At 31.8% G+C, this 108,989-nt stretch overlaps 3 protein-coding genes across 5 annotated transcripts; 1 reads left to right on the top strand and 2 right to left on the bottom strand.

The window, feature by feature from the left end:
• Positions 1–13,613: 13,613 nt before the first annotated feature.
• On the bottom strand, positions 13,614–77,001 carry LOC134228666 (uncharacterized). 2 transcript variants are annotated; one of them, XR_009984044.1, is made up of 15 exons: positions 76,839–77,001; positions 73,346–73,535; positions 72,735–72,892; positions 68,517–69,026; positions 68,185–68,388; positions 67,834–68,007; positions 65,443–65,587; positions 64,815–64,933; positions 64,306–64,440; positions 64,060–64,156; positions 63,177–63,229; positions 61,216–62,667; positions 60,186–61,060; positions 14,314–14,429; positions 13,614–13,831 (listed from the first exon to the last, which is right to left on the bottom strand). XR_009984044.1 is itself a non-coding variant. In XM_062710346.1 (13 exons), exons 1-13 carry the CDS (start codon positions 76,918–76,920, stop codon positions 60,189–60,191), a joined length of 4,191 nt encoding a protein of 1,396 aa, XP_062566330.1. In that variant the 5' UTR covers positions 76,921–77,001; the 3' UTR covers positions 59,577–60,188. The 2 variants fall into 2 exon arrangements, 1 of the variants encoding a protein (XP_062566330.1); XM_062710346.1 differs by lacking the exons at positions 13,614–13,831; positions 14,314–14,429 and having other exon boundaries at positions 59,577–61,060.
• A 5,250-nt stretch (positions 77,002–82,251) lies between these two features.
• Positions 82,252–101,616, bottom strand: LOC134228665 (uncharacterized). Its single transcript, XM_062710345.1, has 14 exons — positions 101,532–101,616; positions 101,255–101,310; positions 101,012–101,064; positions 100,156–100,797; positions 99,815–100,004; positions 99,452–99,618; positions 98,753–98,854; positions 98,288–98,459; positions 86,907–86,999; positions 86,642–86,730; positions 85,837–85,937; positions 84,371–85,157; positions 83,546–83,651; positions 82,252–83,275 (listed from the first exon to the last, which is right to left on the bottom strand). The coding sequence occupies exons 2-13, from the start codon at positions 101,268–101,270 to the stop codon at positions 83,586–83,588; spliced, it is 2,478 nt and encodes an 825-aa protein (XP_062566329.1). The 5' UTR covers positions 101,271–101,310; positions 101,532–101,616; the 3' UTR covers positions 82,252–83,275; positions 83,546–83,585.
• A 2,059-nt stretch (positions 101,617–103,675) lies between these two features.
• On the top strand, positions 103,676–106,407 carry LOC134228657 (density-regulated protein homolog). 2 transcript variants are annotated; one of them, XM_062710334.1, is made up of 6 exons: positions 103,676–103,801; positions 104,190–104,209; positions 104,586–104,679; positions 104,935–105,093; positions 105,358–105,497; positions 106,304–106,407. In XM_062710334.1, the coding sequence occupies exons 1-6, from the start codon at positions 103,714–103,716 to the stop codon at positions 106,346–106,348; spliced, it is 546 nt and encodes a 181-aa protein (XP_062566318.1). In that variant the 5' UTR covers positions 103,676–103,713; the 3' UTR covers positions 106,349–106,407. The 2 variants fall into 2 exon arrangements, with proteins under 2 accessions (XP_062566318.1, XP_062566317.1); XM_062710333.1 differs by having other exon boundaries at positions 103,677–103,801; positions 104,932–105,093.
• The last annotated feature ends 2,582 nt before the right edge of the window (positions 106,408–108,989 follow it).

The raw sequence follows: 108,989 nt of genomic DNA, 5'->3' as shown, positions 1-108,989 counted from the left end.
ATTTACTAGCATTTTCAAGTTATGCATGGATTCTCTAATGTGACGATATATCATGTATTTGTTGATATTCTTGTTTCATCAAATGATAATATTCCTAATCATCTCTAGTAAAATTTTTAAATGCTTATAAAATATAGAAATTAGAATTATGTTAGCAATATGTTAATATTACATGCAATGGTCACCATATCGCATATCACATATTGAGAAATGTCTTATTTAGTCTTAAAAATTAATACGTCTATCGTATGATCACTTTGATATTGTCACATATTACCTAAAAAGAGTATGAAAATGAATGGTTACCTTGAAACTGTAACAAAATAACTGGGAAACAATATATGTCTAAACATAGCTACCTTTATGCACTGAAACATAAATATGCATATTAAAATTTATAGATTTTTCATACATTTTGGATCATACTGGAATGTTGGTTTTTTCAGAGTTGAAGCTTTTCCAGGACACTCCCTTTCTTCCAGTTTAAAAAGTTTATAATACACGATATCAGTTTAATAAAATACTTTCTAACATGTAAACCATGAAAATGAATCTTCTTAGTGTGACCTTTACTATTTCAAAATAAGGTCTAATTTGGTGATTACGATAATGTAAGTAGTTTAATAGAACATTATGTCGAGAACAGTTCACAAGTCTCCTTCCGGTGAAATAAAAAAACTATAATCTCTTACATTTATCATCCAGTCGTATCCTGAATTCTTTAATCAATGAGTCTCTAGCTCGAGATTTGCGAAATTACTGGCTAATTTGTCAAATGAAGATTATCTAAAATCTACAATTCATTTAGGTATTTAAGTCAGTTTATTTTCTTTTATCAAACCAATGCTTTTTAAATAAAATCCTTTTTGTTCCGTTGGTTGCATAAATATCTTGCCGAGTTGACTAAGCTTGTTTTTACCAGACAGGTAGAACCAGTAACACAGTGTTGAATTGAAAAAATGTCATTTATTCATAAAATGACGAATATGAAACTTGTACAAATAATGGGGGTCAGAAAGGACTAGAAAAATTGACAAACCAAGTGTTATCTTCGATAAGTATTATGCAATCTGACCCCCAACAAACATAACCTAAAATTTCACGAGAATATACTTCTCAAAACCCTACGAAACACAACCTGTCTGTCCACAAAAAAGGTGGGTTAATCTAAAAAATACAGGCCAGGCAGGGGATAATAATTGAAAACTGAGGAGGTAGTTCGGGGGTTGGATGAAGGATAATTTTCTTTGAAATTTTGCGTGGCTTCTCCTTTCAATAAAATAAAACAAAACGATCCCACAAAATGAGGAGCCACGCTGATTGGCTAGAAATTCCAAACTGTCGTTTGGGTAAAGTTAGGTACATGCACGTAGCCGGGTCAGATATAACAAGGTACATGTATAATTAAAACTTGTCACAAAACGAAATCAATAAAATGACAAATATTGGATATGAATAATACATGTCACTAAAGGTTATTAATTTGTATTTTATATAAATGATAACTTATTTACTTTACCTTGAGTATTGATGCTAGTAATAATAAGTTTGCTTCAAATATCCAATACCCCCAACCCGTCGGTTCCTTCAGCTTAAATTAAAAAAAAAAAAAAAGGAAAAGATGCTGTGAAATATCAATGATAAAAAAATCAGTCTTATATTCCACCATATATCAAGTGGAAGTTTATACCCTGCATTTCCTATAGATATTAATAAACTGTTGCGTCCAAACTTTTCCATTATAAACAAACCCTACAGTGCCTTAAAATTGAATATAGAAAAAAAAAAATCCTTTTATTAATTAGTATTCTTGCTCTTCTTAGTCTTTCAACCACCGTCCCGCTGGATACGTCATTTCTGGTGATGTTCATATAGTCAAAAATAAAAATCTTACAGCAATCATTTCCATTTCAAATTCTGTCAAAGAATATCCCAATCGTGGGGCTAAATACTGTGAAATTACTATTTTTGTCTGGGTTTAATTTTCCTTGTTTTCGAGGTATAGAGAGACCATCGAATTCATGACACCTTCTCAACACTTCTCCAACCTCGAAATCAATTCCCCACAAACCAATGTTTCTTTCTCAAACCTCGAAAATTTGATCCCACGAATATATGTCATTTTTACAGTATGTAAAGAAAGACCTGAACTCTTTGTTAGAATGGATTATTGGTTTTAGATATATGTTTAAAATTCATGTAAGAAAATTAAAAGACAAAATGCAAACCATTTACAATTAAGATTATACTAAAAAGTAAGCAATGAAAGTCGTAGGGCGACAACATGAAAAACATGTAATGGTTCCAACAGAAAAGGCCTGTAACAATGTCGTCCTTGTTTGTAAAACTCAATTTTATAATTGTATTTAGGGAGAACATTGTTTTAATTCTACGTCTGGAAATCCCAACCAGTAACCATGACAGTCTTTACACATGCCAACATTTAACCCATAGTTCCGTACATAGAATGTATTCCATATTTTCTCGTAATTTGTATTATTGTGCATTATTGCTTTAGCTCTTTGAAAATAGATTACAATTACCATTTTTATTCAAATATCCTCGTTAAAAAATGAATATAAAAAACTATGCACGATGTTTCATGAGAGATATAACTGAGTATAGCTTTGGTTTTTAAATTACAGTTATTCAGTCAATACAAGTAGTGGTTGCAGGATGAATATATAAATTACATGGTTATTTTTTGGAAACATAACTAATACTTGTTACATGGTAAGAAATCCATCACGTTTTTGACCCTAGTTTTAATTCATTGATCGAATATAGCTTTGGTTAAAACAGGTTACCTTCATCATGTCATGCAAGGGATAGTTGCAGAATAAAAGGGATATCAGCTACAGGTGTATACTTATTTTTGCATTAAAATCAATGAACATTTTTGATTGAATGAAAACTGGTTAACAATTCCTTCTGTTTAATTTTGGAAAAGTTTTTATGGTGGAATGCATCATTGTTTGGGCTTCCGTTTAACAAGGCTGTAGATCAAAAGCCTATTTGATTTTGCTAGTATCTTAGATTTATTGATAACGAGCAATATACAGTCTACTCGACATGTGCCCAGTTTAAGTTTATTAGAAAAGAAATGATTTATTTCTCGACAATCGTGTAAGGTAGTATCGACAAAAACTTGAACAGACTGTTAGATAATTGTTCATTATGACCACATAGGGATCATAGTTTCCGTTTTTAAGGAAGCAACATTTCTGAAAAGCCATATGAATGAAGATAAAATTGATGTTTGTTTGACAACTTAAAAAAACTGACATGAAATGCAAATACAATGTAACGCAGAAAGGAAAGTTAGATTTTATGATTTTTGAAAAATTTTAAGAGTTTTTTTTTAGGTTGATTCCCCATTTAGGATTGTCATTTCTCTCACACAAAACAATAAAACATTTTCTGGAATCGAATATATTTCAAATAAGGAAGTGCTGTCGAATTTGTCAATTCTGCTTGTTTTAAATGACAGATTATATTATTAAGTCAAACGAATTCAGTATAAACTTTCATTGAGATTTTATCACTAAACATACACAAATGACAATTATCATAATAAAATTATACCAAAGAAACGAAATTATATTTTCAAAAGTTTATTTCTGATATTTTTTTTTATTATTGTGAACTATTGTTATCGTCCGTTATACTTATGGACAAAATGTTATATTCTTGGCTATAAAAAGACATCATCAACGGCCGCCTTTTAATATAAAAATTAAACAAAACACATAATTAAAACAATAATGACCATTTTCCTTATTTTTCTCCTTATTTTCGTAACTAAAATGTTTATAAATCACTCTTATTATTTTTTTTAAAAAATGGGATTTTACATTTTATATTATTACCGGAAACGGGTATCAGTTCTATAGCATAACATGCAAAGAAAAAAGAGTCATACTAAAACCTCTTATCAAACCACGAGGAGACCTAATATTGAGAAAAGAAACTGTAATATTAGAAACATATAAAACCAGAAAAGTATGTTTTGGTAAGATTATAAAATTAAATGATTGCCAAGAGATTGAAATATTACACGAACAAAAACCCATAGTTTTTGTTGATTTACTTTTAAATGGCATAAAAAGTAGAATAACAGGGCATAATGGCAAATTACAATAAATAAAAATGAAACGTTTCATTAAATTTCACTTATTTTTTGAGGAGTTGGAATTATGTAAATGATTATATTTTGAAGCTTGAGCTAACTACGAATTGGTGTATAAAACGTCAGTCAGCATTCGACTTAGTCATAGATTATACTTATTTACCAGGTTATTGCATCTACCACAGAACTTGCGAAATGAAGACTTTAAGCAAGACAATTGATATCCTCGTTCAATAAACGTGTTTGTCAATAGCTTCTTTGTGGTTCTTTTGTAGAGCATGTTCTTGAGAGTAAAATCAACTTCAAGACATAAATCAAAGTTAGGCATAAGCTATTGCCAGAAAAATAAGGGTTGTTAATATAAGAATTAGAGTCATTGGGTTTATAACAAAGCTTAGTTAGAATACCAATTCCGTCTTTTTTCCTTGTAAAATCTCTAAATATGAAAGGATGTGTCAGACTCTGTGATATCTTTTACTTCAAGTTCTCTGCGATATACCTAGTCGACAATGGAATGGGAGCACTTTTTATCATTTGATAAAACGACGTCAATATAGTCGCGTTGACGGCAACAGCAAGTGTTTTCTTATTCCCATGTAGAAGTTTTCAAATAAAGTTTTCTTCAAATGAAACAAAGTTAGGCATGCTGTTAATTGGTTGCAATAGGTTACTATGGTGATTCCAACAGATTGTAGGAAGATTGACCACTGAAAACTACATATATACTGTCAATCAGGAAGGTAGGTATATTTTTCGTATCAACTTCCGTGTATTTGTTTGTAAAATCAAAATGTTTTTAAACTAAATAATTTTGAAATGATTGCATATTTTAAATTTTCTACAAAGTTATTTTTTTTATATATATATATATATAAGTACTTATATATATATATATATATATATATATATATATATATATATATATATATATATATATATATATATATATATATATATATATATATATATATATATATAACTAATTTAACACTTCTCTAGTATATATGTTGTTGTTCAGTACATCTGAAGTTTCTCCTTCACTGCTGTTAATATTTTGGTGAGGAGTAAAGAAAAAGAATTGGTAGAGCATACACTGGAATCTGTTATATATGTTTGTTTATCAGGAATTTTAAGAAATCATGCGTAGTATACATTCCCAAAGCTTGATCTGATGGATATGAAGGTTGTTCGAAAAGTTCGAGGACGATGTCAATCTTCGTTATACTACTTTCAAGAAATTTAAGATGAGCACAATATCATGCGTAAAAATATTTGTTTTGTTGAAGTGTAAAGTTTCATTTCACTCGTTTTAATAGAAATCAATTTACTTCATTTTAAAATCAACATGTTTTGTAACCGCGGAGCATACTTAACGGCGATGTAAAGTCAAAAACATAGCGTCAAAAATTTCTTAAATTTCTTACAATCCCTATATATTTCACACAGTATAGTCCAAAAACCACTTATTAAAACCCCTTTTCTAACACTTGACATTTATTTTTCTAACAATTGTTTTCGTTGTATAATTTCCTTTGTCAATGTTTTGATTTTTTTACCACTTAAATGTGCTAGCGCTTTCACAAAATCAGCAACTCTGAAGCGCCTATGTCTTTTCACGACGCTCCGAATTTCTAAAGATTTTGATCATATTTTACCAGATATGCCGTTCCTCCATTGGATTAACACATGCACGGCTAAATTGTTACATAATTTTTTTTTCCTTTAACATTTTTAGAGTTTATTCAGGATTTTTCCGAGTATAACATAAAACGTTTTATGACGTTCAACAACGTCATCATTTTTTGTCGCTTTCAATGAGGACTACCTATCTTCTCCTATTGATTTCTTTTCAACAAAGCAAAATATAAAGCCATAATTGGAATATGAATCAATGTTATAGTTCTTAATTTAAAAGTCACAGATTTTTTTTGCCGAATTTTACAAACATTCTCATATCTATTTATCGCGTTGTTTGTGAATTACTAAATTTTGACCTGCTCTGCGATCCGATTTTTCCAGTTTATAATTCTAAATAGGTTTTGAAACAAATAATGATAATTTTATTTTTTTCATATACAAATTATTTGGATTTATTGTTAAAATATTTCTACCAAATTTGGATAGCATATGACGTTAAATAAAAAAAAACGATCTGTCAAATTATCGACCGTAATTTAAAGGATTCAGCCGTCAGAGTATGTCTGAACCTTTAATTGTAGTGCTTCTTTGAGATTAGTATATTTGCAGCTTAATAATTTCAAAACTAAAATCAATATCTGTCAAATTATGTTACTTCAATATTTTATTTAAAAGGAATCTATGGTTTGTTTTTCAGAGTATGATCTTTAATTTCTTCATCTAGAAAATTCTAATCTTCCCTTGTTTATGAAACTTTTTTTTTTTTAAAAAAGTATGATTAATTGCATCTGATAATTAAAGAGGTGTAACCCATCCATCATTTCAGTGCATTTAAATGCTCACTTAGTTTCTAATTAAAAAGGATTTTCTGGAAGAATATATATCGATCGTAATAAAGTACGGACAGGAAATTATTTTGATCATAAAAGGAGTAAACGGTTGCACTATTCCTTGCATAATTTGCCCAACATAGTGGCGAAAGTACAATTTCCGCATTCCATATTTATCTACTCTTATTTTCTAAAGTAGAAAAATAACCAGAAGCAGGAGAAAAATTTCATTTTTGAATAAATGTATGGCAAAGCATCTTGGTGTTAAGCCTAAGGGTTGTGAGCATTAGGAAAAATAAAATATAAATAACAAAATCCTGAATGGGGTTTTACATGTACATGTAGCAAGTGTAAGCCTACATAACTTTGAGGATCTTAATATCAAAGTGAAAGCAAAACTTTTATAATTTTTACTATGAAAGATTTTTTCTCAAAATGTGTAAAAATAATTTCAAAAATAACAAACGATTGCATTTTAAGAGGCATGAAAATAATGTTTTTCATAAAAGCATGATTTTTAAAATTTTATTTTCATCATAAAGTACTGAATGAAACTTGTCTTCAGCAATGTTTAATATCTAAGGCTTTAGCTCATTCAAACTAGGGAAGTGTAATATAGTCTTATATATATATTATATATTCGAAAATATATGCATTATATACCCTTTTATATCAAATAATACATTTGCTTGAAAGACAAAAATAGTTTAGCAAAAATGTATTATTTATATGAACACATTAAGATAATAGAAAAAAACTGTAATTTAATTTGTAAACATATCTTAATTTTCTATATTTTAAAGCATATGCAATGAAATATAATTAAAATGTATGATATGCATGTAAATATAAAATAAAAACCTTGATTAAAATTCTCAATTTTTAAAATATAAATCTTTATGCTAAATCATACTTTTTCATTTAATTTATAAGTGAATCCCACTGGGTTATATTTGGCTGACTTGTTTCATATCCATTGTTAGACCTTTGGGTTTTTTGTACTGAATTTAATCTTGTACTTTATCAATACACAAGGCGCAATGCGGGTGTTACCAGTCAGCAGGGGATTGCCACTCCTCCTTACAAGATGATCCAACCTCTGTATTTTCCAAGGGTCCGTGTTTATGCATGTACCTATACCATTTTTGCATTTAATTGATTTACAATAAAGCTGATGAATTTAGGGCACTTTCTTCCTTTAACAACCTCACTTGAAGTATATTTTCTCACATTTCTCAGTGTGTCTTATATCTGCAAGTTTTTGTACAATGAAACATATGAAACAGTATTCAAGATAAAAATCCATAAAACAATACAAATAGGAGCAGAACAAACACGGACCTTCAAAACATCAGAAGTGGGATCAGGCACCATTTGATCCTTGTCATGTTCGGGAAATAACGGAAACATCCGTCGTCAATTCAGTGTATAAATACATGTAATTGACTAACAGTTTGTATGAAAAACGTCAGTCAGCATTTGACAATGACAAATTGTATTTGCTGACAAGGTCATTGTTTCCATCGTAGAACCTACGAAATGATAACTTTCAATGAGACTGCTGATATTCTTGTTTCATCAACTTGTTTGTCAATATCTGTCGTTAAGCTTTCTGTATTTTCTAGAATTCACTTGTCGAGGACATTAAACATACTATGATTTCTTTTCTTTCACCATAGCTACCATTAAGTGAAATGATCACAAAATGACTTGTTAAAAATGTCACCAAATTAATGTTAATTATTTTGAAGTAAAATCTTTTTTTGTTGGCACTACTGGAATGTAAGATGCAGCAGAATGTTTCAGCCTCCATGGTATTGACAATCTTTCTACTAACATGTATTAATATTTTTGACAACCTTTGAGCTTTTCATTTCTGCTCAAGCATTACATCAAGAACTTGTTAATTGATCATCAACTTGACGTTATGTTACTTCGTAATAAAGAGCCCATTGATCACCATATCAATAGTTCCGTGGTCAGTTTTGTCATATTATAATATCCCTTCTAACTGCTAAACACAATTGTTCGTTGGGCGGGTATTCTGTATTATTACACAAAAAAAATCACGAATTATTATGATAATAAACACACTGCGCAAATATATTAGAGGGTCATTTAACTTTCCATATGATATACTAAGAAGCAACAGTTTTTGCTTTTAAGTATATTTTTCAAGCAACCATGATCAAAGTTTTATCTCTGGAAGAATAAACTTTCATATGAACTGCCAATTTTCTTTTATATACATGTATATGAGATGATAGAATGCATAAACATTTTGTTCGTCAACATAAATTCCATGTCAAAGTACACTGCAAATATTTTTTTAAATCATTAAGTAATACGTTATTTTGCAAACTACTCATAAATAAAGTTCTTATCTAGTTTGAAGATCTATGGAGAAAATGGACTTACAAATAAGTATTTATATGGACTGTCAATTTTCTTTGATATTAATTAATATATGCAGGGCAAAAGAAAAAGGGGATGTCCAAAAAAACACATGGAGGCGTTGCTCGCAGTCAGAACTAAAGACACAGGACATGCCCTGGAAGGATGCAGTGAAAGCAGCCCAGAATCGAGTTTGTTGAAGGATTTTTTTTGTTTAAATCAACAGGCCAAAATTAATGTAATAACTGTTCCTTATTTTGGATATCCCTTTATGAAACAACGTTGCAGGGCTCTTTTTGACACATATGAAAACTCAAGATTGGAATTTGAATGATTTAAAGATAGATAACTTACGTATGTCAATACTTGATATGATTGACAATTTGTTGCCCGCGTGGCACAGTGGTTAGAACAAACAACAGACTTACAAATAAGACAGGATTGGAAGATAAAACACAACCTCACCCGTCGTGACCCCTTGCATCACACGCTAAATATAGGTCCTAACAATTCAAATTGGAACACCAATGTTAAAACAAAAAGATCTTCATATTGATATAAATAGTAATTTGTGTTAATAAAAGGTCGTCGATACTTCTGAATGTTGAGTAGAAAGCCACAATATTCCTTTTCTATTTTTCATGTAAAGTATTTGAAAATAAATTCTCTCTCACAGGGACATAAATCAGGGAGGCAAATAATGGAGCACAAAAAATGCCTATCGTTTTTTGTTTTTTACAGTTCGCTGAAAGACCTGGCTTCTGGGCCACAGATTTTGAAAGCATTTTTGATATCCCCAAATCATTTTTCAAGTTTGTTGAAGGACTGTCCCCCCCCCCCCCCCGATGACCCTTTGTTTATGAGAATTTTTAGTTTCATTTGAATATCAATTAAGATTACTTGTGTGAAGAATCAGATGTTTATAACAAAGTAATTTTGAGTCTAAATTCCTTGAATACGCATGCTCGGCTTCACGGTCATGCATTCTGGGAAAACTCTATGTAGGTAGTGGAAACAATTTCCTTTATGAAAATATCTATGTTTATTTATTGCAGTTGTTCTTTTTAAAGATATCACAAATTTGTAATACATGTTCTTCAAATTTTAGCTCATTATCTGATTGTTCTAAACAAAGACAAGGGAGGTTTTTTTTACGAAGCACAACCCAAGATAGACTTTAATTTCTGATTGGTCAATAACTTACGTATTTACACTAAAAATAACAATATTTTATATACTAGTAATTGACAATTTGTTGAACCACATCTTCACATTCTGAACTTTCTGGATTTCTTTATACAACATACACTTTGAGTTATTTTCTATATTCCTTTTAACTCAATTATTGCAGAAATTTTATTCTTAAACCAGAAAATAGGCATTAAACATGGATTATCTCCAGAGGTCATAAATGTTCCGTGAAATCTCCAATGGTCAGGCCAACTTCACAAAACAATTATAACATTATCACTCTCCAGCCTCGATAAAAATTAAAGAATTCAGCAAAATTAATCACTTGATCATTTTTTGTTTAAAAATTGCTACTTCAAAAAAAGATAAACTTGTTTATATTAAAGCAGTTGTTTATTACAAAATAAAAACCTTTCAAATTTATCATGATGGATGGTTATACAAAATTTGTGGAAAAGTCCTAGATTTTTATGTTATTGACTTTAAATAAATTTGGTTATTTCACGCTTTCTTTGATTAACACCACCTCGTAAATATGCTGTAGCTCAGTATTCTTAAAGTCTCTTTTTATAGCAATTAATTGTATGTGAGAAGTAAAGATAAGGTCTTAGCCGAGCATTTGTTGGATACCCATCTTTGTAAGAATTCTATAAAGTTTATGAATCTAGTACAGCTGTGTAGTTCGAACTAACATTCATTGACTGGAAGGTTAAGAACATTAAAGACTCAAACTATCAGAGAATTAAAGACATAAATATCAATTTAAAGAACGTTGTTCCTAGATAGTGAACCTACAGCATAAACTGGATTTGATGATATAAAATTAAAACATATCATAAATCAGTTATAACACAGGAATTTCAAAGCGGAACATCCCCTTGCAAAAGAACGTATCGATGGAACATCTGGAGATAACGAACAATATTCAAGATCAAAAATCAATAAAACAATACAAAATAGGAGCAGCGCAAACACAGACCTCTGAAACATCAGAACTAGTAACAGGCGCCATAAAGAAGTGAGCATGCATCCCCTGTCGACCGGTTACACCCGACGTGTGCTCCTTGTCATGACCGGGAAATAACAGAAAAATCCTTCGTCAATTCAGTGTATAAATAATGGACTAACAATTTGTATAAAAAACGTCAGTCAGCATTTGATTCAATGATAAATGACCAGGTCATTGTATCGACCATAGAACTTACGAAATGATGTCTTTAAGCGAGACTGCTGATATTAATATTTTATATTACCCTTTTATTAATTTATACTTACTTAACTTTTATAAAGCACTCATGCATCTATCCCTCCAACCGCCCCATCCCACACACGTATGCTTAAAACCGAAGCTCTATTCTCTCCATCTTAGTTGCGACGAGAAGTTTACATTTTATATTTTTCTCGGAGAGTAGAATACTTTTATAATGCTTTCTAATTATTAGTAAATACAAAGTTACAACTCGTTTTTGAATATTGAGTATGATATGTTTCGATATGTTCCATGTCAGAAAGTATGTGAACCACTTCTACGGTTTGATTGATTAGTCTGTTTAAAGAACATATTTGAGTGATTAAAACGAATGATTTCTTGGTTTAAACTGCTTGCAACTTGTGTCACACTTTGCAGGTATTGTTGTTTACCTCCAATTTTTATATCACAATTGCTGCGGTAAACAAAAACTTTTATGTAGGTTTTCAAAATTTTGTTAGTGGTTAGAGAGAGAAGAACCATTCTTAATCAGGGTATTTCTTAAATATCTTTTGTGCTTAAATATAAACAATATGAAATAAATCACAAACAAGTGAATCGGAGCTATGACAACCGTCATTGGCGATTTTACTGTAGGCAGGTAATTCTAGCTAGATGTACATAGCTAAATATAATGATTTAACAAGTGCTGCTGAGAAGTAAAAATTAGCATGCTTGAAAGTACCTATAATTATTATGGAAAAGTAAATCCTAAGGACATACTGAACGTAAATTGAACTTTATTGTCTTTTTCCTACGAATTTAATTAAAGTGCCATCAGATGTGAATAGACAAAAAATAAACATGCATTACCAAGTGTTTTGAAAGATATCAGTTGTTGAAATTTATTGGATGAATCAATTAAAAAAAACATGTATTCTAGATGTTTCTTTTATCCAAAATTATTTTAGAAGTGTACAACACCATAGTTAAAATACAGCACACAGTTCCTTCTCCATGGAAAAAGACAAAAAAGTCCAAACTACATTGCGTATGTCCTTAATGGAACTCTGTGCTATTTTATTTTATTTTAAAATTTATTTTTATTTTCTATATATGCTATTGTTCAAGTTTGGATGAATAAAACATATAAAAAATACGTTAAATAATTTTTTTTAGAATTATACAAGATTTTTCATCAATTGATATTTTCTAAAAACCCCTGGTAATGCATGCTAATTTTGTTGTCTATGGACATATGATGGCACCATTATCTTATGTCGTATTAAGATTTAATTTAATCCCTTTATTCAAGTTTTCAGGTCTTTACTTTCATAATGAGATCAAATACCTTACATTCGTGCATTTATTGTTATCTAAAGACATACACAGGCATATAATATGTGAATCGTACTTTGTTTATGATGTGGATATCTTGTCTTATGTGTTGCTAAGTGTACTGATAATTTGTTTTTAAATATCTTTCTGTCTCTTGTACTTAAGTCTCAGGATACACTGCTCAGTGCTCACAGAACCTCTAGTTTAAACCGAATTAAGGTAAAACTAGAGGTTCTGTGCGCTCTGAGCTCACTAAAGGTTACTTCCAGCATCCCATAGGATTATAATGGCAAAGTCCATGTTTTGGGAGTCGGGAAAAAAAGCGTCAATTCAGAAAGTAACTTAAATCTACACAATGACATTATGTAATGAATAATCTGTAAACGTATCATTTATTAAGTTTATTAAGTGGTAAAGGAGGAGTTGCGGATAGGAGATGGATACCCTTCAATATTATAGAAAGAATGGCAGTATCAATGTTTTGCTTTGTAAACCCAATATATGTGTCTGATCAAGAAGTAAAACAAATGGTGCACAATGGTACTATGTAACAAAGATTCTGTGAAAGTTTCAATTAATTTCACTCGGCGGTATAAGAGGAGTTGCGGATAAGAAATGGGTACCCTAAAGCGTACGAACGGACGTACAGACGGACGGACATTCCGATCACTATATACCCTCCCGCTTTTCAAGCGGGGGTAAAATAATTGTAAAAGGAAAACTCTTTATTTTTCTTTGAGAATGATCAATTAGTTCGCTCATGTGATATTTCATGCATAAAAGCCGAAGGTGAAAATCTGCTTCTTACCTTTATTAGAATATATGTTAGCATCACGCCGTTTAAATAACCCATCCTTAATTCGCCCATATATTTTGATTCCCGGAAAAAACAGAAGATAGAAAGTATTTTATATATTTTTATTAAACCAAAGTATAAGAAACACAATAATTTAGCTCAACAAATAACAACGATGTTATAAAACACAATGTCTTCACAAAGTGTGACTGTGCTATTTCCTTTTGGAATCTGGTTCTTGGCACCGATAATCCCACACAAGATGTGATTCAGTTGGGTCTGACATATGCGTGCTGAGACATCGTAAATGAGGTGGACAATTGCAACTGAAAAAAAGGTTTTAATATTTGATGCACTCTCGTTACAGACTGAGAAAGATTGATGTTTGATTAAGGCAGAAAGATATTATACCAATAAAATTCAAAAATCACAATTTTTATTTTTTAGTATCAATATATAGATTTAAGAGGTTTTAAATAGTCAAATACATATGTTTTGATCCCATACCAAATATTAAAAGAAAAATTGTATAGAGTTCATATACATACATTGTATATATATAAAAATAAAAATTGTTAACATATTAATGGAACCAATGTTGATCTTCAAAAAAAAAAAAAAACAAAAAAAAAAAAACCCCGCAGATTTTGAGAATAAGATAACATTAAGCTAAAAAATAGTAGACAGTTTACAGATTTATCAATAAAACAACTAAGTTTTAAAAAACCAATTAAATAATTTTTTGTATATTCTCACGATGTATTTAAAATCCCTGTACATAATACAATATTTAAAATAGGTCACTTACTGATTTTGAAAAAATTGACAACCATAACCACCATTTGATTCTTGTGCCCAAAGACAAACATCCCAGCCACATTCCATATTTCTACTGCAAATCACGGTATCGACTAACGGAACAGGCTACAGAACAATAAAGAAAGAGATATTGAAAGACTGTTTTGAATATTTGAATTATAAGTTCTTATAAGTTCTTTATAAAATTCACTTTACAAAATCCATATCTATAAATTGAAAAACTATACTGCCTATACTGATAATATAATGTGTAAGTCCAGAAAAGTCGCTCATTAATGAGTTTCCTCATTAATTTTCCCGCGTTAGTCCGTGACAAATGAGAATCTCAAGATCAACCTCCGAAGTGGCTAGATGCTAATCAAAATTAATTCCTAGTACTTGGGAACTAAGTTTAAGTAAATAAAGTTCGTTTCCTCATCCCAGCCTTTTTTTAATGAATTTACAACTAACATATCGTTTAAATTATGAAATACCTACTTCGCAAAAAGACGCAGTGAAACTCTCCGTCCTAAAGTTTATTATCATCAGTTATTTTCTCTCTCGTTTACACGATACATTCAATTAAAAAAATATCTATCTATTTATTTCATTTTTTAAAAATTTATTTATTTGTTAGAACTAACGTATTTATATACTTGATTTGAACAATAAGTTGTATTTTAATATCCCATATGATCGACATATCACAGAAGAAAAGACTAGGCCTAATCTTATTTTTTCATTTAATTGGCAAGCTAGATAAATATCATTTTAAATTAACTCCGTGGTTGTAAAACTCCTAATATATATTTTTAACCGAAGGCATATTTTTCCAGTTGTGCACGATTAATTTAAATTTGCAAAAGGAATACATTTCATGTGTTAGATCAAACGTCATGTGATGTTAGATCAAATGTGATAATTAAGTGATAATTATATTGCTATCGGATGTTTCGTACAGTTTCTGATCGCAAATCTAATAAATTTTCCGATTGACCTTTAATTCCTTTTCCGCTTGTAAGCAGATAAGAATATGGAGTATAGATTTGTAAATGATTTATCATTAACAAATTCATGTCGGTTTTCCTACCCGTTCCGTGGAATTTGGTCATTTTAAGCCTTAGGTTAAATATCAAGACTAAAAAGCTGTGGACTCTTAGGACAAAATGATTATCCTTCAGGATAACAAATTTCGAAAAAGTATCTTATCTTTAAAGAATAAGAACTTACTGACAGTTATATCAAATTTGTTTCAATAAATTTGTATAATTTCTTACAAATCCTTTAATTTTCAATTTTAGTTTTACTGCAGGCAAAACATTATAAACAAACGACTCTGATAGTAAAATTCTCTAAGCAAAATGAACTATACAAGACCTTTTACGAAGGTAATTTGAGAGATATGCCTAGGCTGAATTAGCAAAGGAAATGATGAATGCCGAGGTACTATATATAGGGATTTTTTAAAGACTACTCAAGGTATTTGAATAGTACCACAAATCATCTCATTTGGAAATGCTTTCCTTTTAAAATCTAATAAATTACTACTATATTTTTTGGTTTACCTATTTATGCTATCTAAGGTTATCATTTTAGAATAAAAAGAAATAAAAGTCTCAAAATAGTGTATTTTGTCATTTAAAAAATATTTTTATATCAGAACATGACCATTTTATTCAAAAGTATGAAATTTAAACTGACAACAGTAATTTTATGTAATTTTATGTAATTATATGTACTTGCAATTTCAATTTAGCATATGATATGTTTGTTGTTTAATATCCTTTGAGGATTCATATTCATAATCTCTCATATTGAGACGCTACAACTTGCGGTGGAGGGCGGCATATTTGACCAATTCTTAAACCATAGGACTTTTGAACAATGAGAAATCTTTTTCGAGTCAGCACCTCGATTTATAGGATCTCATCCGAAGGACTTATATACACATCTTACGCTAGAAGCTGGGATATACTGTGTTTTAACTTAAAAAGTTGATTTTTCCTATTATTGAAATTAAACTAGCATTTATATAAAATAGAAGAAAAAAAAACGGAAACAGAATTATTTCGTAAAATTTGATAGAATTTACACTTCTGCTACTAATTAATATTTTTACATTAGATATTGCATGCTTTATCGAATTTGGTTGACAAATGTTTTGTTAAAATGTCATAAAATATTATTTCATTCAGTCATAATATATGCTCTTCTAAAATCCCACTGACACCGTTGTTTTTGCTTACCTCTCGAAATATAGTACCCGTCGATATCGTCCCGAAAAAGTAAAAAATTAAAATAACCACAATATATTTTTTCCTCATTGAAAAACACTCACAAGTCGAGATATATTCTGTCATACTAGTTATATGACTTGAATGGTGCGACAGACTATTGTATCTTTTTTTAAATGAAGACCTTTATATTGGGATGTCGTCAGTAGGTGTATCAAGCATAGCTCTCATTATCCGATTCAGTATAATTAACTTCTAGTATTGTGTTCAAGACAGTATGAAAGAAAGAACAAAATGCGTTCGTGATAACTTGTAGATAATTATCTCCTTAGGGTAAATAAATGTACAGAAACGACTGCGTGGTATTGTCTGTTATTTAACAGAACCTTCGTTGGATGAGAAGGTGTGAAATGATTTTTTGTGCAAATAGGTTATCTATGCTTTTTTTTCAGCTAGAGGGTGGTTTTCCTTTATTTCGCGTCAGAAGCTGGCCATTTACCCATTTACTCATTTAAGATACTACATTTCCGATTGAAAGCTTTAAAAGTAAAAAGTTTGACCATACAAATTTATGTTCCTTTATAACCCTGCATCCATTTGATTTTGCATTGATAATTTCACTAGATAAACACTATGAGTGATATTATGTATCGGAAATAAGCATACTTAGTTATGATTTTATCCAATAATGATTATCTTATTATCTCACTAGATAAACCCTATGAGTGATATTTTGTATCGGAAATAAGCATACTTAGTTATGATTTTATCCAATAATGATTATCTTATTATGGTAATTAATGGTGATCTTGAAATCTTATTTTAATTATGTATACTAGTAATAAATGCAACTGAGTACTTTACATCAGTCTGTATTCTAGTTTACTTTTAATGTGTGAAAATGTCCTTTCGAATAGTATTGAATATAATTTTTTTTTCAAAATTACAAAAGTCGTTAGGTATTTGTATTGCTATTTCTTTAATTATTTTGTTATCTTTAATTTTTTTGTCGTGTATACTCGAAATTCGTGTCACTGTCTTGATTTATTAGTGATATGCATTTTGTTGCAACAGAATTCTATATTGACCTTGTATGTGCGATTCCTTGATAGTTGTTTTAGGTATACTTATTTTTATAGATGTTTGAAAGTCGTCGCAAATGTGTCGTCTGTATTCTGCGTGACTATCAAACCAAAGACACGAAAAACTGTCAAATAGACGTTGCGCACGGTGTTGGTACAATAATATCTAACTCTTTATGTCTCAAAGAAATTGGCGGTTTCGCGATGTCATATTTACTTTAAATTAAAAATAAAATCATTTATATTATCTAAAGTAATGAATAATTCTTAAAATTTTCTTTTAAATAATTTAAAATTATTTTAACTATGATGAGGCGTTACTCAGTATTGGTCATTTACGGCGAAATTCCCGTGTCCGACGTTACATCAATTATTGTTCGCGCAGCTAAAAGATATGAAAAAATGCACCTACAATTCTCTGAATTAAATGAAATTTAGGGGGGTACAATAAAATATATGCATTCTTTAAAATATTTTTGAGTTTTTAACATCATTTTATCAATTTCATGAATTTAGACTGGGTCTACAGTGCGTAAGTAAAATGTCTAAAAGTAAGAAATCGTTTCCTTACACTGACATTAGCCGAAATGGAGATGTGTACCAGACATAAATCCCAGACAAATATTAATTTTGGTGAATAATCTTTTAGTACATATATTTCATAGATGAATTGAATTGATACATTTTATATTACTTTTCCAGCGTAAATATTAGGAAGGCTTTCTTCAGTGTAGCCATTTTGTTATGCACGCACGATTCACTGTTTTGTTACTGAATATGTCTCAGTAACATATCAAAAATATATAAATTAATGTAAGATATAAAGCTATCATGTATGTAGCTTGAAAGAACATTAAGTGCTGCATTTACTAATTACACAATCTTTACAGTACTGGTCTACATGAAATAAATGCAAGCATCAATAAAAGTGTAGCCATTTTGTCACAGGTACGAAAAACGTCATTTTACGCAATGCGTACATATGACGTCGGGAGCGTCAAATTATTATCGCCGTGGCTTTTTTCATGCAGGTCCGTAGTACCCGCTCACAGGTACTTGTAGACATGCAGGAACCACCCCAACCCACCCCCAATTTTCAAACCCGGAGCTTGTTGAAGATTTTTTCACAAATTATATTTATTACACTTAATCATCATGTGTACATGTAACAAAGGAAAAAAATATGAAAACCCCAAAATTATATCGTTCCACAAAAAATACTCTACTAAACGAAGTATGCATTATAAGACACCCCCCCTTCTTTCACGAAAAATATTAAAAAGATTTTAGAATTTTCGTGATAAACCAGATTTTCAATAATGGTGAAACGTCCATCTCTCCTTTTTTTCATCCCCTCAAGATACTAAATTGATACTTATTTTTTAAAATTCAAAATGACACCAGTTCCATTGAAACGTAGGAAGTATAAAAATTGTAACTCATTTTTTTCTCTATACACCCAAAGCGCATGCGGACGCTATATAGAAATAAAAGACTTGTAATGAACTAACTGAAAAAAAAAATATATTGAAGGAGGTTGAAAAGGAAAACATATATTTTTTCTCCTTATAAGACAGACATGTGAGAAAAATAGAAAGAGGAATATTCACTGAGTGCTTTTGGCATTTATTTTCAGTAATTAAAATTTTATTATTAAGATTTATTAATAAAACATCTAAATATTTCAAAAAAGAAGGTTCAAACATTGAACATTATGTGCCCTTTTATTTTATTTTTTTTTATACTTTTGAAAAATAAAATTCATTTAAAGATCTAAAATATGCATGTATAAGGTTCAAAACGTTATAACAACGTTATTACTTTTTAACGTTATTTTGACGTAACGTCAATGTGTACCAACACCGTGCGCAAGGTCTTAATCTTAAATTATACAGGATCAAGACAAATGGTGATGTATTCTTTTCTGGTCAGGTGTCATGGAGGATAAAACATCCCCTGTCCTCTGATTACATGTTAATACTATTCGTTATCTCCATATATTTCATGTATCTGCTTTGAGTCCTATGACTTGATCGTCTTACGGACAATTCTGTAGTAGCTTTGACAATGTGACTTTAATTTCCTAAATATTTGTATTACAAATCCTTTCAATAATTGATAATACCAGTTGGCATTTTCAAACATGGTCATAGAATTTGTGAAATATTAAGTTAAACAGGGATTGTTGATACTCTTGTACGTCAATTGATATGTTTCAAAAGTATGTCTCAGTTTAGAAATAAAAAGATGAATACTACGAAAAGTGCATGCGTTTTAAAAAATCTACATGTTATATGCCTTTAATACATGTATACTGTACAGCTATACTCGAGCATAAGTGTTTTCCATCAAATGCACTCAATTTCTTAGTTAGGTTACAAGGGCAATACCTCAGTAATTCTTTATTTTACAAAAAAGTCTGCTTAAAACCTCTAACCTCTTTCAAGGCAAAATTTCCAAACCTAAATGTACATCTGCAGAACATGCCCTGACATATCCCAATCTGATTTCCATACCAGGAAAATGTATGATGAGTTAATAGGAACCAGGTTTTTATAGAAAATTGACACTTTTTTTACCCCTAATTTGACCCCGTGGTGAAACTGAAATAAAATCTTTATTGAATAACTACAAGATACTGTAAATATTTTCAAATAAAAATATGAATTTGCTGCTGCGAAAAATGTAATGTCTAGTTATCTTGCCCCATTTGGCTCCCAGGGCAATATAAAAAGATTAAATATCTTACTATAAATGTTCAAGAACCACCAATCACACTCACACTGCAAGAGATAAATTGGTTACTGCTTAAAATGTAAGAGAAGTTTAAGCATGGAGATAGTGAGACATACGGACGAACGGGCCAGAATAACGACGATATACCAAAACTAACTAGAATATTTTGGGGTAGAATCAAAGCAAGAATTGTTGAATCAGTGTAACATGAATTTATCTGTCAGTAACCTGCTTTACTTTTAAAAAATTATAAAATGTACTCAGAGCATGCTTATAATATAAATTGGAGACGTAAACACCATGTATCCAGGTAAAAGTGGAATTTTACTACATAAATAAAGCTGACGATAGAAAAGTTAAAATCACTTAGTCATTTATTTTGAAATTGCTTATTGGCCTTCATAGTTTATGTTTAGTATAATATCCAATATTAGACAGCTGCGTCAGACTCTATGGCGTCTTTTATTTCAAGTTCACAAATCTGTTAGTATCAAATTGATTGTTACATCAAATTATGAATATCATGAATTCCATGAATATTCGCAAAATCGAAGCAATAATTTTATCTTTTATACTGCTTTATTAAATTTTAAATATAGGATCTCCCATGATTTGTAGTTAGGTGTGAGTTTTATAAAATGAGTCGTGTGTAAGGATCGGGGATAAAAACACACAACGAGTTGGATAAAAATCATATCCAGCCACACATCATGTTTTTTTTTTTGTTATTCCATATTTTACATCACTGTCAATGTTTTACGTTTATTTATATATATATATATATATATATATATATATATATATATATATATATATATATATATATATATATATATATATATATATATATATATATATATATATATATATATACAATGTACTTAACATGGAGGGAAATGTGTATTGTTTTACTGTAACAAATCTTAGATTTATCCAAAAATATGTAATAATTACAGGGATAAAGGAATTGAATAAATGTGTATTTGGTTTTACTGTTCGTGCTTAGATTTATCAATCAAATGTAATAATTACATGGATACAGGAATTGATTAAATGTGTATTTGGTTTTATTGTTCGTGCTTAGATGTATCCATCAAATGTAATTATTACATGGATACAAAAATTTATTAGATGTATATGATTAACAATAATTTGGGGTAATTTGGGGATACGTGGGGGTCTGTCACAGTTTAAGAACTGATACTAAGAAATAAAACATCAAATCCGTAATCAAAGTAATGCTATATGCAACCTTATTTTTGAATTTTTCTACGATATATCTCTTCTCGTGTCTAATTTGTTGGTGAAATATAGCTCTTAAATTGACCTTAAGGTTTCTATCTTAACTATTTGTAATTACGGATGATTAATTTTTTTTTTGGAACTCAAAGATTCTGTAATTGATGCTTAAAGATATCAGATTTCACAGTGACAGTATATAAGAAGTCATTGGAGACTTCGGTGTCTTCCAGCAATCTATTTCGATTCCAAAAGGCATTAAGTTGAGAAAAAAAAACAATTTGTCTTTGTAATCATTGTATATTCAGAGAGAGTTAATTTAATAACTTGAGCTGAAGCGAAACAAGAACAAAATGATGTGGCTTTAAATTTCAATTTCTATCTATATTCCTAATAACGGAACCCCAGGGGCTTGAAAAAATAAACCAGTGTGTGTGCATTTATTTTATATAAAGGTGCTTTAATAAATAAGGCGCGGACTCTAATTTCAAACTAACGATGGACAGAATGACTTCAGCTTTTTCCATCGACAACCTCCAATTTAATCTAATGTATGTATCGATATTCCATTATTACTTGTTTATGGCTTCGGTCTACTATCTAATACGTAGGGGCATATTCTGCAACCATTCAAATTTTCAACAGACGGCAGGTACCGATATTAGTTGATGTTAAAGGGATTTCAAAGCTCGTTATCAAAAACTCGACGGTTGCAAATTAACCGGTTGTACGCGTACAGTGCGGACTTATTAAAAATCAATTGCTAGGGCATTGCTTTCGTTTTAATTATGAATTTATAATATATAGATTAACATCGAAATTGATATTTTATGATTTATTTTGTGAAAAATACTACTAAGTTTTTGCTATACGAGGTTTTTTCGAAAAGTTCGTGGACAAGCTAAAATTTAAATAAAAGTTGTGTCATTGATATTTATTATAAGCATATTTATTATCCTTTACTAAATGTGAATTACAAAATGTAAAATTATATTCAATGAAGGATATGGAGATAACGGACAGTGTTCAATCTCAAATTCCATAAAACAATACAAAATAGGAGCAGAGCAAACACGGACCTCCGAAACATCAGAGGAGGGATCAGGTGCCATGGAGGAGTGAGCATCCCTGCTGACCGGTCACACCACCGTGTGCTCCTTGTCATGACCGGGAAATAACTGAAAAATCCGCCGTCAATTCAGTGTATAAATAATGGACTAACAATTAGTATGAAAAACGTCAGTCAGCATTTGACTCAATGATAAATTGTATTTGCTGACAAGTTCATTGAATCGACCATAGAACTTACAAAATGATGACTTTAAACGATGCTCTTGTTTCATCAACTTGCTTGTCAATGATTTACCTCGTTTTAGAAATTGTTCATACGTAGAGCATGATCTTGCGTATCGAATCAACTGAGATATATATACTCCGTATGCAGGTGCTGAAGGTAAATTGATCATAAGTAAGGGAAGTTGACGATAGAAAAGTTAAAGTCATCACGTTTATCATATAGCTTGGTTGTTAGATTACCATTAACGTCTTTTTCAAGCAAAATATCCAAGTATGAAACAGATTTGTCAGACTCTGTGGTATCTTTTATCTCAAGCTTACCAGGATATATCGTATCGACATAGAAATGGAAATAGCCATTGTTAGTTGACAATACGTCGTCCATATATCTAATTCTCGAGTTGAAGGCCACAGCAAGTGTTTTCTTCTTTTCACGCATAAGATTTTGCACAAATTATGCTTCATATGATAATAAACTAGATCTGCTAATAACGGAGCGCAATTGGTACCCATGGGAATTCCAATAGATTGTTGGAATACTTGGTCCCCAAAAAACCAGATAGATATTGTCAATCAGAAAGTCAAGCATCTCTTTGATGTCAACTTTAGAGTACTTGTGTGTGCAATCAGAATGTGTTTTAGCAAAATAATTTTGCAAATGACCAATGACCAGATAAGTAAATTTACGAGTTCCATTTTTATTGAAAAAGCAGCTGTCAACGATATCAAAATGCCTTGACTTTAATTTATCGTCGGGAATGGTTGTGTATAAAGTTAAAAAGTCGTAAGTTTTTAAGCTGTTGATTTTGGAAAAATCTTGCAATTTCAAATTGTCCAAAAGTTCTTTGGAATTTTTGAGTATCCACATCTGATTCACACCACTTCTTGAATATATTGTTGCACAGTACTCTTGAAGTTTTCCTTCACTACTGTCAATATCTTAGTGAGGAGTAACAAAAGAGGCTTGGTTGAACATTTACTGGAAACCGCAATGTATCTTTGTTTGTAAGGATTTTTATGAAGTTTCGGAATCCAATATATATGGTAGTTCAAATTCATTTTGGATCTGTGGAATATTAAAAAGATTTAAAACGGACATAAGATTTTGAAGAATTTCTTCCTTAGAAAGGGAAGTATGAGTAAGATTACCATTTATAGAATTAATTCCAAATTCTTTAAAATTTTAATTAAAAAGTTATTTATCACTTTATAAATTTCATTCGTATTTAGTAAAATTCGCGGAAATTTGGATGGTTTTTACATTAGGAGGTTGACAAAAGTTACAATGTCAAACCTGCAAAATTTGAATGTTCAGAGTTTTGTAATGGCTGAGAAATCAAGTTTAGAATCTATTAAGACAGGATCGGCATGGTTCAAAAAAGGGTCGTTTCGGAAAGAGTGGAGCAGAGGGCAATAATAAAATTCTGCTTAGACATCGGAAAAACACCAACAGAGACCCATAATTCTGTAAACAGTCGGGAAATAAAATGATAGAAAAGGAAGCCATTCTTTAGTGTTTAAGTATCATATAGGATTTTCGGAAGGAAGAAACTGTTTACGGGATGACATGAAGGCCAGCAGAAATTTCGGTGCTGTAAAAAATAAATTTCATAACGTGACTTTGTCGTATTTCCGTAAGTAAAGTCGTTTTTACGCGGATAGCGGTTTGATAATTTGAAGGATCTGAGAAAGGAAGTTTTAAATATTATTTTATGTATGAAACCTGAACAGTTTGTGCTCATTTTTGATGACTTGTTAATGCTGAGAAAAGCTATATGTATTTTAAAGCTTTTGACGTTGGGTACCGTCAAGGATTTTCGTTTTAGTGCTCCGGGTTTGAGTGTATGCCTTCTTTGTATCTGACAAAAATATAACTAGCTGTTCTTTGTTTTTGTTTAAAACTTGCACAAAATAAAATGAAACATGAATTTAATGAGAATAATAGTTTCATATATTTTAACAATGTTTGTCAGTAATTATCAATGTTGTCCACGAACTTTACAGACAACACTCGTATAAATTATATGAAGAAGTGGTTTGGATTAGAGAGGTATTTATTTATTTCATAATTTCCAAAAGTTTCTTTGATTTTTTAGTATCAACATCTGACTTACACCACTTCTCGAATATATATTGTTGCACAATATAGTATTGAAGTTTCTTCATCACTGCTGTTAATATTTTAGTGATAACTTATGAGGTTTTGTAGAACATTTACTGCAACCTGTTAAGTATCTTTGTTGGAAAGGATTCTTACGAAGTTTTGGAATCCAATATAGACTATAGGTACATATGTAATTCAAATACATTTTGGTTGTTGTGAATATTAAAAATATTTAAAACTTACATAAAATTTTTATTTAAAAATTTATTCCTTAGAAAATGAGCTATGGGTATAAGTTGGATTACTACTGGTAGAATTCAATCCCAATTCCTTTAAAATACAATTAAAATAATGACCCTTCCAAAGAAACTGTCGATATCTACTTTGTCAACCAAGGACAGTACAACGCGATCGTATAATCTGCTAGTAGCTACTTTTTTTTCTCACCTTTTAATTACTGAAATCAGAAGAATAAATGGTTTAATATTGTCCCTCCCTCAATCAATTTATCCGAAATTTTGACACACAATGCATTCTTTAGCTTAAGCCCATGCTGACAAAGCGTCATGGTCCTCTTTTTCGTGTCTTGTCCAATATTTCGTTTGTAGTAACTATTTTGTAACAAATGACATTTTTTTGCAAATACATTGTGTACACACGGGTACTAACCGGCCGAGAAGGGGATGCTTACTTGTACAAGATTTTGTAGATTTTGTAAATAATGAACTTTTTTGCAAATACATTGTGTACACACGGGTACTGACCGGCCGAGAAGGGGATGCTTAGAAATATAAATTTTGTGTTAAAATAAGATACCATTTTAGTTAAAATTTAGAACATTTACAATTTACAATGTCGTAAATTAGTCAAACAATATAAAAAAACTCTTGTAAAAGTTGTCTAATCAATAACTCATGACAAAATACGAGGGTTGTCCCAGAAAAACGCGAACATTTTCAATATCTTTTGTTATACTGTGACTATAAAGTTAAAAGTTGGAATACATCATTATCAACATTTTTTAATAATGCTTGAAAATTTTGATGAAGTATCTCTATGATTTTTCTCTCAGGTAAACGAATCTAACAAATCAGCTGTCGGCGCAACACTGACACATCAAAACGTAGTTCGTAGTGTTTTTGAATACGTTCTTGAAACTGTGCCTCTAGTAAAATTCATAAAGCATAAACTGGGCACTGTATTTAATTTTCTTTTAGTTTCCAGGTTATTCATTACGAAATACTAGTGTTACCAAAAGATTGCAGTGTTAAATCTTTTAACATACACTATTCAGGATCGAATTGTTTATCAGTGGTCTTCACGTAGGCCTATGACGTCTTTTCACTTCATCTTCATTTTTCTCTACCATCGGATAACCAGTCAAGTTAACCTCAAACCCCTTCAACTAGAGATAAACCTGTTCCCCATATTTATGTTTGTGTTTTTTCATCATTTAAATCTCTTTTCCCTATGTGCAGGAGTCTATACTCCGCTCTCAACATAGTGTAAATTGATAATTTGATGCTCCACATTACCACCAACGTCACCATTTTTGACAATGTCTAATTTAAAGTGCTTTCGCACATATCGTCATATATTTGTCATTAATGATGTCAATAAAATGAATTTTAAAACACGAATACACCAAATTATAGAGTCATTTTGTTGGTAAATTTATGACATTATAGCCTGATAACAAAGAAAAATTCATTGACAATGCTATTTGTAAAAGTCCAACAAATGTGTGCTCCGACTACCAATATTTAACACCCTTTAGATGTTGTTTTTATACGCATATGAAATTACAGGCCTATAATAGTTTGTCAAAAATAACAAGATTATCATTTTCCAACAGCATGCAAAAAATTATAAGCTTGGGTTGAATAGTATTTCAAATATTCAAAAAGTTCGCGTTTTCTGGGACACCCTCGTATAATTCATATTAAAATAGTTTTGATGTTTAATGACAGATTGTTTTTCTATTGTTATCAACATAAACATTTTCCTATATTCACGAGAAAATAAGCATTCATTCAGTCTTATATATATACTCTTCACGAAATACATTGAATTCACTGATAAAATAAAGATTAATGTTTCGCAGCATTCATTTACCCAGTGTATTTTATTGCATTTATCAAAAGTGATCAATACCAACCCAAAACGTGGACACTGTGATAAAGAATAACTCTTTCATTATATTAATAGCGTTTTATTAAAAAATCATTTTCAACGAATTTCTAAGGAAGGAAAAATATCATTAGAATTTCTAAAAAGATTAGGCGTTGACCTAGAAAAGGGTTGCTTTAATAATTTGTAGCTACATGTATATGAATGTAGGAGAATTATTAAAACATAACAGTGGTGCTGACATTGTACAGAGTAATTTAAACATTGAACATTTCGTTTATTATGTATTAGCTTGATAGTTATAAAATGTATGTCATTAAAAAATTGACGACTATATTTTTTATGCATTGACTATTAAATGACCCCAGTGAAAAATGTTTATAAATAATATTCTATTTTAATATATTTTGATGGGATAGAAAACCGTTAATTTTATTATTATTACTATAACTAGTGTGAAGATATAAAGATGCCAGGGAGTCATATCTTCAACTGCTTGTTAGAATATGTTTTGGCTTACAAATTGATTTCATTCATTATTACTTTAGTGTGAATTAATCTACTTTTAAGTGAGGTTTTGTCTCGAAGCATTAATAGTACGGTAAATGTCTACAATAATCACAAAGCAATAAAACGCCTGAAAATCAGAAAGGGGAAATAGGAATACATGAATAACAATTTTAGCTTCCAATATCATGATTATGAACATTAATAGTGGCCAATTTGTTTCCTTTTCCTATTGTCAATGGGAAACCGTCTTGCCTTTGGGGAAATTGTGGGTGTCTCATTTTAACTAATTTATCATCACCTGTTGATAAGACCAGGAAGTCAAATTAACAAGGTAAATAGACTGTTTCTACAGGTGTTCTAAATTTACGCAGACTCATTCAAGCACTGTAATTTAAGGCAATAATTTTATGACCTCTTCACAGATTGGGTTTGTCTGTTGATTATTTTCATCTCGATCCTTATTTGTTTTCTTCATTTCACAATCATTATTGGAAAGCATTTTAAATTTATTTTGTCCAGCTAAATTGGTCAAGTCCAATTGGACTTAATTCTCGCACATTTTTTCAAAAGAAACATAAAACTATTTTAAAAAGGTTATATTCTAAATCAATATATATGAGTGAAGCTTTTAAAATTCACACTTGATAAACGCTTTCGTTTTTGGATAGAAAATGGATTAATTGAAAAAAAAAATTCTTGAATTGACTTTTGGTTATTTTAACATGGCAAGAATTTGTTCAAAATTGAAAGAAAGAAACAGAATTATCATTTTTGGAACTGGGCCGTATATGTACAATCGCAAAATTTTCTATACTTAATTATAATTGTTGGATGCCTTATAATTATAAATCTGTATGGAGTTTTTCGTTACAGCTCTTTTGTTTAAAAAACATTCCAACTTAATAGATTCATATTTTTTTTTACAAAATGAAATTGTTTACAACTTTCCCTTTAATAAATCATGTAAGTCATGTCCACAAAAGCCCTTGCGCACAATTTTAAAAGCTGTTTTAAACATTCAATGTCAAAAACTGCAATTTTTGGTACAAGGTACTTCGTCTTTTCTGGTATTTGACCTTTTAGTCTCGGTAATCGTTGAATTTATCATAACAGGATTAAATTTTGTTTTAATTAATTACTTAATTGTAAGGGTTTACATTCACTAAAGCATGACATTCATTCTTTTTATAAACACAACTTTTTAAGTTTAACATATAATCAACCAGCATGTATGTAAGATTACGTAAATCCAGTGAAGCCGCACTTAAATAAATATTTAGATAAATATTCTCGAAGAGAATTCATGGATCTCTCTCTCTCTCTCTCTCTCTCTCTCTCTCTCTCTCTCTCTCTCTCTCTCTCTCTCTCTCTCTCTCTCTCTCTCTCTCTCTCTCTCTCTCTCTCTCTCTCTCTCTCTCTCTCTCTCTCAGACCTTTTTGTGTATCTATCTACAAATGTTTAAGTGTCATATTCATCTACTTTAAAGATGGATGATAAGAAATATTCTACCGAACTAAATATTGCCGTAGTTTGAAAAATATTTTCAAAAGAACTTTCATAAAGAAAAAAAATATTTGATTCGATTTAAAATGAAAGATACATCGTGAATTTTAAAAAAGAAATATTGGTGCATTAATCTTTGTCTTTGGATGCCTAATTTTGCAAGCTTTGAGATTACTTGACCATTTGATCATTTAATGTTTTGATATGAATTGTCATGGAATATATAATTATGTTCCCCAAACGAAGTTGGGGAACATATTGTTTTTACTATGTTTTTTCTTCTTATTATTATTTTAGACAACATGCCATTATCACCTTGCATGCGCATGCACGTGCGTTTGCGTGCAATGCGTTAAATGACAAAAAGTTGATATCATTGTAGCTTTTAATATTCTTTTATGAAATCCTGCGATACTAAGCATATTTCAAAAAGTTTTAAAGGAAATTTGCACAAAAAAGGAGTTGGGGAACGTTTGGGGAACATCTGTAACGGTCCCCGATACAATTAGACCTAGTTTCATATATAATTTCATATCGTTTACTCCTTCATATATTGAATATGTCATTTGACAATATGCATGTCAACAGTTGTAACTTTACATTGGTTTTTGCTAAAAAAAACGTGTTTGTTTTGTGTGAAGTTAGTTACATTACATCCAATTTCTTATAAACATAAACGTATAAGGGTTGTACGACAATTTAAAAAAATATATATATATAACATGGGTAACGCACAAAAAAAATATGCTTCGTTACCAATTTAATCCTTTGACGTATTCCTTGTTAAGCTTTACCTATAACTGGAAAAGTTAACTCTTTTGGGGGTTCCCAAAAGACACCGATGGTTAGCATTCCCCAGAAGTTTTCCTGACAAATAGATTTTTATCATTTCAATATCCGGAATTTTTCCTGGGGAAAACCGCTAAAACTTTCAATGTGCTAAAATTTAGATAATTAAACATTTGTAGGCATTTGAATACAGAATCCCTGCCATCTGCTATTCAAAACATAATTAATATAATGTGTAAATATTCAGGAAAAACAGGATATTGACGTAGCTCTTCGCTTTTTAAAATGCAAAATAAGATGGAAATGAAATTAGCCATGTAAAATTTAAATCTGACTTGAAGTTGAGAACGCAATTGAGGCTTCGAAAGAAATATTTAAAAGAATGTACAACCGGTTTTTTTTATTATCTCTATATGTATGAAATATATGGAGATAACGAACAAACAGTATTCAAGCTCAAAAGCCCATAAAAGAATACAAAATAGGAGCAGAGCAAACACGGACCTCCAAGACAGTTAGGTCCCATATAAACCCTAGAAATCAAACAACATTTTTATCCTGTCATGTCGGATCTACAGAGTAATACTTCGAAGAATTTTTTTTAAAAAAAAAATCATTATTTTAGTATTTTATACTTTTAGTATACCAGTCAACCAGGGGGAATTCGATCTAACCTACCTGTAATGGATTGTTAAACTTCATAAAAACCCTTACCAACAAAGATACATTGCTTGGTCCAGCAAATGATCCACCAAGCCCTTATCTTTTAGTCTTTTAAAAATATTAACTGCTGTAAAGCTACAACTTATTCTAGAACTTGTACATATTAAATGCGGATCCTCAAAACCTCTAAAGAACTTTTAAAGCGATTAGATCTATAGTTTTCAAAAATTCATAACACAATTTTACGACTTTTCTACACTTTACTTGTATGCTACAGTTTTTCAAGATATATTTATACATAAACTTATTAATATCAATGACAACTGATTCTGAAATTTAAAAAAAAACACCTCAGAACTTGAAATAAATGACACCAGAGTCTGCCACAAGTTTCATATTTGGATGTTTTGCTAACTAAAGACGATAAAAGAAAATTAACAACTAAATTGTATGACAAACGAGATGACTTAAGCTTTTCTATCGTCTACCTTTCCTGCTTTATGTTGTAATATTCCACTTTCTCCTGCTTATAGTGCTTTATGTCTCCCGACTTATTGTCTACTCAACAACCTGCTATGAGTACGATCATTTTAGAAAGCGAGACATTCTAATCACTAACAAGTTGATGTAACATTGATTTCAACAACCTCGTTTCATACTAATTCTTAAGCCTTTTTAAATACTGGATTGATTATGGAAAGGCCCGTCACCTGATCAATACATAAGGCTCGAATATCTACAAATAAAGATGATATCTTTAAAAGAGGTTGTTGAAATCCCTGTAACATTAATGGAACCGGTGGACAGAAGGTGCTTAATCCTCCGTAGCACCTGATCCAAAGTTTTTGACATTGATTCCAGTGCGTTGTCTTCACAATTCATTTTGAAAATCTTATTGATAATATCTATCAGTAGACAGCCTTAGTTTGAAAAAAATAAGGTGACGATAACGAACAGTGGTCGTACTTGGAGCATGCTCTGGTCGAATAAGTTGTGAGACGCTAACACCACATGTAGGTGATAACGAAATATTACTTTTCATACAATTTACAAATACAAAGAAACATTTTCTTTGTATTGTAACGAGGGATATCAACATACAACATCCTGGGGCTACGTTTTTTTTCTACAATGAATGCAAACAATTCGTATATCACGGATATAAGATTTATTATTATTTTTTTTAATACAAAATTACGTATTCCAAAATACATTGAATAGATTGGAGACCCATGAAACAGTTATTTAGGGGTATGCATGGTTTTGAAGCACACGATCTAACTACATGTAGTTTCTCTAAGACGTAATTTATTGTTAATGCTGCAAATGACAGCAAAAATAGTTTTCATGGAAAATTAATATCACGATCTAGTAATTGAAAGGAGTCTACAGATTTTTCAAATTTGAGAACGATTTTTTAATGATCTTATACAAATATAGCTTGGTAAAATAAGTTGTTTCGGGATTTAATGTTTCGATCGAATGGACTAAAACATACATTGTATTTTTAAATGAAGAACAAAGAAAGTCAAATAATAATTTTGGTGTTTTTCCATTTCAGATAAAAGAAATGTCTACAGTGCCTACAGTCCCTCATAAAACGGTTTTTGTTTCTTCTTAACCTCATTTCTAAAACGAAATTAAATTAAATATAGATATTATGATTACTTGATTTCAAATTGAATATTTTTAAACTGCTTTATTTTCTGCATAATTCGATAACAGCTAAAGTACCGGAAAAATTAAGCCTAGCTTAATTAAAACGTAACAATGGATTAGATCTTGACCTTAAGAGGAGCAAATTCAGAACACATGTAAATAAAATGATACTGTCCTCTTGTTTCTTGTTTTATGTTTAATATAGAGACGTCAAAATGAAGGACGTCAAAATTTAAATTCAGACATTTACTCGCCACTGAGGGCTATTGAGCAGTGGGGGTCTATATCGTGCCAATGCCAGCTGTGACACTGACCTTCGGTTTTTAGGGTGTCATCCGAAGGACCTGCAATTTTCATTTCGAAGTGCCGAGCGCGTGGCTAAGGAAAAGTTGCTACTTTTTTTTGTTTTATCGACTTGGGTCAGAAATGTTATTAATATTTAGCAATGGCTTAATCTCTTATATAAAATCTTGTGATTTATTTCTTCTTTTGTTTACTTGTGTTTTCATATTCACTATCTTGATTTATATAACAATATTCACCAGGTAAAATTTTAATTAATCTTGAAGGTGGGAAATTTCCCCTAAATATTGACATTTCGGGGTTGAAGAGCTAGGTAACTCCTTAAATGTTAAGAACTGGAGCCAAAAAAACTTATTTTGCTGCCGCATATAAATAAGTAAACCTTTGTAATGTTTAAGAACAAAGAGATTGAAGACGTAGCAACTGACTCAAATCTGATTTACTGTGTAGTAAATTTATCGCCTCAGGTAGATCAGCTCATGAATTTTCAAATACTTAAAATAGTCACAACTCTATACTAAATGATTGCGAAACAGTCAATTAATCAGAGAATTGACATTTTTCTCGGTAATTCCTTAGTTTGTCTTATTTTGTGCAACGTTTACAGTCATGTGTAATGTATATAAATTATGACGGTTGATTTAAGCGTTTTTACTTAATATTTCGACATACTATGTTAAAGATTCGATGATCTTGCTGACCTTTACATACACATTTACGTATTACAACCATCCATCTGAGAGTCAGTTAACCATGAAGACGCATGATACCCCATATTGATCTTCATGTACGTTTCCTGAGCAATACTTTAAACTCAAGCCGTCGTGCAGAAGCACATACATATCTTTATAGTAAATTGTCTTCCGTGACGTAATAATATTTATATTTCCTAATTTGTAGAGTTCCTACAGTTTTTATTTATAATTGGGTTATATGTCTGTAAGAACATATAAACATTAGAGCACAGCAGTTAAATGATTATAGGAACTCTTCAAATAGGACATACAAAAAAAACTACGTCATATAAGCCATTTCTTGAAGCTAAAATGTCTTTTTTCTTATTTTTGATTAATTTTCCTTCCTACAAAGTCATGAAGAAATTGTAATTTAAGTTTTCTTTCCAAAGTTTTATTTCAAAAGGAAACAATTTAATGTCATTAAAATTGTAATAAAAAAATTAAAGTACAAAAGGCCTGGGGACCATAAAACTTAGCTGAGCTGAATTTTGATCTCAGTCTCACTTTTTCAATATCTTTTCCTGTGGAAAAGGTGAGACTAAGATTAAAAGTTAGCTCGTCTTAGTTTTATGGCTCTTAAGCCAGATGTTTTACTTGTTTTTATATGAAATATACATTTTAAAAAATCCTTTTAAGATTAAGTACATTTATATTTGGATTTTGAACAATAAGAATCTATCCAACGCAGAAGAAAATTGTTTTAAATAATAAAGTCATAACGATCTCTTGCAGAATTCAATTCAGTTACAACGTGTCTGTTTCATATAAATATATTTTTTCTTTACAGTCGAGTAATGTATGATAATTTGTTAATTATTACATGTTTCTTTTTAAATTCAAAAATTGCAATAAGTAAATATAATCTTAAGTATTAAGTTTTTTTTAATGTGGTTCTTACTTTTATCTTGTAATTATGGACAATAAAAGATTTTTTCTTTCGCAAACACACATGAATTTTAGTTCCTTAATTATTACATTTTATCGAAATATTTAACAATATACAAATAAAAGTAACTGATATATGCATCCATGAATAAATACCTCTCTTTCTCTCACTCCTAATGAATCTTCGTTTCCCTCATTTGCAATTGGCATACCGAGGGTAAGGACGAGGTTCATCCAAAATACCAGGCTAATAGACTTGGGTCCGTTCATTTCTATGTGTGTTATGATAAATGAATCGTGGAGTTTTTTCCTTTCCCTTAGTTACATACCTTAATAGCATGTATTAGTCTGTAATTGTCTCTGCCTCGGACGTGAAATTTAACTTTTAAGTTTATTATTCATCAACCGTTTTGGCAGCCGTTTAGTGGTTAGACCCAAGAAGTTATCCAATCACTACATTAAAGTATGATACTAAACTCCGCCAAACATATATTAACTTAATTCTTTGGTTATTGGATTATGTTTATACATTGTTTGAATTAAACTCATAAAGTGTATTAAATATTCAGGAAGACAACATATTCTACTTATTATACAACGAAAATATTCGGTCAGTTGTCAAAATGTGAGAAAAATACATATGATCCGTAAAGTTTCCCCAGATGTTATTAATTAACAATATTATTGATTAATAATAAATGAAGGTAAATTATTTGTCTTAATGTTTGTTTCAAAGACGGTGATCCTAAGCGATATATGAAAAAAGGGTGTCAACAATCTCTGAACTATCGTTTAAGCATTTGAATATGCAAGTATATTTCTTTAATAAACTTTCAATTTCAACAGTGTAAAACGTGTACCTCAATAAAAAAAATTTAATGTCCTAATAAAAGAAAAACCTAATTAATCGTTATAAAACAGTGCATGCTTTATCTTCTCTACTTCCATTATGAAAATACATATTACTTAACAACTCTTTAGAATAACTTCATATTTTGCGAATTGATTTTTAAAAGTATATCAAATTACATTAAACACAGAAATGTTCAGTTCAGCAGTATACATTTTGGGTAAGTTACAAAAAATAATATTTAAATCACAGTATCAAATTTTCCGAATTTCATTATTTAATAAGAATCTAGAATGCAATCAAAATTTCAATGTGTCTAAATATTTCGGTTTTAATTTGAGGATCATGAGACATAAGATCCCGTTTAAAAACAAATTTACAAATAACATCAATATATATTTTTTCGAATTGATGTTTTTAAATAATAATTTGAAACTTAACAGTGCAAATAATATATCTTCTTTCAAAAGTTTGAAATATATTTTCATAAAGAAATTCTTGTCTCAAATATTGAGTGATAAGAAAAAAAACGAAAATGATTGGTCTGTTTGAGTGGTAATTTTTTTTGGGAAAATGTTGCCCAAGCTTTAAGAATATGACCAAAAAAAAAGAGTAAGATGTTATTCGTTATAATAGATGGCATACAAAAAGAGCGCTTCTTAAGGTAGGATTCTTATTTCTTGTATTTAAAAATAAATGAAATTTTCACTGAATCAAGAAGACAATATCAGTAAGTGATAGTATAAGTGAGATTAGATTTGACCGTTTTATATTAGAGGCAAGGTCAGGTCAAGGTCATTATCTTTTTCCTTGACATTAAGAATAAAAAAATACTGTTGCCAATCATGTAATGCCTACTTCTAAAAACAAAATGTTTTGATCGTTTACTAAGAGAGAAAAAATACTTTTTATGGATTTTTGGCTCAAATTTGCACTTTGATAGGAGGCGTTTAAAAGTTAACATAGTTCCAGTTTGTTTGAAAAATCATATCTATTTGATATATTTTGAAAGTTTAGTCCCTTATTATTAATTTAACTTACATTTGAAAAATTCTCCAAATCTTCGATTGTGTAAAAATTATAACTAAATTCATTGTACCATTATAATTTTGAGAGGCAGAAAAGAAGATATTTTCATACGCCACCATTCCGCCAAAAATATAGTCCCTGCTAGTTTTCAAACGCAGTTTATCATTACTATTTAAAGTTGCACAATTATGATGAGGAAAGAAAAATATGGTCTTTTAAATCCCTTACACCTATACATATATAATACATATAAGCAAGTATACTTTGAATGTTTCATCTAGTCAGAAACCAAAAGAGTCCTACCTTAAGGTTATCTGCTTTCATAAATGAACATTGACATATATTTCATAAGTAAATATTTACATTTGCAAATGTTTTCCTTTATATAACACTACTAAAGGCTTTTTATAACAAATACAATGAACATAGATGTGCGTTTGGACATATATAAAGGGTCAAAAATTAAGGCATTTAAAGGTTAAAAGTAACAATCAGGCATATATAAAGTATGAATAAGTCACAAATGTGAATATAAGTAATAAGGAATCATTTTTTGAGGTTTTATTGAGATGTAAAACGGGTTGGCACATGATCAAATCTTCCATAAAGCCCTTCGGGCTTTATGGGATTTGATCACGTGACCAACCCGTTTTACATCTCAATAAAACTCAAAAAATGATACATTATTTCTTAAGTGTTCTTTAAATACTTAATTTAATCCTTAATTACTTCTGATGAATTTACACAATACAGTAATGCAAGAAAACACAAGGCCGTTATTTTTTGGCCTTACAAGCCACTCTTTTTACAAAAAAAAAAGCTTGAACAAAAACTAATTTCTTCAATATTTTAAGAAATTGCATAGATTCAAACGAGATCTACAACTATCAAGATTCATCATTACAATATTTTCAAAATTTTAGAGAGTTCAAAATTTTAAGATGTTGTTCTGAAAGTTGACACACAGCAGCAGATTAAGTTACGTAAAACAGGAGGGTGTAAGAATTTCTTCTACATTTTACTTAATTCATGAGATATCATTAGGATATAGACTTAGTCATTCCTAAGCCAATGTATTTGATAATTAACATGGTCAGCATTTCCTCAAGAATAAATTGATATTCTGTCTAGTCATATTGCAAGGGAGGAAAAAGATATGTTTACAGCTTGTGACATGGTCGACGAAAGAAAACATTCCTCCCAAGGTTAAACCAACATTATAATTAGTGTAAATATATGGTGTTTTAATACAGATTATAAACATCTTCATTAATCTTTAATTCATCAGCTAAATTATTTATTTTCTTTGCTTTTTTAATTTTCTTTTAAATTTCAGTGTTTTAAATTTAAAAAAAATTCTTTTATTTTGTTGTATTTCCAAAAAAAAAATATTGATTTACAAAGGAACAGAAAATTGTTGAGATGATTACTTTCGGAAGTAGAACGATGTAATTTAAATAAAAATGAATGAATGTTTGTGTGTGAAGAAAAAATAAAATGCACTATCATATGAATGAGATATTATCACGGTAAAGGACATATTTTTAATCCTGTACTAAAGTTGTATGATCTGTTACAATACAAAATCTATCTTCGCAAGGTAAGTACATTTTTTAACAACGTTCAAAATACATGTATCCCTATCTTATTTTCTTTTTGAAAGTCTTTCGAAGCCAACTTATTGTATAACTTTTTATTCGTAATAAAAGTCGAACTAGTGATTGAAGACAGACCCTCTGTTATTAGTTTCGTTGTATATTAAAGAGAACAAACTAATTTTTTCCCTATGCTAGACCCTTTTCAAAAGTTTGAACCGAAAAGCAACTAATCTTTTTTTTCATTTCATAATTCCTATACAATACAAATGATGTTCTTCTTTGATTGCTCTTTTTTACACTCACGTCTGATGTTTCTCATTATGTTCGGTTTTAAAGTTTAGAAAAAAAAAGATATATACTCAAGCACTTGAGAAATCCCCCAATCCCCCCTCAAAAAAAATCTTGTAGCAGCATTGTAATTTTTTATCCCATTTTTTTTACTGGCGCCCTATGAAATAGTGCGTTCAAGTCTGAAAAATCTCAAACTTTGAATCTTTTTTAAAAATAACTGCTCAGTTGAAATAAAAAATTCTTAAATAAAAATAAGGAATTCTAAATTTCTTAATGCATGTAAATTTCATTTGTTTGAATTTCGTAAACTTCATAGCTTTTTCAAAAACAACAAAATGTTATATGAAATTGATAACGAAAAATCTGTTTTAAAAAATATTCCAGTGTAGCTTTTGTGAACGATTTTTCTTTTATATATTTTAAATCATTTTATCATTTACAAAAAAAAAAGAAAAAGAAAAAGTAATACTTTAGAATTTTTACTACATAATTTGTTTCTTAGGTTTTTTTTTCATTATGTATATCATGCGTTCTTTCTTTTATTTCACTGTTGGTTGCCTAAAGTTCGATGGCAGTCACAATTTAAAAGGAAATTAATTGTTATGAACAGTTAAAATTGGTAAACCATATTTAATTTTGATAATGAATTTTGCTTCAGCCTTTTTGTTTTGTTACATTACCGATATAATTCCATAAGCGAACTAGAAGAGTATCAAGTCAAAATGTAACAAAATAGTTAAATGTTCGCAAGAATACGTTAAAATTCATGAACTATAGGAGAAAGGGGTCACTTTTCTATGTGCAATAATCAGTATGTTTTTTATCTCGAAAATTCGAACAAAAATGTATACAGGCAAAGTATATTTAATAAGGACTATTTAAAAATATCTGAGAAATCAATGGTTGTTATTATTTTAATTATGAAAATCTGCTTTATACAAGGAATATACATTTTTTGATAAATGGGAGATCTAGAAAGAAGGGTATGCTGAAAAAAAATTAACTTTGTTTATTACATGTAGATCCTCATAACAATTTGCTACTAGGTATGTCCAGATTGCGTTAATTATTGAGCAATTAGTAGTTTTAATAATTTGCTAGGTCTCTTTCATTGTGGACTATCGCGTCTGCTAACTTGACTTCATTTATAAGTATATTTTTGCATTTAAAAAAACCTATATACTTGACTGGTAAATTATACGTTTCTGCTCTTTAGTAATGAAAAGGTTTACTCTTTAGTGATGTAAAATTATTCCCATACAGGGTTACTTTAAACATATATAAAATAAATATGAAAATACAAATGCATCATTCTAAGTAGAGATAAATTCTCGAAACTTTATTTATACTGGTATTTAAAAAAGTTTAAAACAAACAATTCTTCGGGGGGAAATATAAATAACTAAGAGAAAAGCATAAAATTATTCATTGGAAATTATTTTTGATCTAAATATTTTATTAAAAGAATGAAGAATTCACTTATTGTTTCGTTAGAGTTTTGCAAAAAAAAAATGATTTCTTTTTGTTGACTTCATAATTGTATGTTCATTGCACTCAATGTGCCGTTAAAATTTCGAGATTTTCGAAAGAAGTAACAAAGAGAATGTAGTACGATTGACAAATTGATTAAAATATTAATTATTTATTTTCAAAATAATTTGAAATGGTTTTTTTAAGTTATTCAAAAGGAAACTTGCTCGCAATTTTGTAATTTTTTCATATGTTAAGGTATAAGTAAATAAATTAGCATATTTTTGAAAGCTTAATTAAATCATTCATATTTTGGCCGAACTTCTTTTCCCTTTAAAGTCGACTGAGTATCTAAAATAAACTAGAAAAACTTTCACTGTCTAATATATTTTCTTTAAAAAATGTCTAAAAGATAAAGTTTTGCACAATCATTTTATTTTATAAAGTAGCTTTCCCTGAAATACTCTCAATATAAATCATTATGATAAATACAGGTAACCGTTTAAACAGTAACGATAAACAAAAGGCAGAAAGCTAAATTTATAAAACACTTAAACATGAATTTAAAAGATATCTTTTGTGTTTCTTACCATGTTGCATTACATATAAATTCCCCGAGAGACACATGCATGTATGTCTCCCCAACTCGTAATGTTAATAGAGCTTAAGGGAAAATGTGTTTTATTGTGCATCTCAGTCTGTGACATGGTTTTTCAAAGCATATCGCCACATTGAATGTCAGTATACGGTTTTGGAAACTAATTACTTAACCACCAGTGCCTGCTTGGAAGCAAGACACCGTCGCTGTTAACGACAGAAATGGATATTTGTCAGTACACATTTTTCATAAAAATACACGTGCATCAAGTATTCTCTCGTTTCCCTTTAAACAGGCGTTTTAAATTTGAAGGAAATCGATTCCAGTATGTTAAGACATACGAATCACATAGATTTACATCACATTACAAATCACTAGGTATTGTAAACTAATAAACATTGATATATAGCATTCAAGATAACAATTTTAATGTACTTTTGTGTAATTTTTTATTTCATTGCTATGTATCGATTTTCTAAAATGTTCATGGGTTTTCATCTAAAATATTTTTTAAAATGTCAGTTTTTCTTTCATATTTAAAAAGATTAATCATTGATATGATGGCTAAAAGTATATATAAAAAATATACATATCATATAATAGATATCATATATAATAAATATGTTATACGTTATAAATTTTTGTCTAGCTTAGATAACTATGCAAATAATCTATAAACTGTTGAAAGATAAAAGTTAAAATTTCGTGTATGATTTCTCGATCGATAATAGTACAAATACTCTCTGAGTAATTAAAGATTAGGTGGACTTTTCCAATGAAAATGAAAGGGTTAAATTTTATTATGACACGATAAAGACCTTCCTGTTGGTTGTGGTTAATTAATTATTTACATAATTTACGGCATATGACAATTACGCAAATCGAAACAGCCCATGACCCACTTTTCAATTGTAAATAAAAGTAAGTATTTGTAGTGCGTTTGATAAATTTCTTTTATAACAATATATGGTTTAAAAACTTGATTACAAATTTAGATGAAAAAAATTTAGGAAAGCTGGATTTAACTGCTCAAATCCACCTTGCTAATTGCAATTCGAATAAAAGTTTTGAAAGTGATTTCATTCCTTTTTAAGCCATTCTTCAAATCAAAAATCTACTTGATTAAAGTAAACGAGAGTCCCAAAAGCGTATGATATACTTCAATTCCCTATATTTCACGTAAAATTTAAGTAATACAACCATTATTTGAAATAAAAGTAAATGAAACTTGAAAGTAATAAATTAAACAAAGTAAAATATAATAGGAAGTCGGACACAAATCGATCTTATCTAAATATTTTACAAAAGAAAGGTTCTGATAAATCATATTAATTTAACTTTTTGATAAACAACATGACTTTTACTTTCCCTTTGTCGACTTTCTTAATTTTTTGTCATTAACACTTGTACATAGCTTATGTCTCACAAAAGATACGATAAGCAGAAAAATGTCATTCATTCTAAATTCGAACAAAATTTAAGGTAGGATTCTTTTCTGGTTTCTGATTAGATAAAGTATTCAATGTAAATTTGTTATATCTTTAATATATTTAGATGTAGGAGATTTATATTATCATACTCATCCTTACTCAACACAATTATAACACTTAGATAGATACGGTAAACTGAGTTGGAAATCTAGCAGAGACTATATTTTTGGCGTATAGGTCGTTGTGTATGAAAATATCTTAAATCATTATTTTTAAAAAAAATCAATTTAGTTATAATTTTTAAACTGTCACAGAATTGGAGAATTTTTTTTTCAAATGTTAGCTAAATTAATTCAGTTGAAGTACAGTATGAGCCAAAAATCCGTACAAAATGTTTTTTCTCTTAGTGAACGATCAAAACTGTTTGTTTTTGTATCATTTTGTATCTCTATATGACGTCTTTACCGGATGCAAAAATTAGAATTATTTAAATTTGAGATGCATATAAAATATAACATATATTATCCTTTAAAAAAATTAACAAAAATGGAGTAAATTCGAATTAGCCAAAAATCCATTTTTGTTAAATCATTCATATGTATGCCAATTTGATATTCATCTTATAGACTCTATATGGTAATATCTTTTTATGCAAAAAGAAAAAACATTTAATCTTTTGAAATACAAGAAGGTATCTCACGATTTTATTAAGTTATATTTTTTCTTAATGTCCAGGGAAAAGGTAATGACCTTGACCTGACATTGCCTCTAATATAAAAAGGTCAAAAATAATTTAACTGATACCATTACTTAATTATATTGTCTTCTTGATTCTGTGATATTTCAATAATTTTTAAAATTCAAGAAATGCATTTTTGCATCAGGAGGATCCAACCTTTAGGTTTCTGAAAAGCAACTTGTTGATTGTTAATGCAAGGATACCTAGGCTTCTATTTAAGGGAGCCGGCTGGGGGTATATTGTGTAAAACTACAATAGAGAAACTCTTTATATGTATACCCTATATAACTTACGTTACTTTAATGTACATGCCAAGTTTGGGGAAAATCTACCGTCCAGGAATTTTTAAGGAACCGTCACAAAATACAGGTACGTTTACTATAAGATTACATAGGAAAGTGTCAATTTTTCACTCTTTAAAGCAAATTAAACAAATACACTTTTTGCTCAAATTATTATATATGATGAGCAATACTGAATTGTACTTTATATATAAGAAACACACAATTCTATCGTCTTGTGACGAGAGGGGGCATTTCAAAATCCCAAAAAATCAACGAATTTTTTTTTTAGAGTTCTACTTCACGTTCTCATAACGTCAAAAACACACTATTACGATGTCAATCTACCTATCAGTTGAAAAATCGTTATTAAAATAAGTTAAATATAATTGCAACTAAATTTTTGAACCTGTAATTTCTTAATTTTGTTAGACGTTTTCAATTCAGTGAAAAATTGCTTTAAACCAGTAAATAAGCTTAAATTCATTTTTCTATGATGCGCGAAATATTGCGCAATGGAAACCCCAGTCGGCCCCCTTCAATCTAATCTGTCCTTAGGACGAACTGGCCTTTTTGTAAGGCCGTCGTTAACATACAAAACAGATATTTCCTAATCATGACAAAGAGCACACGGCGGATCTGGTCAACAGGGCATGCTTACTCCTTCTGGGCATCCGACCCCACCTTCGGAATTTTTAGGGGTCCTTATTTATTAAGAAACTTCTCAGAAAAAAATCTGCAAACTGAATCTTGTTCTATGAGATATTTATATCCTGCTCTCAAAACTGTACTATTTTTTTTAATCGATACATGTATTGTCCTTAAAACTTCTTGCATGTAAAAAAAAAAAGCATTAAAAAGTTGACTTAAATTATTAGAAACGTTCATGCAGTGATTGACTTTATAAGTTCAACAGTGTAGAATAAATTAAATTCAAGTGAAAGTATACAGAAAGTAAAAAGAAAAAAAAAACTTATTTTGGACTGATCGATTAAAAAAAATAGACAGTACAGTTTTTTTAATTGAATGTTTCACAATTTCATTCAAATTAAAATGAATTGTAATTGAGAACTTGATATTGCAGGTTCTGACCAATTTTTTTTCATCTTCACAAGCTGATGACATACCTTAATGGTGCCTGGAGAGTTGTTTGCCATTTTTGTTAACAGTTTTTAATTTCTATTTTCTTTAGAAGAATTGAGTTAACGCTTCCCCCTTATACTCTTAATTTTCTGAATTACTGTTTTAATATTTTTCATTATTGTAACATTACAATTTCCATTTCGTTTGGATATTATAGACAAAACTTATTTTGTAAAAGTAGAAATATCTGTGTCAATCAGACCCGTCCTGAAATTTGCAGTATGTATAATTTTCAGATAAAAGAAGATTCTTAACACGTTTTTTTTTTTTTAAATTTTGAGTGAAATGGTCGAAAAACATATATCAATCTATAAAATCAAATAGGTTTGAAAAATGTATAATTTATATGGAACGTTCCATATCACAATTCATTTTAATTTGAATGAAATTGTGAAACATTCAATTAAAAAAACTGTCAAAAAATATCGGCTCAAAGCAAGATCTTTGAAGGATTATAATTATAAGATACTCAATATCTATACATTTGTCTTTATTTAATATTCAATATGTTGAAACCTTAAAATAACATGATATGAAATGAAGAAGTTGTCAATTACAGTGCCTTTTGATTTATTATATGCTGATATGTAAACATAATATTTAACATTTTAATTTACATAAACATTAGCGTACTATTTTTGAATTTTTTATCAACGATAGCTTTGCAGTTTAAGCCTTAAGTTATGCACTAACTTGTACAACGACAAACAGCTTTTTGTATTTTTCTATCTTTAAAAAAAGAGATACTTGTATTTTTATAACACACATGTGATATGAAATTAAGGAGATATCAAATACACTGCCGTGTGAAATATGATATGCTGATAAGTAAGTGTAATATTTTAAAGAAAATATATTTACATCAAATTAAAATCTCAATTTGGAATATCCATAATTAGTTTTCAAGTTAATTTAATTTCCGATTTATGAAAGATATAACCTTGTAGTCTGGGCTTAAGTTAAGTACTACCTGTCATATTTCCTCTCAAATAAAATATTTCATTATAATTTTATGAAGTTTGCACTTGAATAGAAAGTAAATCTATTTTCATAAGCATATGTAAATATAAAAAAAAAATATGTATTTTAAAGTTCACGGTGAGCAAGATCCTTGACATTTTAACCCCTTAAAACCTTCAAGGTATTTTAAAGTATTATAAGATAACTTGTTGCGACCGACAATTCTCAACTTTGGGGCAAAAAAAGGTATGGCTCCATTGAAAAACATTTAATCACCAAGGATAATTTTGAATTCATCAGCTGTTGATACTGGAAGAATTTTAATACCGGGGTATCTCTTTAATTTTATCGTTCACGGTAGGCTAGTGGTAGAGCGTTCGCTTCGTGATCGGGAGCCCGGGTTCGATTCTCGTTCGCGGCGCTGCGTCGTACCTAAGACCTAAAAATTGATAGTGACTGTTCCTTTGCCAAGCGCTCGGCATCAGAAATGAAGGTCACGGGTCTTTCGGATATGACCTTAATTACGGAGGTCCCGTGTCACGGTAGGCGTTGGCACGATAAAGAACCCTCACTGCTCAATGGCGCTGAGTGTCGAGTATAGGTCTTTGCCGGCAAACGGTGATGTCTCCATATGAGTGAAAAATTCTCTAGAGGGACGTTAAACAATATACAATCAATCAATCTCTTTAATTATAGCTTTTTATATCAATGATTGTCTAAGATACAAAGGGCAATACAGTAATATGAATATTACATCTAGAAGTAAGTTTGAGTTTAGAAAAACCTTTAACATTTCATCCCATTTAAAATTTAATATTTTTAAAGATTACATATTTTCACAAAATTATATTTTTGTACAAACAGAAATCTCCATTGTGGTGCACAGAAACGTTCCAACCATCTTTAAAACATTGAAATATCTTAGCATAAATTTATTAATTCTGTAATCTTGGAGATTATTATAGTGATTTTTTTTTTTAGCAACCAGTGTTAAAAATCTATATCAAAAATGAAGATGCAAAATAAAATTGAAATGCTAAAAATTATGAGTTTTAAAGAAATTAAGCTTTTGTTAACAATATTCATCGGCTAAACCGAAAATCTGTATTTTATTCATTGACCAGTGAGAATTTTCTTTTCAAATTGAAGGAATCTGTGCTTATAGACCCCTTATATAACGACCAAAACCCTGCAATTAAAATCGCACCTATCAAAATCAGTCTATATTTAGAATGGATCTTTACTGTGTTGTATCATACACAAGTCACTGTAAAAGTCATTGGACCTCTTGCTTGTACGGGTGGTCACTCCTGACAAAGGTTTTATAAAGGTGTTTTTTTTTTAAATTTAGATATATATTTCAGATAATTACTCATAAAGCATGGAATTAAATGTAATCTCCTTTCTGAAAAAAGTTTCATTGATTGGATATTGTTTAACATCACATTCACGAATTTTTTCGCTCATATAAGGACATCACCATTTTATATAGATGAAGGGCTGTTGAATTTAGACCTTTTCTTAGCGCTCAGGGACATTGAGCAATAAGGGATCTTATTTGTGCCACCGCCTAGCCTGACACGGAGATTCTGTTTCTAAGGTCTCATCCAAAAGACCAACAACGTCCACTTTAAAGTGCCGGGCGCTCGGCGAAGGAACAGTCCCTACCTTTTTTCAACGTAAGTAAGTCGATCTTGGCCGATGTACAAATCACGACCCTCCAATTACAGAGAGAGCTGCATAATAATACGTAAAAAATAAGGATTATTGTGTGACTTTTTCTTTAAAAAATTAGGATATTCGACATAATAAGATATTTCTGTATCATTCTTTTTTAACACTTTCTTTTATTGTGTTACATGTACTGTCGTTGAAAATAATGGGGGGGATCTTTTGGATTTTGTTTTACATTTGTAAATTTTAAGATAGTGGTCACAATTTATGATTTTAATGATTAAAACAAAATAAATTCTATCATTTTCATCTTAACTTCTTCAATATGTAGTAATTCTATTTGGCAGTTTTTTGAGTAAATGCATCAAAATTGCTATTAATAAAAATATTAATTCACACCTATCTATCTTTAATATTTCTAGAGATAATAACAAAACAATTCACCTCGTAAAAATCGATAATGCTAAAGTTCCAGGAATTTATGTAAAGTGAGAAGCCTTAAAGAATTTCTTCTTCTTTCACCGGAACTAGAAATTGTTCTCAATAAATCTTATTTCTAAAAAAAAAAATCGTTAGCAATTTTAAATGATATTGTATTTTTTGCATCAATTTATTCAAAATCGGGGTTTCTTTTACAAAGACAGTTACAGAAAATTGTTTATTGCAAAAGAGGTAAAAAAAATTGATTCCAATATTAAAAACAAGTCGGTAAACAATGATCAAAGGAAATGCACAATGTTTTACTAAAGGCTGCGGTATTTTCCATTATTTAAAAAATCTGACAGTGTCTTCAATTAAACTAGAAATTTTAAAACATGAATTTAACTTTTTAATATTATTGCAAATAAATAAAGGAGATGATATCATATATGACTGCAATAAATGTGAGTAGTAAATTTAACTGAGTATATATTTATGAAAATATGAAATCGTTTCATTATAAAGAGATGATAAGAATGTCTTTGACATATTTTCAATGGTATAAATAAGCTTTTACGTGTTTCACATTTGCATAGCTTATAAAATCCTTTAGCTCTTAATGTCAACTGGAAAAATTCTTTACCTTAAAAAAAGAATAATAATCTTAACTACAGAAAAAGCTAAAAACTGATGACAAAAATTCTTTGTTGCAATACTACATGAATAACATATTTTGCTGAAAATATTCAGAACTGAGAGCATTCAGAAAATATAGAAAATACGGCTTTAAAACAAAGAGCAAAAAGTATTTCAAATAAAAACTGTCAAAGTACCTGTCTTTATTTACATCTCATTCCATTTAAACAATAATTCTGTTTAAGGTATTTCTATCCTCAAATTTTTATGAGTTCAGAGTAGAAAAACTGCATTTATTTTCACTGAATATAGTTTAAATAAACTACTAAAATTATTGCAAAAAGGTAAAGGTTGCAATATTTTTAGGATGTAAGACAATATTGAACAAAAGTGTATGTCAGCATCAAAAGTTGTTCATTTTCAGTGAACAGTATCATAAATGTGAGGTAAAAACTGCTTAAAATACATAAATCTGATGAGTTCTAATCTAATTGCTCCTTTATAAAAAAAAAAAAAGTAGAATTGAGAATATCAGGGAAAGTATTCTACGTACAATATTTTATGTACAGAGTTATTGCACTTTGCAATCCATTGTAAATATTATAAAGATTGAATAACTGTTTAAATAAAGAAAATTTACATTTCTATAATTCTTTCCCTTAATTATTATTTCCATTACAGCAATTGAAAAGCATTCATCCAAAAGATATTTTTCTAGTGTTTATGAATTAAGATTAAAAACAATTTTTGCAAAAACCTATTACATCACAGAAGGATGGAATTGCCTTTGAATTTCGCTTGACGTCTAGGACTCATGGTCCCTACATACTTTTTAAACGGGTTTGTTTACTCCTTTTACAATTAGTTTACTTGATAACATAAATAGAAATTCAATTAGTATTAATATACGTGTAATCTTTATGTGTTTTTTCCTTGAAGCAAAGAAAAAACCAGAATTCAAATATTATATTTTTTAAATATTCATTTGGAAGATTTTTTTAATCAAACATTCTAAATTTATGTAACTTTTAAATAAAGCATTGACGTCACGCATAGTATTGTTTTTTTTTAATTGCGTATCTTGTAACAATGTAAATGACAGGCGTTAGTATTTTGGTCATTTTATTGTTTTGGCTGAATAGATTCTTTTGTCAATATTTGTATGAAGCTCCCATAACATTCGTTGATGATGTTCCACAAAATTCATTAATAAATGTGCAATATACACTGTACTTGCCGAGTCCTACTGTACGTAAAATTGGAAGAATTCCGTAATATGTCGTGATCGTGACAAGTAACAAGAAAAGATGGAATGTTTGGTAAAGATTTTGTACCAACCATATAACAGTTTCTCTTTGTAAAACTAAATTGATAAATGAAATGTTCAAATTAAGAAGTCAAATGCTTCTTTAAAAAATTATAAGTAAGAGCAAAAAATTTATACAGTTATTTTGATGTCTAGTCGGTTTTGTTACTTCGGCTCAAAATATGCGTATTAATATGGTACTTAACGTGAAGTACATGTATATTAATGTGAGCTGTATTCTCTTTTTAATAGAAAAAATTGTTAAAGAAAAAATCTTATTTATAAACCATAAGTCTCTGTCGAGACTGAAGCTCTACTGGTTTGAACTCATAGCAAAGGAAGAGAAGAGTACTTAAGCAGCTGGGATTTGAAACTTCACAACAGCAATACATAGAATAATGATCGTTGATAAAGTCTCTTTATGTTCTTAAAAAGTTATATTGAAATCAGACCAAAACTGTAGGAAGTAGCATTTTGAAACAATTTTACAGATATTTCTATTTTTAGTAACCACTGCAACAGTTCATCTAAATCAAAAACCGATATACAGATTTATGTATCATGTATTCTACTTGTGTGCCAAATTATACTGAAATCAGACCAAAACTGTAGGAGGAGTAGCATTTTGAAAGAATTTCACAGAAATTTCTATTTTTAGTAACCACGGCAACATCGTTCATCAAAATCAAAAACTAATATACAGAATTATGTATCTTAGTGTATTCTACTTGTGTGCCAAATTATACTGAAATCAGACCAAAACTGTAGGAGGAGTAGCATTTTGAAAGAATTTCACAGAAATTTCTATTTTTAGTAACCACGGCAACACCGTTCATCGAAATCAAAAACCGATACACAGAATTATGTATCTTAGTGTATTCTACTTGTGTGCCAAGTTATACTGAAATCAGACCAAAACTGTAGGAGGAGTAGCATTTTGAAAGAATTTCACAGAAATTTCTATTTTTAGTAACCACGGCAACACCGTTCTTCGAAATCAAAAACCGATATACAGAATTATGTATGTATTCTACTTGTGTGCCAAATACTGAAGTCAGACCAAAACTGTATTTTTGAAAGAATTTCACAGAAATTTCTATTTTTAGTAACCACGGCAACACCGTTCATCGAAATCAAAAACCGATACACAGAATTATGTATCTTAGTGTATTCTACTTGTGTGCCATATTGAAATCAGACCAAAACTGTAGGAGAAGTAGCATTTTGAAAGAATTTCACAGAAATTTCTATTTTTAGTAACCACGGCAACACCGTTCATCGAAATCAAAAACCGATATACAGAATTATGTATTTAGTTAGTCTACTTGTGTGCCAAGTTAAATTGAAATTAGACCAAAACTGTATGAGGAGTAGCATTTTGAAAAATTGTTTACAGACAGACGGACAGACGGACGGACGGCGGACGCATTACTATCGCATAAGCTCTTCTGGTCTCTGACCAGTAGAGCTAAAAATGCAAAGAAATAAAATTTATACTAAAAAAACAGTAAAAAGTTAAACATTTTTAAGAAAAAGAGAGCAAAAATTGGATGTCTAATCTAATTTGTTACGCCTCTAATTTTTAACGTTTATATGCTTAGACGACATACGCAACAACGTCAGAAATGGATATTTTGACGTTACAGAATCAGACCAAATTCTGTGGCGCGACGTCATTCACCTATGTACCATATTTCTACATTTCTACTATTATATTAATCATAAATATTAATATTTTTAGTTCTATTAAAATTTCGGATTTTTGTTTTAAAATTACATGTAGTTGTTTTCTTGTTTTTAAGGTGTGTCACTTTTCAACATGAAATATATAGAGATAACAAACAGTATTCAATTTCAAAAGTCCATAAAACAATACAAATACGAGCAGAGCAAAGACGGACCTCCAAGACAACAGAAGTGGGATCAGGTGTCATGGAGGAGTGAGCATCCCCTGCCGACCGGTCACACTCGTCGTATGTTCCCTGTCATGATAGGGAAATAACGAATTGAGAAAAAAAGTGAAAAAAGGATTAGTAAGAATCTCACATTTGAAAACTGTCCAATTTTATGACATACAGTTGTATTTGAATTAATCAGTATAAATAATACATTATTGATTTTAAAAATTATATTTTTAGTAAAGAAAGCTAAATAATAGTACATGTATATGTATTATGTAAAGGATCCTTAAAATTAAAGTTTTTGATAGGTGTGATTTTAGTCAGAAGAGAGTTATTTTGTCACTATATGAGAGGTCTTTATGTCCAGATTTCTTCATTTTTCAAACAATTCAAACTTATTATACTGGACGAAAGGTGAGGAACGAAGTGGAAAAACTTCTCTTACCCTCTGAAAAACTTCAATACAAGATTAAATGAGTTCCACCAAGCATGAGGGCACTTGATTCAGTGAGCTGTTATTTGATAAATTTGTTTTTATACCCCTCGATTGAAAAGTGGGAGGGTATACTGTAATCGGTATGTCCGTTCGTCCGTCTGTTACGCTTTAGGGTACCCATCTCTTATCCGCAACTCCTCTTATACCAGTGAGTGAAATTTAATAAAACTTTCACAGAATTTTTATTACATATTGCCATTGTGACCTCCTATTTTGCTTTTTGATCCGACACATATTTCGGGTTTCCCGGCCACAGCAAACCGTAGTTGTAACCATATGGGAGGCGGGCGATTCATTTAGTGAGCTCACTGCTCACAGTACCTCTATTTTTTTTAAATATTACTTGCCTTATTAATAACAAATATGCACTGTTGCAACCACTATTGAAATAATTATATCAGTAGTGGTTGAGAGTGCATTTCAATAGCAAACATAGTTAGAAACCCTATTGAAATACGACCACTAATGAAATAATTATATCAGTAGTGGTTGAGAGTGCATTTCAATTACAGACATAGTTAGTAACCACTATTGAAATACGACCACTATTGAAATAATTATTTCAATAGTGGATGAGAGTGCATTTCAATAACAAACATAAATAGTGACCACTATTGAAATACGACTACTATTGAAATAATTATTTCAATAGTGTGTGAGAGTGCATTTCTATATAACAACCATAGGTTTCAACCAATATTGAAATACGAGCATCACTGGAATAATTATTTAATGGTGGTTTAGAGTGCATTTGTATATAATAACCATTGGTTTCAACCACTATTGAAATACGAGCACTACTGAAATAATTATTTAATAGTGGGTGAGAGTGCATTTCAATATGGTAACCATAGGTTTCAACCACTATTGAAATACTACCAGTATTGAAAGAAAAGTTTCACTGCGTCAGCAACTTTTGAAATAATTATTTCAATATATTTAATTCATTGTTCAAAGCACTATTGAAATTAATAATTTTATCCATATTGAAATCTTTATTTCAAAAGTGAACATTATTTCAATAGTGGTTGCAACCTATGTTTGTTATTGAAATGAATCACACCCACTATTGAAATAATTATTTCAATAGTAGTCGTATTTCAATAGTGGTTAATAACTATGTTTGCTATTGAAATGCACTCTGAACCACTATTGATATGATTATTTCAATAGTGGTCGTCATTTCAATAGTGGATAATAACTATGTTTGCTATTGAAATGCACTCTCAACCACTATTGATATAATTATTTCAATAGTGGTCGTCATTTCAATAGTGGTTGCAACAATGCACTTTGTTTGGCTTCTAAATTTTCAAAGGATTCCTAAAATAATTTTTTCCTGTAAAGTATATAAAATTTTACTCTAACGGGAGAATCCCTGAACCAAAGTCCATGAAAATTATTCATTAGCTTTCATTTAGCTTGTTTGCTTTTATCCAGAAGCACTGTATAGTCACGAATGCCCCGCCCTTACACCAAACTCGTGACCAAGTTACAAAAATAATTTCATATTTATAAGTATGATTTGTACTAATGCGAAAAGAATTATTTCAAAGCAACCGTGTTTCTTCATTAATGATAGGGACAAATGAAAAAAAAATTCACACATTTTATTTATAACAAGTATTTGCAAAATATATATATATATATATATTCTTTTTTTCAAATTTATTTAGAACAGTTTAGCGGTGAGTGACCTATTAATTAACGAGGTTTTTGTTTCTAAACATTTTTTTTCTACAAGTTGACTTACAAAGTTTTAATTGAAGAAAATAAATATAGACTTCTTGTTAATAAATTCAAAATTTAAAAGTCTTATGTTAAAAGTCTTAAAGATTGTTTGAACGTCTTTGCAATTATACAGACCCTTCTGAAAATAGATTTACTTTAATTTAAAATTCCATCAATTCAGTATATAGATTAAAACAAGACTTATTCTAATGAAATAATAGAGCTGTATTTATCATACATTTAATTAATGTTATGTTTCGTAACAGGCAACAATATACATGCCTGATTATCTGACAAATTTGTTGCTCCATTCTTGAGAGCATTTTTGCGAAAATTATTGAGACATTATTCTGATTATTCTCTCTTATTATACAGTGCATTTACATGGTAAAAATATTTTTGGTATTATAATCATATTCTTATTCAAGATTTAAACAAAGATTTGTTTCAAATTTTTCTCTTAAATTTTTTTTCTAAAAGTAAAAGTAAGAAGCATTACATAAATGTTGGCCTTTTGTATGCGAGTTTCACTTTTATATAAAAAGCTAGGAAAAAAGAGAAATCATAATACTTCCTGTACAACGGATCAATTCAAAAATTATCCTTGGAGTTTTATTAGTGGTCCCAGACCTTTTCTTGCGCCATGGTTGAGAGTTTTGTCGGTCGCAACTAAGAAAGGTAACAACTTTTTTGATAATATAGTAAAATATTCCCAGAGTCGGAATATCAAGGATTTTTCTCATCTTGAACTTTAAAATACATTCTCTTTCTTATTTATTTACATATGCTTATGAAAATAGGTATGTTTCCTTTTTAAATACCAGCAAAACCACATAAGATTTTAATAAAATATTTCATTGATGGGGAAGTATGTCAGGTAGTGCTCAACGTTAGGTCTAAACTGCAAGGTTATCCTTCATACAGCGGAAATTGAAATAACTTAAATACAAATCTTATTATGGATTTTCAAAAATGACAATAATTTTGATGTTATTCAAATAAAAAAAATGTATATCAGTATGTTAAGCTTACACATCAGCATACATATAACAAATCACACTCTTTCATTTCAGATCACAGATCACGTGTTTTATATATACAGTATATAAAAAGAATACCTTAATTAAAAAATAACAAAAGCTTTCATGGCATTGTATACTTTATTTTTTATTCTTTCGATTTAATTCACCATTAATTGACTAATTTTCTCGAGCTCTTTCTCTATATATGGACACTGGCTACGAAAAACTGAAATTGACTTTGTGAGTTTACATCGCTCAGTTATTATATACATGTATAATGAACCAAAGTGAAATGTAGATGTCAACTTCAAGATTCTTTCACGATGAAAAAGAAATAAAAGTATAAAACTAGAGGTACTGTGAGCACTGTGCTCACTAAATGATTCCACCGTCTCCCTTATGATCATAATGCCAAAGTCAATGTTTTGCACTGGGGTCTGGGAAACCCAAAATAAGTGACAGATCAAAAAGTAAAATAACAGGTGCATAATTGCATTATGTTATAAAGAATCTGTGCAAGTATCATAAAACCTTTATTCAGTGGTATACGAGGAGTTGAAGACAAGAGATGGGTACCCTTCAATATAAAAGAGAGAATTGCTGTATCCATGTTTTGTTATGGGAAACCAAAATATGGGTAAAATATGAATAAAATAGAAGATGTGTAATCAAAAGCATAAGAGACGGACGGACGGAAGGACATCGCAGTCACTATAATTATACCTTCTCACTTTTATAAAAAATAAATTATGGATGTCATGTATATTTTAGCTTTTTTTTTAAATTGAAATTGTATACAAATTTCTTAAATTTTAAACCTTTTTATTTTCACATTTTTGTTCAACTTTGTTTTAGTGTAATAACATCTTTCAGACGTATATTTCAAAGACTTTATATTGGAAACAAGTCAGAGACAAATACATAAACAACATCTTTGTGCAATTTTAACCTCCAACGAATGAAAGCAATGGTTTTTTACTTATACATTTTTAGAAATTAAGAAAATGACTTTTTTTTTATTTATTGCACCAGTAACTGTAAATTCTATGAATCATAGCTGACATAAGCCCTAAAACGTATAAAAGGAAGTATATGCTTTTTTTTAAAATTGAAATTGGAACAAATAAAATTTTAAACCTTTTCAACTTTGTTGACGTTCATGGTGTCTGCTGAGATCTAATTCCCTGATTCCTCACAAAAACCTTAAACTAGAACATATGTTGTTCCTAGTTGATGTCAACGTAGTTGATGTCAAGGTGGGCAAAATTTATGGACTGAAGGTCAGACGACATGTTCTCCAAAAATTGCCTTCCCCAATGATAGTGAATATTACATTTAAAAATATATATATAATCTTACATTTGGGCAACATTCTGCAGGGTAGTACTTAAATATATTTTACAGGGATATAATTGTAGACATAACGATTTATATATTATTTCAGACAATTGAACGAGGTTGGTTCCTGATATTTAATGTCTTAAACTTTTTTTGTCAAGTATATTTTTAGTTTCTACACACATAGCTTAATAAAAAAAATCAAATCGAAAAAGGGGGGGTCAATATGCTTATTTTGGCGCTACAGTACATTAAATGACCTTTTTGCACTAAAATTTGTGTCTTTATCAAAAATTACACCTTCGTCGTTTTGCCTGCAATATTTTTATTTAAATAAAGCAAAGAACAAAATATACTATAAGTCTATTTTTAAAAAAGACACTATAAAATTGTGACTAACAAAAAGTTTCAAATTTCTTCGCATAATCAATTATTTGACCTAACTGCACTCTCAAAATGTGATTTCTCGGGTATTGAAAATTAAATAAGCAAGAAAATTATTTTAAACTCTTAAACTTTTATTGAATTTCAGCAGATAGGTCAAATTTACCTTAAATATTCAGAAAAGAACATCTATAGTGGGGGTATATGATGTTAATTCTTAGATATTACTAAACAGGAGGCCCATGGGCCTTATAGGTCACCTGAGTATCATGCAACAACTTTCCAACAATTGAATTTGATTCATGTTTTAATCTAGAAGCCATGAAATTCACAATTTTGAAAGAGGCACCAATATTGCTTATCATAATTATGCACTCAGCACACTTACTTTGGTTAGTAATACCCAGAGGTACGTAGATCACAGTAACAAAGAGAAAATGCATTTCCACTTTATCATTATCAGTTGTGCACCCCTTCCACAGGAACCACTGACCCTGGGGCCACATCTTTCAAAATTTTGGAAATTTTATAAATCTTATTTCATCATGTTGTTGATTAATACCAAAGTGCAGATTTCAAAGCATTAAATCATTTTCAGACCCCCCCCCCCCCAGCCAAGTACCTCTGTCCCAGGGGCCAGAAAATTAAGCATTTTTGGCAGAAGCAGCGTTCTTTGTCATAAATATATACTAAGATCATTGCCATAATACCCAGGATCAAAGGAAAAAATTTTCAAAGAATTTATGCATTTTCACTATATAAACATTAGAGCCACACCCTAACACAAGAATCCCTGACCCAGGGGCCCTGAAATTCGCAAATCTCAATGAGGCATCCTTCCTCCTCATAACTATGTACATACAGGTAGTTCATTGGTTTAATACCCAGGTGCAGAAAAGAAGATTTTTAAAGAGTTTATGCATTTTCACTATATAAACAATAGAGCCCCGCCCTAACACCAGAACCCCTGACCCTGGGGCCATAAAATTCACAACTGTGGAAGAGTCACTCTTACTCATCATAACTATGTACTTAGTTAGTTTATTTAAATCCCAGGAGCAGAGAAGAAGATTTTCAAAAAAAATAATGCATTTTCACTATATTATCAATAGAGCCCCTCCCTAACACCAGAACCCCTGACCCTGGGGCCATAAAATTCACAATTTTCGAAGAGGCAACCTTATTCACCATAATCATGCACTTGGTTAGTTTATTTAATGCCCGCAAACAGAAAAGAAGAATATCAAAGAAATAATGCATTTTCACTATATATATAATCTATATAACCATAACCACCCTGGGGCCATTAGATTCTTTTAGGTTATTCAACATAACTATGTTTAGTTTATTTAATGCCCGCAAACAGAAAAGAAGAACACCAAAGAATTATTGCAATTTCACTACAATAATCTATATGGCCCCGCCGTAGCACTAGAACCCCTGACCCTGGGGTCATTAAATTCAAAATTTTGGAAGAGGCAGTCATTTTCAACTCAACTATGCACTTGGTTAGTTTATTTAATGCCCAGGAGCAGAAAAGAAGAATTTCAAAGAAATAATGCATTTTCACCATATAACCTATTTAGCACTAGCACTAGAACCCCTGACCCTGGGGCCATGAATTTCACAATTTTGGTAGAAGACTTAATGCTAATTACAATTATACCAACAGTTTGACTGCTTGATGTCCAGGAGTAAAGAAGAAGATTTTTAAAGATTGCACTAATTTTAGTGGTTTTTGCCCCACCCCCCCCCCCAGGCCCTAGGGGGGCAGGGACCATGAAATTCACAATTTCTGTTCCCCTTCACCCATAAATGCTATATGCCAAATTTGGTTGAAATTGGTTGAGTGGTTTCAGAGTAGAAGCTGAAAATGTTCAAATGTTAACGCACGACGCACTATATTTGTCATAATTCGTTGAAATAACTCATAAAAAAAGATTTAATAGGTATTTCAGAACCAGCACAGCACATTTTACTGCAAAAAGCTTTGTGTGCAACCAGCACAGAAAATAGGAATCGAAAATTAACAGTACTGTATATAGTTCAAAATGGAAAAATTGATCAATTTCTTCTAAACAAAACTTCCGTCACAAAATATAGTTCCTGGTTTAATGCTACTTGCGTGGAATTTAATCTCGGTTTTTTTTACCCTTGAACTTAGTTCAGGTTGCATTATAGAATCCAAATTTAATGTTAGAGCTTAAAATGATGCAGAAATTTAGAAATAAAGGTCCAGACCAAAATCTGCTCAAAAGCTCAGGAGCGAACTTCCTTAAAAAGACAATTCAAATAATAGAAGATAATATTTATGAACATTTTTGCGTTATACAATGAGATCAGGGCCGTAACTACCATTGAGGCAACGGAGGCAATTGCCTCCTCTAGATTTTCATTTTTTTTTTGGAAATAAGAAACACAACACAAGCAGCTGGATCAAGATTGATCATTTATTTGTTTGATTATAGCCACCTGAGCAATTTTTCAGCTATCCAGTGAGTGTCACCATTACCTATGCTCGGCGTTCAGGGCCTTTGAGCAGAGAGGGATCTTTATCGTGCCACAACTGTGACACGGGGCTTCGGTTAACTTAATGCGGTCTCATCCGAAGGACCAGTCCCCATGTCCCATAGCGAAATTCGAACTACGGCGATCGATCATTTAGAACTGCATTTAGTACAGTGAAAACTATTCAGAATGAATCGACGGGTACGATCTTCCCAGATACCCCTATTGACTTAAATAATTTTATCTTTTTCTTGGGAAAAGTCAGTTTCGTATTTATCATTGTTTATATTTACATTCAGAAGTTCAAATTCAATTGAAGCATCAGATGAGTATTGTGAGTTAACGTTAGTTGGTTGGTTATTGATTGTTTTACGTCCCGCTCAAGAATTTTTCACTTATATGCCATAATGGAGACGTCTCCATTGCCGGTAAAGGCCTGCAAAATTTAGACTTATGCTCGGCGCTCAGGGCCTTTGAGCAGGAAGGGATCTTTATCGTGACACACCTGCTGTGACAAAGCTAGACGATCACCGTTAAGCCTTCAGACAATATTGAAAATGGGAATTACGATTGAAATTTATTTGATCATATCTATCCAAAATAGTACATAAATAGGTAATATAATAAAGTGGTAAGCATTCTCAAAATCAAGGAAATGGTCCAAAATTGAGCCGTTTGAAGCAATTTTTTTGCGGGGGGGGGGGGGGGGGGGTTTCGCCTCCCGCACCCCCGATCTTTGGGGCCTCAATCGGCGGCCCCCAAACCCCCGCCTCCTCTATCTTTTACCCATAGTTACGGCCCTGGAGATGTATGAACAGAAATTCAATGAATATATCAGCAGCCGTTTTAGAGATTCCATTGTCCATGTCTATACAGGAAGTATTTTGCCGACCAGAAGTTTTTGCTTCCTTGCTTAATAAACCAAGAGTCATAAAACTGCTGCCTATGTTAAAAAAATTTTTTTATAGAAATCTTAAGGTTTTTGATTTTTTTAAAATTTAGACAATCATGAACGTTTAATAGTTTTTTATCTTAAATACATCCGCATGCTGATTCTTTCTAATTAACAAAACTTTCAAAATACTTCCTTTACATTTATTTTGTTATAAGGGTTATTTTACGTTGTATGTTGAACCTTACTGTGTGTTTTAAAGATTTATTTTCCTAAATAAATTGGATAACACTTTTCTCTTCTCATAGCTTGAAGTGACTGGCGTTTTTTATTGTATTTACAATTACAGCTCATAAAATTAATGGTTGTTATATTTAATTCAGAAGACACTCATTTCATCATTTTTCAATTATTTGCTTCTTATTTTACGTATTAATTTGCAATTTAAAAGTCTCAATATTTCTTCAAATCATTTTGATTCACCGAAAGAATTAAGGGATGTATAATTATATCTAGCCATGTACATTTACGAAGCTGTCGAGCTTTTCGCCATCTTATGATATGTGCACCTATAAAGTACCAATATCAGCTTCACTTTGAGCTAACAAAGTATCAATACGAGTATCATACTCTCATTAGGACATCGATCTGCATACATCAAATTAGGAGACTGAATTTATAACTTTGTATGTTTAATACCAATATCTTAAATTACAACCGCATATCTTTTTATTCAAAAATATAAACAGTAAAATGCAATTAGATTAATTCAATTACTATCAAAGAATGCACTAAGCTTTTAAGGTAATAGCTATTTTACATGGCAGTATTTATACTATACATGTACTAGTAATACAACTATTTCAGTCATCACTGGCATCCCATTTAGAAATGAATGTTCATAGATGCACAAAATGAATTTCAGCATTAATATATTGATACATGTATAGAGAAAATCATATTGTAAGAGTACAATCAATCAGCCTCATGGAATTAATTACTGAACCACTAAAGATTTATCTTACTCCAAGTTTTTTTTTCTTTTTTTTTTGATAATTTCCTGGCTCAAATTTCATTTCGCATAAGAAACATCGTTTTGAAAAAAAATTAAAACAAAAAATTTCATCAGTTGCTTCAACATCTTTTTTTAAATCATACACCTCGATTTCAATCATATTATTTTTATTGTTACTATTTGAACTCTTGTATAACTATGCTGTCCTAGCGTAAAGTAGATATTTGTAATACTCATATTTCTATAACTATGTCAATAAGAAATAATTTAAAACAATATTCTTTGTAGTCTAATATCTACCTTTTAGGGGGATTCTTCATCTGTATTAGATTTTGGACTTTTGTATCCCATCGTGCCATACACCATTTGATAATGGTGTAGACACATACGAGATCTAGGTGACAACTGTTCAATCAACTCTGAAGTTTCATTAAACTGTGAGGATGACTGTTCTTCTTGATATACTTCACTATTTGTAGGTGTGGAATCTCTTTGGTCATGTTTTTCTGTACTGTTCTCAGTTTGAAGTTTAGTTTTGGCTTCTGGTGTATGATACTCCTCCGTGTTGTTACTGTCATTTTCCAGAGATTTCTGAAAATTCACGGACATTGTGCTAGAATTAGTCTCATCAGAATTCACCGAGTCGGTGCTATTCTCATTAGAAACATTTTTTATTGTTGATTGTGATTGGATTTGGCCAGACCGCTTTTCCTCTTCATTTCCGTTGGGTTTCCTTGGTTGGTTTAAAGCTTTTTTCAATTCAATCTTGGTAGCCTCATAATCAATCTTATTTTCAGGTTTACTCGATTTTACCAAGCACTTCCTGTGGTAAATTATCTCCTGTTCGTCATCATCTTCCTCCTGAGTGAAGCACTTACTTTTGTGATTGTTGAAAATAACTTCATCATCAAAGTCTTCACTCTGAAGCGCATTTCTCATATCTAGTGAAGACGACCTGTTTCTCATTGCTGGTGACTGCAGATCTTTAGATGAATTGACTGATGTAATACTGTGCTGAAACTGTCTAATGTCATCACTCTGATCCAATTTTCTATCTTCATCTCCTGTGCTCTGGTTCTGTGATGGTGTTGAGATGCTTCCTCTGGTGTCTCCAACTGCAAGTTCCTGCTTTGAAGCTGTGTGTGGCTGTTGATCTTTTTCAACACGATCACTACCTAAAAGAAAAGAAAAGAATCTAAAAAATCTTAAATCTGACAAATAACAAGTAATACTTTTGAAACTTCACTTAATATGTCATACTCTAGTGAGTCTTTAAAATTAATTATAAATAAAGGTTAAAGTTTGTCTAAGAGCTCTGGTTTTTCCATACCATGTAAATTGTCCTCTATAGCACGGTGGTACTGTTTGAACCTCTCTGCTGATCTTAGGGAGGCGATTTTATCTGCTTCATCGTCAATCATACTTTCCTGTCTATTCTTTTTCTTTAGGTATTTTCGATGGTAAACTATATCATGCTCATCGTCGCTGTTTTCTTCTGTAAAACTCTTACTACCTTTTTGATTGAGAACAACCTTTTCTTTCAGTTCAACTCTTCCAATTGCTTTTCTCATCTGTGTATCTGACAAAGACAATGATGATGACTGCAAACGTTTGGATGAAGGGACAGCATACACATTCTTTTGAAACTGCTGGAAATCTTGTCTCTGTATTACAACTGCGTCATCTTTGCCTTGCTTCAATAATGGTGTTGATGTCTTTTCTCTTATTTCTCGGGTATAATGATCTCTGGCAGCTTTTGACTTTGACATATCCTGAATGTAAACCATTCTTTTTGTCCTGTCCTCTACTATAGGGCTAATCTCTTCATTCTTTGTTCCAGTGGATTCGCCTCCAGAATTATAAAAATTAAACACATAATCAGGTTCCCTTTCTTCTGTTGCACTACTACTCTTGCCTTTTGGTTGATAACGGTGATATTTAAGACCACTGTTTAAGTTCTCAGAATGACTTGGTTCCAAAATATCGTCCTGGCTAATACTTTGAATCACATTTCTAAGATTAAGCCTTAGAGATTTTCTGCCACAGATGTCTGATGGGTGGCAATATTTTCCTGTTTCTGTGTTTATATTGCTCACATTTTTTTCCTGAAAAAAGGGCTCATCAAGCATATTACTTCGATTCCTATCATCAGAAAATTGTATATCATCATTTGGATATGAGCGAGTTTTTCTTGAGGGAGTCAAAGATTTATGAATCAAAGTGAAGTCCCTCATATTTGGATACTGCATCTGATTCCCTTCAGCAAAAGGCAGATACATATCCTCATATTCCTTGTCATCCATTTTCATTGACAGAACAGGTTTCATTTTCAAGTCTTTCTGGTTTGCAGTGTTGGGAAGTTTATAAGGCAAATTTTCATACACTGGTTCTTTTCTTGCAGCTTCAGTTGAAGAAACATTTTCATAAACGTTAATGTCCATGGGACTATTGTAGAACTCAGCATTAGCCTGTGGGCTAGTGTACCAGTTCTGGAGTTCCTCTGGAGTGGATGGATATACTTTATCCTTTCCAGGGTTGGTCTTTACAAATATTTTTTTCTGTACTGGGTCTCGCACTGATTGCCTTTTGTAAGATACATTGGCTTTTCTTGATTTCTGTGGGGACAAAATGTGTTCAATGTCTTTTTCCTCTATTTCTTGTAAGGAATCATCTCCGCTAACAACACTTTTGTTAATTTTACTCTTGTCTTCATTGATGACTTCTTTACTGAGCTTTTTACTTCGCTTTGAATTTTCCCTCCTGTATGATGGCTTTATTCTATCTATGCACAGTATGAGATTAATTTTTAGGAAAACTTATTTTATGTGTTCAGGGTTGGCCAGGAAATACAGGTAGGAATTACTAGTAGAAAAATACGAGTATTTTCAAAGTCTAAGGGGTTCTTTGGGTTCATTTTTGGACTTTAATTCACTACATGTCATCTGACTAGAGCATGACACAAATGATACTCAAGACTGGCATACTTATTAACTGTAACGTGATAACATGCATTTAAAATAGATTAATAGTAAACCAGAATTTATAAATCAGAGATGGTCCCAATAAGATGTACTACATAATTATAACTATGAAATACTGTATGTAGCTTTATATGTACTTATTCCTTATTTTCACATATTTCTCAGTAAATACCAGTAGTTCCCAGGAATTATCAGTATTTCCTGCTGCCCTGGGAAATATGAATATATTCCAAGTTTTATGCCAACCCTGCATATTTTGTGAAAAGAAAGTATTCCAATATCTATTTTAAAAGAATGAATTTAGAAATACCTTTTTTATTCCACTTGGGGGCATTTTCTTTCAAGCAGTCTTTCTTTGTTTTCCTTTAAAATAAGGCTTTTATATTTCTCAAGTTTATAATTTGTATTACTTGAAAGTGATAGAGTTAAAATGTTGATAAATAAAACTACTCACTAAACATCATTACATCTTACTTTAAAAGTGCATCTTAATGCATTCTAATTTATGAGTGTAAACAATCGTACATATAGCAATTTGGTGGGATAATTAAACCACAAACTTCAGAATGGGTATATCATGTGCTAGTCACTTCTGTCATTTGCCACGTAAATAAATAGATTTTTTCTTTGTCCAGATGTGCATGCTTAGTAAGAAGATTAACATTATATATCATACACATGCAAATCGAAATGATAATGCATATAACCATTTCGTAAAGTTTTATTATTATTAAATTTATGACTACAAAAATACCTACCAATTTACATCATAATAGACAGAAATAATTTACTATGACACCGATTTCTGATCATTAGCTTTAACGTACATGTAATATTTTTGGACCATATAATTTTTATTGTTCAATATGACAAAATAATGATTCTTTTTTGATAATTCTAAATAGTTGAATAGCAAACACAGTGTTTTCTGAATTGTGTTCTTTTCAAGGATGTTTTAAATGTTTTTGAACTAGATTTTTGGGAACTCGACAAACGATATGGATCTTAGTTTATACAGTTACATGTTATAGTTGTGGTTTATACAACGTACAGACATTTAGAAAGACTTTTTTCTAATTACAATTACCTTAATATTAACTCACCGACCACATAAGGCATCTGAATAAAAGTAATCTAACGTGATTTCTATATAAACGCGGGTATAAACCCGATGGTAAATTGCTAACTCTTACCTCAAACGTATCGCAGCCATTGTGATAATACAGAGCATTAAAACTAGCCCTGCACATACTGGAACTATAATCATAAAGGATCGTAGCTTCTTTGACGCTAAAAAAACATCGTAGGTATCAAATAACAAAAATTAAAGTTATTGACTATCAGTAATCAAAATATCACCGTTCCATAAAAATAATGGTTAATGTTTTGTTAGATTATATTGAGTTAAATTAAGTTATTTTTTTTATCACCATCATTACCTTTTTGACAGAATGTGCCATAATAACCAGAAGTACAAAGACAGACAAACGAGCTTGGTTTGCTGATTATTTCATATTTTCTTTCAATACATGTTCCTCTGTTCATACAAGGATCATCCTGGCAAGTCAGAATCGCTGCAAGGTAGAGATGTTTATATTACATACGGTACAAAGGGTTATTGTTGCAAACAACTTTGTACCATTTAAATTTACCAAGTTACAGTTCTGTTTTAAAAATTTTGCCGTGTTCTGTGAATATGGACCAGTTTAAATGTGCCCCACCGTTACTATGTCGAAATGCACGAAAATAAAAAGGGCGAAAATTTTATTTTTATACAGTTTGTCACAATGAAAATTTCCTATCACAGGGTCAACATTTAAAGTATTTATGTGCAATGCGATCTGTAATTTATTTATATATTACAAATCTAATTATGTATCACAGTACTCTACAACTGAAATTCAACTTAAAAGGAAATAAAGGAAAATAAAATAAAGGGAATAATTACTGATTTGTGCATTTCCTACGATATTCCTATTCAATACTGGAATAATGCAGTAATAAGTCCCCTCATCACCAACTAACGCTCGTTTTATGTGAAGCTTTCCATCCTTGGTAACAGATATTCTGAAGATAGAGGACAATTTATACAAAAACATTAAATTGTAAGTTTGAAATTTAAAATTTCAATTCATTCTAAAATGCCACGAGGCAAACGGATTACCTTACAGGTAAGGGGATCAACCCAAAGAAACAGTTTTAAAGTTTCAACAATATGTGTATTTTTTTATCTTAACCAAATTTTTCATATTTTAGACGCAAAAGTTTGAGTCATGGTAGAAAAATGACATGAGATACCATCAAATAATGAAAGCAAGTTTACTGAACAAGATCGATCTGGAAAACTCAAGGTGATTTGAGCTTATATTTTGATCTTGTTCATGCCATCATCTACTGCGCCACGTGACCTCGGTTTATACTTTATGTCCCACAGTGGGATTCGAACCCGCGACGTAAGGATCGACTCCTTACTTCGCAACACTAGAGCAGACGCTCTTACCACTGCGTCACACTTTTGAAAGTGTCTCTATTATGAATGTATAGTTTAATGAATGTATAGTTATAAACCGACCTACCTTCCTATTTTCTTTCCAGCCTTGTATCGCTTGCCACGGGGACCTACCCAATACATGGACTTGTGTACTGACCGATCCAAAGACTTACAACTCAAACTGGCGTTGTTTCCTTGAAAAATCTTGTACTCCGCTTCGGTTGTTCCTTCTAAAAAAAAGTACTTTTTTCTTGTGTAATGTAAATGATGAAGATCAGGAACAATGATAAATCTTATAAGTTTAGTGAAGAATATAAATGAAAACGGAGATATAAAGATTACAAAAAGTATAAACCAAGCTAAAAGTCCATTGAAACGATACATTTCAGAGCATAGCACATTCCCACCCCCTATTTTATAAGAGATGGGATTAGATGCCATGGAGGAGTAAGCATCTCCTGTCGACCGGTCACGTTCAGGCGAACGGCAAAAACGGTAGACCAGCTTACTTGGATATATCAATTGACACATGAATGAATATTGTAAATTGATCAAATGTTCATAAGAAGGTTTTTCAAAAAGATTAGTCATCCCCAGTCCTCCATAAAAAGTAGAAAGTGGATCACTTCAAACACTCTTGTCATGGTTCAATTCTTTATATGCCACACCGTCCTTGCAGAAATAAAACATATTTTATAATGGTAAAAAAAAGTATGTACAACGGAAGAAAAAAAGAAGCTACAAAAAAGTTTGTGCTCAACTTTAAAAATCAGCTAAAGGAACATTCGAAGAAGTACACAACATGAAGAGTTGAAGACGAATACCCGTTGTATAAAACAGTTTCCATGTGGTTGAAAAAGATTAAAGATGGAAGAGAAGTGTTAATATGACGTATGATCATGGAGACCAAAAACATTTGGAAATCAAAAAAATGAAAGAGTTGGTAGAGAGACAGATAATGTAAACTCTTGACTAAACTCGAATATTTGAGATATCAATGGGGAGCAGTTCATCATTTTGTGAAAAACCTATCATTGAATTTAATTTTGAATTACACATTTCCTACCGAGTGTAATGCCATAGTTTTGACTGCAAATTACGCCGTTTATCTGATCAATACAGAGGATTCCTTGTGACTGACTGAGACCAGTAGAAAGATGCTTACTAATGAAAACCTCCTGATCCCTTCTCTGCTGTTTCCAGGAGATTGAATTCTGCTCTTTTCACATCTGTATAGTAAATGTACCACCTACTTTAATTCTTTACTCCTTACCAATATATACTGTATATAAACAGCAGTAAAGGAGAAACGTCGGGAGTATATATACAATAGTATATGAGAGAAGGGGTTAAAATCAGTATGGAGGCACACAAAATCCAAGGGTTTTGAACATTTGAAATCACAAAATTTTACCTAAGTCAGTAACTTCAAAACGTACAATTTTTCAACACTTCATACCATTATTCCCCCATAAATTAAAGTCTCGGCTATTTGACATCATTTACAACTGCTTTTCAGTATAAAAAATGGAACTCGTAAATTACCTTCGTTATTGATCATTAGTAAAATTATTTTACTTAAAACATTCTGTCAATCTGATTGTACAAAAAAGTACTCTGAAATTCATGTTAACAAGACGTTGAGTTTCTGTCAAGACAGACGTGACAAACTATAAATGACCAAGCTATAATCATGGCGGGGTATAAAAATGTTTGTATAAATGATTGACGCTTTATTGTTTTGTTTTTGGAGAACAAGTCTTCCAACAATCTGTCGAAATTTTTCCCTCATATGGAGAGGCCACAACTTGCCGATGGAGAGCTACACTTTTTGGCCTATACTCGGCACTTGGGGGCATTGAACAGTGAGGGATCTTTTTCTTGCCAGCACTACTGCGACACGGGACCTCGGTTTATGTAGTCTCATCCGAAGCAGTCTGCACGTCCCACAGTAGAATTCGAACTCTCGACGTAAGGATCGAGTTCTTACTGAAGCGACTCTAGAGCTGACGCTAACCACTGCGCCACGCGGGCGACTATAACACTTTTGAATGTGTCTTTTTATGGATATACCTCTATTCTGTAACAAATTCTGAATCACGTTAATTTTTCCGCAAATTTTATGGTCCACACAATGACCTTGTCAGCGAATACAATCTATCAGTAGCTGACTGACGTTTTTCATGCTTACTGTTAGCCATGCTTTGCACACTGAATTGTCTACGGCTTCTTCCGTTTTTCTCAATCATGACAAGGAGCACACGCGGGTGGCAGAGGATGCTCACTTTTCAATGGCACCTTATCACCTTATCGACAAACTTCGTTTGCGTTTACACAATTATGATTATGCAAAAGTGATACTGGTATACTAATAAAAATTATTTTGAACTGATATAAATAATTATTTCAACTGACATGAATATGATTCAAACCCAAAATAACTCTAAAAAATAGTTAAAACTATACAAATACAAACCACATGCCGCCATAATACAGGCACGGGTCTTTTTGCGACTTCCTTTACACTTTATAATTGTTTTCCCGTGCGTGAACTCTCGCCGGTTTGAGTGACATTTTCTGTAGCTCTGTTCATTACCAAGACCACACGTTACTGAACACTGGGACCAGCTTCCCCAGGGTGTCCACTGTCCTGAAAAGGAACTTATAGAGTTATAACAGAAATCTTAGAAATGAGATCTTTTTAAAATCTAATTATGTTTTATCATTCCAGAAACTGGTGTTGCTTTTTTTTGAATTTTCATTATGAAAAAAATTGAATTGCCAAAGTTTCTCTCCACAAAAATGACATTGTAAATAAGATACTAACCATGTATGACACTTGGTCCAGTTGGTTTTGGTTTAGGAAGAAGCACTTCCTCGAGACATGGGCATTTCTTCACCTCTGAACTATGACCTTTGCACGGTTTATATGTATCTTCATTTACAAAACATGTTCTACTACGCGTGCTGAATGTCTTCCCCTTACAATTCTTGGAACAGGGGCTCCAGTTTCCCCACTCCGACCAATGAGCTGTGACCAATTGAGAAAGATATCAACATAAGATGTATAGGAAACTGAAATTATATCAAAATTGTCCTGCTTTGCTTCTTTTAAATATTGCAGTTGTACAATTTATTTAATTGGTTTGGAGTTTTTACCTTCCGTAAACATTTTGGGATGGGTTTTGTGCGCTGTTTTATTCATTTTCTTGAGAAGCTCCCAGATTTGAATGGTCCTGTTCTGGATCTGAGAATTGATCTTTTCTTTGTTATAGCTAGGATTAGACTCTACTTGACCCATGATGCTTGCTGCCATCAAACGGACGATTTGTGTTAGCTTTGCCAAGTGTGCCTCTGTAAAGTTCTCTTTAGTAAGCAGCGCCTTGATGCCGTTACTGATAGCATCACCGGGTGTTTGAGCTGCTGAAGGAACCACGAGAACGGAGACGTTTGATGAGTTATTCGGCCTTCCAATGGGTATCCATGCTCCTGGCTTTGTATTCCGAGTCGTGCTGTCAACAGACTGATTTTGGAGATAGATTCGGATTCTGGATATTAACTCGTTTCTGACGACAACGCTGTTGCTCGATTTACTGTTTAGGGTAGGCAACATGTACTCAAACATTCTCAATGCGTCTGTAACTTTCATTAGCTTACGATTGACAAGATCTGTTTGAAAAATAATTAATCAAGTTAAGGTAATTCCACCCTCCTGTGATGTCATAGGTTTTTGCAAAAGCTGTTATTAAATTAAATTCATACCCAATAGCACAATATATTTTGAAAGAATGGTTTTCCATAGATGTAATGATAAATATTGTTAAGTAAAAGAATTTAAAAAATGCATATTTCCTTTACTTAATAAATCATTCAATCTTTTAAAAATGTTGACAAGGGGAATAACTCCTGCACACGTAGCTTCATTCAGGCATTTTCTTTATCGTACTTCTAATGTAAAATAGTTTCCTTGATATTCACAATTCAAAGCAAGTATTTAGGAACTTTCAGCATCATAATTATGCATTTGACTCAGTTTTAAGGAAATATTTATGATACATGTGCTGTTTACAAAAAAATGTACGATTTTTCATCTTGACATATGCTTCTGATTATTTACGTCTCCCATCTTAAATAATATGGCGACTTATACATTTTTGGAAATAATTGGTAAATTCAAACTTTATTGAATGAAAATAAATTCAATTTTTGTACTTTTAACCATTAAAATTGTAAGGGTGGAAATAACTTTAAAAATACTAGTATCCCAACATTGAGAAATTTTAAAATGCGTACGGTGCTTTTCATTTGCTAGATGTTATAAAATTTTATAAGAAAAAAAATTGAAATTGTGCTGCAAGCGTAGAATTTTCAGTGGTACAGTTTGAAAAAAATGTTTAAAATAAAGCGAAAACGATTCAAGAAATATCGGTATAAATCAAACATACATCTTTGTGTCTATAACACAGGAGTTCGCGTACCCTATCAATTTAATTCTACCGATTTTTCAGTAAATTAAAAAAATACGTAATACCTATAATAAATAGGTATAAGGTTTTTTTTTTAATTTACTGACAATTTCGGTAAAATTGATAGGTACGCGAACTCATGTGCTGTGATCATATTAAGAAAATGAAAAAAACAACAACTAAAAAGTCGTAAAATCAATGGGAAAAGTCGTTATAACGAGATGAATAATCGTTTATTACGAAATATATACATTTGTGGTATCTTTCCACTATATAATCATACAGAGAGAAAATATCTTCAATTCCGTATGAAGTTTGTCGGAGGTCAAAGGTCAATACATGACCGAATCACACGGCGCATTAATATCTACCGTTACTTATAAATATAAACTTATTAAAATCAAAGTACTCAGAAGTACAGAGAGCCGGGCTCATTTACAGAGTAAAGGAATTTCTTACATGAATCATACGTTTATATTGTATTAACAGTTAAATAACAAGAATATCAGATTAAAAATTCTGATGAAAAAATTATTTTAAAACTAGCAATATAAATTATAAGACACTGACAGGGAGTTTTCGATCCAAATACCCCCGGTACCACAGTCCGATTTTGTCAGAATCAAAATTAATCTGGTACTACGGCTGAATGTAAACAAACAGGCCAGTCTGGTTCCCTCTCCTGTTTTTCCTCGTAGTGTAGTGTAGAGAACTACGATAACACTGATTATCAGAAACCCTTACGCTAATAATCTATGTTCTTTGACTTACGACTGAAGTTTTCAAAGTCAATACTACTAATGTTTATTTATTTAGATAAAACTTCGTTTTATTTATGTTGCTGTATTTAGCGTTTGTATTATCTCAGAAGCGGTTGAGAGTAAGAACTATATTTTTACACGTAACTTTAAAATGGCGACTATGGGGTTGACATCCTGTCTTGAACAGGATGACATAAGCCGGCAATTGCTCTTTGAGCAATAAGCCCGGCTAAAAATGACTTGCTTTTCATGTATAAAGATGAACAAAATAAGCAAGTGAGATAATTGTTTTATTCACAACGTGAACAAATACTTCATACATTTTTGGCGATCGATTTAACCTGTGAACATAGAGAATATACCGATAAAATCTAGCCTTTGTTTACACGTTGTATGTCACTTTTGTCAACTGCACAGTCTCTAACTTTTTAGTTTATCCTTATTTTTGTTAGACCTTAAGTTAAATCTTCATGATAAAAGCTAAAACTATATTTTTTCATAAAATTCTACTCACGATAAATAGGTAAATCTAATGGAAAATATCAAAGCATTGCAATCACGCCACGAACAGCTGAGAAACACCTCGATCGGCGCTGTCGTACTTCAAGTTCAATGTAAACTGTCTCCAGTGTCTCCGTGTTAACATCATAAATATGCCTTTAGTTACTGAAATCGTAGATTAAATGTTTTTGATCAAATTTAATACTTGATTGCAAATTAACTGGCTCGGACAAGTGTCTCAATCCATCGGATCCATCCATCCCTTTCAGGCGACCGAAATTCCTCCAACTTGTTATCATCAATTCTCGGACGTGTTTCCTGTGTCTTTTCAGCATTAATGATCAATTTTCACCAATAAAAGTATTCCCAGACAAAAATCTATTCCCTATTACTGATCACAAGTAGCCTTTAACAAAATATTCCCTTCGAAATAGAATTCCTAGCCTGATGAATTCGGAGCGTAACCGCCTTTCAAGCCGATTTACACCTTGCGTACTTTTGACGGAAATCTACGGCGACCGGTAGTGCAATATTTATATCCGAGTATATTTAATTTAATATTTAATTGTCCATCTCAAATGTATATATAAGTAATAAAATAACAAGTTTATAAACTTCATAACTGAAATAAAATTGAAGTGGGTTGGTACGTGATCAAATCTTCTGAGAAGGCCTTCGGCCTTCACAGGAAAATTTGTTCACGTGACAGTTAAAAATACATTATCAATATATCCATTGAAGTTTATAAACTTGTTATTTATTTCTTAAATAAAATGCGTTGTTACGATTAAATAAAGTTGTTATAACGAGTCGTTATTATAACTTTATAAAGTCGTTAAAACGAGAAAATAAAAATCGGCAGTACGACTAAATGAGATTTTAAAAAAAAGTGACTGCGAGATAAAAAGTCGTAAGATTCAGATAAAAATTCGTTATTACGAAATAACAAGTCATTAATTACAACATAATATGATATTATATACCAGTAGTTGTAATTATGAGATAAAATGAAATCGTTAATTTAAGTTTATGACTTCAATCAGAAAGTCGTATTAACGAGATAAATAGACATTACACGCATGAAAGTCGAATGTGGTCCTAAACAACTACATGTATTTTAAGTCATAATAATGACTTTTTATCTGTTTATTACAACTTTCTAAATCGTTATTTAAGGACTTTTTGTCTCGTAATATCGACTTTTAATCTTACTTTCTTGACTTGTTAAATTCATAATAACGACTTTTATCTCGTTTTTACGAATTTCTTCAGTTAACTCGTCTTTTTATCTTGCAATAACGACTGCTTACATGTGTCTCGATTTTCTAAAGTCGCTATAAGTTATAACGACTCTATATACCGTAATTTGACTTTTTGGGGGGAAAGCATAGCTTCCTTACGTTAGGGTTTACCGAATCAATGGTTTGCTAAAAATATTTATAAAGTCGCTGTTTCTTTTTGTCTCCAAAAGCACCTTTTCAAAATGATACTACCCAAAGAGCACATAGCATGATACATCAAGGGCTAATGTATTTCATCAATAATAATTCTCTTCGGTAAATAATTATTAATGACAATTAATTCATACAACTTATATAACTTGCAGTCTTTAACCAATCCAAGCAATGTCTAAGAGGTTTATTGATTACCTTTTACAGTTGTGAGTGACATTTTAGAAAACGAAATCGGCACCAAAATTGATTGCAGTTTCTTCGTCCCAGCAGTGTTCAAAATAAATAATTGAGCTTCCATCACGAAGAAACTTCCGTTGATCTTATTGTCCTGAAGAGAACACTTCAATCTCTGCCTAAACATAGATACGTACGATTATAAAAACTCTCAGTCGTCAAATATAAAACAGAGATTATAAGGAAATAAAACCATTTTTTAAAGTACATTAGTATAGACAAGTATATCGTATCACTAATCAGTACTGAATGATCACTTTCATAACACATGATCCAAAAATATGATGGTTGAAAAACAGATGATTTTAACATGTAACATGAAAGTTCTCTCTACATCTGGAATTATTAAATTAATATACGACTTGATCAATGCATCGGGCTCATGGTAAGCAGGGGATGTTTACTCCAACTAGGCACCAGATCCCACCTCTAGAATGTCTAGGGGTCCGTGATATATGCCCTCTTTAACTATTTGTATTATTCATATATTTATTAGATCGAATAGTCAGATAACTGCCGTTATTTATAAATCTTCATCATTTACATTTGATTAATTGGTTTCATGACTATACCTGCACTGAAATAGGAAAAACCTTTTGCCATTGTTCCGAACAGTCCAATATATCCGGAGCAGATTTCTTTGAACACACGATTTGATGTTGATAGCCGCTGTATATGTCTTCTGTGGGTACACATAGTTATATCTACAACCAGGCTTGACCACAGTCACGGTGGTGCATCCATTGATTAGCTTGTACGGACCTAAAACGACAAATTGCGAATTAACTGGAAAGGAAAAATATAGAAAATCAAAGATTACGAAGCTCACCTCGACGAATGTTATTAGTGTAAGTAATGCAAATCTCACATCATATTTCTTAATAGTTAGTACTTATCCCGACAACAATATTCTTGCAAGTTCTGTTTAACCCCTTACATGGCAAAAACACATTTATATGTGTCTAGCGTGAAAAACATGTATACATGTAGTGAAAACAAATATTCATAACTTTGTTCATACTGCTTATGTCTAGGACTTCAAGTTCATTGGATTGATCTATTCCAAAAACTTTAATCTGGTCTCTTGTTTGTGAAATATAGGCCGGTCAGATCCAGCATCCGAAGCAAGTCTGGTAGTGTCCATCCTTAGATGCATCATCCATGCAAGTTTGGTTCAGGTAGGGCTTAAGTTATAGTTACTTGGGAATGGAAATGTAGGTCAGATCCAGCATCCGAAGCAAGTCTGGTAGTATCCATCCTTAGATGCATCATCCATGCAAGTTTGGTTCAAGTAGGACTTAATAATTACTTGGGAATGAAAATGTGATCAGGTGCAGTATCCGAAGCAAATCTTGTAGTATCCATCCCTAGATGCATCATCCATTTAAGTTTGGTTCTTGTAGGGCTTATAGTTCATTCGGAATGGACCTGCTCAAAAAAATCTTCAACCTCGTCACTCATCTGGAACTTGATGTTGGTCAGATCCAGCATCCGAAGCAAGTCTGGTAATGTCCATCCCTTGATGCATCCTCCATGCAAGTTTGGTCTGGGTAGGGCTTATAATTCCTTGGAAATGGACCTGCTCCAAAATCTTGAACCTGGTCACTCATCTGGAAAATCTAGGTGAGATCCAGCATCCGAATGGTAGTTTCCATCCATAGATGCAGGTCCAGGTAGGGCTTATAGTTCCTTTGGAATGGACCTGCTCCAAAAACTTTAACCTGGTCACTCATCTGGAAAATGTAGGTCAGATCCAGCATCCGAAGCAAGTCCGGTAGTGTCCATCCCTACATGCATCATCCATGCAAGTTTGGTTCAGGTAGGGCTTATAGTTCCTTTGGAATGGACTTGCTCCTAAAACTTTATCCGGGACGCCGACGCCAACGCCGGGGGTAAAGCATAAGCTCATCGTCGAGGTGAGCTGAAAACATATACCGCTCATTTATGATTTTACGAGAAATTTATAATTAGGGGTTATTCAACATTGAGTGGCCAACTTTTCAATACCAACTTTCTTTCACTGCCAATTTTTCTGCATGTATATACATTACTACATTAAATTTTTCCTTGATATCACTTTACTGTGGTAAGAAGTGGGGGGGGGGGGGGCGGGGGAGGGGCAACCATCCCTTCAATGAACATTTTCAATAGTAAAGGTAATGTTGGGGAAAAAAGTGGGGGGTGGGCAGCCCCCCCCCCCTGCCCCGTTGCTACCTGCCTGTCTTAGTCCTAGGATCTTACTCTGAGAGATCGACGATTTTGAAGGGGGGGCTTGCAATTTTTTGGGAGTCAGTCTGATCGGTGAAGTACATCATTACATCATTTATTTCATTAAAATGATTGAGGACAGATTATTTTCTTCTTCACTGTGAAGAGACTCTAGTCTAAGCTCAGTTTCGTTTGAGGAGGATCGAAGAGGGTGGTATTTATTTAATTTGTATTGTAAGTTGAGGACAGATCATTTATTTCCCACATTCTGAGCAAAATTTTATTCATTTCCAAAATTTCTGCTCCCCCTTAAGTAAGAATCAAACGGTCGTCTTTTGTTAAACAGTAAGACTGTCGTCAAATAAGGTGTGCAAATTTTTAACATACAGCCCATAATGATATTGCTGTAAACTTAATAAATATATTTTTGACAATTATAAAACAAATGCCAATACGAAATTCATGCTTACATGTATTTTTATGTGGTTTTACTAAAATTGCACGAGCACTTGCTTGTAAAATTGAGAAGTTTTGAAAACAAGAGGCCCATGGGCCTTATAGGTCACCTGAGCATTATGCAACAACTTTCCAGTGATTGAATTTGATCCATGTTTTAAGCCAGATGCTATAGCATTTACAATTTTGATCATCATAACTATTCACTTAGCAGTTTCTTAGTTTGGTTACTTAATACCCATAGGCAGGGTAGGGGAACAAAAATGCATTTCAACAAATCAGTAATATTCAGCAATAATCAGTAGTGCCGCTACCACACATGAACCCTTGACTCTTAGGCCTAGATCCACACATTGCACAATTTTTGAAAAGGCATCCTTGCTTTTCAAAAGTATTTGATTAATACCAAGGAGCAGATTTCAAACAATTCATTATTTTTCAGTATATAAGTACACCCCCCCCCCCCCCCCGGTACTGTAACTGACCCTGGGGCCTTGAAATTCACAATTCTGGAAGATTAGGGCCCTTGCTCATAACTATATAGGTAGTTCATATGCTTAATACCCAGGAGCAGAGAAGAAAATATTCAAAGATTTAATGTTTTTTCACTATATAATCAATAGAGCCCCGCCCTAACACCAGAACCCATGACCCTGGGGCCATAAATTCACAATTTTGGTAGAGGCATTCTTGTTCATCATAACTATGTACTTAGTTAGTTTATTTAATACTTTGGAGCAGAGAAGAAGATTTTCAAAGAATTCGTGTATTTTCACTATATAATCAAAAGAACCCCGCCCTAACACCAGAACCCCTGACCCTGGGGCCATAAAATTCACAATTTTGGTAGAGGCACTCTTGCTCATCATAACTATGTACTTAGTTAGTTTATTTAATACCCAGGAGCAGAGAAGAAGATTTTCAAAGAAATAATGCATTTTCACTATATACTTATTTTGCCCCGCCCTAGCACAAGAACCCCTGACCCCAGGGCCATGAATTTCACAATTTTGGTAGAGGACTCAATGCTGATTACAATCATGCAAATAGTTTGACTGTTTGATGTCCAGGAGTAAAGAAGAAGATTTTTTTTAAAGATTTCATTAATTTAAATGGTTTTGGCCCCACCCACCCCACCCCAGGCCCCAGGGGGGCAGGGATCATGAAATTCACAATTTTTGTTCCCCTTCACCCATAGATGCTTTGTGCCAAATTTGGTTGAAATTGGTTCAGTGGTTGCAGAGAAGAAGCTGAAAATGTTCAAAAGTTTACGACCGATTGACGACGAACGACGTACGACGACGGACGAAAACAGATAGCAATAGGTCACCTGAGTGACTCAGGTGACCTAAAAAAAAACTGATAACTCGACTTGTCATAAAAAATCTTAGGTCTACTTACACTGGTTGCGAGGCGTGGAACACGGAAGTTCTTTAATGATGATGAAGAACATCAATGCCTGAAGGAGAAAATGCCGTTTCATTTTTCATGAGCATTTGATCCATGTCCTATAGGACCGATCATGCACAAGAAAATAGCATACATTTTTTCATAACAAAAGGTAAACGTCATAAATCGGCGGAAATGACGTCATAATGCTTCAAATCGTGCCACTTTGCGCACCTAGCCAAAGTAAAAATTTTATTTTTGAAAAGTAAAACTAACCGGCTTAATTAATTAGTTTGTTTGGTCTCACAATGAAACTGCAATGTCAAAAATTACAGAGAGCAATAAAGGGAAGGGTTGTCTCTAATACTTCAGATAAGCTTTTTACTTTTTATTTTATTCTTCTCAGTCCTTCTTTGGAAAAAAAAAGGGGGTGATAGTCAGAAAAGACCCGATTAAAAACACAGTGTTTGATCTACTCTTCAAATGCAACTGAAAGCCCTTAAAGAGATGAATTCATTGGCTGGTGTGATCAGTTTCAAACCATGGGAATCAAGCGCACTGAAAATAGTACAAAACAAGGGGAAAAATACATTATTATAACTGTTCCTACACAATGAAATTTTTATATTCGTCACTAGTCAAAATTAGAATTTTTATTTTATTATTTTTTTATTTTATTTTTTTGATAGTAGAGGACACATTTTTTAAGTATTCGCATTAGCGTCAGAAGCAAAATAAAAGGGGGCGGGGGTTATTGAAAGAGAAAAAAAGAATTAAACCTCAAAAACTGACACGCAAAGAAAAAAAAGAAAATATTAAATTATTCAAACGCAAAAATCCTCGTGTGTGTGTGATGGGGGGTTCAATTTTTTTCGTTACAATTTTTTTTTTAACCATACGACCAAGAATAAAAATTAAATCAGGTTAGAACTAAGAAGGAGGGTAGATTTCACTTTTTATTTTAATTAAAAATTTTAATTATATGTAGTTAAACGGTGTCCGCAACTATACAGTAAATAAGTTTAACATTGGTGCTAAATTCTGCATTCTACTGACAGCAAAGAAACACTTGGGAAATGCTAAAAACTGACTTGCGTGTAAAAAGTTAGATACCTCGGGCCTGCTCTAAACAAGTTTCAACAGTGAGTTATCGTTCATAACAACGAACCCAAGCTAGCAATGACAGGCATGCGCGAGTTATGGCACTTTCCTATTCTGCTCCATGCTAAATAGGTCATGTTTATAAGTGAATTAACAGCTTAAATTTCTGTGCATACTTTAATTTCTTGATTCAGATTAAAAGTTAAAAGACCATTTTGGATAATACATACATCGATTCCTGACAAAAGTGCGTAAAAAAATGCATAACACGAGATACTCGCACGGTTATATAGATAACAAAGACGTAATGGCGGCCATTATGTGAGAAAACCCTGATGTTATAAATAGGCATTATAATGCTTAAGCACGTGATATTAGACAGTCATATGAATGTTTTACGAAGGCTGAAAGATAGAGATTTCTAAAAACATCTTGGGTACGTAGATCAAGTCCCATAAATAGAAATTTAAAGCGAAAGTAGATGACATATCGTGTTCAACTTCGTTTCTTTCGTTAATTTGCCGTTTTGACAATACTTTGACAGCAATAAACAGAAGGAGAAATCATTTTTCTTTCATTTGGTATATAGTTTCTTAAAATAAATCGTTGCGCATAGGTGCGCAATGAGCTTTAACCAGTTATGCTTGACAAAAACGTCGACATTTTTAACAGGGGCAGATAACTGAAATTCCCGCGCAACATCGGAGATTTTGAGGAGGCATTATTTCTAAGTTGTATATTTGTTGATCAATGTCAATCTCAAGCTGTTATATTCTTACAATGTTAAAAACAGATAATAAAGTAAATAAAATGCATGATTTTAATTAATCAGATCTATGAACTTTGATTAGTATCACTGCATTCTGCAACTTTAGGATACCATTTGCAATAATTGGTGTAATGTATGGATAATTATAATTATTATAATAGATCTATATGTTTTCATTTTTTTAAATTCATATATTTCTTTTAAACAATTTTTATAACAGAATATCAAGTGATTGAACAGATTAAGAGGACCTCGAGTTCATACTTGGAATTTCTTTTTCAGGAATTTTTTTTTTATCAGATTTATACACATGTACCAGTATATCGTACAGCTAGATTAGCATTATTTTAAAATTTGAATTGCTCAAAATAAAAACAATGAATGCTAATACTTTTGAAGTGTTGTTTAAATATTATATTTATATTTTAATCAAATTGTTTCAACAAAAAAGAAATAAAAATATTCTAACAATATTATTTTGCAATATTTAATAATACATTTTTATAACAACATATTTAAAGATATAATAATTTAAAATCCATGAGTATGTAAACAAAATCTAAATAATATTCTTTGCTGATGTGTACTTCATTAAAAGTACTCATGTTCTATCTTACTAAGTGCCTGGTTTCCCTATTTGGTATAACATTAAGTATAATTCCGAAGATCCTACAATTTATACTTATAAAATGAAAAATGATCTGGAATCAGGGGCTTGAAAACAAAAGTTTAATAGATTTTGCATTTGATTCTCAAAGTAAAATCAGCAGTAAATGCTGTCATTATTTAAAATTGTTTAAAATGAATATCAATTTACATTTCTTCAAGTGTTATTATTATTTTTTTTTACAACCGAAAAATTGGCAGAAAACACGAAATGCTACTGAATTTCAAATACTTATATCTTTTTTGTACATTGACCAATCTGAATAACCTTTACACCATTGAAATCCTTGTAAACTGACCTTTCTTTTGATGTAAAATAAGTGTGGTTTCAAAATTATTTTAAAAATTGCCTGTTATTGCTACCCAAGCAGCAGTTGAAAGGCCTACCAATGTTCATTGCCTTGATTATGTCTATCTTTGTAAAAAAAAAAAAAAAAAAAAAAAAAAAAAAAAAAGAGGTAGTTTTCAGGCCCCCCTCCCCCGGCCCCCCCCCCCCCCCCCCCCCCCCCCGGTTCCGACGCCTTTGAATAAAAAAAAAGATTATGTAAGTTCTGATGGCGGATAAGATTCTCCCTTTTAATATACACAAATAGACATTAAGAATTAAAAAAAAAAGTCTTGAATATTTAACTTTTTTTATGCCCCCGTAATCGAATTTTTTGGTTTATTTTTTACCTTGTCATTCCGTTTAGGTGTATTTTGTCTGCAAAAATTTAAACCTTGCCCATTTAAAGATCAAACTTAATAACTTAAAAAACTGTTTGTTGAACACATTGCCGACTTTAATTATTAGAATGGGATATTTTTTTCTCTTTTTTATTTTGAAAAAAAATGTAATTTTCCAATTTTTTGTAAGTTAACAAATAACTAAAAATAGGTACTTAAACACTTGTTTTAAGTTATAACCTACGGAATCCCGTTTAGGCCTCTTCAGTGAAAGAAATATTTTTTTATTGCTTTTATTTGCAATAATTTTTTCTTCTCTGAATGAGATATATGGAGATAACGAACAGTATTCAAACTCAAAAAACCATTAAACAATACAAAGAACTATATGCGGTATTAACCAACATTTGCCCCCCAAAATCAAACTTTGATGGAGTAATATTTAATTAAGTCCTTAAACAGGGGAGTATATGCTAACTTCAAAGCACTGAATAATTTCATAAGTAATGACGTCATATGTACGTACTGACGTCACAAATATGACGTAAATTTCAGTTTTTTATGAATTTTGCAGAAAAATGTACATATTTCGTCGATATTTTAAATAAAAGTCACCGAGCGCATGTGTGTTCAGGATAAATATTTTGATATAATGTGTAGAATGATAATATCAATGAAATATGTCAATATTGTTCCTGAACACACATGCGCTCTATAAATTTTAAAGCTTAAATTGTTGAAATTTTGTCCATTTTGTCCTCTTTCTGAAAAAGGATATAAAATCGGACTAGTTTGTGACGTCATAAAAACAGAAATTGTGAATACACTGCTCTGGAACTATAATATTTTCTGTTAACTAATATTTCTCGTACAATTTATTGAATTCAGCACATTTCAGGAAGTTTTCAAAATTTGACTTTTGTGGGGGCAAACATATGCAATATACCGCATATAGTTCTTTAGAAGCAGAGCAAACATTGACATCCAAAACAGGTTGCATCAGGTGTCATGGAGGAGTGGACATCCCCTGCCGACCGGTCACACCCGCCGTATGCTCCTTGTCATGATTGGAAAATAGCAGAAAATCCGTCGATAAATCAGTGAGTATATACTGGTCTAACGATTAGTATGATTAACATCAGGCAATCAGCAATTGACTTAATGATAAACTGTATTTGCTGACAAGGACATTGTGTCGACCATAGAACTTATGAATTGATGACTTTAAACGAGACTGTTAATATTCTTGTTTCAGCAACTTGTTTGTCAAAAATTACCCTCGTTTTAAAAATTGTAGACCATGCTCTTGGTATCATATCAACTGAGAGAAATAAACCCTGTAAGCAGGTGATGAAGTTATTTTGCTGTACAAGTAAGGTATATAAGCACTCTTGCAAATCAAAACAATACTTATGCCCTGTTCACACGGAGAGTTTAATTCGCAGTAAATTAATGCGAAGTAAACTAATGCGAATCAAACTAATGCGAATTAAATTGCGTTCACACGAAGCTAATGTGAAGTAAACTAATTCGAATTAAAACTTTACTTCTGCAGCCCGGCATCAGCACGGCTATTATGACGTCATTTGCAAATCACGTCACCTTCTGCAGAAGCAGATCCATTGACATAGTGTCAAAGTGTCTGTACACACATTTTAATGATTAACAAAATTTCCCTTAGTTTTTCACTCAAAAATAGCACAAGTACCTATGGCTGACCACCGACAAGTGGTATTTGACTAAATTTTGCCATTACGCATGCGTCAGAATTTAATTCGAATTAGCTTCGCTTAGCGTTCACACGGAGCTAATGCGAAGTAATTTAATGCGCAGTAAACTAATTAGAATTAGACTAATTCGCATTAAATTCTCCGTGTGAACGCTAAGCGAAGCTAATTCGCAGTAACTTTACGTTTAATTCGAATTAAACTCTCCATGTGAACAGGGCATTAAAACAGAAAAAAAATGTCATAAAGTGGAGGTATCACGTACTAGCTTAAAGGACCAGGGGCCCGTTTTACAAAAGGACTTACGACTTAACACCAAATCTAATTCTTCATATAACTTTTTAATTAACATTGTATCAAAAATTACTTTAAACTTTTTAAAAGGAAAGTGGAAAGAAATTTTTACACGACCAATTTTAAAGAGAATTAGAAATTTTGCAAAAATTTACATGAAGTTTTTGGTCTTAGTCGTAAGCTCTTTTGTAAAACGGGCCACAGTACTGTAACCCCAAGAAATACAAAGAAATACAATTCAATTTTAATTTGTTATTTCATTGATAAATATAACAATGTGACAAAATAATACACCAGAGTGGTCACATTTTTTGAAGTAAAACTCTTTTTTTCTGAAAGACATGGCATCTTTATCTAATCATCATAACCAAGTTGTGAGGAAAGGGATGTAAAGCTATAACATTTTTACAATAAATATTGTGAGACTTAATTTAGTCAGTTTAAACCCAGGAAGTGTTGCTTAAAAAAATCTGCAGTTTCAATATTACACATGGTGGACACTTATTAAAATAAACTTTTTTATCTCATACACACATACTTAAAAAAGTTAAAATTTATTTGTTTTCAAAATCCTATTTAATAGAAAGTGCAGACTAGACAACTTTTTTAAAAAGTGGTCTAAACATTATACATATATACAATGGTAAACATGTACAGAATAAATAAATACCTAAAACAACAGAGGGTACTGGTTGCCTAATATTCTATAGTGCTATATACCTGGTATATACTACACAGTATATCAAACTCCATAAGGATAAATAATACTGGCTGTAGCTAGTGTAATCTACATAACATTTAATATTATTGAGCTATAAATAATAAAGGGAAACTCCTTAACCACACTCTGCAGGTGCATTGGAAATTAAAAAAAATGCATAGGTGCATTTACTGTGGGAGAGAGGGGAAAAAATAAAAATACACTTTTAAAATGCATTGTGTTCTACCATGTGAAAACATAAGTTGCTGTTTAACAGGAAGAATTATGGTAAATAGAGAAAGTACTCTTCAATTAAAAAGGTTATTTTTTCTCATTAAAATAGTATATGGATCATTAAAATTGTATTACTGCAAGCAATAAAAGATCAATTTCATAACAGTTATTCCTTTGATGGTTAAAACTGATGTAAATCTCGTGCAGCAGCTACAGAGTCATGTTTGTTATTTCCACGAGTTAACATCCTGGACGTTCAGATCAGCTCTTGTTTCCTCCCTCTCCTATAATCCTGAAAACAAAAAAATTAAACATCAGCCCCAGGCCACCAGATGTACATAACAATAAACATCATGATGAGAAAGGCTTGTCAATCATAAAATTACTTTCCAATGCAGTATATTATTTGGATTGAAATATTTTTGATATCTTCCATTAAAGATATACGTTTTGAGAGATATATCAGCTACAAAACCGTAATGTTTGATCCTGCACAAGTCTTTGCTTGACATTTTGTAAATATTGCAAGTAGCCATGTACCAGAAAACAAAAGATTTCTTACCTGCTTTATGTTCCTAGCTGGAAGGGCTTTAAGATGAAACTTAATTCTCTGCCATTTTCTTTGTATTGATTAACATTCTGTTTAACATCGATAGTGGTGAATTCTCCTGTAAGTAACATAAATGTAAAAAAACTTCCTTTTTAAATTTAGATAAGACTGAATTAACATTCAAAAACAAAAGAAAGAAACTATGAAGTTATCTCTGTCTAAGCTGGCTTTATTGAGGAATCACTGTCTAGTTAGTATAGTATGCCAGGGCATCAACGATAGTGGAAAACATGGGATAATTTGCATAAGGGGCGAAGCCCATTATGCATAAATTATCCCATGTTTCCCATTATCGTTGATGTCCCTGGCATACTACACTAACTTGACAGTGATTCCTTATATTTCCATTTCATTGTGAAATAAAATTGTAGATTTAGGCTTTAAAAATGTAGACATTGATTTAAATTACACGAGGACTCCCATGCCAATTTCAATAGTCCTTGCCCACTGATGTCAAACACAAAGGCAGCCGCATGAGATTTGCATGCATATTTAGCCTTCTTAGCGTAACACACAGAGACAGATGCGCACAAGATTTGCATGCATATTATGCCTCTTTAGATCATGACCTATCGACCCGCCTAATTTACTTTCCGGTAGAATTATCAAGAAATTAACCCCATTAACTTTCAAAGAGTTATCACAGAGGAAAAAATTAGAAATGGAAATATTAGTGAATCAATAGAAATTTCCTTTTGAATGACTTCACCAAATTGTCTGTAATTTTATTTGGTTTATATCATATATTTGTTTCAAAAGCAGGGGAAGTTGGCTTACCTCCCCTAAGACATTCTCCCTAGTTACAAGAGGATCTTTATCACTTTCATCATCTAAGAACACAGACAGCTGATCCTCAAAGGTTGTTTTGGGTTCATTAACTGATGTTATAGCACCTCCTTTAGGCTGAGAGCCAGAAGAAACATTATCTTGAAAACTCTGATTAGCATCCCTCCTATTGGGGGAAGATGTACTAGTCCCCTGTACAGTCTCTATACTTCTGTAATTGTTGTCTTGTGTAGATTGAGAGAGTCTGTCTGGTTTTGAACTATGAGACTGTGAATGGTGAGCATGAGGTACGGGTGAAATAGAACGATTTAACAGATCTGAATCCAATGAATTTAACACTGAGGATTTCTGTATCGATTTTGCTGCTGATATATTTTGCTGAACTGAGAATGAAGTCTTCCACACAACTGGAGACAGAGGTTTGGGGTTTTTATCAATTTCCTCTTGCCTCAAATCCAAGGAAAAGTCAATCAGGTTAGCTCCCTTGTCATCTTCCTCTGGCCAGTCACCATAACTACACTTCTGAGATTTCCACTCTGTGCTTCTGTTTACAAAGCTAACTCCATCCCCCTTGGTCCTCTCTCTCACACTGTTAGAATAAACGTCTGTTGTCAAAGATGTCTGCCTGTCACTGTCAGTCATGCCTTGTGCACTATAACTGTTTTTGGAGGAAGATGATCTCTTTGAAGTTTCAGAAAATTCAGAAATGTCTTTCTCTGGAGATATTCTGGAGTCTGGTGATAGTTTACTACAGTTACTGCAGTTCTTCATTGAGTTGCTTCAAAAATAAAAATTTGTAAAAGCTAATGTGTATGTCAAAGTATCATATATGCTCGCCTATAAGTCGGTCCGCCTATAAGTCAGTTGTACTTTTTAAGCTTATTTTGGTAGAATTTGCCAGTGACCTGCTTATAAGTCGGTACAACTTTTTGCCAGAATAAGTTGACAATTTCAAATCCATGTTCCAATTTTTTAACCTGGTTTTAATTAGGATTTTTAGAATTGACACTGATACACTGATAAATCATTAAACAAATAAGTATAAATGTAAAGTTAAGACAAAAATCAAAATGTTGAATAATTATGTAAATACATGTATTTTCGGTATACTGCAGTAATCTTAAGAGTGCATAAATAATGCTGCTACAATAACATAGAGACTTTGTTTAAAGATTATCCTCAGAATGGTTATAAAATACATTTCATTGTCCAGAAAAATACTGATCTTTTTATGATTCCCCTATAAGTCGGATATAGATCAGTTTTGGATCAAACTTTAACTCCAAAAAAATCAACTTATAGGCGAGTATATACGGTATATTAATTTCCGATTGTTTTTGTCAAAGTTGAATTTTCTTTCACAAATATTTACTACAGCCAAAATCTATTTAAAAATGAATCATTTTCCTTGAGTCACAAGCTGTCTAATGCCTGGCAGTACAGCGTGTACTTTGTACCTGTACTCTTCTAGACTGCTTTGTTGCTTGTTGACGGTTTCTCTTGTCGTGTCTAAGTTCAGCTGTAGCAGCCCCACCTCTCTCTGTTGTCTGTCATATAACTGAAAGGACAGCATAGACCGCTCTCAGTGAACTTAAAATGCTACCTAGTACATTGTGAAAACCATTACTTGCAAAGATTTTATCATGAAATTCAAACATGATTTCACAATCTTCTGATTTTTCTCCCCTCAAAATTAGAGATTAATAAATGTTTTGCATACAAACTGTTCCAATATATTCATGTAATGTTATTTCCGTACAACAAAACCAGGTTTTATGATAGGAAATTCTGCTCTTTTTTAAATGATTACAGAAGGCTCTTGCAACCTGAGGCTTTTTTAAGTGACATGTGATGTAAAACCGAGATCAAAACTGAATCATTAGCCTTCATTTTTATTCGTCTTTCGACATGAATCGTGTTAACAAATGCATTTATCTGCCCAAAAAGTCTTTAATGTCATTTTTTTATCAGAAGTCTTTCAAATACGCAAATAGTAAAACAGATCAGAGTTTTAGTCAAAAAAATACTAGATACCTGACAGCGTTTGTATCTCAAGCTGTCTCATGTTACCTTCAGACTTGAATTTTATAACGAAAAAAAAATCACAAGAGATTTTTTAAAAAAGGTCACAATTCAAAACAATTTAGCCTTGATTTAATAACCATAAATGCAAAGTACTTGGTATTTTCCAGTGTTACATAGTCTAGGGATATTTACTGGATCCACAACACATTACCTAATGTAACAAATTGGCATATTTACCTCTCTGATTTGGCGTAATTGTTGGTCTGTTCTATATTGCTTTGCTCTCATGGACTCAATCAAATTGTCTTTACATTTTTCTCTTTGACCTGTGGCATAATATGTTTTAAAAAAAAATTACATGTAGTTGGGAATGGACGTGCTTCTTAAATTAAGCTGATGCCAAAACCATGCAGCGCCAACACTTGGGTGTAGCAAAAGCTCATCTTAACTGTATCAAGGTAATCTAAAAAATAATGCACACATTGACAAATGAAAAACTCACAGAATTCATCTTGCACCAGGCTCAGCTGTTCTCGTATGTTTAATGCAGACATCATATGCTCTTGAAGGTCAAGCTCTTTCTTCTGCAGCAAAGCTTCAAAAGAAATCATTATTTTTTAATACAATGTTTGCCACAGGATTTCCAAGGCCCACACACTTTTCATTTTATTTTTGTCTGAAGACTTTATTGTTGTTGCTTGCTTACATTACATTTTACCATAGTTAGCTTTATAGAAAATCGCTAAAATGTGTCTCTTTCAGTAAAATTCATTTGCATTATTTCAGTAAGGGAGTGTAAGTCAAATACTCTTCAACCAATGATCAAATTTTCAACTGTCAAAAGGACAGCTTACCTCAGCAAATAATAGAAGGAGGTTTCTGTTTTCTATCACTGAATGCAAAAAATTGAGACAAACTTGCAAAAGTGAGACAATTTACTTAACACCCTTTCTATACTAATCTGCTAAAAGGGACATTTGTCCTTGATCATGAAGAAAGCATCATTTTTTTACAAGAGGATTCCAACATTATGTCAGTATTTCAAAAGTATTCTATACTATTCTTTTTTCTAAGAAAAAGACAAGTCAAGATCTAAAAAAAATAAAAGTACATGTACATGTATTTTCTCAATCGGTAATGTAAAGAACTATATGCGGTATATTGCATATATTTGCCCCGCACAAAAGTCAAATTTTGAAAACTTCCTGAAATGTGCTGAATTCAATAAATTGTATGAAAAATATAATTAAGAGAACATATTATTGTTTCAAATTAGTTTATTCACAATTTTTGTTTTTATGACGTCACAAACTAGTCCGATTTTATATCCTTTTTCAGAAATAGGACAAAATGGACAAAATTTCAACAATTTTTGCTTTAAAATTTATAGAGCGCAAGTTTGTTCAGGAACAATATTTACATATTTCATTGATATTATCAGTCTACACATTATATCAAAATATTGAGCCTGAACACACATGCGCTCGGTTACTTTTACTCAAATTATCGACGAAATATGTATATTTTTCTGTAGGATTCATAAAAAACTGAAATTTACGTCATGTTTGTGACGTCATTTCGTACATATGACGTCATTACTTATGAAAATATTCAGTGCGTTGAAGTCAGCATATACCCCCCTATTTAAGAACATAATTAAAAATATTTCTCCATCAAAGTTTGGTTTGGGGGGCAAATATCGGTTATTACCGAATAAAGTTCTTTTATTGAAAAAAACCTACATGTATTTGTTTGCAGGGCATTAATGTTCCAACTTTTGTGCCAAAAATCCTATTCCAACTAGAACTGTCCAAACAGGACAAACTACCCCCCGCTGGGTTTTTCAGAGGTAAGTTTTTCCATAATAGAGATATGCATCAAACATGCATCATACAATTTTCTTTTAGTGACCTTGATCTTGCACAGATGACCTTGGGTCAATGTCATAACACACCAATAAGTCATGGGCAATCTTTGTGTGAAATGAGAACCTACCAAGTTTATCCATAGGAAAGATATGGACCGGACACAAATTATGAAATTTTTCTTCCAGTGACCTTGAACTTCTGCAAATGACCTTGGGTCAAGGACATGACACACCCTTAGGTCATGGGAAATCTTTGTGTGAATGAGAACCTACCAAGTTTATCCATAAGAAAGATATGGACCGGACACAAATTATGAAATTTTTCTTCCAGTGACCTTGAACTTCCCCAAATGACCTTGGGTCAAGGTCATGATAAACCCTTAGGTCATGGGCAATCTTTATGTGAATGAGAACCTACCAAGTTTATCCATAAGAAAGATATGGACCGGACATGAATTATGAAATTTTTCTTCCAGTGATCTTGAACTTCTCCAAATGACCTTGAATCAAGGTCAAGACACACCCTTGGCTCATGGGCAATCTTTGTGTTAAATGAGAACCTACCAAGCTTATTTATCAGAAAGATATGGACTGGACACGAATTATGAAATTTTTCTACCATGACCTTGAACTTCCCCAAATGACCTTAGGTCAAGGTCATGACACACCCTTGGGTCATAGGCAATCTTTGTGTGGAGTAGTAGATTCTAATGTTCCTCCGTAAGAAAGATATGGACCGGACATGTTTGCAAAGGCAGACGGACAGAGACAGATGGATGGACAGACAGACGGACAAGGTGATTCCTATATACCCCCCAAACTATCCTGGTCACTCATCTAGAAAATATAGGTCAGATCCAGCACTAGAAGCAAGTTTGTTAGTGTGAATTCTTAAATGTATCAATCCTAAAAAAATTGGCAGATATAGGGCTAATATTTTCTTGCTGCTACATAAATGAACCTGATCCAAAAATGGTAATTCTTGGCTGAAAATGCACCATCTAAAGTTTGTCTGGTACAATGAAACATTCATGTACTCATCTGAACAATATAGAGCACAGAAGTGCTTAATAAAAACTCTTACCAAAAATTTTCAACCTGGGGCATTGATACAATCACCTTGGCAAGTGTATTACAATACACAAGAGTCCTATGGGCCTCAATGCTCACCTGAGTATGTTCTACATGTGTGGCCGTTTTGTTCTTCATCAGCAAATTCTTTTTTTCTATATATTCCCTTGTTAAACTTGATCCCCCTTTGTATTCCCACACTATCCCTGAGGGATCATGATTTGAACCAAGCTGAATTCTAACTATAGAAGAATGTTTCTTCATTATACCCCCCGCTTGAAAAGCAGGAGGGTATATAATAATCGTTAATTCCGTCCGTCTGCACGTCTGTCCGTCCGTCTGTTACGCTTTGGGGTACCCATCTCTTATCCGCAACTCCTCTCATACCACTGAATGAAATTTGATGAAACTTTCACAGAATCTTTATTACATATTGCCATTGTGCACCTCCTATTTTACTTTTTGATCTGACATATATTTTGGATTTTCCAGAGCAAAGCATGGACACTGCCATTTTATTCATATGGGAGGTGGGGGGTATCATTTAGTGAGCTCATCGCTCACAGTACCTCTAGTTAATATGACTAATCATGACTTTGCTGTTTCATGTAAAATTTTCATCAACCATTGTTGTGCCACCCTAACCTGAGGATCATGATGTGAAGAAACTTGACTACATATATTTATTAACACTGCCTGTGGATCAGTGTTTGAAATAGCCATGTGCCCGACCACCCGAGAAGCCCTGCTAGACGTGTAAAAATTTCTGTCTGTCCATCTGTAAACTTATCACATTTTCAACTTCTTCTCAACAACCACTGGGTCAATTTTGATTACACTTGGTACAAAGGGGAGGGGTGAAGGGAGTTTAAATTGTGAAAATGAAGGGCCAAGTCCCTTTCCAAGGGGAGGTAATCAAAAAAAGACAAAAATAGAGTGGGGTCATTAAAAAATCTTCTCAAGTACCACTGGGCCAGAAAAGCTGAAACTTATGTGGAAGCCTCCTGAGGTAGTGTAGATTCTAAATTGTTCAAATCATGGCCCTTGGGGGTATGGCGGGGCCACAATAGGGAATCCAAGTTTTACATAGAAATATATAAGAAAAAACTTTGAAAATCTTCTTCTCAAGAACCACTGGGCCAGAAAAGCTGAAACTTATGTGGAAGCACCATGGGGTAGTGTAGATTCCAAAATATTAAAATCATGACCCCTGGGGGTAGGGGGGGGCACAATAGATATTACAAGGGGGAGATCTGGTAAAAAAAAAAAAAACAGCATGGCCAAAGTTATTCAGATGAACAATGTGGCTCATGGGTCTCTTGTCCTATTTATATTCATGAAAAGCCTATAGTGGACCCACACTACCCCAGAGGAAAAGGAGTTGAACAAATTAGAATCGATGCTATCTGAGGATATGACAGAATGGCTTTGCTCTTCTTGAGAAGAAGATTTTTAGATATATCCGATAAGTCTTTGTGTGAAATTTTCAAAACTTTGACATTTCCTTCCTGACCACTTGCTCTTAATTTTTATGTATTAAAACAATACCTCTATATGCTTATTTTTACACAGGAGCACACGCAAAAACAGTGTGAAATGCTAAAAATAGATTATTTTCAGACATTATTGTTCTGCTCCAAATATGCGCTAAAAAGAACCAAAAATGTCAAATCACATTCGAAATCAACAGGTATTTAATTTATATGACTTATATCTTTAAAATGAAGGCAAATTCATTGCAATTCATTGCACATGAAAAATTATAAAGGAGCACAATGTAAGTATCACCCCATTTTTCTTGTCGTATTTTTTACAATTCTGACATGCATAACAGGTAATATTTTGAAAAGTCTTTGTGTGAAAATGTTGTAATTCATATTTTTTAAAAGAAATGACCCCTCTCTTTATTTTAACAAAGAAAAAAATATACCTTTATGATAAAATAAACGAGAAATATGACGTTTTCTTTTATTTTCGTACTCTTTTGTCATAAATATTGACCTTTCTGCACTAAAAAAAGGTAAGTAAGCACTGACAAACATCTGAATATAAAACTATTTTGCAAAAAACGAGTATTTTGTTTTGATTAGAAATAATTTAAACAGATAAACTCTTTTCTTCTTCATTCTAATCACACCCCCCCCCCCCACAATTTCCCCATCAACAACCAACACCTAATAGAACCTAGGAATGACTTTATACAATAAAATCTACATATACTATAAATCAATAAGTAAATATAGGTACAAGTACATTTCTGATTTTTTTTCTTAGTATCAAGGAAATACAATTAATGGTAAACATAAAATTAAACATATTTCCCTGATTTTAGGCGCTTTCTTTGCTGAATTTTATCTTATATTTTTTTGCGCTTTTATATCAGCATATCATGGAGATATTTCATTACCACTGTATTATCAACCAAAAGAGAATTCTAATATTAACAAACTCCATAAATCAAATAAAACTGTTATAAATGATAAAAAAAATTCTTGTAAACTGTGTACGTTTTTGATTTTATGACAATGTTATGCCTATAATCACAGTTGCAAAAGTCTGCGGAAAAAAACAAACGTCGCTATTGTGACGTCACATAACGCTGCTTTGACGTAGAACGACATAGGTCCCCCCTTAAGATACCCATGTAAAACTTTGATTGCCAAATGATGCTCACCTAACTCCTCATGAAAAATTCAGCTGAATATGAAGCTACCAGTATTTAAAGGATGTTGCTTCACAAAGAGTTAAGCCCACGAATGGTCAAAAAATGCCTCATCTAAAAAATAAATGAAATTTTGATAATAGATAGAATAGAATTCAAGCTTTATGGAACTGTTTTCCTTTTTTTGATATCTATTTTACTTTTCCTTTAAGAGAGCTTGCAGTATGGCATTGTTTTATAGAAAATTGTGAACGGAACGTCATAATTGCGTAATCAGTATAACGTGACGTAACGTCATATAGGACAATAAAAATTATTTGATTGTAAACAAAGAAATGACTTGATAATGGATAATTGACTACCAGGTATGACATAATCAGTTTAATAGAAGTGCGTTGCCTGTTATATTTTGCGATTCTAACAATGCAAGGCCCAATAGCAATGTTTTTGAATGTATAAGTTTGGGTTGGGGGTGGAGGAGAAAACCTCCACAAAAAATTAACATGCAGCAGCGATCCTCCTGATAAACTGCGTCCACAGGGGTCGGTAATACTATGTTTGATTTCACCTCTTCACTAAATACACCAAAGGAATATTTCTTTGTTCGTATTTGTATGTAAATATTTATGTATATAGTTAATACATAAAAAGTAAATATACTAGTAATCATTGGCCCCTGTGAATACACCTCCTCAAAAAGTTCTATTCCGTTAGGGGTGGATGGCTTCCTATAACTTTCATTTAATCAGGAATTCTCCAGTGTTTAACCTTTTTAGCCATGGACAGCATCTTGATAAAAATGTTCGTATCAAAACTAGGCAAAATAATATTGAACCCGCCCTACTCTGTTACGGACAAATACAAAATAAGATAACGGGATTTATTTCCAAATAAGTCATCTATGAGATTGCGCTTGCACCCCATTCATAACAATCAGTATTCATCTGTTTAAAGAAATTTTGCAACTCTGGTTGAATTCAATTTGCACGAAATTTTGATTGCAAAAAGATATTCTTGTCAGCAGTTTTGCCGAAACATTCGCTATATTGTTAAGAAAATAAACTCTTAATCCTTTTCTACCACATGAAACACCATCATCTACAGATACAATACTGTTAATAACCATTAAGCAACCATTTTCAACATTAAACCCTTTGAAAATTCGCATAAAAGAATCTGGGACTTGACAGTCATCATCATGGGTGATGTCCCAAGTTACGCTGTTCAGAAATTAACAAAATTAATGTAAAAAAAATTACAAGATCACTAAAAGTTGCCAGACATTACCGCACATTAATTTTACTATACACCACAAATTCATTATTGTGGACTGTTATGATAAAGACATCACTAAGACTACAACACACCTTTGAGCATGATGAGCTAGAAAAATCATTAACTTGTAATAAACCGAGAGTTTTACTTTTCCTATATGCCTCTCTTTGTATTAAGAGGCCTTTATTTATAAAGACATATTGGCGTCGGAAGCAAATTAAAGTGTGTGTGGGGGGGGGGGGGGGGGGGGGGTTAATACCTTAAAAAAAAAAACTGACAAGCAAAAGAAAAGGAAAAAGTCAATTTCCTAAAGTCGAAAGTCCTATTCCTTAGGGGGAGAGAGGGGGGGGGGGTTCGAACTTCAGTGCTTTCTTTTTCCAAACACGACCACTTTCCTCATTTTTAACCTATACTGCGACGTGCCTCTGGAAAGTGGGGGGCTAAACCATTTTCAATGACTAGGTATATATATGGCACGCCAAATTCACAAAAATGAGCAAATCATAGTTTCACAATCGATAAACTAGGTTATCGGTTGTAAACTATAGTTTACGGACTGTAAACTATAGTTAACAACGTTAATCTATATTTTACATCTGTAAACTATAGTTAACGCGATAATCTATGTTTCACAACCGTAATCTATACTTAACACCAAAAACTATCATTTGCGATTGCAAAACATAGATTATCTGATAAATACAGTTTCATGATTTGTAAACTATAGTTTACAAACCCTTAACTATAGTTAACGATCCTGATGAATATAGTTTTACGATTTGTGAAACTATGATTAACAACTCTTAACTAAGTTTACGATAGTTTATCTATGTTTATCAACAAAATCTATTGTTAACTTAAATATAGTTTTACAGATGAAAACTATACTTAACGAATCGTTATATGATTTGTAAACTAGGGTAGGATGGTGTAATTTCGACCACCTGGTTAATTTCGAACGTTTTTAAATACGTTAATATATTTTTCTTTATGGCGTATAATTGTATAACTGTGTATGCATATTTATATTATGCAGAAAGAAAACGTATTTTTAATATATTGTGTCCAAAATAATTTTATTTCCATGAGGGTTATTATGATATTTATTGGAAAATTACATAAAAGAAAAGGCTTTATCACCCGAAAAATTACAGACGAGTATATTTTTGGCCACTACGGCAAACTATCACCTCATAAAAATCTTCTATGGAAGGACAATCAATGGATATCCCTGGCGTGACATTTATCAAATATTATTTTGAAAATGAAATTTAAACCCTTTTAATCTATAGTATTTAGTTTTTGTAAATTAAATTGCAAATCAGCTGAACAGAAATCGGTCGAAGTTATCTCTACATGAATACGGCGTCAGTGGGTAACTTCGACCAATGTTAAATGACGTAATTTACTATCTGTCACCAGAAAGAATTCATGACCGTCCGGTAAAATATTAGAATATTAAGTATTATGTACATTAATACCTGGTAGAAACTAGGACTACAATAGTGATAAATAATTTTTATTTTTAATAAGTTTTATTTTTCTAAAATTATGTTGTCAGTTATGTCATCTTTAACACGTTTGATTCATCTATGTCATTGCATGACTTAATTGATTTTTTTTTAAAGTTGACACGCAGTTACGCATATTTACCGGAAAATGGTCATGGGTATAAATTGTTTTTTTTAATATACATGTAAATGGGTCAAGTCTCCATATCACATTAATGTTTAAAAGATTCAAAAGTAAATGTAAAATCTATTTTACGTTTTAAAAAATGGAGTCCGAAACCATTCAATATAAAAAGCGATTTATGGAAAGATATTAAATTCAACAACACGATTCACCTAAAGCACTCTAACATACATTGATGACAAAAAGCCCTCGTAACGTAGTGGTTAACATGTTCAGGTTAAGAGAAAAAAGGGTTCGGTATTATGCCCAACCTTGAGCTTTGGATAGAGTTCGAATCTTGTGAGAGTTTTTTTTCACACACCTTAAAACAAACCTAAATAAAACATGAAATTTTACAATCAGTTAGTTATTTAATAAACTAAAAGAGGCAGATATGTAAAAGATGACTCTGACAAGGTAATTATTGAAAAACATTTTATCATGAATTCTTACACTAAGAGTTGAAATTTTTTTGGTCTCAAAGTGGGGATTGTCCTATAGCCTTGGATACTTCTATTCTAAAACCATAAAACAGTAAATAATTGTGCCCCATTAAATATTAAACCTTGAATTTGTTGAAAATTAGTGTACAGAAAATTAGATATGAACATACATTTCATCAAAGTCTTGAAGTAGTACTGTACAAAGTAATAACATTTTATTTCTCACTTGGCAGCTAGATACGTATATTCCTCTCTCCAATCAACATCCCCCCTTATAATACTAAACAATAGATGAACAAATCAAATGCAATATCTCACGGTAATCAGACTGAGTGAAAAATCTTAGGGAAACTTAAATTTTATTTTTGTAAGTTTTCTTTTCAACCAAAGTGTTATTTAACGATCATTCAGTACTTGGGCAGGCTGGAACACCCCTGCCCCCCAAAAGGAAGAAGAGTCGGTTTTGTATTCAAGTCATCCGCCTTGTACCGTCGAAGGGGAGGAAGGGGCTCTGAACTTGACATAGTAGTTTTAAGTAAGTGTAAAAGATATACCGGTATTTAAAGACCAATTTTTCTGAACTAGGGTGTTTTATGCCTGAATTACTATTGCCAATTTACACTAAAAGATAGATAAATATTGATAAATTGCGGCTTTATCCCCTAAACAATATTATACGTTTACGTTCTTTATTCCTGCTAGTCCTGGAATTTTTTGTGGGTTCGTGGCTGCAACCCCCACCCCCAATATTTCTTCCTAGGACCTTCATAGCTCTAATAATGCCTGAAAAAAGAGGATTTGCTTTCCTTGATGAATTAACCCAAAAGCTACATGTAATCACTATGAGTATTAATTAAAAAAAGAAATAAAATTGATGTGTCTTTATTTATTTCATAAAACGTTTTATGTTGTTTCCGGTATTTAGTGCAAACTTTACTTTCACTTCTCACCTGCTGTAGACCATATCTTCCTGATTGTAGTTCGAATAGGCTGATATAAATGCATACAAACATGGTTTAAGAAAAAGTCGTGGTTTTAATTGAGGATGAAGATGTAAAATTTTATGTGTTATAATTATACATGTACGTGCGTATTTCGTGTTGTCCATTTTACTGAGCAATGCCAAACAATAACAATACGTCAATAGCGAATATGACTTTGAATATATTCAGTATTTGTACACAACTTCAAAATTAATGGGTTTTTTTTAAAGTTCTGTAGCTCTTATTTAGTATTTTTTCATGTATTCCTTTTTTTTGCTGATACATGATACATACGTTTTATACGCATGACTTCAAAGAAAAGTCCGAAGATATTTGTTTACCTCTAGTGTGGGATCAACTAATTACAGTAAACTGACCACCCACCCCACCCCACCCCCCCCCCCAAAAAAAAAAAAAATAAATAAATAGTGGACCTATACACCTACTAAAGTGTTAGTGAACAATTAAAAAATCATAGTATGATACTTTTTTTGTGAAAAATGTGTAATATTCTAACAAAGTCTATAACCATATAATTTACAAGGGGCAAAAGGGTTAAAACTGAGGAAATTCGGATTTTGGAAATGTTCTTTTTAAGGTATGAGCACACTTCTGCCCCACAAAATTTTTTTCATGAATAGAAACCTTTTGATGTTAGTTTTAAACTGAACCCTAAATAAATTTGGGGCAGGCCTGTGCTCTATGTAAAATTTGACTATTTAGCCCCGAAAAAGTGATAAATCAAGCAAATTCCTGATTTTCTATGATTTTGGAGCTATAGATCTTAGGTATACAAGTATGGAACTCCAAAATTTTTTCCACTTTGATAAACTACGATACCTAGACTACCTTTTAGGCAAAAAAATTTTGGCCAAAACTTCAGTTTATTTTTGACCATTTTACAGGGCATATTTTGACCCTTCGTGGGCCAGCCTCTTTCACATTTTTTATGATGCTTATACATGTACATGTACTTTACTGAAGGCAACATTGCACTGAGTGACAAATGGGAAATAACTCCTGCTAAATTGCTTAGATGAAAAACTAACAACACAAATTCAATTATCTTTTGATGAGGTCAGTCCTTGTATAGAGACAGTAGAGTGAGCATACCAATTAAGCATGAGGTTCATCATGGACTCTTTATGCCAAGCAGTTTTCAAATATTATAAAGGTTGGGAACTGCCTGATTAACTTATATCAATCATCCATGTTTTATTTTTACATTTTAAAGGACAGAGAGACTCCTGATAGCTTATCCAAAACAAAGTACCGGTAGTTACTCTTTGTTAAGTGTACATATTTGTATTTTGTATATTCTATATGCAATTACATGTATATGTTAAGCTGGGTACAAAAGTATTTTGGAAAGACAGTGGCTTTATTGGACAGTATTTCAATTAGTCTTTAAATACTTATAATCTTAATATGAAGAAAACTTGGGTAATAATGAATTCATCTTGCCAGTGTGCTGTACAGGAACATAATTGATGTATTCAAAATTTATAGCAATCATAGGACTGGTATTGAATAGTTAGTCCAGTTATGAATAAATGCTTTGACACACTCATCCATGTATTGGATTTGTTCATGGTATTTATGAATAGGGACATTTTTGTCTGGGCAAAAGCTGTTAAACTAGCAAAATACTTTTTAAAATACAGCATGCAGAATGATGGAGAGGTGCCCATCAGGACACAGAAGTCCTGCATATATTTTCAATAATTTGCATCCATACAGTTACTGACTCTAATGTAATAATTCTAGACCAAAGGATATGCACCATAGCAATGTATATACAAGACATGCTTTTCCTATCAATTTTTTAGTAAGCTGAAGTTTTGATATGGTGAATACTTCATACAAATAACTGTCTACCATATCAGCTCTTTTTAATATTGTAATCACCTTGTGTCTTATCGAGTTCCTGTTTGACCTCATTATATCTGTCCTTCCATTGGTTGGATTGTTTCAATGCATCTGTCTCTCGGTCCAAGCACTGCTTGTTGCGTAGATCCAGTTGTTTCAAACGCTCCCCAAGTTCCTTCATTTGAGCTGTTGCAGTCACAATATCTTTCTCCTGAATTAAAAATTTTGATGAGTTAACTTTCATTCTTATATTTTTATGCAGTTTTAATGTTATTGTGAACATTTGTACAAATTATAAAAAGGTTTGCTACAGATATGAGGAATAAACATTGCAATTTTTTTTTCTATCCTTCATGAAAGTTTGCTCAGCTGTGACACTTCAGTAAAGAGGGGAGGAAACCCTCATATAAATTATTGCTTGCATAAACATGTATGTACATCACTGAGAATTCTGTCTTACTGGAGGGCATATATACATTGTATCTTCACACATGTATAACATACCTTCAGCCTGAGAGCTGTACACATCTCTTGTTCTCTGCCTTCTAATTTTCCGATGGTGGAAGACATTTCTTTTATCTTTTCTGCTTGTGCCTGATATTTTTCCTGGAAGATTCAAAAATGTCCATGAGAAAATGGAATACAACATGTTATCCATCTCTTTTTCATGCTAGCAAACAATTTGAATTCAGTTAAACAATGAAAAAATATTTTCTTATGTTATCCAAAATTGCATTGTCTGGATAAAAATTACATGAATCCAAATTTGGAGAACTTCTAACTTGGATCATCTGTGCAGGCTGTCCTTGCTTAATACTGTGGAATCTTTTTAATTTGTGAGGGTCAATGTTCACGGGCAAGCAAAATTTTGTTTGTGGGTTACTCAATTGCTTCAATAAATCAATATGTTTACAAATAAACGGTTGTGGGGATGTAAATTTGTGGGTAGGGTTAACCCACAAAATTAAGGAACATTGGTCCCCCATTGGCACTCCCCAGGTAATTTTGTAAATGACAAAAGATAAGTATACATTGTATATAGGTCTACCCCTAAATACGATAAAATCAATAAGTTGCAGGCCTTTTTATAGTCTAGAGGGATAGACCTATATATACTTATCTTTCCTTGTTTACAGAATTACCTTGGCAGTGCTGATGGGTCCCCCATGAACAATGATGATTCTTAACCAACTGATGCTTTACCTCCAGCTCCTTTATATGTATGCCTTGATAATCATTTTCCTGACAGAGTTTTGTCAGCTGCTCCTGTGTTGTTTCCAGAGTGGAGTTCTGGCACGTGCTTTCGTTACTTAAGGCCTTTAATTTTGCTATAGCCATCCTCAATTGTTTTGTCCTATGTTGAACTTCATCTTCAAAGCAAAATAATGATGCATGTATCAACATTTTAAGAAATATATTTCACCCGTTTTTAAGCTACAGTCTATATGCTATGCTTTGCAATTTATATGTCAAACATTCTCCTAACTATCTACTCTACGTGCATGTTTTCAAATCAGTTATGCATAGTACCTTTGCAAAATCTTCTTTTAAATATCAAATAATCACCTTGAGCCTTTGCAAGCTTCTGTTCTAATGTTAAAATTCTATGTCGATCCTGCTCCCATGCAATCAGCTGTTGCTGGTGGGCCATCATCATGTCATTTAGTTCCCGATCTCTGTCCTGAAGTTCCGTGACTAATAGCTGTATTTCATTTCTCTGTTTGTAAACTGTTGTGTTTTGATTTTCCCTACATGTCTGAAATTATACTTTGACATGTTTGAAATTACAAATGTATAATATAGAATATACATGTATAAGAAAGTATGAAAGGTTTTTTCTGAAATGAAAAATGCAAAAAGAAGTAGAAATCAGTTTTTTAATATGAAAATCATTTCTAAGAACTTACAGTTAAGGATTTACTATGAGAACTTTCTTTTCTTTGATTAGAAGTGGATAAGAGATGTTGTTTAGTGGAAGACAGACTAAGGGGTTCTTTTGCTGTAGATGAATACTGGTGTCCATCAGGATATCTACCAGTCTCTATCGTTGGTGAATACTTGTGTCCATCAGAATATCTACCAGTCTCCGGGGAGTTTCTCCTTCTACTTCCACCAGCATTGTTCCCATCACTAGTTGATATGGAGGAGTTATATCCCTTTTGTCTTCCTATTTCCCCATTTCTCAGCTCTTCAACTCTTTTGGGAGATCCTGCTGATGGAATAGTTTGATAATAAACATTGTTTTCTGAAGAACTGGGGTCACCTCCCTTGCTGCTGGACAAATATTGTGAATTTGGTTGAGCTGCTACTCTCTCGGAAATTAACTGAGAGTTACAATTTCTGCCTGCAGAAGGCATTGTTGAAGCTCTCCAGTGTTCTCCCGGATTGACTGCTGAAGATCCTGATGAGCCCACTTTGTGACTCAGATATTGAGATTCTGGAGTATGAAGAGGGATGTCTTGAGATCTGGGAGGAACTTTCTCCCCAACCTGGTCTTCGGACAATCTGCTCTGTGCTCTTTTCCGTGTTGAAAATGGTGGGATAGTGGACTGAAATATTTAGCATACATGACTAGATACAGTATCATATTCATTTATCACTAGAACAGTTTCAAAAAAATATATTAATTTGTTAAGTAGAGCTGTTAAATTCTGCATACTTGAAAATTTTGTTCCTTCAAATTTATCGGAACATACTTCCTAAAATTTTCTCTTTGCAAGAATTTATTTTATGTAGTTCATTTACTTAATGACTATATTTTACCTTAATAGGTGTGCTGTGTATAGGTATTTCCTCATTTGGGACAGGGAGAAATTCTGTATAATAAGGGAAAAAATTGTCATATACATGTACATTAAAAAGAGCTATGTTACCCATTAAAGGTGTTTCCAATAGGTAGATAAAACAAAGAGCAGGTTGATAATATATAATTTTAGAAGATGTACAGAAAACTATTCAGAAAAAGTGTATGTCATAAAATACAACAGTAATTAACATGCTACCTACCCGATTCATTCATCATGCCGCATCTTTCCGTTCAATGGCCATGCATAAGATTATGCCTATAAATAGATTTGCAACATTGAAAATTTTGATGGTTAACTTGTTTTTGATTTAAAAGTCACAGAGTCAATCATTTGCTGACTGTGATAAAAAAGTTATCTTTTTACTTTCATAAACATGTGGGTACAAGTCCAACTCTGAAAAATGCAACCTTTTAAAATCATAACAAGATTTTTTTTTAAATATGTATGTAAAAACTTCATTAGAGGAAAATTTCTACCTTTGATTACTGATTCTGTAGAGTAAAAGAAACGGAATATATTTTTTAGCTTCTGTAACGACGCGACGGTTTCACTCTTTTGTTTACAAATAATCCACTTCCTGTAATATTATTACCTCGTACAAATAAAACTCTATTTGGCATTAAAAAATGTCGTGAAAATTTGCAGATCTAGTTTGAGAATGATAAGTTGATTTTTTGACTAAGTACCAATTGAGTAAATATAATTTTAACTTAGAAAGTTAAAGACTTTCTCAAGTACCAAAGCGATATTGTACAAGTTATCAACGAACTTATTAATCGGAAGTCCTCTTAATTTTTCCTAAGACCTGTCAAGTCAACGTGAGGTGAGTTATTAAAAATATCATTAATATGATTTAGAAAGCCTTAAAATTAGATCTAATGTAAGGATAAGTCAATGGAAATGTAATAATCATCTTTGTTTTAATGTCATTATCTTTAAATAATAGGAATGATTGGGAGATTTTTTTAAGTGAACATACACTGAGGTGAAAATAATAGAACAGTTGCACTTACAAGCTACAAGTGCATGTAGCATAATGTAAGGAGATTACAGTACATAGTTTCTTAGAGTTGCAAGTGTCCAGACAAAGGGACATCTTAACTGCTCTGTTCTCTCATTTCATTTTTAATAACTTATCTAAAGGAGGGAACAGACTACAGAGCAGATAAGATGACCCTATGAACCAGATGCTCGCTCACAGAAGTCAGCAGTTTTAATTAACAATGATAGGCTTCCCAAACCCATCGTCTCAAGCCATGGTTGGGAGTCCACCTATAGTTCTCTCCTACCTGTGGCTGCTTGATCGCATTAATTGTCGTAATCTTAAATATTTACACCTCTTTGCTGTGGCATCATGATCAGCCTGTGATAATATTTGTTTCATCGCATTGACATCATCACTACACAAAAATATTTTGTAAACTGCAATTGGTTATTAAAGGTCATGACAAAGTTAATTTTCTGACAATGCTTTACTCGCATTATTTAATATTTTAATGAAATATTCTCTTCTCATTCAACCACGACCAGAATGGGAGAGGATCGTACATTTTGTCCATGGTTTGCGACAATGTCCCAAACCAAGCCTACTGGTTGCTGTTTACACATGTAGACATATATATTGATAAAGTTGTAGACTTTTAAGCATTACTTGACAGTAAAATCTGCTTGTAACAAATTTCCATGGACTGCTGATTTTGCCCCATTAATCGCTTTGAGTGTAATCTGCTTTAACCATGAAGTTAACAAAATATTTTAAAGCCATGGTGAATGAAATCACTTGACTGTATAAGCATAAATTTAAAACAAGCATGTTTGCTAAAAGTGTGTTTTACTGTATTTATAAAGCTATTGACTCCTATAATATTTATTGTCTCATAATTGTAATTTTATTTATTGTATATATGTATATGTGTTTTTAAAGAAGGCCCTGAGGAAGACTGACTACAGTATTATTATTATTATTATTATTATAATGCACTGAACAGATCAACCTTCATCACCTGCATACTGAGTTTATATATCTCAGTTGATTCAATATGCAAGAGCATGCTCTATGTATGAACAATTTTTAAAATGAGGTGAATTATTAACAAAAAAGTTGATGAAACAAGAATATCAGCAGTCTTGTTTAAAGTCATCATTTGGTAAGGTCTATGGTCGATACAATGACCTTGTCAGCAAATACAATTTATCATTGAGTAAATGCTGACTGACGTTTTTCATACTAATTGTTAGTCCATTATTTATACACTGAATTGACAATCAATTTTTACATTGTTTCACGATCATGACAAGGAGTACACGGCAGGTGTGACCGGTCGGCAGGGGATGCTCACTCCTCCATGGCACCTGATCCTACCTCTGATGTTTTGGAGGTCCATGTTTGCTCTGCTCCTATTTTGTATTGTTTTATGTACTTTTGACCTTGAATATGGTTTGTTATCTAAATATGTTTCATCAATTTAATACCAAGCATTAAGGAAGCATCATTAGGTAGTGTAGTTTCAAGTTTATTAAATCTTGATCCCTTGGGTAGGGCGAGGTCATTTTTAGGAAAGTTTTAGTACATAGAAAATAGAAATATATGGAGAAAGTTAAATGTTGGGGTCTTTTGTGATACTGAAGTTTCATCATAAAAGTTTTTTTTATATAGGTATGGCAGAAGTTCAGGAAAGGCAGTTTTTTGAAATAGAAGGACCAAGAGCAGATGTATCCTACCCATTAAAAGTCACATACTGTGGAGGTATTTATCATCATATAGAATTATGAAGTGTACTTCAGTATTTAAATTCTTAAACTTTAAGGCTATACAAATAAATAACAAATTATTACACATAATTCTCCGATATTCATTAACTGCATTATTACTTAATTACACAAAGATATTCAAGCAGAGAAAGTAAAGATGAAAAGTTTGTCTGAAATTTTTAAAATAGAACTTGAAAGTACCGGTATACATGAAGTTTTTAACTCTTGCACAGTTAGTATGTCTGTAACCCTGTTTGGTTTGGTTTGAATTGTTCCTTCCTTTCAGCTGAATTTTATTTTTTGAATATTAAAACAGTTTTAATTATTACAATTATAACCAAGATTAAGATTTCATATTTCATTCTGATTTTTTTTTATTTCAGAATGTACGATGCCTTTGGAGGTAGGTTAAGGCTTTTGTTTTAATGACACATCAAGCTTCATATAATCAAGTTAGGAAAGAAAATCAGCTTCTCACACACTTTAAATGCTAGCCAAATCATTTTAATATTCCTTTTAACATAATAATGATAAGACCTAAATATTACATACTTAATGTGATAATCATGATTCTGGTGCATTGGAGGGGGGGGGGGGTGAAAAGGGCCTTTATTTATCGACTCAAGGATGGAATAGTGAGTTTTCAAGGGAAAAAAATAACTCTTGCTTGAGGAAAGGCAAGAAAATATGCACTGCTGTAATAATTGTAGAATAGTTCCCCCTTTTGTTTTTTAATTGATTTAAAATGCATTGTGTCATTTTTCTTTTCCCTTTTCCAGTACTGTGAATATTACCCAAATTATGAAAAATGCAAAGCATGGCTTGAGAAAAATTTACCAGACGAATTCAGCAAATTGATGAGTGATAAACCTGGTAAGATTTATATGTACAGTGAAGCCTTGCTATTGTATAATCTAATCTGTATTTAAAAAAAAAAAAAAAGGCCAGCAACTTATTCAGAAAATTGTTTTAAGAAATTTTATTTTTGTTTTCTGACTACAGTTATTTTTATTTTGAATAAAGAAGTGAAATCAAATGGGATTTACTGTTTGTAATATACCCAGTAGTTTCAGAGTATCTAAATAAAGAAGGATAACTGTATACCGGTATTCTCTCCTTCAACAGCAGATGAGGGAGATGGTGATACAGATAAAAAACGACAGAAGCGGGGCGGTAAAGGACAGATAAAAACAAAGAAGAAGTCCGAACCTAAAGGCATCAGGCTGGGTACGGCGAAAAGAGGAAAGAAGAAGCACATCACAGTGGTTATAGGACTGGGGACGTATGGTAATTATGTAGTCATAACTTTTATAAAGCTTTGAAGTTTCATTAATTATGTAAAGATTTACTATGAAGGAAGAACAACAGTCATTGAATTAAATACTTGGACTAATATATTCTTGATTGTTAAATTTATTAGTAGTATTCGAAAACTTTAAATATTTCTCTTTCTATAAAAGTTCACAATTTTTTTTTTTCTTAAAATCAAAAGACCGAGTTCTACGCACAATGTTAATGTTCTCTGTACACAATGTATTTTTTGTCACACAGATATTGATCTGAAGGAAGCCAGCAAAGTGTTCTCATCAAAGTTCTCCTGCGGATCCTCGGTAACCGGGGACGACGAAATCGTCATTCAGGGGGATGTCTCAGATGATCTGTTTGAGTTCTTACCAGAAAAATGGCCACAGGTAGGTTGTTCATCATGGACTTATAATGCTAAGAAACCTTCTTGTAAATGAAAACTAAACCATCAATCATTGAGATTACATAGTTTCCCTTATTTGCCATCATACATTAAACATATATTTTATGGCCCACTTTTATTCTTGCCTCTTTTACTCTTGTTGTCAGTAGACAATTTCAAATCAGGATGAATTCAACAGTCAGCGTTATCTTTCTTTTCTCTGGTTTTGTTCCAATAATTGTTTATAATAAAAAAATCTTAACAATTGTAGGTACCTTCCATATGTTCGATTACAAACATTTTATTACAATTACATTCATACATTGTAATAGCTTGTTTCATTTAATTAACAAATCATTCTTTGAGAGTGCAAGATTTTACAGTTTTTAGCTCACCTGAGCCCTTTTCCAAGGGGAGATAATTATGAATTAGAGAAAAATTAATGACATTTAAAAAAATCTTCTTCTCAATAACCACTGGGCCAGGAAAGATGAAACTCATGTGATGAATTCAACACATTCAAAATGGCCGATATTTTACATAGGAATATATAGGAAAAAATCTTTAAAAATCTTCTTCTCTAAAACTCATGTTCATCCTCAGGTAGTGTAGTTCAATAATTGTTTATACAACAATTGTAGGTACCTTCCATATGTTCGATTACAAACATTTTATTACAATTACATTCATACATTGTAATAGCTTGTTTCACTTCATTAACAAATCATCCTTTTAGAGTGCAAGATTTTACAATTTTTTAAAAGTCAAATTCTTGTTTTGTTATAAATTTTAATTATCTTTTTTCCTCAGATTGATGAAGATGATATAGATGATGTTGGAGAAATGAAGAAGTAGGAGTAAATAATGCATAATTTAATTGTTATTTTACATGTATATTAAAAACAAAGACTTTTTGCAATATCTTTGTTGTCTGTTTGAGAGTTTAGAGATAAATTGGAAAGGGTTTTTTCTTACACATAGATATGTATGATCTCCTATATACAGCAAAACTCAATTATAACGAAGTCACTGGGACCTATAAAATTACTTCGTTGTATCCATAATTCGTTATATCCCTATAAGGAATTCATTAAAATTTATAAAGCTGGAGATCCAAGATAGCTTCGCTATATCAGTGAATTCACAATATCTGTGTCGTATTAAAAGAGTATTGGCTGTATGCCTCCTATGTACATTGTTTTCTTCAAGGAAAAAAATTGACTCCCTATTGTGGTCCCGCCCTGCTTAAAGAAGGTCATGATATGAACTATCTGAAAATGCTAGCAAATAAGTATGATTAATCATAGTTTTACTTTAACAATTTTTAAAATCATTCTATTTTAAACCAATCTAATTAAAATCAGACTTCTAAGATTATACACTCTATGTTCTTACACAGAGTGTAAACAGCACGGATCTAAGAAGTCTGATCTTAATTAGATTGATTTTTCAGCTAAACTTGCCAAGAAGCCTCTTTAGTGAAGGGTAATTGATGAGCCACACACTCTGAATTAAAAAATCGTGGTTGAATAGTGGCATATTTTTTAAAAATCTTATCAAGAACCATTGGGCCAGAAAAGTTTGACTTGCAATATTACATGTATTTTCTTTTGATGGAAATGAAGAGGGTAAAATTACGAAAGCCTATTAGGATCACTCTAAGAGAAAAAACTTTTAAAAGGCGTTATAACGCCTATTGAAAAGGCGTAATAATGCAAAAAAGGCGTTAGGCCTTTCTAAAAGGCGTTATTCAGCCTTTCCATTCAAAAAGGCATTATTACGCCTTTCCAAAAGGCATTATTACGCCTTTCCATTCAAAAAGGCATTACTATGCCTTTCCAAAAGGCGTTATAACGCCTTTCTAAAAGGCGTTATTACGTCTTTCCAAAAGGCGTTATTACGCCTTTCTAAAAGGCATTATTATGCCTTTCCAAAAAGCGTTATTACGCCTTTCCATTCAAAAAGGCATTATTACGCCTTTCTAAAAGGCGTTATTATGCCTTTCCAAGAGGCATTATTAGGCCTTTCCATTCAAAAAGCATTATTACGCCTTTCCAAAAGGCGTTATTAGGCCTTTCCAAAAGGCGTTATTACGCCTTTTAAAAGGCGTTATTACACCTTTTCAAAAGGCGATATTATGCCTTTCTAAAAAGCGTTTTAACTCCTTTCTAAAAGGCGTTATTATGCCTTTTTAAAAGGTTTATTACACTTTTTTAATAGCTATTATTTTGCATCTAACAGGCCTGTGCTTCTAAAGCCTCCCCCCCCCCCAACCACCACCACCCCCACTCTACTGGCCAAACTCCTGGGTGACTTCTCGGTACAGTAAAACTTTGTTTAAATCCAATAATTTGCCACAGTTTTACACACTGCAACAAAATGTTCAGGAACCAAGCAACCAACAGTTAATTACAATATTTAAACTGTAGCAAGACTTTTCCCCAAAAAGTGTGTATGTGTTGAGGGGGGTACCCCATTTGCACTCGTACTACTGGCCTACTTGAAAAGGAAAATTGAAAGGCGTTATTTTATGTTAATAAATGTATGAAAGATTTAATTAAAACAATATTTATTTAAGCAATCCTCTATATTCCTGCACATCTCACTGACAACTGTTTGCATTCGTATTAAGAGAAGGCAACACTCTACTTGTGAATATACGATATACTAGTAGGCAGATGTATCTTGAAGCTTTGCTTGCCATGTATTAAAATTCATGTCATTTGAAGATATTTTTCTCTCTTCTTGGAAAAAAGCAGGCAGACTATTTGCTATCTGTTTAAATTATTTTTTGAGAATTTAGTCCTATATCACATTGTTAAATTCATGTCCCAAAGGTAAGATTTCTGCAACCCCCTCCCCCTCGCTTGGGCTAAATATGTTTAGTCATACATGTATATTGAAAATAAAAGACGTAATAACGCCTTTTATAAAGGCGTAAGAACGCTCTTTGAAAAGGCGTAATAATGCCTTTTTGAAAGGCGTTATAACGCCTTTTGATATTTTTTTCTCTCTAGATTGATCCTAATAGGCTTTCGTAGAAAATTCTTATTAAATATTATGAAAAGAAAGCTAGGACTAATGTCACTCAAGTGGAAGTTGTGGCCCATGGATTTCTTGTTTCCTAACGTATATATTTAAATGTCTCATTGTACATTTGTGAGTACACCAATTACGGACTCTGATTTGAATGAAATCGAATCTGATGTTACATTATACCTTCCCTAGCCAAGTGTCGGATCCTTTTTTAGGTCACCTGAGTAACTCAGGTGACCTATTGCTATCCGTTTCCGTCCGTCGTCGTCAGTCGTGTGTTAACATTTGAACATTTTCAGCTTCTCCTCTGAAACCACAGAACCAATTTCAACCAAATTTGGTATACAGCATCTATGGGTGAAGGGGAACAAAAATTGTGAATGTCATGGTCCCCTCCCCCCTGGGGCATGAGGGGTGGGGCCAAAACCACCAAAATTATTGCAATCTTTAAAAATCTTCT

This window comes from Saccostrea cucullata, unplaced genomic scaffold (genome assembly GCF_032062105.1).
Source record: "Saccostrea cucullata isolate Sc308-1 unplaced genomic scaffold, CSIRO_AGI_Scuc_v1 ctg131, whole genome shotgun sequence".
Taxonomy (NCBI): Eukaryota; Metazoa; Mollusca; class Bivalvia; order Ostreida; family Ostreidae; genus Saccostrea; species Saccostrea cuccullata.
This window is presented reverse-complemented; position numbering and strand designations above follow the sequence as displayed.

Bases quoted from the DNA above. Each gene is read 5' to 3' on its own strand.
- LOC134228665 (XM_062710345.1), bottom strand. The intron at 98,855-99,451 runs GTAAAGCATCAG...TGAATCTTCCAG, and splicing joins TACATATAAAGGAGCTGGAG to GAAAAATATCAGGCACAAGC. The intron at 85,938-86,641 runs GTAAATATGCCA...CTGTCCTTTCAG, and splicing joins AATTACGCCAAATCAGAGAG to TTATATGACAGACAACAGAG.
- LOC134228657 (XM_062710333.1), top strand. From the start codon at position 103,714: ATGGCAGAAGTTCAGGAAAGGCAGTTTTTTGAAATAGAAGGACCAAGA. The intron at 103,802-104,189 runs GTATTTATCATC...TTTTTATTTCAG, and splicing joins AAAAGTCACATACTGTGGAG to AATGTACGATGCCTTTGGAG. The intron at 105,094-105,357 runs GTAATTATGTAG...TTTGTCACACAG, and splicing joins TATAGGACTGGGGACGTATG to ATATTGATCTGAAGGAAGCC.
- LOC134228666 (XM_062710346.1), bottom strand. From the start codon at position 76,920: ATGAAACGGCATTTTCTCCTTCAGGCATTGATGTTCTTCATCATCATT. The intron at 73,536-76,838 runs GTAAGTAGACCT...TTGTCGTTTTAG, and splicing joins TTCCACGCCTCGCAACCAGT to GTCCGTACAAGCTAATCAAT. The intron at 64,157-64,305 runs GTAATGATGGTG...ATGTTTTTTTAG, and splicing joins TGGCACATTCTGTCAAAAAG to CGTCAAAGAAGCTACGATCC.